Source organism: Meles meles, chromosome 1, assembly GCF_922984935.1.
Source record: "Meles meles chromosome 1, mMelMel3.1 paternal haplotype, whole genome shotgun sequence".
Lineage (NCBI taxonomy): Eukaryota > Metazoa > Chordata > Mammalia > Carnivora > Mustelidae > Meles > Meles meles.
Window position 1 is genome coordinate 130,679,911 of NC_060066.1, and position 108,879 is coordinate 130,788,789.

The 108,879-nt window shown below is 39.3% G+C and overlaps 2 protein-coding genes and 1 pseudogene across 5 annotated transcripts; 2 read left to right on the forward strand and 1 right to left on the reverse strand.

The window, feature by feature from the left end:
- Positions 1-419: 419 nt before the first annotated feature.
- On the reverse strand, positions 420-27,466 carry RTCA (RNA 3'-terminal phosphate cyclase). Of its 4 annotated transcripts, XM_046021644.1 has the most exons (11): positions 27,224-27,464; positions 27,035-27,135; positions 25,104-25,247; positions 21,084-21,207; positions 17,488-17,546; positions 15,990-16,131; positions 15,276-15,400; positions 13,252-13,310; positions 6,154-6,248; positions 4,070-4,174; positions 420-776 (listed from the first exon to the last, which is right to left on the reverse strand). In XM_046021644.1, exons 1-11 carry the CDS (start codon positions 27,266-27,268, stop codon positions 675-677), a joined length of 1,101 nt encoding a protein of 366 aa, XP_045877600.1. In that variant the 5' UTR covers positions 27,269-27,464; the 3' UTR covers positions 420-674. The 4 variants fall into 4 exon arrangements, with proteins under 4 accessions (XP_045877600.1, XP_045877609.1, XP_045877616.1 ...); XM_046021653.1 differs by lacking the exon at positions 25,104-25,247 and having other exon boundaries at positions 27,224-27,466; XM_046021660.1 differs by lacking the exon at positions 27,224-27,464 and having other exon boundaries at positions 25,104-25,262.
- LOC123946926 lies at positions 5,394-6,133 on the forward strand (annotated as a pseudogene).
- Positions 27,467-36,743: 9,277 nt separating the features above from the next.
- On the forward strand, positions 36,744-86,881 carry DBT (dihydrolipoamide branched chain transacylase E2). The gene is made up of 11 exons (XM_046022287.1): positions 36,744-36,806; positions 42,797-42,920; positions 46,283-46,358; positions 58,236-58,417; positions 67,628-67,749; positions 73,481-73,697; positions 75,039-75,205; positions 79,931-80,008; positions 81,531-81,722; positions 81,874-81,945; positions 85,959-86,881. The coding sequence occupies exons 1-11, from the start codon at positions 36,756-36,758 to the stop codon at positions 86,124-86,126; spliced, it is 1,449 nt and encodes a 482-aa protein (XP_045878243.1). The 5' UTR covers positions 36,744-36,755; the 3' UTR covers positions 86,127-86,881.
- Positions 86,882-108,879: the final 21,998 nt, after the last annotated feature.

The window sequence follows — 108,879 nt, forward strand, 5'->3', positions numbered from 1 at the left end:
ATAGAATGTGATGAAAGGCACACTCTGTTCTAAAAGGTGCTCAATTATTTTTTAATTAGATTTTGAGCCTGGTGAATGTTTTGAAAGCCAAACAAAAACATACCAAGGCTGAAATTTTGGACAAATTTACTAGGGTTCAAATTTTGCAATCCTCATTGTTTGATTTCAAAACATTCCAGATTCAAAATCAATATTTACCAAATGCCTGTTGTAAAGAAGGTACACATAATTTGAATGAGAAAGTGCTTATTAAATGTTATTGTTGACACAACAAGTACTTGTGCAAAAAGTTGTCCCATCATACTTTACATAAGGTTTTGGTAAAGTGATTAGAACGAGACCCAAATTACAGACCAAATCTACATCCCTGACTTAATCTATTATATAAGAAGAAAAACACACTTCAGGTGGAAAGAATGTTCTATTTCAATACTTTAATACTGAAACCAGCTATCATACACATCCATCAGCTCTTTCATTTCCTTGTCCTTATCTCAGGAGATAGTCGAAGTAAGATTAATTTGATGAAGAATTCTCAGCAAATCTACAACACTCTGTACTTCATCTCCATGCTTATGTCAGGTTCTTTAATAAGTTACTTCTTATTCATTGTTTTCTAGTATTTACGGATTAGTGCAACACATCATTGAGGTATTATTTAAAAGGCAAATACCCTATAGATATGGATTTGTCATTCCAATTCCTTGGCACTCAATAATATAAGTGTCTTTAGATGCATCTTCTTCATCTTCTGATTTCTTCACAGAGAATTTAGCCTGAAACCAGAGAAGTGTTTAGTATATAAGTAATATGAGGAAGGATGAAAGGAGAACCCACAAATCCTACTTAAAAAGTCAGGTAATTAACATCTACCTCATTTTACTGAAGCAGCTAGAGGCACAAAGATCAAATGACTCATGAGAAATTCAGTAGTCTGGATATAAAATATTTTGCTCCAGAACCATGACTCTTGTTCAGAAATAATGCTTGTGCACTTCTGTCAGAATGTATAGCCTGCCAGAATGTATAGCCACTCCATAATCACTGAATCAAAATCCCAGGATGTCTGTAGACTAGGCAATCATCATTTTTAAAATCTCAACTGTTAACTGTAACATACCTTCACTACCTACTTCCTAAATTTTTTCTCAAACAGGGCACTGAAGCATTTATACTTCTCTTATTTTGTCAAGTATCAAGTTTTCAATTTCCCTCAAATTTTTCTTGCCAATTTAATTCCCTAAGTATGCTATTCAAAAAAAATCTAGTTCAGAGAAGGAAGTTGGGGAGAGGCTCTTCATCTTTACTGGCTTAACAGTGTTATTTTTTTTTTAAAGATTTTATTTATTTATTTCACAGAGAGAGATCACAAGTAGGCAGAGAGGCAGACAGAGAGAGTGAGAGGGAAGCAGGCTCCCTGCTGAGCAGAGAGCCCGATGTGGGACTCAATCCCAGGACCCGAGCCGAAGGCAGCAGCTTAAACCACTGAGCCACCCAGGCGCCCCAACAGTGTTATTTTTGACTTGTTAACTAATTCAAGTTTGGCTTTGAAATATAGGATCTCCATCACTGTATTCTGGAAACTTTTTTTTTAAAGCTACTGTGTTCATTCTAACAAAACAATTAAAATCAAAACAACTGAGTGGGTTTAATTTGTAGCAAAGGGATTTCAAGGGTGCCTAAAACCTTAGGATTCTATGAAACACCATTTGAAAACCATCACTTTGAGGCCCTGTTAAATAATAATATTCACAAATTATTCCAGTTTCAGTTTTATGTGGCAGTGTATTGATACATACACAGTAATACTGAAAATTATTGCTGAAAGAATACACACTGAATTCTGAGCTATACAGCCAAATTATTTATGTAATTACATATGCATAAATATTTTTTCACACTGTAAGCATTATATAAACATGAAACATAGGAACAGTCAAGGAAACCATTTCTAACCTATATACAAACATATTGAAAACTACAAAAATTTAGAGCTGGAAGGAGTCTTAAGGGACTATGCACCAGTCTCTGATTTTACAGATCAATTATCTGCACAGAGGCACAGAAAGACAAAGCAGCTCACCCAAAGTCCCTCAGTTAAAAGACAACAAAGCTAAAAATAAACCAGAGCTATAAATGCCAGGTCACTGTACTTTTCACTGGGTACTCACTTCAAATAACATGTCAGCATCTATTACATGCAAAGTACTATAAAATGGAAGATCAAATGAATACAATTTGGTCCCTACTCTCAAGGAGATCATAGTCCACAAAGAAAGACAGCATTAATGGAAATAGAGCATTAATGGAAAAATAAAAAATACAGCTAACGATCTCTCAACATCAAATATAATTTGCCTTTAATTCCTATTAGCCTTTTCCTACAACTGAACCAAAATTTATCTATGCTTTTTTCCTTTTTTTTTTTTAAAGACTTATTTATTTATTTTAGAAACAGAGAGAGAGAAAGAGCACAAGCAGGAGGGGCAGGAGGAGAGGGAAAGAGAATCTCAAGCAGACTCTGTACTGAGTGCAGAGTCTGATGTGGGCCTCGATCTCACAACCATGAAATCAAAACCTGGGCCAAAACCAAGCGTTGGACGCTTAACTGACTGTGCCACCCAGATGCCCCTTATCTATGCCCCCATGTTATTAAAAATCGTACAAATAAACTGGAGGGAGTAGGCCAACAATGACCTTGTGCTTAGTACACGTTTATAGTGGCTTTTTTTTTTTAAACAGTGTGATTTATAATTTTTAAAACTACTTAAGGTCAGCACCTTCATAAAATTCTGACTTATAAATTTTATATCACTTTATGAAATTACAAAGACTATAGCAAAATGGAACTATGCAAAGTTACTGGAAAAGGCAAGAAATGAAGCTGTGTGCGTTAAGTGTAAAAAAAGTACAAAGAGAAAACACTTTTCAGAGGAAAATTACCTAAAGGTCAACAGTGGTTTTACTAGCAAAAGGGAATTATGGCACTTTTTTTCAGCTTATTTTCCAAATTTTCTATAAAGAAATTATATTAGTTCCAGATGAGATAAACATGTTAGTAACTTTTTGAAAAAAGGTATAATAAAAGTCACTTTTTAAAAAAAGGTACAATACTAAATCTTATTTCACTAAAAACTCTAAGTCTAGTCTTCTAAAAGTTAAGAGGGCTGGTATGAAAATTTCAGCAAATATTCCTTTCTATCATAGAATCACAAGAAAATGAAACATTTAAATTATTATATAAATATTTAAGTTTATGGCCAATTATAAATCCCCTATGATGTGATTTCATAGTTCTCACCAAAACATCCTTACTCTGTAAGGCAGTACCACATGTGGGCTCTGATGTATGCTTTCCTGGGTTTACTCAAAGTACAGTTCTGCCACTAAGAAACTATATAGTCTTGAGCAATTAATTGAATCCCTCTACCTTACTTTATTCACATGGAAAATGGGAATAATAATAAACAACCATCTAAAATGGTTATGCAGAGGTGCACCTGGATGGCTCATGAGCATCTGATTCTTGATTTCAGCTCAGGTTGTGATCTTGGGGTCCTGGGATTGAGCCCCATGTTGGGCTCCACACTTGGCGGGGAGTCTGCTTGAGATTTCCCTCTGTCCCTCCCCCAGCTCTTGTGCTCTTTCTAATAAGTAAATGAATCCTTACAAATAAGTAAATATGGGGTGCCTGGGTGGCTTAGTCAGTTAAGCCTCTGCCTTGGCTCAGGTCATGATCTCATGATCTCATGGGATCGAGCCCTGCATCGGGCTCCCTGCTCAGTGGGGAGCCTGCTTCTTCCTCTCCCTCTGCCCTTCCCCCTGCCTGTGCTCGCTTGCTCTCTCTTTCTCTCTCAAATAAAGAAATAAAATCCTTAAATAAATAATAAAGTGCTTAAGCAGAATAAGATGATGCAAGTAAATTGCTGAGTTAGCTCAATGTCTGTCACACAGGAAGTACTAGGTGAGTGACAGCAATTATGATTATCATTAAATTTTCTGTCTATTACAACCTAACTCAAAACTGGCTACAATAAAAATCAATTACTCTCGCTAATGAAATACTCACCTTTGCTAGTTGTTCAGCAAAATGTATAGCTGTTTGTGTATGGAGTGTAACTGGTCCTGTTTTTATTCTGGAAACGCCACAGGCTAATGCCATGAAAATGATCAGCTATTAAAAAAAGAACAAAGAAGAAAAATTTCACACTTTTACTAGTATTTGGAGTTAAAATTCTACTCCTTACCACATGAAAACACTATTTGAAATCAAAAGAGCTAAAAGAATTTCTACTTTTTTCTATTATCATTCTGAAGATAGAAAACCTTTGTCACCTGCAGTCTGTGATATCGTATAGAAATGCTTAGCAGCAGTTGTTAACATAGGTTTTCTAAAATCACTGTTTAAGAATAAAATATAGAGTTAAAAGCTAATCTATTTAATCAGACCGACTGTCTCTACAAGCTAGAATAAGACAAACTTCTTCCACTCTCTAAAATTACATATTAATGGGTAAATAAATACACTAATACAGAATTATTGGCAGTATAGAGTCCACCAGGGTAAGAAGAGACTAGAAACAAGGGAAATTGTCTTAAGAAACTAGTTAAAGCAGTGAGTGGGGGGTGGCGCCCGGCTGGCTCAGTCAGAGGAGCATTCAACTCTTGATTTTGGGGTTGTGAGTTCAATCAATCCCCACGCTTAGTGTAGATTACTTAAAAATAAAATCTTAAAAAAAAGAAAGAAAGAAAGAAGAAACTGGTTAAGAAATCCTGAAGAGTGTATTTTTAGATACAGATTGCTGATTTGAGATTAAAGAGAAAAAAGTGTGGTGGAAAAAAAAAATCTATCAAGACAGTGGACCATAAAAAGATCTTACTTGGAAACATTCACCAGTATCTCTCCATGTAAGTAGATATGTTAAGTTTCAGAGGTCTATGACACATCCAAATGGAAATACTGACAGACGCAAGGGATATGAATTTGGAGTTAAGGAGAAAAGCCTGAGCCAATGATATAAATTTGGGAGTTGTTTGTATACAGATGGTACGTAAGCTGTGACACTGGACGAAACAACTGAGGAAGTGAATATAGATACAGAAAAGATGCATGAGCCTGAGTCTAGGGATTTTCCAAAATTTAGAAGTTGAGAAGATGAAAACAATAGTAATAACAAACTAGCAAAAAGACTAGAATACACAGCCAGGGAGAAAAGAAAGATAATAATGTTTCAGGGAGCAAGGGAGGGGGCGTCTGGGTGGCTCAGTTGGTTCAGCACACATCTCCTGATTTTGGCTCAGGTCATGATCTCAGGGTTGTGAGATCCAGTCCTGTGTCGGGCTCTGTCCTGGGCGTGGGTCTGCTTAAGATTCTTTCCCTCTCCCTCTGCACCCACCACCGACTAAAAAATTTAAAAATTAAAAAAAGAAAGCAAGTGAGGAAAATATTTCAAGAAGGAAAGAACGATCCGTTGGGTCAAATGCTGTAGCCAGGTCAAGCTGAAAACTGAAATGTGAGGTATGTAATTCCAGAATATTTAAAAACTGGAACTAGGACATGCCAATTAGTCAATGATTAAGTCAATGATTAAAATTTATATTCAGACCTAATCCCAGCTGGTCCACCTGAGACCCCCTGAGCGCCAACCCTAGTTCCCCATGCGGTCCCATTTCCACTCCAACAAGATGAAAGAAACTGTCATGAACCAGGAGAAACTTGCCAAACTGCAAGTACAAGTGCGCATTGGTTCTTTGCTTGCCCAAAGAAGAGGATGGTTCATAGAATTGCTACAGCAGATGATAAAAAACTTCAGTTCTCCTTAAAGAAGTTAGGGGTAAACAATATCTCTGGTATTGAAGAAATGAATATGTTCACAAACCAAGGAACAGTGATCCACTTTAACAACCCCAAAGTTCAGGCATTGCTGGCAGCGAACACTTTACCACCATTACAGGCCATGCTGAGACAAAGCAGCTGACAGAAATGCTACCCAGTATCTTAAACCATCTTGGTGCAGACAGTCTGACTAGTTTAAGACTGGCTGAAGCTCTGCCCAAACAATTGGTGGATGGAAAAGCACCACTTGCTACCGGAGAGGAGGATGATGATAAAGCTCCGGATCAACAAGGTCTCTCTCCTGCAAGCATGCTTACCTGGTCTTGCAGATACTCATCCACAGCGCCACCGTGTCTGAGATTTGCTAAGAGCACTTCAGCAGCTTCAATTCCAACCTTGTCCGCATTTACACCTATGACAGACACGACAGGAAAAAACTAAATTATGAAGAGGCAAAAAGTTGAATTACTATATCCCAGTTAGCACTGGTATAACATTTTTTTAGGCCTCTGAATTCACCCAATGCAATTTTTAGGATAAGACCTTTAAAATACTTAGTCTTCTGGGAACTTAGCACAGGTAAATCATTTGTATCTTTATATGAACCTAGTGGAGGAAAAACCAGGCTGCTTTGGCCCCGTTTTAAAAGTACTAATTATGAGGGGCAACTGGGTGGCTCAGTTGGTTAAGTGTCTGACTCTTGGTTTTAGCTCAGGTCATGATCTCGGGGTCACATGGGGCTCTGCACTCAACATGGAGTCTGCTGGGGATTGTCTTTCTCCTCTGTCCCTCCCGTTTACATAGTCTCTCTCAAAATAAATAAATAAATCTTTAAAAAATTTAAAAAAAAAGTACTAATTACGAAACCAATTTATAACCAAGTTATGATCCCATAATGCTATGCCTCAACTTCAAAATTTAAAATATGCAGTTTATGTGTGTTATAATTAGTCTGCAGGCAATTCTATTAGAATTAAAGGATTTTTTAAAACTCAGAATTAATTTTCATCTAAGGAAGAGCAGATAAAAATGCTCATATCAGGGGCACCTGGGTGGCTCAGTGGGTTAAAGCCTCTGCCTTCGGCTCAGGTCATGATCCCAGGGTCCTGGGATCGAGCCCCGCATCCGGCTCTCTGCTCAGCGGGAAGCCTGCTTCCTCCTCTCTCTCTCTGCCTGCCTCTCTGCCTACTTGTGATCTCTGTCTGTCAAATAAATAAATAAAATCTTTAAAAAAAAATGCTCATATCAAAAAAATTCTCATATTAAATATTGTAAAATTTTATTCCTTTAAGGTTTAAATAGGCATTATCTTATTTTGAAAATAAGACGGAATATTTATTGCCATCCCCTACTCCCTGTTTCTCCACATGCCCCAAATCTTTATACAATGCTGAATACAAAATAAGGCTGTCAAAAGTAGTAGAATATCAAATGATTTTTTTTTTAAGATTTGTATATTTATTTGAGAGAAAGAGAGAACGAGCAGGCGGAGGTGCAGAGGGAGAGAGGGAGAGAATCCTCAAGCAGACTCCCTGCTGGGCACAGAGCCTGACTCAGGACTGGTTCCCAGACCCTGAGATCATGACCCAAGCTGAAATCAAGAGTCAGCTGCTTAACTGACTGAGCCACCCAGGTGCCCCTCAAATGATTCTTTTAAAGTATTTACTTTAAACTAAAAGAAGTCCCTGACTACAAATAAAAATGTCTTTTAAGGGGCGCCTGGGGGGCTCAGTGGGTTAAAGCCTCTGCTTTCAGCTCAGGTCATGGTCCCAGGGTCCTGGGATCGAGCCCCGCATGGGGCTGTCTGCTCAGCAGGGAGCCTGCTTCCCTTCCTCTCTATGCCTGCCTCTCTGCCTACTTGTGATCTCTGTCTGTCAAATAAATAAAATCTTTAAAAAAAAAGTCTTTTAAGGCATGAGAGTGTAATTAGTTTCTATTTCTATATTTGGAAATTTATTTGATTACATATATGCCTCAGTAAGATTTCCCAGAAAAGTGGAATTTTCAAAATTTTAACTGTTTTTCCTTACAATGGTTATCATAATATAATAAATATCTTCACAATATCCATCAGTCAAGTACATGACTGAATGAAGTGATTTGGAACATGTGGTATGAATCTCAACCACTCAGCCTCTCCTCTTTCCTTTTCTAAGTGGAGATGGAAATGGAGATGATAAAAGCTGCAAAGTTGTTACAGATATTAGAGGTAATATTTATAAAGCACATATTACTGTGACTGGTTCATAATAAACTATTAATAATAAGTTAATACTGAGTACCTAGTATGTGTGTCCCACCACTAAGTAATAGTAACTGGTTCCTTTGGTAAGGCGACATAAGAAAATACTCATATATTAGAGAATCAGAGGATAAGCAGGTACTAAGCTTTTAAGGTATAAACTATACCCCCAATGAAAGTTCAGAAAAGGAAAAGATTATAGGTTCTAGAACAATTAGAGAATGCTTCATGGAGCATAAAGGACTCACATGAGTACTTGAAGAATGGCTAAAACTTGCACAGAGGATGAGGGAGAAGGAAAGAATTTCTGGCTTGGCAGTAAGATTTCCCTGCCAGGTGGTAAACTGTTTCCCAGAGCCATTCATACTCCCTCTCACCCAGCCGCCTTGATAGTAAATAACAGTACAAATGGATCTACATCATTACCAGCTATTACTAGAGGTCTGTGGCAACTCAACGAAATGAAGTATGTATGAGAAATCTGCTTATCAGTACTATTCTACACAAAGAAGAGCAAAACTCTAATTTCCTCTGAAATTTTAATGCTTTCCTACGGACAAACAATCATCTGGTATTTGGGGTATTTCTTAAAAACGTCTCAACTTTGATGGTTTGTAACAGCAAATTAAAATTCATATTCAATGATTTGGGTGTTTTCTAGCTTATAAAAAGAACAATATTATAAAATGGTTATAGATTAAAAAGAGAAGGCCAAAGGATTGATTTTAGGACATTAGAGGGATGCCATGAATTACCACATATACTGAAGGAGGGAAGGAAAGTGCTTACTCTAACCTGGGCAATTTCCACACACAGGAAACAGGGACTGATTAACCAGAGGCACAGTCATCTTAGCTGACCATTCTGCCACCACAGTAAAGAACATAACTGAACAGGACCTGGGCAGCTCAGGCAGCTAAGGGCCCAACTATTGATTTCATCACAAGTCATGATCTCAGGGTTGTGAGATGGAGCATATAGCTTAAGATTCTCTCCCTTTCCCTCTGTCCCTCTTCCCCGCTCACTCTCTCTCTCCCTCTTAAAAAAAAAAAAAAAAAAATTTAATTTTAATTTTTAAAAATGTTTAAAGAACATAACTAACTGAAAGACAAGAGCAAGCAAAGAATACACAACAATGTAAAGACAAAATATATCCTGTCCATACAGCTATCATATAAAGTTGGAAGAGGTCTTAACATACAGCTAGTGGTCCAATCTCATTTTTCAGGAAAGGAGAGCCCAGAGTCGCCATGCAGAATCTTGGTGGGACTGAATCTTCCGTCCTCTCATTCTCAGTCTGGTGCTCTGTTACAAAACACTGCCTCCATCCAAACCCCCAGATCTCTCAAATGAAACCAAACCTTACTTTTGTTACAACATCAAAGAATGTTATAGCCGGAAGATTCTCCAGGCTGTCTCTCACTCAATAGATAAAGAAACGAAGATCAAATATTTTTAATGACTGAGACGGTGAAAAATGACTAGTTTACAGATTACTGTTTCTTTTATTTATTTTTTTAAGATTTTATTTATTTATTTATTTGACAGACAGAGATTACAAGTAGGCAGAGAGGCAGGCAGAGAGAAGAGGAAGCAGGCTCTCCGCGGAGCAGAGAGACTGATGCAGGGCTCGATCCCAGAATCCTGGGATCATGACTTGAGCTGAAAGCAGAGGCTTTAACCCACTGAGCCACCCAGGTGTCCCCAGGTTACTGTTTCTACCACAACCGACGGCATGGACAAGCAGCGAATGCTTCTGGTAATAATGCTTAGATGTTAGCACTCAGGGTCTGGTAATTTTCTAGTTAATTTCAATCAGAAACGAAAGGGGACATTTTCTCATCAAAAATGAAGGGGGACAATGGAAGCTACGACATTCTCTCTGATATCCTTAAATATATACACCACCTAGACTGAGCGATAAGACCCCAAGCTGCCTTGACATTAACTAATGACATCTCATTTGACATCTATGCCTGCTAGGAAACAACGGAGAGCACCAGCAGGAGTCAGTCACTCTGAGCAAGTATGTTGCCCTATCATCTATTCCCTCCTTCTGTTATAACTCTAGAAAAAAGTACTGTGCACTCTGAAACTGTATAGTCCAAAGGCAGCTTCAAAGTAAAAGTGGTCTCATATGACAAAGTAAGAAAAACTATTGATGGAATAGTAGACATTTTTCAGAGCAGGCAGGCAAAGTTCATTCTAGGTGTTGCTGATAACAGAGTACTAGTCACTTTACAATCTCAATGCAACATATCTAAAACTATTGTCTACCCTGGCAAACTAACTCGACCTTCTATATCACAATTTGTAAATGTTTCCAGTTAGCCAAGCTAGCCTTCCTCACTTCCCATTTGCAACTGGTCACCAAATACCTACTCCCCATCCTAATACCCTTGTTATCAGTACTCCTCTCTCTAGGCCCAGTCACTGCTTTCCTTTGTATAGACCCTCACCATTTCTGACCTGAACAGCTACAACAGTCTTGTCCTCCTGCCTCCAATATGATTTTCTTCTTATCCTCCACATATCTACCAGAATTATCTTTCTAAAGATCTGATATTACATTCCTCCTTAAAATCTTTATGTTTTCATGATGAAACTCAAAGTCCTTTCCATGGCCTATGAAGTGCTTCAACATCTGGCCTCTGTTAACCTCTCTAACCTCATCTCCACTCCCCCACTCCAGATCCTGTACCTGTCATACTTGGTTGTACTGCCCAAACAGAGAATACAACTCTTTTATGTCAGCACTGTCCTGTGTCCTTCCTCCTTAGCTCACTTTGTTGTCTGGCTAATTTCTACTAATCTAAAGAAAACTTTGGAGAATCGCTGAATGGCAGAAGCCAGATTTGGGGTTAACCAGTCCCTAAAGGAGAATTAGCTGTTCTTCCCCTATGTTCCTTTGGTACCCTGGGAATAGTAAAATCATTGTACTGTCCTGTCTCCTCTGTCATACTAAGCCAGGAAGCAGGACAGTGGCTCTTCCACTATGACCACAGAATACACTACCTGGCACATCTTGGTACCCAATGAACTCATATTCTACCCAATGTCTGTCCAGCACTTATCACGTTTTACATGGGCTTCTAGTCCCTGCTTTATATTTTCCATTATCTTTGCTTTCTCAAGACTGTTAGGTACAGGGAAGAATCAGTGTGGCTCACTATCCACATTGATTCCTCCTCATATCTAACAAGTAACTGGCGTACTCTCAATGTGTATTTTTGATCACTACTTCTCAAACTTCAGTGTATGTCAGAAGTATCCAGTGAGCTTTTTTTCCCCCAAATGTATTTACTTACTTACTTATTTATTTTTTATTGTGTTATGTTAGTCACCATACAACACATCATTAGTTTTTGATGTAGTGTTCCATGATTCGTTGTTTGCATATAACACCAAGTGCTCCCTGCAACACGTGCCCTCCTTAATACCCACTGCCAGGCTCACCCATCCCCCCACCCCCTCTCCTCTAAAACCCTGTTTGTTTCTCAGAGTCCACAGTCTTTCATGGTTTGTCTCCCCCTCTGATTTCCCCCAACACCCTTCTCCTCTCCATCTCCCAATGTCCTCCGTGTTATTTCTTATGCTCCACAAGTGAGTGAAACCATATGATAATTGACTCTCACTGCTGGACTTATTTCACTCAGCATAATCTCCTCCAGTCCTATCCGTGTTGATGCAAAAGTTGGGTATTCATCCTTTCTGATGGCTCCAGTGAGCTTGTTAAAAGATTCTTGGGCCCAAATTCCAGAGATTTTAATTTGATAGGTATGAAATAAACCCCCAAACATGTATTTCAAACAAGTTCCGAGATGATGCTGCTATGCTGCTGGTCCACTAATCATACTTTATATAGCGCACAGTTTTAAGTAGAATTCATTTATATCATATTCATTATGTCATTATGATTTTACTTATTCCATTATGTTGATAAGATCTGATACCCAACTGGTATCTACATCAACCAAGTGAGCAGACTAAGATTTACCTGAAATTTTTTATTTTCAGCAGTAATAAATGTGGTTAAACAGAACTGAAAGGGTAAGTACCTTTTAAACATCTACACAGTAGCAATAAAGTAAGCAGCTACCACAAATAACAAGGAGTCCAACCAGAAGTGACCTCAGTGGCAAAAGTAACTTCAAATATTACAATCCAATGTATACACTTATCTCCTCTCTCAAATATACTAAATCTTAATTACACTTCCCTTTCACAAAAGTATTCAGGTTTTTTGAAATCACCAATGTAAGAACTGATGCAGGAAAGATTCACCAATAGACACTAAAACCACTGGATGAAAGCTGTAGAGGAATAAGATAACAAAATGGTCTCAAAGTATTATCCCAGATGACTTATTACTTTTAAAAAGGGAAAGGATTTATAACCAACAGACCTGGAAGACATTGCTTTAACCAAGTGATCACAGCCAGCTTTATCAATAAAGGACAAACTGACATTATCACCAACCCTGTTATGATGCAATGGAATGTACATAGTCACCTATTCCTACTAAAAATGTTTCACCTGAATATATCTAATCATGAGACAATCAGACAAATCCAAATTGTGGGAAATCCTAGGAGAAAATGGCCTGGACTTTTCAAAATGTCAGTATCATGAAAGAAAAAGAAAGGTGAAACTATTCTGTAGTAGAAAAGAAACTAAGCAGACATGACCAATTAGGTGAGTGGTCAAAAAAACAAAAACAAAAACAAAACAAAACCACTGCTGTAAAAAATATTTTGGAGACAACTAGTTACATCTGAATATAACAGACAAATTCTCTGGGTGTAAAATGGTATTGTGATTACTTGGGTATTACTCTCTGAACATCCGTGCTACAGTATTCAAGGATAAGACACAGTGTCTGCAACTGACATTGAAATAGTTCAGAAATTCACAAACTTGTAGCCAAAAGCTCATTACTGGTAAATCTTGGAGAACAGTAGATTAGCCATTCAGCTTTTCTATAACTTTGAAATTTTTCTAAGTATGAAGTTAGGAGAAAGACTGAAAATTTAACTGACTCTAAAACATAATCCATTAACCATATCCTTTTACACTTACCATCAATCACACTATAACATTCAAATCCTAACAGATAATTAAAAAATTTTACACTAGCACTGGAAATTGTGGACCGCCATTCATTTATCTGTACCTCGTTTACCAAGCGATGATCCAGCAAACAAACAGCCGGTGGATGTCTCAGCAATAATGCTATATAGGAAAAAAAAAAGTATTACTATCTATGATATATTCTAAAATTACATGCAAATACAATATAGTGTAATTGTGATTATTTAAGTATGTAGAATTAGATCTATCTAATAAATTGCAAAAGTGAAATTGTCTACATAGGGAGTGACACAACTAGTACAGTCCAACTTCCCCAAGGCATCAGTATCCTTTAGCACTTCCGACAAGAAGTCACACTGGATTCTAATCAATTCACAGGCAAGGAATGACTCTTCTTGAAGTTCTGTCATCCACAATAAATGATACCATTTCTACTACATTATGAAGTATTTTATGAGGGGCGCCTGGGTGGCTCAGTGCGTTGAGCATCGGTCAATATTGGTCACCAACTCAGGGTTGTGAGATCAAGCCCTACATGGGGCTCTACGCTCAGGGCAGAGTATGCTTGAGATCTCTCTCTCACTCTTCCTCTGCCTCTTTCCCCACTCAGGTTCTCCCACTCCCTTAATACAGACTGCTATATACTTAGGATATTATATATGAACCTCATGGAAACCACAAAACTAAAATGTTGGTACACAGAAAATAAAGAAAACACCAAGAGAAAGAACACTACCAAAAGTTATCAATCACAAAGGGAGAAAGAGAACACAAGAGAAACAGAAGACTACAAAAACAACCAGAAAACAATTAACAAAATGGCAATAAGTATATATCTATCAATAATTGCAAAGCCAGTAGCAACTCCTGAAGTGTCCATTAATAGAGAAATAGCGAAAGAAGATGTGGTATGTATATACACAATAGAGTATTACGCAGCCATAAAAAAGAATGAGATCTTGCCATTTTGTGTGCTAAGTGAAATAAGTTAAAGAGAGACAAATACACAATTTCACTTATATGTGGAATCTAAAAAACAAAAGCCCAAACAGATCCATAAATACAGGACAAACTGAGGGCTGTCAGAGGGGAAGGGATGGGGGATGGGCAAAATGGGAGAAAGGGATTGGGAGATACAGGGTTTCAGTTACGGAATGAGTAAGCCACAGGGATGAAAGGCACAGCATAGGGAATACAGTACATGGTATTGTAATGGCATCATAAGGTGACACATGGAAGTTGCATCTGTAGTGAGCAAAACGTAACATATTGTCAAATCTTGTCAAATCACTACATTATATACCTGCATGCCAACTATACTTCAATTAAAAAAAGAAAAGATCTTTCTATAGAAATGATTGGTATTGCTTTAGTTTTTATTATTATTATTTTTTTAAGATTTTATTTATTTGAGAGAGAGAGAGAGAGCACAAACAGGAGCAGTGGCAGAGGGACAGGGAGAAGCAGGCGCTCCACCAAGCAGGGAGCCTGATGCAGGGCTCCATCCCAAAACCATGGGATCATGACCTCAGTCAAAGGCAGATGCTTAACCCACTGAGCCACCCAAGTGCCCTGTTTTACAGTTTTTAGATAGTACTATCAAGTGTAGGACATGCATTTAAATCCTTTAAGAGAAACTCTGAAAGTCTTTTTATCCACAAGAGACACTCTCATACTTCAAAAGATTAAAGCATTTTTATATTTAAATCAATAACTCTTAATTAAATTAATATAATTCTTTTCTAAATAGATCTTTGCCAGATCTAACATTTACATGTCAATGGACTTCACATTTGAGGTACAGAAAAACAACTGGAAATGTCTCTCGAGAGGATCAGCTTCAAAGACTAACTTCTGATTAGCTTATGAGCTAGCTTAAGAGTGAAAGAACTCTTACAACGTAATGAAAAGCAAACCATACCCAGAGAAAAATTCTGAAAAAAATAATGGTCTTAATTCATCATACTGCTGTTTTAGATAGGAATGTCCTTAAAAATATGCCTTTTTAAAACTGTACTATTTCAACAGAAAAACTACAGATCTTTTACTTAAACAGGATAATTATTTCAGACCTCTCAGTGCCCAGGAAAAAGTGTATTGTCTCACATTATTCCATTTCCATTGCCAAAGGCTTGGTCTTTAGGTTCCTGAACAGGCTGGATGTTAACATAAAGATCCCTAATCTCCTTTCTGATGCATCTTACGGCAGCCGCTGCCATATCTTTTGCTACCTATTTTGGCAAGACAGAAAAATAGAATGAAAGAAATTAATGATTATTTTGACAATTACTCTCAAGCCTGCAAAGGAACATACAATAATTAATAACTTTTATGTGCATTATATAAAAACTAGACTTTCAAGAGTAAAGAGCATAGATATTTAGGAAAAATTTTTAATGAAAAAAATCTATTAAAAAATTATGTGCGTTAGGGGGACCTGGCTGGCTCAGTCAGTAGAGAATGCAACTTTTTTTTTTTTTTTAAAGATTTTATTTATTTACTGGAGAGAGAGTGAGAAACAGAGCATAGAGGGAGAGGGAGAAGCAAATTCCCCACTGAGCAAGGAGCCCAATGAGGGACTCAATCCCAAGACCCTGGGATCATGACCTGAGCCAAAGGCAGACACTTAACCGACTAAGCCATCCAGGCACCCCATGAACTGGAGCATGCAACTCTCGATCTCAGGTGTCTAAGTTCTAGCTCATGTTCAGCATACAGAGTATTTAAAAATAAAATCTTCAAAAAAAATGAGTGCTTTCAATAATTTCAAAATTTATATGACATAATACCAAGACCCACATACACTTCCAGACAACTTACTTTAAATGGCAAAACACCAGCAACAAAAGCTCTTCCATATATCTTAGTCACAGAGCCACGGTCAGTTAAATTTATTGGATTCAACTGTTTAACTGGTGACATTCGGACAATCACTTCACCACCCCCTTTTGGGTAGTAGCCCCTATAGAAAGTATGATAAACACTCACATAAACTGCTTGTACAACAAAAATAAAGCTAAACGTTTACAATAAAATAACATGTGAATGATCTCCAAACATATAGTTCATGTTTGAAATTTCCAAGTGATGTTTTGGATCTGTGCTGTCCAATATGGTAGCCACAGACTGCATGTGACCATTTTAATTTAAATGTAATTTAAAACTCAGCTTCCCAGTCACACTGGCCACATTTCAAGTGCTCAACAGTCATATGTGGCTAGTGACTACTATATTGGGCAGATAGGGAACATCCCCTCAACACAGAAAGTTCTTTTTGACAGTGGTGTTTTAGAATATTAAGCTCCTTGGCAGCAGCACTTTGTCTGTTTTGTTCCTGCTATATTCAAGGGCCCTAAAATAACATCTGGCAAGGAGGAGGTCCTCAGTAATATATGACAAATACTGAAGTAACTAAACGCTAACAAAATTGTAACTCAAATACTGAGTGTCACTTTATTCTATAGAGGATGCCGGCAACATAAAGAAGAGAGTAACAGCGCTCCTACCCACAGAGGAGCTCCCCCTCTGATAAAGAGATGGCCGCACAGACAACCTACTAGACCACATCAGGCTGTAAAAAGACCACAAGAGAGGTGCAAATATGAATTCCAACGGAGACTCACTCATGGACAATTCACACAAGAAATCATAGGTTACACTATGAAAAAATGTAGGATTTCTAGTTTTTAAGAGAGCAGGAGAGGAAAAACATGAACAAAGAAATGAAAACCCAAAGGCAGAGTGGTTTAAAGAGCAAGTAAACGTGTGTTAGAATACATGGGGCGTGGGGGTGCAGGGAATGAAGCTAGAAAGGTAAACTGGAACAATGGACCAAGGCTGTCGCACACGTAAATGCCTCATGAAGAAATCTGGCCTTGTTTTTATGTGGCAGAAGGGAAGCCTTGAAGAGAAATAATCTGAAAAATCAATATGTTTCTTTGGAAAATAACTGATTTGCATTGTGGAGGAGAGTCCCTTTTATGACCCTGCCATGCATAATCTACTTTCTGCATACAGAAAGTACTCAGTCTGTGCTGAGCATGGATAACACCAGACGTGAAGGTCTCTCAGTGAGGCGATTCCCTTGAAAATATTTCTTCCTAGAAATAAGCAAACACCATATGTGGCTGCTTTCAAGTCCCCATGCCCCCTTGCTGCTTTCTGTTTTTAAGCCCAGGAAGCACAATTATTTCCTACAAACTCTATTTCCTAGTTATTACAAGAAGTAGTGGGTTCCAGAATAATCCTCTAATGTCTCGCTTTCCCACAATTTTAAGTATAAATAGTGGGTCGAAGGGCTAACAAATAAGTAACTTACCTCATTTTAATATCACAATTAAATGTGAAACCAAATTTTTCCACAATTGGCTTGAAAACCTGAAAAATCAGTTTGTTGTTACTTAAAGCACAAATATTCACTGATTCAACACGCATATTTATTAAACCAAAGTGCTCTGCACTGAGCTGGCAAGAAGGCACTATGGATAAATATTGATACAAAAATACGTGGAGAGTTCTATTTTTCAAATAAATAACTGATACGTAAACCAAAATTAAAAGTTTAACATTTAATTGGTCAGGGCTGTACCAGTCTATCTAATGAAAAAACTGTCAGAACTCAGGATACTTGATCCTAGTGGTTATTTTACTTCGTAGGACAATATTTCCTAACCCTTCACTATATAATGCATAAGAAATTAGGGGATATTGGTGAATACCATTCCAACCTGCTGTCTCAAATTTTTTTAAGGATTTATTTATTTGAGAGAGAAGAGAATGAGAGGGGGAGGGCTACAGGGAGAGGGAGAGAGGGAATCCCAAGCAGGCTCCATGCCCACCATGGAAGCCAACATAAGGCTTGATTCCATGACCCTGAGATGGTGATTTGAGCCAAAATCAAGGATGTGGATGCTCAACCGACTGAGCCACCCAGGCCCTGCCTTCTCAATTCTTTTATACATTGAAATCTCACTGCATATATGTTTATCCTCATTTTTCCCATTTAACATTATAAACAAAAGCATTTTTCTGATATCATAAAATTTTTCCTAAACAATATTTAAATAGCTGCATGGCATTCTAGCAAATTTATTTACCCATTCCCTGAGTTTTCATTATTACATAATTATGTATATAATGATTATTATAGTATATAATGCTCTGCTCAAATACGTTTAACATTTATCTTTTGCTTCAGTCTGTAATATTTAATTAGGGTCATTTCCTTGAAATGGAATTATTAGGTGAGGAGAGATTAACTTTCATTACGCATCCTGACAAACTAAATTTTAAAAGACTATAGCACCTAGGGGCGCCTCGGTAGCTTAGTCAGTTGAGCATCTGACTCTTGATTTTGGTTCAGGTCATGATATGGGGGTTGTGAGATCAAGCCAATGCTGGGTGTGGAACCTGCTTAAGATTCTCTCCCTCTACCCCACCAACCCCTGTTGCACTCTCCCTCTTAAAAAGAAAAAAGATTATACCACGTATTAAAATGGAAAAAAAAATTTAAATTATCAAGTGCTGGGGAGATGCAGAATAGCTGAAACTCTTATAGGGTGCTGGTGAAAGTGCAAAAGAATGCAGCTACTTTGGATACCAAAACAATTTCACAATTTGTCATAAAGTTAAATATATACTTACTATTACAATCAATCCCTCCCCTTGGTACTAAACCAAAAAAAATGAAAAGTTATGTTCACATAAAAGCCAGTACATATATGTTTATAGCGACATTCCATACTGCCAAAAATTGGAAGCAAACCAAAAATGTCCTTCAGCAGATGAATAAATTGCTAAACAAACTGGCCCATCCATATAGTAGAATACTACTCTGCTTTTATTGCTAAAACAAGTCACAGGGATGAATCTCAAACATATTATGGTAAGTGAAAAAAAAAAGGCCCAAAAGGCTACATACAATATTATTCTTTTATATGGCACTCCAAAAAAAATGCAAAACTATGTTTACAATATAGATCAGTAGTTGCCATGGGCTGGGGTATGGGACTTATAGCAAAGGAGTATGAGGGAATTTTTTTTTTTTTTTTTTAGATTTTTATTTATTTATTTGACAGAGAGAGATCACAAGTAGACAGGCAGGCAGAGAGAGAGAGAGGGAAGCAGGCTCTTCTCTGCTGAGCAGAGAGCCCCATACGGGGCTCGATCCCAGGACCCTGAGATCATGACCTGAGCCAAAGGCAGCAGCTTAACCCACTGAGCCACCCAGGCGCCCCATTTTTTTTTTTTTACAGTGATTCTGTATCCTCATTGTGGGCTGGTTAACAACAATATGTCAAAAATCACAGAACTGGGAACACCTGGGTTGTCAGTGGGTTAAGAGTCTGCCTGCAGCACAGGTCATGATCCCGGGATCCTGGGATCAAGCCCCACATTGGGCTCCCTGCTCAGAGAGGAGTCTGCTTTTCTTCTTCTGCCTGCTGCTCCCTCTGCTTGTACTCTCGCTCTCTGACAAATAAATAAATAAAATCTTTTTCAAAAAAGTCCAGAGGGGCACCTGGGTGCCTCACTCATTAAATGTCTGCCTTCAGCTTGGGTCATGATTCCAGGGTCATGAGTCCGGCTTCTCCCTCTCCCACTCCCCCTGCTTGGGCTCCCTCTCTCACTGTGTCTCTCTCTGTCAAATCTTTAAAATAAAAAAAATTTATTTAAAATTATTTAAAATAAAATTATTTAAATAAAATAAAATTATTTAAAATTAAAAAATAAAATAAATTAAATAAAAATAAATTTAAAATAAATTTAAAAACCGCATAGAATTGTACATTAAAAAGGTGTATTTTACTATAATTACACTTCAACAAATCTGGAGGGGGAATAAAAGATACCACTTTTCTCTCCTACTAACTATATAAGCATGCTAAGTTTTATCATTTTCAAAATTTACAGTCAAAATATGGTACTTAATTTTTTTAAATTTTATCTTACTGAGGTAAGAACATATAACATGAGATCTACCCTCAACAAATTTTTAAGAGTGTATTATTGCTGACTATAGGTAAATGTTGTACAGATCTCTAAGAGCTTATTCAACTTGCTAACTGAAACGTTATGCCTATTAATTAGTAACTCCCCATTTCCCCCTTCCCTCTACCTCAGGCCACTCTTTGAGTCTATGAATTTGATTACTTTAGGCATACGAGTGGAATTCATGCCCGTTATTTGTCTTCACGTGACTGGTTATTTCACTTAGCATAATGTTCTCAAAGTTCATTCATGGGGTCATATATTCTAGAACGTCTTTTTTTAAGGCTGAGTAGTATCATACTCTATGTATATGCTACATTTTCTTCATCCATCATCCATCAAGAGACATTTAGGCTGTTTTCTCATCTTGGCTATTATGAATAATGCTGCAATGAACATGGGAATGCTAGTATCTCTTGAAGATCCTGATTTCGATCCTTTTTTATAAATACTCAAAAGTGGGATTTCTGGATAAGATTGTAGTTTTGTTTTTAATTTTTTGAGGAATCTTCACACTGTCTTCCTTAGTGGCTGCACCATTTTGCATTCCCACTAATAGCGTGCAAGGGTTCTAATTTTCAATATCCTCACCAACTCTCATCAAGCACAGTGTTTAATTCTTAAGTTTTTTATTCCAAATCATAATCATAATTCCTGTATTTATATAACAACTGGTTTATGTAAGTAATATAATTCATGTAACAATACATTTGAGCTTTTAGAAGAATTCACTATGAACATTGTTCTAAGATACAACACAAAATCTAAAGTAAACATAATCCCTTACCCTCTCCCACAAAAGAACTAGACACCATGAAGAAATGAACAGGTATGCACACAAACCACTCAGATATATTCAATAGAGGATAGAGATTCAGAAGAATACATGAGAGATCATCTCAGTTCATCAACAACAAAGGTCCTTACCATAGCTGTGTAATCAATCTGTGGTGCCATTTCAGCATTAGTTCCACCTTTTAAACGAAGCTCTGATGGAGCAGCAGCAAAGAGAACACAGGGCATTGAGACCTGCATCAAGAGGCACACACTCCTAAGAAGAAGGCAAAACAGGGTTAGCCACATTTTCTTTCTAAAGTCTCAAGAACATGGTGTTACTACACATCAAAATGAGCTGAGCACAGACAACTGGGAAGGCAGGTATGTAACCTCCAGTTTAAAGTTTAAAAACACCCCATTAAAAAAGAGGGGCACACTTGGCTGGCTCAGACAGTAAAGCATGCAACTCTTGGTCTCAGGGTCATGAGTTCGACCCCCACACTAGGCGTAGATCTTACTTTATTTTTTTTAAAGACTTATTTGTCAGAGAGAGAGAGAGCACAAGCAGCGGGAGTGACAGGCAGAGGGAGAAGTAGACTCCCTGCTGAGCAAAGAGCCTGATGTGGGGCTCAATCCCAGGACCCCAGGATTATGACCTGAGCCGAAGGCAGATGCTTAACTGACTAAGCCACCCAGGTGTGTCTAGATCTCACTTAAAAAACAAAAACAAAAAACAAAACACCACAGTAACTACGGAAATCCTGAATCTTAAAGACAGCATTTCTGGGGGGCCTGGGTGTCTCAGTTGAGCGACTGTCTTCGGCTCAGGTCATGATCCTGGAGTACCAGGATTAAGTCCCGCATCGGGCTCCCTGCTCAGTGGGGAGGTCTGCTTCTACCTCTGACCTTCCTCCTCTCATGCTTGCTCTCTCTCATTCTCTCTCAAATAAATAAATAAAAGGAAAGACAGTATTTCATAGAAGGAACTTAAATAGAAGGGCCTTAAATGATCAGCAAATCTAGGTTTGAATCCACCTCATTAGTCGTGTGATCTTTAAGTTACATAGAAGTAAAAAAAGAATTTTTTAAAAATAAAACTATGCTTATAGTTTTTATAAAAGGATTCTTGAAAGTGTGATCTACGAAAATCCATTTAATACAGTTAAAGCCTAAAAATACAGCAAAGAAAATAGAGTCAATTAAATTGTAATAACTTTTCTTTTTTTTTTTTTAATATTTTATTTATTTGACAGAGAGAAATCACAACTAGGCAGAGAGAGAGGAGGAAGCAGGCTCCCTGCGGAGCAGAGAGCCCAATGTGGGGTTCCATCCCAGGACCCTGGGATCATGACCTGAGCCGAAGGCAGAGGCTTTATTTAACCCACTGAGCCACCCAGGCGCCCCTGTAATAACTTTTCTACAATGACAGACAGTTACACACACAAGTCAAGGCCAAGGTCAAGAAATACTTAAATAATTACATCTGAATCTCTACCACGCACAAGGCTTTGTTCCGGATATCAAGATACAGTACTTACCATCATGGAGTTTATGATATGATGGAATAATCTTTTACAAAGACTGACAGCTGAATAATTTACACTGAAGTAAGTTTAAAGGAAATAATCCTTGCTGTAACTCAGCTCTGGTCATTATAGTAAAATAATGTGAGAAATCACGTGAATTAATTCTAGAATATGCAGTATTTTATAAAGTGATACCCTTGGTCAGATTATCTACGTGAGCTGTCACATTCATACAGATTGTGGTATAGATTAGACATAGCCTCTAATACCAAAAGACAGAACTTTACTTAACTTCTCATGTGAAACGTGAATAAAACCTGGAAATGTTTAGTTTACAGTAAACCATAAGGTTAACACTACTTAATTTCTCAGTGTTTATTCCCTCTGAGGACCCCAAAATTTAAAGTGTTTCCCCTCTCTGCAGATAAAATCAGATTCTAAGAATAGTAAAAAATCCTCAGGGACACCTGCATGGCTCAGTTGGTTAAGTGTCTGCCTTAGGCTCAGGTCATGATCCTGGGGTCCTGGGATCGAGACCTGTACTGGGCTCCAGCCCAGTATTGGGCTCTGTGCTCAGCGGAGAGTCTGCCTCTCCCTCTCCCTCTGCCCCTCCCCACCATGAGATCTTGCTCTCTCCATCTCTTTCTCAAATAAATAAATAAATAAATAAATCTTTAAAAAAGAAAACCTTAACTTTAGGAGAGTAAGAAATGACAAAAACAAGGGTAGACACCTGAGAAAACACATGGTACTATAATCACAGTGTAAGATAAAAACGTTAGAATGTGAATAAGTAAGATACATTTTCTTGCTAGGAAAAAGCTTAGTTTAAGTCTCATGAATGGAGCTGGATTTGCAACTTTAAAATCATTTCCCATATAGTCTGGTGGATTAGAAGCCAGAAGGCCTATATTCTAATCTAGTTCTGTCCCTGACTCCATGACTTTGGGTAAATCACTCAACCCCAGAGGCTCTTTATTCTCTCATTCACAAAGTGGAAGAAGAACTGGAAATACATGGTTTCTATTTTCCCTCTTGCAGCTTCAAAATTCTGTAATTCTGTTTTAATCTTTAGACAGTTGGTTAACTATCTAACTTCCCCCCTTTCTATACAGGAGAATATCCAAAATAACATGTTGGCTATAAAGAAAGATACCTCAAAATTCCTTAATCCCCTTAGAAAGTTCTCACTCAGAAAATTTCACCTTAGGCCTGGCAGCAGGTCCCTTTTCACAGAGGTTTATTCACACCATACCCAAGTCTCAATTACCACTAAATATTTTCTATCTTTTTTTTTTTTTAAGATTTTATTTATTTGAGAGAGTGAGAGAGAGAGCACGGGGTGGGAGTGGGGGGTGAAGGGGGGCAGAAGGCAAGGAAGAGGAGCAGGCTCCCCACTGAGAAGGAAGCTTGATTCAGGGCTTCTTCCCAGGACTCTGAGATCATGACCTGAGCGGAAGGCAGATGCTTACCCACTTAACCGACTAAGTCACCTAGGTGCCCACTAAACATGTTCATAAACTAAAATAATCAAAATCTACTAAAACAGTTTCTGATACAAAGTAGCATCAGGTTTACATCAGTAGTTCTTATTTTATCAAATTTCCCAGTAAAAATAGGATTTTGGTAAAACGATATGGTTTACAATAGCAATCAGCCAAATAACTCAGAAAACAAAAAATGTGCTCTCTATGTGTTATCAATAAAAGGAGGAATTCTTGGGGCACCTGGGTGGCTCAGTGGATTGAGCCGCTGCCTTCGGCTCAGGTCATGATCCCAGTGTTCTGGGATAGAGCCTCACATCGGGCTCTCTGCTCAGCGGGGAGCCTGCTTCCCCCTCTCTCTGCCTGCCTCTCTCCCTACTTGTGATCTCTGTCTGTCAAATAAATAAATAAAATCTTTAAAAAAAAAAAAAAAAAGGAGGAATTCTTGGAAAAGGATAAAGGCTCAATTTAATTGTTAAATATCCATTTCCAAAGGGGGGAACCCCAAGATCAGAGCTAAACATTTCTAAACAGGGTAGCTTAAGCATCTATTAAAAGACAACAAAAATACCTAGACTAATAGTAGAATATGGTCTATAATTAGCAGCAAGCCAAGAACTAGATAGGCTACATACAATGCAAAAACTACTCTTACTACAGAGCATAAACACTTGGTCATTTTCCCACAGTCAGTTTCTAAATAATAAAAAGAAACAAACAGGCTATACCATGCACAAAGGAAAATTCTAGATTTAATAGCTACAATTAATAAGCAATTAGATACCCAAAACTACATCATCTCTGTCCCTAAGAGGTTAGTGTTTTATCTCCATTTTAAAAGTGAAAAAGTGGGGCACCTGGGTGGCTCAGTGGGTTAAGCCTCTGCCTTCAGCTTCCAGGGTCCTGGAATCGAGCCCCGAATAGGGCTCTCTGCTCAGCGGGGAGCCTGTTTCCCCCTCTCTCTCTGCCTGCCTCTCTGCCTACTTGTGATCTCTGTCAAATAAATAAATAAAATCTTTAAAAAAATTAAAAAAAAAAAGTGAAGAAGTTAAAGCCCAAAGAAGTTAAGCAACTTGTCTAGTAATGGTAGGTGGTACCTGCACCTGAATCCAGGTCTAACTCTAAAACCCATGCTTCAGTGGAAGATAAGTGATACATACCCTGCTGTCTTGGTATCTGCTGTGTGGATTCCACCTTTAATCTTCTCTGGTGTAAACATTATTTCTGTCGAGCCGATTTCTGCCCCCTCCAATTGCCCATCACACAAATCTCGAATCATTTCCAGTCCAGATAAATGTTGAGGCCTTCAGGTCATAATACTGCATCAAAACGTGTGCATTCAGACTGCCTATAGCCCCACATTTTATGACCCATTTATAAAACTGCAATGGCAAGAAAAGAGCAAGGTCTAACCACAACAAGTGCCATATCTTCAGTGTCAGAGCTTCTTTTGAGTTTTTAGGGACCTAGACTACCTGCTTGAAGGCATCATTTGGTTCCTTCCAAACCACTTGCTTTAGCTAAAAGCACATACATAGATGCACTGTTGCAAATGAGAAGTATACAGAGAGGAAAGCTGAAAACTTATCCCAGGGCCACCAATCTCACGTGCATGTCATTGAATAATCTATGGAACCTGTTATGGGCTGAATGGTGTTCCTCCAAAATTCTTATGTTGAAGCCCTGACTCCTAATACCTCAGATTCTGACTCTATTTGGTGTTACGGCCTTTAAAGAGGTGATTAAGTTAAAAAGAGATGGGGGACAGCTGGCTGGCTAGTTGGCTGGCTGGCTGGCTGAGTCAGTAGAGCATGGGACTCCTGATCTTGGGGTTGTAAATTCAAGCCCCATGTTGGGTGTAGAGATTACTTAAACATAAAATCTTAAAGAAAGAAAAGAAAGAGGCAGTTAGGGTAAGCCCTAATCTATTCTCTGTGGTATCTTTATAAAAGGAGATTAGGACATACAGAGACATGAGGGGTACACATGCATATAAGGATGACCATGTGAAGAGGCAGCAAGAGTGAGGCCATCTCCAACCCAAGAAAAGAGGATGGAAAGAATCTTCCCATATGGCCCTCAGAGGAAACCAGCCCTGCCAGCACCTTGATCTTGGACCTGCAGGTTTCAGAACAGTGAGAAAAAGAAATTTCTGTTGTTTAGGCTACCCAGTCTGGTATTATGGCAGCTCTAGCAAACTAATGAAGTACCTAACACATTCTTAATAAATTGGATTTTCCTTCTGGTGAAGTTGATTGCTGCAAACAACTGGTGTGACTAAGGTAATTAATGTTTGCACACATTAATAATTGCCTTTTAATAATTTCAAAATGGAATGTGGATAAAATAAAAGACCAAGAGATTGCTCATCTATTACAATGTCCAAAGGAATCAGTTTGGCTTCAACCTGAGTCCCCTTCTAATAGGTGCCTATACCTGAAACTTAGCTAGTGACCTGCTTGGTTTCCCAGACAAAACGAAACAAGTTCAAGGGTCAACGTGTTTCCTTGTCCACAACTGGTAATTCTGATTGTACTCGTAACTTCTTAGAGGTCCGAATGTAAGCTAGAATAATATGTTAGGGTCCTTGCCTGAGCTATGGTTCTAAAATGTGCAGCAGCAGAGAATACACTGGTTAAAAAGTGGGGTTTCCTCCCGCCCTCCCGGCTGTGCTCTCCTGAACCCTCGTGCCCTTTGCCGCAACCTCTCCAGGTACTTAATAAGCCCAATGACGTGAGAAAACATTTAAAAGACAACTAACTCATCAGGAGACTAGAGAACTTTAGCTATATAGAATGAACGTGGGCCTATTTTCTCAACTTGCCCCTTCAGGCTGTCAAGATCGCACAGCCCCTACGACCGCTAACCGCCCCAGATGGAGCACGGTGTCCCGGAGCCTTGAGGCTAGCTTCAAATTCCTCAACCTTGGGGCGGGTTCTAACACGCCTCACACCCGGGCTGCCAATTCCCCAGCCACACAGGGCGACCCAAACCCCAGGCCCGGAAACAGCAGCCCGTCTCTCCTCCCCCGCCCAGCGCTCGCTCACCCGCATCCCCCAGTCCCCGCCCGCCCCCCAGCGCCCCGATTCACCTCAGGCCAGGCGTGCTGCGGCCGGCTCGGATCTTCTGTACCCGCAAAGGGAGGCCCAGGAGACAGCTCAGGGCTGTAGACACCCTCAGGATCTGGCCTCCCTGCCAAGGGTGTGGGTGGGAGAGGAGAGAAAGAACATCAGACGGGGAAGCTCGCTTTCCTACGCCACCGGCCCTGCCCCGCACTCACCCCTTCCATGATCCCGCCGTCCACCTCCACCCGCTGACCCGCCATCGGGGGCGCCCTGCGGACCGGCCCGCTGCGACAAGGCCTCTGCCGGAATGGGAGGAAGAAAAGATGCTCGCCCCGGCCCCGCAGCTTCGAAGCTTCCGTCCCGCTTGGGGCCGCGGGGGCTTGCGGAAGCACGAAAGCGGCGCCGACTCCCGGGAAACCGGAAGCAGCGGAAACAAACCCCAAAACTCCGCGCGGAGACCCGGGATCTCCCCGCCCAGCGGCAGTGCGCGTGCGTGCCACGGCGCTTATAGGGGCGGTTCCCCAAATCCGACGCTCTCCGGGAGATGTGGCGACTGCCTGGCAGGCACCCTGGGGCTCCGCAGTAGATTCGTCGCTTGAAAACACCAGCCCCCCTAGCTCAGCAAAACACGCAGACTGAAGAAACTCAAACCGGATTCTCCGGTTCCCTCGGCGGGCTTCTGCAAACATCTGTGTTTATCTCTTTTCTCAAGGATCCTGCTGTATCCAGAGGTGACGAATTTTAGAGCTGAAGCTGGAAGAAAGGTCTGGATCCTGCAATGCACAGACCACCTTCTCCCGGGTCGGGGTTGCCTCTTCTGCAGACGACCCCTTAATACCTGTGAGCCCGTCATTGGTCACAGGGTTGTGTATAGCAGCAGCAGCAGCAGCAGCAGCTGTACTAGTAGTACTAGTAGTACTAGTAGTACTAGTAGTAGTAGTGTAGTAGTATAGTAGTAGTAGTAGTAGTAGTAGTAGTAGTGTAGTAGTATAGTAGTAGTAGTAGTAGTAATAACGTTCTTTTTCTCTTCTGAAGTATGATTTATTTGGGGATGGGTGGGAAAGGGCAGAATTGGAATCAGTAATATAATGTTCTAAAAAACTAGTTATGTCACCTTGTCCAAGAGCAAGGGCAAGTTCATGACAGTTGAACTAACGTCATTCCCTCAGACGATGGCAGAAAAAAAACAGTCAGCTTCTTGATTCTGCTTGTGGCTAGTTCCTGCAGTAACTGAGTATCCCATGATATGCAAGCCTCTAGGTAAGCAAAGAAGAGTAAGGCAGCTTCTACCATGAGGTTACTGGAGGTATATTTAGGACACTGAGAAGTAATCAATTATAGCGTTATACTCAATGGTAATACAAATAATATTTAGCATATACTACTAATCTTAGAGTTAAATAGGAGGGCACAGAAATTAGAATATGATAAACCACAACAATAACAGACAACATTTCTTGGGCATTTACTTGAGTGCCATGCACTGCATGCATTCACAACCTGTTGAAGTACTTAGTGTTTTTACCTCTGCTTTACAACTGCATATGTTAAAAATTTGCTGCAAGTCCACACAGTTGTTAACTAAAAGACTGGAACATAAACCTGGGTGATCTGATGTAACTACCATTGTTTCCTAATCCTAATAACTAATCCAAGAGATTACTCTGCCACTTTTGTGACAGATATGTTCTGGAAACACATACTCTATATATTTAACCAAATCTGAGACGCTGTAATATCAGGAACTAGCCGTAAGACAATAATCAGGGAAGTAGTCATATTTGCATTTTAGAATGTTGACTTTGACAATGTGTGGAGGGCAAATAGGGCTAAGAGGCTGAAGAGAAAAATGACAATGGTGTAATAATCTAGGCAAGAGATAATGATAATCAGAATTTTTTTTTTTTTAAGAAAGGTGGGATCACTTCTCGACTTTTTGACTGAGATCAAGTGTAGAAAGGTGGGTCTTTGTTTTTGTTTTTAAAGATTTATTTGAAAAGAGAGAGAGAGAATGTGTGTGTGTGTGTGTGTGTGTGTGTGTGTGTGTGTGTGTGTAAGCACGGAGCAGAGAGAGGGGCAGGTGAAGGAGAGAGAGAATCTCAAGCAGATTCCCTGATGAGTGCAGAGCCGGTGGTAGGGTTTCAGTCCCTAGACCCTGATATCATGACCTGAGCCAAATCTTGAATCAAAAGCTTAACCAACTGAGCCAACCAGGTGTCCCAAGGGATAATAAGAATTTGAAGAAAGACAGTAGCAGTGGGGATGGATAGTAAAGCTCTCCTCCTATTTGACATCTTGGATCCTATTGTAGAAACTTAACCTTCTCAGGGTCCTTGGTCTTCATTTCTAACTTTGCTATGAAATCCTGCCTCCGATCCATTCGTCTCATTCTAACTAATTCCAGTTGTAGAAGGAAGTGAACAAGATGGTAAGATAATGGGGAAACTAGCCAGGCAAGAGTAAATAATAGTAAGCATTTATATAATGCTTTCATATACATTATCTGTATCAATGTTCACTACAAGCTGTGAGGTCCGTGTTACTGTATCCATTTGGCCAATAGAATCTGAGGCCTAGGGCGCCTGGGTGGCTCAGTGGGTTAAAGCCTCTGCTTTCAGCTCAGGTCATGATCCTAGGGTCCTAGGATTGAGCCCCGCATGGGGCTCTCTGCTCAGCAGGGTGCATGCTTCCCCCCACCCCTGCCTGCCTCTCTGCCTACTTGTGATCTCTATCAAATAAATAAATTCTTAAAAAAAAAAAAAAAAAGAATCTGAGGCCTAGGGAATCAAAAGACATGCCAAGCTGACATAACAAGTGGTATAGTTAGGTTAAATCCTGGGTCTTCACAATTATCTACAAAGAAAAGACACTTAATCTGACAACAAATTCCTCAAGAGAACAATGGAAGTAGAAAAGGTAATGGATTGGGAGGCCTCTGGCTTAGTGGGTAGGGTATGGGACTCTTGCTCTCAGGGTCATGAGTTCAAGTCCCATACTGGGCATAGAACTTATATTTTTAAAAAAAGAAGAAAAAAGACAATAGATTCGTATCTTCAGAATGCTGACAGAAAAGTAACCATCAACATAGAATTGAGTCATCAGCAAAATTATCTTTCAAGAATGTGAATGAGATGAAGAAAATAGTTTCCAGATACATAGAAACTGAGTTTAAGATACTTAGTAGAGATGTACTTCAGAAAAGAAAAATTATATCAGGGACACCTGGGTGGCTTAGTTTGGTAAGCCTCTGCCTTCTGCTGAGGTCATGATTCTAGTGTCCTGGGATCAAGCCCTGAATCATCAGGCTCCCCACTCAGTGGGGAAACTGCTTCTCACTTTCCCTCTCCCTGCTGCTCTCCCTGCTTGTGCACGTTCTCTTGATCTGTCAAATTAAAAAAAACAACAACAACAACTTTAAAAAAGAAAAATTAGTGTGTCTGGGTGGCTCAGTCATTAAGTGTTGGCCTTTGGCTGGGGTCCTGCTCCCAAGGTCTGGGATCCAGCCCCCCATCAGGCTCCCTGCTCAGCAGGAAGCCTGCTTCTCCCTCTCCCGCTCCCCCTACTTGTGTTCCCTCTCTTGCTGTGTCTCGCTCTGTCAAATGAATAAATAAAATCTTTTTAAAAAAAGAAACAAGAAAAATTGACTCAGAGGGTAAGTCTGATATGTAAGAAGAAAAACAAAAAAGAAATTATAAACATATCAGTTTATCTAAAAAAGCATTACATAAAATAACACCAGATAGCAAAAGTGTATAAGTCAAGAGGTAGATGACTAAAGTTAAAGAATTCTAAGATCTTCTTTGGGCATAGAGTTAAAACATAAACTGATTAAAGACTTTAAGGTAAGTATTCAAACAGGGTGCCTGGGTGGCTCAGTTGGTTAAACATTTGCCTTTGCCTCGGGTCATGATGATCTCAGTCCTGGGACTGGCTCGCTGCGTGGTGGGAAGTCTGCTTGTCCTTCTCCTTCTGTTCCTTCCTCTACCTCGTGTACTCCCATGCTCTCTCTCTTATAAAATATATATTTTTTAAAAAAAGGTAAGTATCAAGTTACAATTCAAGGGTAATCAATAAAGTAACATTGTGTATGACTTCTAAACGAGCTGAAAGGAAGAATGAACTAAGTGGAAAATACACTTCTGTTTTTAAAAAAAGAAAAATTGGATCAGCATGAAAAAGCAGGATATAAAGAAAGCACTAAAGCAAGAAAGTAGAAATGCGTTCACATATACAACTAATAAAAGTGAAACTTAAAGTAATTTGAAAAAAAAGAACAGAAGGAGAAGTAATATAGAGACCTACTTATACTATAACTGTTTAAGAAATTTAACTAAACTCAAGGAGAGAGAGTGAAACAGGAAAGGCAGTCAGAGTGTTTTACTGACAAGATTTCCCAAATTTTCTGGGAACAGATGATATTCATATATAGAGAACAGACCATGAATTCATATAAGCTCTTCCAGGTAATATGAAAAAGAAGTAAGACACCCCAATTCTTTTTACAAGTATGACTTTGTTTTTGTTTTGTTTCTTTTAAAAATATTTTATTTATTTATTTTATTTAGTGATTCAGCACTTACATATAACACCCAGTGCTCATCATAAACAAGTGCCCTCCTTAATACCCATCATCCATTTAGCCCATTCCCCACCTACTTTCCTCCATCAACCCTCAGTTTGTTCTCTATCATTAAGAGTCTCTTACAGTTTGCTTCACTCCCTCTCTTTTTTCCTTCCAATATGTTCATGTGTTTTTGTTTTTTAAATTCCACATATGAGTGAAATCATGCAGTATTTTTTTTTATTTGAATTATTTTGCTTAGCATGATACACTCTAGCTCCATGTCATTGTAAATGGCAAGATTTCAGTCTCTCTGATAGCTGAGTAATATTCCATTGTATATATATACCAATATATAGAAGATTTATCCATTCATCAGTTGATGGACATTTGGGCTCTTTCCATAGTTTGGCTCTTGTTGATAATGCTGCTGTAAACATTGGGGTACATGTGCCCTAAGACTCGTTTGACTTTGATACCAAAACCAAACAAAGATGACATGGGAAAGAAAAATTATAGGCCAATTTTATTTATAAATTTAGGGGTACTGGGTGGCTCAGTTGATTAACTGTCTGCTTTTGGCTCAGGTCATGATCCTGAGGGCCTGGGATCAAGCACTGGGAAGTATTTCTTAAGACAGAAAAAGCACTAGCCATACAGAAAAAAAACAAAACAGATACATTCAACCATGTTAAAAGGAAGAACTCTGTACACCAAAGACTCTTATAAAAGAGCAAAGACAAGGAAGAAGATACCAAAAACACAAATAAATGAAAAAGCATTACAATCTAAAATATATAAAATTTAAATATATAATAAATATATATAATAAATAATAAATATATAAATAAATATATAAAATATAAAGAACTCCCACACAAATCATCAAGAGAAAGACATACACATGATAGTGGGAAAAAAAGCTAAAAACATGAGCAGGCACTTTAAGAATGATTGATAAATATATGAAAATGTGTTGACCTTATTAACAATCAGGAAATTCAAATTAAGAACATGATACCATTTTACAACTACTATGTTGGGAAAAATATTAACTTGGTTTTAGTGCAACAATATCAAATCAGAAACAATGGGTAACCTCTTAATAGCTGCCGTGTATTTTGCATGATCATGTTGGGAAACAATATAGCACTATCTTGGGTAAAGTAAAAGGTAGGTATAATCTTGGGGTGCCTTGGTGGCTCAGTTGGTCAAGTGGCCCACTCTTCAGTTTGGCTCAGGTCATGATCTCAGGGTCATGAGATCCAGCCCTGTGTTGGGGTAGGTGCTGAACGTGGAGCTTGCTTAAGATTTCCTTTCCCCTCTCCCCGCTCGTGCTCTCTCTCAAAATTAAAAAAAAAAAAAAAAAGTATAATCCAAGTCTCCACAATTCTATTTTTTTTAAGTTTGTTTGTCTGTTTTAGTAATCTCTCCCTTCAACATGGGGCTTGAACTCACAACCCTGAGATCAAGAGCTCCACCACCTGAACCTGCCATGTGCCCCTCCACAATTCTATTTTTAAGCATATATCCTTGTCTTACTAATCAGAGTGTAATTGACTAACCAATAGCGACTGTATCACCTAGAGCTTGTTAGGAATGCAGAATTTCGGTCCTCATCCAGATCTATTGAATGGGAATCTGCATTTTGACAAGATCCCCAGATGATATGAATGTTCATTAAATCTGAGATGCAGGGGCGCCTGGGTGGCTCAGTGGGTTAAAGCCTCTGCTTTCGGCTCAGGTCATGATCCCAGGGTTCTGGGATCCAGCCCCACATCGGGCTCTCTGCTCAGCAGGGAGCCTGCTTCCCTCCTCTCTCTCTCTGCCTGCCTTTCTGTCTACTTGTGAGCTCTCTCTGTCAAATAAATAAATCTTTAAAAAAAAAAATCTGAGAAGCACTGCCCTAAAGAAAGTCTAGCACATGTATCAGGAGAAAAGAATGTATCTAGCAGCAGTAGTGGTAATAGTTGTAATAGTAATAGAAAAGGACTGGAAACAGCACAAATGTTCACTGCACAGAGAATGGATAAATAGTGGTACAGTCATAAAAGCTAGTTGCAGAAAGATACAATTTGATGACATTTTTATAAAACTAAAAAATAAGCAAAGGTAAGCAAGATGTTGTTGGAGATTCATATATAACATATGGAAACAAAGGTATGCTGAACACACATGCAGGATAATTTACTTCCCGTGAGAGGAAGGGTTAAGAGGAGGAGGAGACAGTGTGACCTTCACCAGAATAAAAAAGCTTTTATTTCTTAAATTGGGTTATGGGCTCCAGGTTTTTGTTACCATGTGTGGCTTACCTATATGTTACATTATTCTTTTTAAATATATGAAGTAACACAAATTTTAACAGCTTCATTGAGCTATATACCATAAAACTCATTTTAAGTGTACAATTCAAGGATTTTTAGGACATTTTATAGTTCTGCAACCATCACCACAGTCTGGTAATAGGAAATTTTCATTACCATAGAAAGCTTTTTCCCATTCCCAGTCATTTGCCATTTCCCACTCCTATTCTCACGCCCACGCAACTAATCTGCTCCATCTCTGTAGATTGTTTTCTTTGGACATTTCATATGAATAGAATCATGCAATGTATGACCTTTCAGATCTGGCTTCCTTTACTTCCCATAATATTCTTGAGGTTCATCCATGTCACAGATGTACAAGTGTTTCAGTCATTTTTAAGGATAAATAATATTTTATTACATGAATAGACCACATTTTGTTCATCTGTTCACCTGTTGAAGAGTATTTGGAGTGTTTCTAGTTTGGGCTCTTAAAAACAATGCTATTGCCATTATTCTTGTACTGGTCTTTGTGTGGACATATGTTTTCATTTCTCTTGGGTAGATACCTAGAAGTGGAGCTGATGGGTCATAATCAGTCATTTTATTAATTAGGAAAATGGAAATGGTTCTTTGGTTCTTTTGAACTCAAGCAAATGGATTAACTCGTAAGTAGGTGGCATAACAGTTGATGGTGAAAGATGAGGACACACACAATACTGAATGTGGACTCAATTCATTAAGGTCAAAAGAGGGTAAAAGAAAAGAAGAACTAAATATTTTCTTAGAAGAAGGTAGAATTAAAAGGAAAGTTAAGGGGTGCCTGGGTGGCTCAGTCGTTAAGTGTCTGCCTTCGGCTCAGGTCATGAAAACACAACAGAACAAAATTATGGGCTGCAGCTTAAAGCTGTGCCATAAGAGAAATTTATGACCCCAAATGTTTGATTAGAAAAGGAGATGTTGGGGTACCTGGGTGGCTCAGTTGTTAAGCGTCTGCCTTTGACTTGGGTCATGATCCCAGGGTCCTGGGATCAAGCCCTACATGGGGCTCCCTGCTCAGAGGGAAGCCTCCTTCTCCCTCTCCCACTCCCCCTGCTTGTATTCCCTCTCTCACTGTGTCTCTGTCAAATAAATAAATAAAATCCTTAAAAAGTATAAATAAAGGGAAAGTTAAGAGGAAGAAAGTGGTATACAGGCCCTGGGAAGAAAATAATTCACTTCAAAGTCACAGCTATTACATCTTCTTTTTATTTATTTATTTTTTTAAGATTTTTTATTCATTTATTTAACAGACAGCTAGATCACAAGTAGGCAGAGAGGCAGGCAGAGCGAGGGGGAAACAGGCTCTTCACTGAGCAGAGACCCCGATGTGGGGCTTGATCTCAGGACCCTGAGATCATGACCTGAGCCACAGGCAGAGGCTCAACCCATTGAGCCACCCAGGCGCTCCACATCTTCTTCTTCTTCTTCTTCTTTTTTAAGATTTTATTTATTTATTTACAGACAGAGATCACAAGTAGGCAGAGAGGCAAGCGGGGGTGGGGGGGGGGCAGGCTCCCCGCTGAGCAGAGAGCTGGATATGGGGCTGGATCCCTGGACCCTGAGATTATGAACTGAGCCAAAGGCAGAGGCTTTAACCCACTGAGCCACCCAGGCACACCACCCCCTCACATCTTCTTTTTAAAACACACACACAATTGGGAATATCAAATAGTGCTTATAAAATATTTATTTTATTAACTGGAAAGTTAAAAAAATTAAAGTTCTTCTGACTTCAGATATTGTTCTAAAAGTAATGATTCAAATGTATTGCTTACAATAGTTTGTATGTGAAATACACTGAAAAGCAAAAACAAAAAAGCAAAAAAAAAGTGTGAGTTTGGGTAGTATTAGCAAATTTGTAAAATAACTGAGAATTTGTTTCAGTCATTAACCTTCAATATTGAGGATTTAAAATGTCTTTGTTCCCATATTTTCGTCTTTAATTCTTTAGACATCTGTACAGATTTTCATTCCCATCTAGAGGGCAAAAACCATGCAAATGTTGTCCTGGAAGTTTCTAGTAATTGTTGTCCTAGTTGCTCTGAGAAAGATTGACTATTAAAACTCTGATCTCTTATTTTCATCCCAATCAACTTGACCTGAATTTGACATTCTCCAAAAGCCAAGTAAATCAAGGTTATATATGCCTATGATATATATTGTATATGCTGGGCAGCTGCATCTGACAACATTCTCTAAGAAGAAAAGATAATGTTGTTATCTTTATTTTAGACGTTAGGGCAACCTTTATCTTCTGTAGGAAAAAAAAAATTGAAAAGGCAATTTCGGTCACCAAGAACCCTCAATGGGAGTAAAGAATACCAGTCACTGGGTAGGATTCCAGCATAGACTTGTGACTCGATTAGTGGTACAGAGCCTTGCTGCAAAATTTGGAAATGTCCCATTTTCTGTAATCAAGGCGGGTATGATACAAGCTGAAAGGGGGTATTTTCCTACTCATCTGGTCTTCACCATAACTCTCTCCAAGTAATAGTCCTTCCTTTTTGTTCCCTTAACAGTCTCCATTTCTACTACACGTATGAAAAAGATGATCGTTGGTGGACACAGCCATGCCCTGCCCAACTTTGTCCCTGAAACTCACGATGAGCTGCCTCCTCCCCACCTCCCCTCCAGCGTGCTCTCTCACCTCCTCGCAGGCCCCTCCGCCCCTTCGTGTTTCCCTCAGGCCCCGCCCCACCCGCTGGTTGGCTGTGCGGTGGGAGGCTCGTTCCTGCCCTCGCCATTGGCCGCTCAGGGGGAGGTGCGTTTCCCGGCTCCCCATAGGTCGGCAGTGCGAGACAACTCTTAACAACCACGGAGCATTTGTCATTTCCGGGTAAGATGGCTGCAGTACGTGTGCTGAGGACCTGGAGCCAGAATGCCGGGAGGCTGGTAAGCGGTTTGGGGCTGATTTGAGATCGGGAAGGAATGATTTGTCGCCAGTGTTCCCTGGGAGCACACTTTGTCGTCCGAGAGCCAGGCGGACGGGGCACGTGGGATGGAGAAGTGGAAGGATGTATGCAACACGAAGGGCAGAGAAGGTGGTGAGCGGACCGGTCCAGAGACCCACTCCCTCCTTACCTGGCCGCCTGTCTGTCACAACTCCGTCTCCTTCCAGCTTTATTTACACCCAGTGCCATCTAGCCTTTCACCCGTTAGCCTTTCACCCATTAGCCTTTCCATCTAGGTGCTGGGCATTGTGATAGGCGCTGGGGATATGGAGATATGTATTCACTCAGCATTTATTGAGCACCCACTGTGTGCCAAACACTGACCACACGACCCCTGCCTCGGAGAATTTACAGTCTAGAGGAACTCAGAGAACTTACAGTCTAGAGGAAGAGACCCGTAAAGCAAAGCGTTAACAGCACGGGTTCTTGCCTCCGAGGAGCAGGAAGACTCAGGCTTCATTCTGTGGACCTGTGTTCCTCTCCTGTGTCTGTGCCACATATCTTTACAACTTTTTATCACCATAGCTGCGACCTACCTCCATCTCCCCTGCAGTTTTTCCCTTTGAACAACCCTTTAGCACCAATCACCCGACATCCCAGTAATCATAGTGTTTCGCCCTCTTTGCATAGCGTTTTTCCTTTTGGGATCCCCCTTCCCTAAGGTCTGACATTGGTCGACCCCTGAGCTTAGAAAATCTGTCATGAGGCTGCTGTGTACTAGGTCCTGGGCTAGGCACTCGGGAAGCAAATGTGAATGAGAGAACCCTGCCGTCTCAGATTAATTACAGTCTTGGGGTGGAAGGCAGGGGAGAAAAAGTTACAAAGAATTAGGACAGCTTGAGAAGTGCCATAATGGGACATTATAGAGTTACAGGAACACATAGGAGGGGTATTGGGGGGTCAGAGAGGAGTTCTCAAGGGATACTGTGTAACTTGAGATTTGCACCGTGGTAGGTATTGGCCTCTCTTGGAAGTTCTCCTTGCTTGGCTTCTGTGATACCACTTCCCACTATTCTTCTTCCTAGATGTTTGGCCTCTCCATCCCAATCTCCTATTTTCCTGCCTGACTTTTAAATATGTATTGGTGTTTATAAGGGCTAGGACTTGGGAACTCTGCAGTTCCCAAACTATTTTAGCCACTTCTTTCAATTTAGTTGCTGTCTGTATGCTGATAATTCCTAAAGTTCCAGTCTTCAAGCCAGCTCTACTCCAGACCCACATATATCCTGCTGTCCTGGAGATCTCCAGTTGCATACATAGTAGGTATTTTTCAGCTGCAAGTAATAAAAACCCAGCCAATAAATGGGAAATTAACTAACGATGCATCCCATAGCTAGATGGCAGCTGGCAGCATTGGTTAAGTGGCTCATACTTATCAGGGTTGTCATTTCCACAATTCATGCGGCCTTTCCCTTATGGTTACAAGAGGGCCACTACAACTTCATATGCGAGGGAGGAAGGGGGAGGGGGTGGTACCAGCCACACTTTGTCCAGGACTATGTTACATGGCCACCACTAGCCCAGGGGGTCTTGAAGGAGTTAGCATTTAGCCATCTCGCAGAGGCACATCGGATTCTAGTTTCCAGAGTTAAACCCTTAGACCTGTTTCTCTTTTGATTCTAGCCTATACAACTCCAGAATTTAGTCATTATTCTCCACCTTGCCCCCAGCTGCAGCTTTCCTGGTCCTTCCTAATTGGACTTTCTGCCTCCAGTTGGTGCCTCTCCAACCCATTCTTCATAGTGTAACCAGGGTGATCTTACAAAGTAAGATACACATTTGAGAATGTCATTTCCTTGGTTAAAACTGCCTCAAGCAAAATGTCCAAAATCTAAAAGACTATGAGGCCATTTATGATCTGGACCTTTCCAAATCTCTCAGGCTTCATTTCTTGCTGAAACCTACCCACCCCAACCCCCACTCTGACATTTGCCTCACCCTTGCCCCACACTGAACTACATTGGAAGTACAGTGAGCTTCAGTTAATTAAACACACTGCCTCTCTCAACTTCAGACTCCAGACCTTTGCACATGTATTTCCTCTGCTTTAAAGACTCTTGCTTTCTTTCCCTATGTCCTCATCTGCAATAACACCTCATCTCCTGGATTACTCCTACTCAGCCCTTAGATCTTACTTCAAGTTTGCTTTCTTGAAGTAGATTGGTTTCCTTCTTTGTGTTTGTTTTTAATACTCTGTTCTTCCCACTATAACACTATGTCACCATCAACTCTTTAACTGTTTTCCTTTGAGGGTATGGACTGTATGTTCCATGAGAGAAGGAATTCATCTATTTTGTTCTCTAATCCCAAGTGCCTAGCACAGAGTAGATACTCAATAAACGTTTGTTGAACAACTCAGTAAAAAGTCTATTTTTTCCATCTGTTGTAAAGTATAAACAACAGGAGGTCTCAATACATGTAGTAGATCATTAACAAGGTCTTACTACGTTGTGTTTTATTCTCCCTTATTGCACTGAGCATTTAACTCTTGATGAACTTACCATTGAATTAACATTGAACTTTTCTATTTTGTCTGTCTTCTTGTAATGAAGTGTAAGCAACTTGAATTTAGGGACTATATTCTGTAGCTTATTCAGCTTTGAATTCCCAAGCCCAGCACAATCCCTGTCTTTAGGAGTGCTCAACAATTGCGTGTTTAATTATTATTTATTTCCTTATTTGAATCTACTAAAACTTGGTTTCATTTCCTATTTTTTGCATTCTGTTTCTAGAAAAAATGTCTTTTTAGCTTGACAAATTATTTTTTCTCCTTCTCTCCTTCTGTTTTGTTTTTTTTAAAAAAGATTTTATTTTTTTATTTATTTGACAGACCAAGATCACAAAGTAGGCAGAGAGGAAGACGGGGAGGCAGGAAGCAAGTTCCCCACTGAGCAGAGAGCCCAATGAGGGGCTCAATCCCAGGACCCGGGGATCATGACCCGAGCCAAAGGCAGAGGCATCAACCCACTGAGCCACCCAGGCGCCCCTTCTGTTGCTTTTTTATCTTTCCATTCAGCAGCATCACTAATTAGTCTAGTCTTCTCTTAGTCCAGTTAGTCACTGTCACATAATGCCTGTTGTACTTATGTTGCTTTCTCCTTTTCCATGCAAATCACTTCAGGAGCCTGGTAATTCATGCTTCAAATACTGTAATAGTTTCTTAACTTTTTTTTCTCTTACTTGGCTTTACCTGTTATAATCTAATCAATAAACTGCAACTATATTAATTTCTTAGTCCTTTTTCTTCAATAATCTGTAGTGTAGAAGTTTGAACTCCTTATCCTGTTACAGTCAACAATAATTCAGTCCTCATTGAGCCACTTCCAAAACTCCCCACCCCCCCCCCTTTTTTTTTTTAATTTCATTTGACAGAGCAGAGAGCATGAGCAGGAGGGGCAGCAGAGGGGGAGGGAGAAACAGACTCCCCACTGAGCAGGGAGCCTGTGGGGCTCTATCCCAAGACCCTGAGATCATGACCCGAATAGAAGGCAAATGCTTAATGACTGAGCCACCCAGGCACCCTGCAACACTCCTTTTTATAAATTTGATCAAGCCAAATCAAGCAACTCACTGCCTGATGAGACAAGTTCTGGCAGCAGTTCTTTGGTTATTCTGTACCCTCTGCTTTAAAAGTGCATTGCTGTTCTTTAATAATTAATACTTACTATGCAAGGCCCACACAACTCTTCCCCCTGGAAGCCTTCCCAGATCAAGCCATCCTTAAAAAAACAAACTAAAACACAAAAAAACTCTCTGCTTAAGTTCCTCTAACGCCTACTGCCTATACTTATTACAAAAAACTAGAGCATACATGTCCATGTATGAATGTGTATATGTCTGTTTATTTGTTTCTACTAGGTTATAAATTCAAAGCAGGGATTATTTCTCCTACATATAACAATGTGATGTGAGAGAAAGAGCCTCAGCTTCAGAGTCAAATTTTCTTGGTTTCAGAGCTGAATTTTGCTATTTGTTTGCTTTGTGACATTAGACAAAGCATTTAACCTCTTTGATCATTAGTTTCTCATGTGTTAAAGAGGGCTAATGTGCCCATTATTTCAGAAGGTAATTGTGAGGTTAAAAAGAAGATGATGCATTTAAAGACCTTTAAAGTATCCAGCACATAGTAGGTATTCAATAAATGTTTGCTAGTTGCTGCCTCCCTTGCCTGAATAGTTGTTCTTCAATAAAAGTTGCCATTGTTTAAGGTAGGACTTCCTAGTAGTTTAATTTTCTCTCAAGGTTTTTAAAAAAACTTTTTCTTTATATCAAGGTGAATCCATATACTTCAAAACTTCCATTTATTGTCCTAAATTAAAATTTATGAATGTCTGATGAAGTGGAGGTTGATTTACATCTTTGATTTGTTGTTGACTAAGAGCCAGGATTGTGGAAGTTGAAGGAGAAAGAAAGGACACAGAAAATGGGGGCTTGGGAAAGAGAATTCTTTCACTATATGCTAAGTTTTAAGCTATCAATTTTCTTTAGGTTTTATGTTTCCCAAATGTTAATGTTAATAAAAATAAAATATATATTGTAAAGACTAGTTGCTTTACGATTATCTCTTAAGGCAAAACTAAGATGCATGATTTAAGATTATTTGTGTTTTAGGAAAGAGACCTTTAGTTTTTCTTTGCTTTCAGAAATCAGTAACAGCTTAGAAATTAAGGTGAAATATCACATAATAATTTAAATGTATTATTCATATTGGTAAACCAAATACTTGTTTTTATATTATTTGCTGTCAGAAAAAGAACAAAATTCTTGTTTATAAATACATATTATAATATGGCTATAGTACATAACATAATATGTATTATAAAATAACTTCTAAATTTTAAGGGCTAATCACCACCAGAGGATAAAGTACATGATAATAAAGTAATTTTTTTAATTAAAAGTAACTCCTACGGGGCACCTGGGTGGCTCAGTGGGTTAAGCCGCTGCCTTCGGCTCGGGTCATGATCTCGGGTCCTGGAATCGAGTCCCGCGTCGGGCTCTCTGCTCGGCAGGGAGCCTGCTTCCCTCTCTCTCTCTCTCTGCCTGCCTCTCTATCTACCTGTGATCTCTCTCTGTCAAATGAATAAATAAAAATTTAAAAAATAAATAAATAAAAAAATAAAAGTAACTCCTACATTAATAAAAAGAATTGCAAATATATACCACTCTTCTCAAATACAGTAATAGGGTTCAAAATTTCTGTACATTATGTTTAAAAGTGTGATATAGTTAACCTGCTGTTAATAACATTGAAATGTTAACTTTCAAAATAAAATAGTCTACCTTTTAGACACATAGGTTCTAATATATCAAGTTGAATAGATTAAGGTCAACTTATTTCTCTTATATATTGTCTTGCATTATACTGAGATGTTATACAAAATGGTCACATCTAAAGAGTCATCTGTAAATTATAGTAAGAAAACCTTTCCCTACAGCACTACACATGTTTTCAGTGTCTTTAGATGCTAACAGTCAGTTTTGAATTCTTTGTAGTTTTATTTTGGGAAGTCTTTATAGTGACACGACTGTACCTACAAACTCATGTTTTGTACAAAATATATCGTTAAAATTTCTTCACTTTCACAAGAAATTTTAAGCAAGGATCATAAGCATATAAACAAATGTGACTCCAGGAATGTAGTTTTACTAAGGAAAAGAACAAAATAATGTTCCTGGGTGACAGGGTTTAAGTTCCTTTGATTTCTTGAACAGAAATACTTGAGAAATAACCAGTCTTAATAAACTTTATTTTCACTGATTCCAGGTTTGGGCCAGTTCAGATTTTGGCCTGGATAATTTCATACTGTTTGTATTGTGATAATGACTGTTCTACTTTTAGAACAGACTTGAAATTCAGTATGTACTTACAGAGATAAGCCATCAAGAACATTCACAAAAGCTTTTACTTTTTTGTTTTCTCATCTTTAGATTTGTATTCGCTACTTTCAGACATGTACGAATGTTCATGTTTTGAAGCCAAAATATGTGTGTTTCTTTGGTTATCCTTCATTCAAGTATAGTCATCCACATCAGTTGCTGAAAACAACTGCTGGTAAGTATGATCTCAAAATAGACTGTGTACAATAATATTTTATATCGTACTCAGAACTTTTTAAAAAGGTAATTAAAAACTTATCAAAGTAAAAAGAGTTAACCTTTTCATTCTAGCCCAGCCCTTCTCGCTTTCCCTGAATCTATCCTTTTCTTACTTTCTTTTTTGTGTGCCCTGCCCCCATCCCTTTCATATCTTTACATAAATAATGTGTCTTCATAATGTTGGGAATGGGTTATCTTGGGCCATCTGCTCTGCATCATCTGGCTCATCTAAGTGCAATAGTCAGGTAAATTGTTGACTTAGTAGATTATATCCTTATACTGTCACTGTATTACTGGTTGGATGAAGCACTTCGGTTTGTTGTGTTAAGATCGTGTGATGAAACTATCACCAAGTGTTCCTAAATAGAAAGTTTCCTGACTTTTACCATTTAATTACCTTTCTCACATCTTTTTCTACCCTCAGTAAAGAACTTGAGGCTTAAGTATTAGATTTGGCAAGGGCACTAAGATTTTTTTTTCCTGATTTTCTATTTAGATCTCTGATAAAGAACACTAGACTTTTGTTACATCATTAAGCTTTTGACAGATACTTGTTGCCGTAGTCTGTGCTAGCAATGAAAAATAAGGGGATTCCAGGCAGATCCAACCCCTGAGATCAGTCTTTCCATGCCTTTTTGAAGGTCATTTTCCATAATACTCTAAGATATATAAACCTTACCTTTGCCTTTTTTTTTTAAAGATGTTTATTTTTAAAAGTTGATCTTTTCTCTTTATTTCTTAGAGAAAATAGAGGCCATTCAAGCAGAAACTCCCAACTTTTTGCTCTAGTCTCTAAATACTTACCTTGAGCTTTGGGTTCTTGATCTATCGATTACTAGCTGTGTAACTTTAAGCAAGTTACACAATTCCTTTATATTTCAGCATCTGTAAAATAGGAGTAATCACTGTGCCTAACTCATTGTGTCATTGTGAGAATAAATTCATTTAACACAAATACTTATTTATCACCTGCTGTCTGCCAAGACACTGTTCTAAGTGCTTGGGATACATTCTCTTCCTATATTCCCTAACTCGGTGAATACTTAAGCTAGAAACCTGGAGCCTTCCTGGTTCCTGTTTCACATCAAATTGATTACTGAGATCTATTAATTTGACATCCTACATGATTCTTAAATCTGTCTTCTCTTTTTCAGACAGCTTTGAAAATATATAAATATATTAAATTCTATACTTCAGTTTCGTACGTGTAGTAGCCTCTTAACTGCTTTCTCTGTTATCCCTTCCCCAAGCCCATCAACCACATTCCTGCCAGGGAGATTTCTTTCTAAAATTTATAGATTTAAAGTTACAGATCTGAAATGGCAGATAGTATTCCCTGTTGGTTAATTATTGCTGAATAACAACCCTGCCCATGACTTTGGCTTAAAGCAACAATAATTTATTATTTCTCAGGATTCTGGGAGTTACCCAAATGGTTCCTGTGTTGGTTTCACCTGAGCTCACTAATATGAGGATCCTCCGCTAGGGGATTATCTGGGCTGGAAGGTCCAAGATGGTCCCACATACATGTCTGACAGTTGGTCCTGGTTTTTGGGTGGGGTGTCTCATTTCTCCTCTACATGACCTTTTATCCTCCAGTAGACTAGATCAGTTTCCTTACTCCAGAATCTCAAGGCAGTATTCCAAGAGGGAGATGGTAGAAGAAGCTGCGAGGTCCTGGCTCCAGAATTTATACAGTTTCACTTCTGCTGCATTCTATTGTCCGAGCAAGTGATAAGCCAGTGTAGATTTAAGTAGTGGTAAATTATACTCTACATCTTATGGGAGCAACTGCAAAAAATGTGTGACCATATTTACTTACCACGGCTCGTGATCACCTTCAGGGCAAATTTCCAACGGCTCACCATGGCACAGCAAAGAAAGCCTTTCTCAATCTTGACTGATTTTTTTTTTTTTGGCTACATGTACTATCTTCAGCCACAGAATTGTATGTTATTCCCTAACCCTGCTCTGTGCTATATTTGTATATTCTTCTTGCACATGCTATCCCTTGAATAATACTGTTTTGTATAGAGGTTCCATAATTTATTTGTCATTTTTCAGTGACTTCGATTGGAATTATAGATCTTCATTTTAACTCTATGATAACTATTCTTGAGTACAAATCTTTGTGTACCTCTCTTAATAATATCCTCAGGGGGAAAAAGTCTTAAAAGCAGAATTGCTTATTGAGTCAAAGATGCGGACTTTTTTTTTTTTTAAGGCTTTTGATATTTAATACCAAACTACTTTTTCAGAAAGGTTCCAGTTTGTACTTTGAGCAGCAGGCCGTAAGAGGACCGAACTTACCAGAGAGGAAATAAGAGGTGCCTAATACCTCCATATCAAAAATGCACTTGTATTTCTATTTTTAAAAAATATTTTATTTATTTATTTGACAGAGATCACAAGTAGGCAGAGAGGCAGGCAGAGAGAGAGGAGGAAGCAGGCTCCCCGCTCAGCAGAGAGCCTGATGCGGGGCTCGATCCCAGGACCCCGGGATCACGACCTGAGGTGAAAGCAGAGGCTTTAACCCACTGGGCCACCCAGGCACCCCTGCACTTGTATTTCTTAACCATAAACTTATCCCCTCATATTTATTAAAGAAAATCTTGGGACTTGAATCAGCTTGTTGTGTGTTTTGTAAGCAATTTTGATGAAAAGCAGTCTGAAGATAGAGAGAACTCTTGAATCAGTTCAGAGCCACTTGTTATCCTGCAAAAGTGAGAATCCATACCTACTTCCTGTTTACCAGAAATACTTTCTCTGGGGAATAATTACCATAAAGTATCACTTGGCATCTAATTGTTATAAGAGTGGAGTAGAAATTCAGAAAGGGATAAACAATGGAAAGGAAGGAGAGAGACTAAGATTTAATAAGTTGGCAGAACATGGTTTAGACAGATGAAAATTTTCCAAGTTTTCTATATATAGACCCGTCTGATTGTTAACCACTAAGAATGAGTAGAGTTACATGAAGTCAAAAGAGATCTTAGAGCAGGACAGTAAGGTTATTATAGTTTAATAGCAGAAAACAAGGAGATCCAGCGAACTGGGCCTTCTATACCTTTGTAAGAGCACATTCTTTTTCTCGAAATTTGGAAAACAGAAGTGCTGTGGCCATTATCCATAGGTCTGTGATGCTGAGTAATTTATTTAAATCTTTGATGGTTATTAATGATGTTTATGCTTTAAAAAATTACTAAATACTTTTTTATCTGTAAAATGCAATAGGTTCTGCCTCTCATTTAGTTGTGAAAGCATCTATTAGGAATATATTATGTACTTAATGAGACCATTTCTCATTTGTCTTTGAAGCTCTGCAGGGGCAGATTGTTCAGTTCAAACTCTCAGACATCGGAGAAGGTATTAGAGAAGTAACTATTAAAGAATGGTAAGTTGGGGCACCTGATTGGCTTGATCAGTAGAGTATGTGATCTTGATCTCAGGTTTGGAAGTTTGAGCCCCATGCTGGATGTAGAGATTACCTAAAAATAAAATCTTAAAAAAAAAAAAAAAGGTAAGTTATTCTGAAAAAGATTATAAGTCAACGTAAAAATAAGTTGTTTAAAAATAAATACGAATTCTTTAAGTTGAGAAATTTTTCTGTAACAATTCTTTTTTTTAAAAGCATTAAGGTAGTTTATGTTGCTAATAGGTTGTTAACACAATTCATCATACATCATGACATTTTATTTGATGTAATTTCTTAAGGATTATTTTTTATTCTTTTAAAAAAATTATTTCACTGCTCACCTCTCTATGGAAAAGGGAAATTAGCCTATAAAAAATGTTAACTTGATATGAGCATATGTTTGAATGACATTTGTATATGAACCATTTATTTCGAGACTATTTTAAAATCATGATATAGTCTAAGCTCTCTTTACTGAAAATGACCTCAGTAAGAATGCCAGTACATTTTACTCACTATTCTCTGACAGTTGGCCTGTATTTTTAGGATAGGTTAAAATATAATACCAAAAGATATTAATCAAAAAATAATTTTTGCAAAGGTTCAGAGTTTTTCAAAAAAAGCCTTGAAACAGGCTCCTACTGCTTTAATCATCCTTCTACCTCTTTTCCATTTCCTTTTTCAGAAAAAAAAAGAAACACCTCTGGGTAGTGAACTAATTTTTATTTTTATTTTTATTTTTATTTTTTTTAAAGATTTTATTTATTTATTTGACAGATAGAGATCACAAGTAGGCAGAGAGGCAGGCAGAGAGAGAGGAGGAAGCAGGCTCCCCACTGAGCAGGGAGCCCGATGTGGGGCTCGATCTCAGGACCCTGGGATCATGACCTGAGCCGAAGGCAGAGGCTTTAACCCACTGAGCCACCCAGGCACCCCGTGAACTAATTTTTAAAAGTGTCTAGGAGTAGCAGTGAAGATGAATAAATAGGTGCTCTCTCACCATAGTTTTATACCATTGAAGATCCTTATAAGAATCTGATTCAGCCACTTGTGTATTCTTTCTCTGTAGTTCTCATTATTATTACTTAGTAAGTTAGAAAACAGTAAGAATGTAATGTGCCTTACTGTTATATCTCTAGTGGCATTGTGGGATTAAGGAAAGAGCAAGAGCAAATCAGAAGAGCCGGACTCTGAAACTTAGAAACCATCTTGCCTGGGATTCACTTGGTCTCTACTGAGCATTGAATTTTAATGTGTAAATTGGGGGAAACAGCACTTACTCTGCCATCTCACAAAGGTTTTTGTTGTTGTTGTTTTGTTTTGTTTTGTTTTAGCAGGCTCCCCATGAGCAGGGGAAGCCGCATATGGGACTCGATCCCAGGACCCTGGGATCATGACCTGAGCCGAAGGCAGTGGCTTAACCAACTGAGCCACCCAGGCACCCTCACAAGGTTTTGCAAGGATCAAATAATATAATATATAGAGAATGCCTTTTAAATCTGCCAAGTATTATGTACATTTTTGCTTCTTTCTATCTTTTAGAAAAATAACTTCTTTCTAAGACAAACACTAGTCTTTGTAGATTCTAGAATTTTTTTTCTTTTTTCTTTATTTTTTTAATTAATTTATTTTTTCAGCGTAACAGTATTCATTGTTTTTGCACAACACCCAGTGCTCCATGCAAAACGTGCCCTCCCTATTACCCACCACCTGTTCCCCCAACCTCCCACCCCTGACCCTTCAAAACCCTCAGGTTGTTTTTCAGAGTCCATAGTCTCTTATGGTTCGCCTCCCCTTCCAATTTTTTTTTTAATAAACATATAATGTATTTTTATCCCCAGGGGTACAGATCTGTGAATCGCCAGGTTTACACACTTCACAGCACTCACGATAGCACGTACCCTCCCCAATGTCCATAACCCCCTCCCCCTCTCCCAACCCCACCTCCCCCCAGCAACCCCCAGTTTGTTTTGTGAGATTAAGAGTCATTTATGGTTTGTCTCCCTCCCAATCCCAATTTTTTTTTAACATTTCTTAATTTCTACCTCATGTTAATTCTCTGGACACATGTTTTGATATAGGGTTTTAAGGTTCTTGGAAAAGGAGATTATGCCATTCCTAATGAAAATTAATAATTCATTAGATGAGAAACACATTCTTGATTAAGGTTTTACAGAAGTTCTTTAAGAAATATTAAGAGCTTTCTTAAATTCTATGTGCTTTTTCTCTAACTTAGTCTATAAAGCTCAACTCAAGGGGAAATATATATGTTATAATGCAGTTGGGGGCGCCTGGGTGGCTCAGTAAGTTCTGTCTGGCTCTTGATCTTGGCTCAGGCCTTGATCTCATGGTTGTGAGTTTGAGCCCCACATTGGGCTTTTTTTTTTAAGTCTACTTAAAAAAAAGTATCATATATATATATAATTACATATATACACACACTCTATATATACAACATCATGTATTTATGCATACACGCTCTCTATATATAATGTGATATATGTAGTATGTATACTATATGGTATATATATAGATACACATACTATATATATACACATATACACACAGTGTGTGTGTGTATATACATATACACACACACATTATATGTAATGTAGATTGGTAAAATGTTTAAAAGTAGAATAGTGTGCTATACAGCAAGAATAGAAATTTGAATGTGTGAGGAAGCATGATTTAACAGAAGGTGATGTTTTCATGTAAGTGGCAGTAAAACCTTATTTATTCTTAGAATTTGTAGCAGCAAATAAATGGGTAAAGAAGAAAAATACTTCAGTTTCAAAAAGCCTTTGACAGATTCCAAAACAAAAGTTTGGATTATGTATTTGCTTTTGCTTTAAAGTCAGTTTTTTCTAATAGTAATACAGCTACTCCAGCTTTCTTTTGGTTACTGTTTGCATGATTTTGTGTGTGTGTGTGGGGGGGGGGTGTATTGTATGTATTTTGCATGTGTTGTGACCATATAATTGTGACTTTATCTCTGGATTTTCTGTTTTGTTCTGTTGATCAACATGTCTGTTTTTGTGCCAGTACATACTGTTTTGATTATTATGGCTTTGTAATATAGCTTGAAGTCTGGAATTTTAATCCCTCCAGCTTTGCTTTTCTTTCTCAAGATTGCTTTGGCTATTTGCGGTCTTTTTGTGATACCATACAAATTTTAGGATTGTTTTTTCTAGCTCTGAAAAATGCTGTTGGTATTTTGATAGGGATTGCATTAAATGTGTAGATTGCTTGAAGTAAAAAAAAAAGTAAACTTTTTTTTTTAAAGATTTTTTATTTATTTATTTGACAGAGAGAGATCACAAGTGGACAGAGAGGCAGGCAGAGAGAGGGGGGAAGAGAGCCCGATGCGGGCTCTGAGATCCAGGCTCAAGACCCTGAGATCATGACCTGAGCCGAAGGGAGAGGCTTAACCCACTGAGCGACCCAGGTGCCCCAGTAGTATAGATATTTTTAATCATATTTGTTTTTCCAATCCATGAGCTGGAATATCTTCGCATTTCTTTATATCATCTTCAGTTTCTTTCATCAGTGTTTTATTTTTTTCAGAGTACAGGTCTTTCTCTCCTCTTTGGTTAGGTTTATTCCTAGATGTCTTCTTATTTTTGGTGCAATTGTAAATGGGATTGTTTTCTTAATTTCTCTTTGTGCTGCTTCTGTAGTGATGTATCAAAATGAAACAGATTTCTGTACATTGATTTTGTATCCTGCAACTTTACTTAATTCATTTAGCAGTTTTAGTAGTTTTTTGATGGAGTCTTTCGGGTTTTCTATATAATATGTCACCTGCAAAAAGTGTAAGTTTTGCTTCTTCTTTACCTGTTTGGATGCCTTTTATTTTTGTTGTTGTCTGATTGCTGAGACGAGTACTTCTAGTACGATGTTGAATAAAAGTGAAGAAAGTGGACATCATATCTTGTTCCTGACCTTAGGGAAGGTCTCGGTTTTTCCTCATTCAGGATGATGTTAGCTGTGAGGTTTTCATATATGGCCTTTATTATGTTGAGTTATGTTCCCTCTAAACCTACTTTGTTGAGGGTTTTAATCATGAATAGATACTGTACGTTGTAAGTTGCTTTTTGTATGTCTATTGAAATGATTATATGATTCTTATCCTCTTATTGATGTGATGTATCAATAAGACTTTTATTATGTTGGGAATTTTTTCACTACTGATTCGATTTCTTTGCTGGTTCTCTGTCTACTCAAATTTTCAATTTCTTCTGTTTCAGTTTTGGTAGTTTATATGTTTCTAGTAATATATCCATTACTTCCAGTTGTCCAGTTTGTTGGCAGATAGTTTTTATAATAGTCTCTTACAATTGTTTGTGTTTTTGTGGTGGTGGTGGTTGATTCTCCTCTTTTATTTGTGATTTTATCTATTTGAGTCCTTTTTCTTTTTTCCTTGATAAGTCTGGCTAGAGGTTTATCAATTTTATTGATTTTTCCAAAGAACCGGGTCCTGGTTTCATTGATCTCTTGTTTTTAAAATTTATTTATCATTTATTTCTGCCCTAATCTTGTTTATTTCCTTCCTGCTCCTTTTAGGTTTTGTTTTTTGTTCTTTTTTCTAGCTCTTTTGGGTGTAAGATTAGATTGCTTATTTGAGATTTTTCTTGCTTCTTGAGGTAGGCCAAATTGCTGTAAACTTCCCTTTTAGAACTTCTTTTGCTGCCTCCCAAAGGTTTTGGACCTTATGTTTTCATTTTCACTTGTTTCTGTGTACTCTTAAAATTTCCTCTTTTTATTTCCCGTTTGACCCATTCTTGCTTATTAGTATGTTATTTAACCCCGCTGTATTTGTGAGCTTTCCAAATTTTTTCTTGTGGTTGATTTCTAGTTTAATAGTGTTGTGATAGGAAAAGATGCATTATATGACTTTAGTCTTCCTGAATTTGTCAAGGATTGTTTTGTTGCTTAATATGTGATCTGTTCTGGAGGATGTTCCATATGTGCCTGAAAAGAGTGCATATTCTCCTGTTTTAGGCTGGAATGTTCTGAATATATCTATTAAATCCATCTGGTCCAGAGTATCTTTCAAAGTCATTGTTTCCTTGTTGATTTTCTGTTTAAATGATCTGTCCATTGATGTAAGTGGGGTATTAAAGTGCTCTTTTATTATTGTATTGTATATTGGGTCCTTTATTTTTGTTATTAGCTATTTTATGTATTTGGCTTCTCCCATGTTGGGTGCATAAATATTTACAATTATATCTTCTTGTTGGATTGTCCCCTTTCTTATTATATAATGTCCTTATTTGTCTCTCTTTTCTTTTTTTTTTTTTTTAAGATTCTATTTATTTGTTTATTTTAGAGAAAGAGAACATGAGCTGAGGGAGGAACAGAGGAAGTGGGAGAAAAAAATCTCAAGCAGACTCCATGCTGAGCATGGAGCCTGATACAGGGCTGAATCTCATGACCCTGAGATCATGACCCAAGCCAAAATCAAGAGTCAGGAGCTCAACCAACTGAGAGACCCAGGTGCCCCATACTGGACTTCCTTTTGACATCTGTTTGTATGATAGATGTTTCTCCATCCCCACTTTCAATCTGCAGGTGTCTTTAGGTCTAAAACGAGTCTCTTGTAAACAGCATACAGATGGGTCTTGTTGTTTTTTGTTTGTTTGTTTTTTATTCATTCTGTCACCCTGTGTCTTTTGATTGGGATATTTAATCCATTTACATTCCAAGTAATTATTGATATGTATTTTTCACTATTTTATTACGTGTTTTGTGGTTGTTTCTGAAGAATTTTTCTTTCTTTCATGGTTTTCTGGTTTTCTTGAGTGATATATTTAGATTTCTTTCTCTTTATTCTTTGCATATTTGTTAGTGGTTTTTGGTTTGTTATTACCATTAGGTTTGTATATAACATCCTCTGCATATAGCAGTGTAAATTAAGTTGATGGCCCTGTAAGTTTGAACACATTCTTCTCTCCTCCCCATGTTTTAGGTATATATTGTCATATTTTACATCCTTCTATTTGTGAATTCCTTGACTTATTTTTTACAGGAATAGTCATTTTTACTGCTCTTGTGTTTCCTACGATCATACTGTCACTCTCGGTCTCTCTTTTCCACTCAGAGTCTCTTTTAATGTTTCTGGCAAGGCTGGTTAGTGCAAATGAACTCCTTTAGTACTTGTTTGTCTGAGAAATTGCTTATCTTTCCTTTTATTCTGAATAATAGACTTGATCACTAGAGCATTGTTGGCTGCATTTTTTTTTTTTTTCCATTTAGCACTTCAAATATATCATGTCAATCTTTTCTGGCTTAGAAAGTTTCTGCTGAAAAATCTCTTGATAGCCTTATGTGGTTTCCCTTGTGTGTTATTGTTTTCTTTTGTCTTTCTGCTTTTAAATTTTCTTTAACACCAAATTTTGCCAATGTGATTACAATATGTCTTGGTGTAGATCTGTTTTTGTCAGTTTTGATGGGGGCTCTCTGTGCCTACTAGATCTGGATATCTGTTTCCTTCCCCAGATTAGAGACGTTTTCAGCTATTATTTCTTCAAATAAATTTTCTATCCCCTTTTTCTCTCTTTCGTGGGACTCCAATAATATAACTGTGATTAAATTTTATGGAGTCACTGAGTTCCTTAAGTCTATTCTCATTTTGCATAATTCTTTTTTCTCTCTTTTGTTCAACTTGATTACTTTCAATTACTGTTTTCTAGATCATTAATTTGCTCCAAACTGGTGTTCATTGCATAAAGTGTGTTTTTGATCTTGTTTATTGTACTCTTCATCTCTGATTTGTTCTTTTTTTTATCTCCAGTAAGGTTCTTACTGATGTCTTCTACTCTCTTCTCAAGTTCAAGGAGTATTTTTATGATTATTACTTGAGATACTCCATCAGGAACATTATTTATATCTCTTCCACTTAGCTCTCCAGCCATGGCCTGTTCTTTCATTTGGGTCAAATTTCTCTGTCTTCTCATTTTGTTTAAGTCTCTGTGCCTGTTTCTTTGTGTTTAGAAACATGTTCTTGAAGGTAATAGCCTTATGAACAAGAGGTCTTCTAGTGTCCTAGTGCCCTGCCATGTAGTGTCCCCTGTTCCCCAGAGCCTGGCGCTTATGTGAGTGTCTCCAGTGTGTGTTGCATGTGCTCTGCTGTTTTATCCTGGCCACTTTATCCTTTAGGCCTGTTGTCTGCAGAGGATGCCTTGGCCTGTTGTGGGCAGTATTTGGTCCCTGGCCTGGCCTGGCCTGACTGTGGTGTGTTTTAACTAGGTGTACTCTTGTCTGCTTGTAAATGAGACCTGTTGCCACTGCTGTCCAGTGCCTCCACAAAACTCCCAGATTGGGAGATACAGCATTGGCAGGGTTTTGGACCAGTCTTTTGGGGGAGGGGGCCCTCCATCCTGGGACTGAGGCAAGTGTTACCAGGATAGGTGCTTCCACTGGAGCATGGGGTGCAGGGGGTTGTGGGACTTGGTGTAAACATGCTAAGTAGTGCGTGTCAGCACCACACAGCTTCCTGTAGGTAGACCTGTGCTTTTGCTGAGGGGTAGGGGAAGGAAATCGCACCTCCCAGTTCCTTTGTTCCTGAAGTGTTCTTCTCTGTGAATGCTGCCTCTCTGGAATGTCCTCTGAGATGAACAAATAACCTCCCCACCTTGTGATCCAGGATGTTTTTGAGGTCACTGTTTCCATCCTGTATGTCTGCAGGCTATTTGCCTAGTCTTCTTTCCAAGAGCACCCTCAATGCCTTCAGGTTCTATCTGAGCTAAGTCCACTGACCTTTACAGCTCTAGGCTTTAAGCCCTGCTTTTTGCAAGAACTCCTGAAATTCAGCTCCTCTCACTTTCCAAACCAATTACTATTGCAATTCTTTTTCCCCGTGCACTCCCCTGTGTGTTAGTTTGTCTCTCACCCTTTTCTGCCACCACAGTTACCTACCTCCCAACTGCAGCTGCCAGTCTGTTTCTCTCCTAAACCATGTCTCTGCACATCCTACATTCATTGATGTGACCTCTTCTCTACCTTTAGTTGTGGAGTTTGTTCTGCCAGTCTTAAGACTGATGTTTTAAGGGTACGTAGGATGATATGGGAGTTGTCTAGTCATATTTGTGGGATGAGGTGAGCCTTGGGTCCTCCTGCTCTGCCACCATCTTTTCCTCCTGCATGATATATTTTTTTGCATCCTTTTACTTTTAACTTATTTGTGTCTCATAGATAGTATATACTGGAATCATTTTTTGAAATCCATTTTTCCAATTATGCCTTTTATCGGCATGTTTAAGCCATTTATATTTAATATAATGGATAAAGTAAGATTCATATCTGCCACTTTGCTATTTGTTTTCTATATGTTTTATGTGGGGTTTTTTCCCCATATATTTCTCCCATTAGTGCCTCTTGTTGTGATAAATAGCTATTTCTACCATAACCATTTTAATTTCCTTGTATATAAATATATATATACATATATTTAGTTACTTTCTTAGTGGCCACCCTGTGGTTTAATAAAAAACAATGTAGTTTGGATTAATATCAACTTAGTTTCGATAGTACATTAAAAATGTTGCTCCAATGTAGCTCCTTCCCTTCTCCCCTCCTTTTTTGCTATTATCATCATATGTATTACCTGTTTAAAATTATAAGCCCATCAACAGTTTTTAAAGTATTGCTTTATGCACTTGTTTTGTAAATCAGATAGAATTAAAAAGTGGTACAAAGAAAATATAGTGTCTTGTATATTTACCTATGTAGTTAATCTTTATTAGTATTCTTTATTTCTTCATGTGGATTTTGAGTTGCTGTCTATTGCCCTTTTATTTCAGCTTGAAGGACTCCTTTTAGCATTTCTTATAAGGCAGGTTGCTAGCAAAAATTCTGTTTTAAGTTATTTGAGAATGTATTTCTCCTTCATTTTTTGAAGCACAGTTTTGTTAGATATAAGATCCTTGACTAATAAATAGCCTTTCTTCTTTTTTTTTAAGATTTTATTTATTTGTCAGAGAGAGAGAGTACACAAGCAGGGGGAGCAGCAGGCAGAGAGAGAAGTAGGCTCCCTGCTGAGCAAGGAGCCCAGTGTGGGTCTCGATCCCAGGACCCTAAGATCATGACCTGAGCTGAAGGCAGATGCAACCAGTTGAGCCACTCAGACATCCCCAGTCTTTCTTTTCTTTCAGCACATTGAATGTGTCATTCAATGCCTTTGGCCTCCATGGTTTCCAACTAGAAACCATCTGTTAGTCTTGTAAGGGTTCCTATAGTTGATGAATGGTTTTTCTTTTGCTGATTTTAAGATTTTCTCATTGTCTCTCAGCAGTTTGATTATGATGTGTCTAGGTGTGGCTCTTTTGAATTTATCCTATTTGGACTTTGTTGAGTTTCTTACATAGGTACATTAATGTTTTCATCAAGTTTAGGAAGTTTTTAGCCATTATTTCTTCAAAGATTTTATCTCTTTATTGATATTCTTTATTTAGTGAGGCATCATTTTCTCCTGTGTCCCTTTAATTGTTTAGATATGGTTTCTTTTAGTACTTTAAATATTTAATTGCTGATCTAACTTTTATTAAAGTTACATAATAACATTAATTTTTATTAATTAACATCTGGACATCCTCAGGGATGGTTTCCATTGATTGCTTTTTTTCTCTACATGGGCCATACTTTGTGTTTCTTTATATGTCTTGTAATTTTTTGTTGAGAGCTGGATATTTTACATAAAATAATGTGGCAGATATGTGATAGGATATATGGTCATGTTATTTCCCAGGTCTTCCTTTTAAGAACCCCTTGTTTGCCCTTTTATCATTGCTTCAGCTAGCCATAATTTTCAATTGCTATGGATTGTTTTCAGCAAACACCCTGAGGGAACTGAGTCATGTCAAACAAGAATGAGCTCTGTGAATGGATTTTTCCCAGAGAGCTGTCCAACATGTCAAATAGGGACAGCTCTCTGGGAGTATAGCTTTTTGTGAAACTCCAAACGTGGGTCTGCCCTTGCTATAACATAAGGCTGCTGATTTTCAAGACTAATGATGAGCTGGAAAGGAAAAGGAGAATAGGAGTTAAAATAATAAAACTAGGGTGCACCTGGGTGGCTCAGTCACATCTGCCTTAAGCTCAGCTCATGATCTCAGGTCACGGTCCTGGGATCAAGCCCCATGTTGGGCTTCCTGTTCACTGGGGAGTCTGCCTCTCTCTCTCCCTCTGCCTCTGCCTTTCCCCCTGCTTGTGCTTGCTCTCTCATGCTATCTCTCAAATAATAAATAAAATCTTTTTTTAAAAAGATAAAGCCAGCTGTTTTTAATGAGATTCAGCCACTTTTCCTGAATAGGTCTTTCTTGATTATTACCCTATTGTAATTTCTAGAATTCTGAAAAAGTCCATTTTTAACAACTTTTGCTGGTATACTTGTATTTATAGAGGAGCAGAGTTCCAGAGGGACTTAGTCCACCATTCTAGAAGTTTAAGTCCTCTATATGTGCTTTTAAACCTAGTTTCTATGTCATGGGTGATGTTTTACTATGGACTGAGAACTGGCTAAGATAGGAAGACAAGGAATAAGAAGGACTGAACAATTATCTTTTTTTTTTTTTTAAGATTTTATTTATTTATTTGGCAGACAGAGACACAGCGAGAGAGGGGACACAAGCAGGGGCAGAGGGAGAGGGAGAAGCAGGCTCCCCACTGAGCAGAGAGCCTGATGTGGGGCTCGATCCCAGGATCCCGGGATCATGACCTGAGCCGAAGGCAGACACTTAACGACTGAGCCACCCAGGCGCCCCGTGGACTGAACAATTATCTTAATGAAGAATTGGTGATAGTAAGTCAGAAATGTGCCAGATACATGAAGAATGGTATAAGAATCAAAATCATATGTTGCGGGGCGCCTGGGTGGCTCAGTGGGTTGGGGCCTCTGCCTTTCGCTCAGGTCGTGGTCCCAGGATCCTGGGATCGAGCCCCGCGTCGGGCTCTCTGCTTGGCGGGGAGCCTGCTTCCTCCTCTCTCTCTTTCTCTCTGCCTGCCTCTCTCCCTACTTGTGATCTGTGTCTGTCAAATAAATAAATAAAATCTTTAAAAAAAAAAAATCATATGTTGCATTTCAGATTTGGTTCCATTCATCCTATTCTGTTTGCTAAGAGTATCTAGAAGACCCTGGGGCACTGGGATGACTCAGTTGGTTAAGTGTGTGTCTTCAGTTTAGGTCATGGTCCTGGTGGGACTGAGCTCCACATCAGGCTCCCTGCTCACTGGGGAGCCTGCTTCTCCCTCTCCTTCCATTCCCCGTGCTTGTGCTCTCTCTCTCTCTGTCAAATGAATAAATAAAATCTTTGGGGAAAAAAAGAATATCTAGAAGAGCCTTACAAAGCATACCAAAGATGATTAAGGAGAAAAAGAGACTCATATAAAAGAACAGATTTTAAAATTCTAGACGGAAAGACTGAGAGAACTCAATCCAAAATTCATGAAATTACAAAGAATATGCATTAGGGATATCTATTTTTGGACTTAATTATAGAATAATAGACAAACCTTAAAGTTTGATGAAGCCTAATATAATAAAAGGAAATAATATTTTAAAAACACATTTTTAGAATTTCTTCCAAGAAATGGGTGAGGCATCACACCTGAAAGTGTAATTAAATTTTTGGATTATATATCTATCAATGGTTTTTAAATTTTTAGTATTTCTTGAGGATACATCAGAGACACTCCTTTATAGTCTTTTTCTGACATTTTTTGGTGCACTATCTGGGACTAAATGACGTAGTAGATGGATACTGACCTAATTCAGTGTAGCATTTACATTGTTAGAATGATTAGTATTATATACTTAAAATTATTCATGTAAAAGTGTTTTATGTCTTTTTCTTTTAGGTATGTAAAAGAAGGAGATACAGTGTCTCAGTTTGATAGCATCTGTGAAGTTCAAAGCGATAAAGCTTCTGTTACTATCACTAGTCGTTATGATGGAGTCATTAAAAAACTGTATTATAATCTAGACGATATTGCCTATGTGGGAAAGCCATTAGTAGACATAGAAACGGAAGCTTTAAAAGGTATTGTAAACGTGTTCATCTATTTTGCCAAATTGATTACTGCTGTCCTAATTAAAAGACTAATTAAAAGAGATGTTTACTTTTAATAATTTATAGAATTTAATTTGGTGGTTTGAAAGCTGAAATTAGGAAAATAGAAAAGGTCCTCTGATGAGTGATTATCTTCTGACCAGTTACCATGTTAGAAACATATACATTAACATTTAATTTATCTGGAGGCCTGCCTTCTATAATCCTTAGTGTTCAAAAGAATCAACAGTCTTTCTCAGGAGTTAAAGATTCAGGCTTTCAATCCTAGTCCCTAAGGACAAAAACTGGAATATGTGAAAGATTAAATGTAACAATGGGATCATTTAGTTTGCCACTGATTCAAAAACAAAAACACTTTCTTGGGGTGCCTGACTAAGCCAATCATTGGAGCATGCAACTCTTGATCTTGATCTTGGGATTGTGAGTTTGACCCCATGCTGGGGGTAGAAATTACTTTAAAATTTTTTTTAATTAAATATTAAAAAAAAAAACCCATACTCTCATTGGTAATGGTTATGAAAGCCAAACTTCTTGAAGAGAACTGGAAAAGAAAAGAAGGAAAATCTTAATGAAAAGTGAAGAGACTGGCATTCAGAAGAAGCAGTGACCATGGGACTTAGAAGCAGTAGATGTCCTGACAAAAGTGAATCTGTTGTGACAGTGTTGCAGAGGAAAACTCAACCAGTGGATTCTCCCAGTGGTGGGAGACAGCTGTCTACCTCAGAAATTCCTTATGGCATTGTTATAATACAGTAAAGTTACGTCACCTAGGAAACAGCTTGGCCATCAGGGATTGGCTGGAGGGGCAGAGGGAGGCATTTGTGTGACATAAGTTTTGTGATGCAACCTAAGCCAGCAATCTATCTGGGAAGGGCTGAAATAGACATCCAGAAGTCTGAATTACGGTGGCTGGTTGACTCATAGTTCTGCAGGCTGTATCATTAATAACAATAACAACTAATATCACAGTCATACCTCACAGTTTATAAAAAGTTTCACTATTTATTTTATCCTTACTTGTGAAGTATTTCGGTTTAACAGATGAAGAAATGAAACGCAATGTATAAAGGCTGAGCGATTTGCCCAATGGTCAGTGACAAAGCCAGATTTAGAACTTGATGGCCTGTCTTTGTCCAGAATATTTTACACTATGACATGCTGCCTCCAAAAGTTGGAAGATGGCCTATTAAAGCCTTCTTATATATAAAATGCAGAAAACCAAAAATAAGAAAATGAAAACTTTCCTGCTACTCAGAAATCACTGCTCTTAACACATTAGTGTATATCATTTCAGATGTTTTTCTAAGCACACACACATGCTTTGAAGTAGTTTTTTTACCAAAGTAATGTATTATGCTTACTGTATTCTAATCTGTTTGCTTAACTAGGTCTGTGTTTTCATGACAATACATTTTCATTTCATCTGGTAATCAGACTATTTAAATTTCCCCAGTTGCCCCCAAAATGTCCTTGAAATTTCAACTAATTCGTTCAAACTGAGGTCCAATAGGGGACTAGACATGGCCCATCTCTTTTCATGTGACTCACTCTTTCCCATTTTGTTTCGTGACACTGACTTGTGGACAGGACTATGCCATTTGTTTTGCAAATTGTCACGTCTTTGGGATTTGTCTTTTCTCCCTTCACTATATATGGCACTATATAGATACTTCATAATCATTTGAATGTCCTTGCCTAAATCAACAATTGCTTTAGGGGTTGTGGAATGATAATTTTTTGATTCTGTTATTCCTTTTACATTATTAGCTGGCATTATTCTGTGAAGTGGAGCTTCATCCTCAATCAGTTGGGTCTGTTAGATACTCTGAAATATAGTTTCTATGGGAAAGACAGAATAAATGCTTAATTCTTTTCCCTTACCAAGGAGTTGCTTTTAATAGTGATATTAAATTTCTAACTTACTCTTTGTGTGTATTCAGTTGATTTGCTGTGTTTAATCTATTATAATCATTCTTTTTCATGCTGAAATTGTAATAGAAGAGACTCTTTCAGGGTGGCTCCCGTGTGTTCTCTTTTTTTTTTTTTTAAGATTTTATTTATTTATTTGACAGAGAGAGACACAATGAGAGGGAGCACAAGCAGGGGGAGTGGGAGAGGGAGAAGCAGGCTTCCTGCCAAGCAGGGAGCCCTATGCGGGGCTCGATCCCAGGACTCTGGGATCATGATCTGAGCTGAAGGCAGTTGCTCAACCGACTGAGCCACCCAGGAACCCCTCCTGTATGTTCTTTTAACATGACCTCATTAATTTTCAAAAGCTTTCTTGCCTTTGGCACAAGAAGATGATTGGAGCTCACTGTGTACATTTCCTACCTGAGATCTGGAATTATCCATTTCTTCAGGGCTCTTGTTCCTTTTAATGTTAAGTGGACAAGAGGTCATAATCTATGTAGTAGGGGTGATTCCTATATTGAAAGGCATGATTTAGGAGTATTAAAAACAAAAAATAATTTACCTTTTAAAATTACCTAAAACACAAAATTATTTTGATGGATCAGTGACTTTTTTTTATTGTTATTATTATTTAGTTAGGATGTAAAAATGCAGGAGGGTTATACTCTTTGCACAAACTGAGAGTGCTGAATCCTAATCACTAGACCACCAGGGAGCATCAGTCTGGGCACAAACTGAACAAGCAAAGATGCTGAACACTATTGTGGATGTTATTAAATTAGAACACCCAGTCTGTACCTGGTCTATAGCAGTGGGTGCTATAGACCAGATTAGATACTAATCTAGGCCATCCCAAAAAATGAATTATTTATATGAACAAATAAACAGTTGAGATTTATGGGTTTTTTATTATTTGGCTTTAGAGTTTGTTTTGACATTTCTGATGGGATTCAACTTTATAAGTCTTGTTATATAGCAAAATACAAAGTCATAGAACTGTTTCAGAGTAGGGGTGTTTTTTCTAGAGAATTGTTTCATAAAAATTCATCTCCTGTATAGCATGAATGAATCTCAAAAAATTATGCTGAGTGAAAGAAACCAGACAAAAAAGAGAACATGTTGTATGATCTATGTACATAAAATTTTAGAAAATGCAAACTAATCTATAAAGACTGAAAACTGATTAGTGGTTGCCTGGATAAGGAATCTCCTGGAGGTGGGGTGGGTGGGTTCTTTATCTTGATTGTGGTAATGGTATGTGGGTATATATATATTTCAGATTTATCAGTTTTTATGTATGTGCAGTTTATTTTATATCTATAAAAAATGAGATTGTGTAGGTTATGTTCAGAATAAAAATAATCCATTAATAATAATATAATAAAATAATATAATAAAATAATCCATTAATACTTCTCCTTTCCAGAGAACTGATCATTTGTTCACTGTTGTGTTTTGGTTGCTAGTAGAGTGTAATCTAAACAATTATCTTGCATTGTGGTTTTATTTTGCATATGTGCCTTTTTGCTCTTACATTTATGTTGTTTTTTTTACTGTAAGAATAAACTATGAATCATAACCTATATATAAGCAAACCTATAGAACAGAAGATTCAATTTAATGAGATTTATATATACTTCTCTTTAATTTTAGAAGTGAGAAAGATTTCTAAATATTTTGTGTACCTTTTCTCAAGCTAGAATTTGTAGTAATATTCAACTTGTTTATATTGTTTTTGCTTTAGTGCTAGTAAAACCAATTATACTACAAATAGAAAAGGACCAAACAAAAAGTCTTTTATAAGTATAAGATACATTATTTCCATTTTACAGGTGGAAAATAATTATAGCATAGAACTACCAAGGGTATAAGAGATCGAAATTAGACATCTTAATAGTAGTACTGGAAATTAATCCTGTCTTCCAATGCTTGTTTAAATGATATTCTGTGGTACTGTCCTTTGAAACATGGTGTTAGTATGTACTTTTCAAGGCTGGAGTATCAGGATAATTCTGAGAAGGGAAACTCTATTTGTGATGTCAGGTCCTGTCTATGAGTGATTTGACTGTAGACAGACCTTTACCTGAAAAGAGCTTACTGGACTCACTTATGCCTCCTTGTATGTGTGACATTTAGAAGGCATATACCATTGTGCTTGCTTCAGCAGCACGTATACTACAAGGCATATACTATTAAAAATATATATATTATAAGTTGAAATCCAATTATTTAATATTATCAAGATTATATCAAAGCTATTCCATATCTCAGTATGTTGTCTGCTATAAACTCAGTTTTAAGTATAACACCATGCATTCTTTTTACAGCTAATCTGGCTTTCTCTATTTAACAAAGTAAGATGGCTCCTCACATTTTTAAATAACTGAAGTTTTTTATATCAACTTATCAAAATATTTTTAGGGGAACCATTAATTTTCTTTTTTTAATTTTAAATATTTTACTCCTTATAGTGAGGGTATTGAGTATAGCCTAGAATCTTTTTTGATTACCTAAAAATATGTTAATAAACATTTATTATTCTGGAAACAGCACAATTTTGCATCTGGCTTTTGGTTTTTCAGTTTACTTGTTAGCATTATTATCATGCCCACCCATGATTCTCCTTCTAACTTTCTGGGAACACCAGTAACTAAGTTTGTTAAGAAGTAGGTACAAAGAAGAGCAAGTATGATTGGTTAAGAGTCTAAATTCCTTTTTTCTGGAGTGAGGGCATGGTTTTAATGCTGAGGCTGTGTGGCAGCTGTTCTAGGTATTCTGATCCTAAAGCTGTGCGGAATTAAGTTGCTAGAACGTCTGGCCACCACCACTACACCTAATTAATCCTAATTGAGGAGTCTTGCTATCATGGGAAAGTATTAAGGAAAGAGAAGGAGGAACATAAGCTATAGCAGAATTCTGTCCTTTAACATCACTGCCTCTCATTGACTGAATACTTTCTCCGTTCTAATGTATATCCATTATTTGATATAATCATGTAGATTGAGTTATCTAGATTATTACTTGCATTTGACACGTGCATCATTGAGACCCACAGAGGTTTAATATCTTGCCTATGGTCGCATAGTTAGTAACTGGGGGAACTACAATTTGACCCCAGCTCTGTTTAATTCTAAAGCCTGTAATCATAGCCACTTTGTTACACTGAAAATTCTATTCAGAGACCATGAGTATCAGCTCCATTCTGCAGCTAGAACACTGGGACTGAATTTCTAGCACTGTTTGTATGCATACTTATGAAAATCTGCTATAACAACATAATTAGGTATCCCACTGAGTTTATAATCTATTTTTTAAAGATTTATTTAGATAGATAAACAGAGCACGAGTGGGAAGGGCAGAGGGAGAGGGAGAGAATCTGAAGCAGACTCTGTGCTGTGCCTGACATGGGGCTCGATCTTAGAATCCTGAGATCATGACCTGAGCCAAAATTGAGAGGCAGACCTCTAACCAACTGCACCACTCAGGCACCACCCTACAAAGAGTCTGTAATATTAAAATGTTTATCAGGATTAATAAAGTATTCTGAATTGAAGAAAAGTTCTTTGAGGGATGCCTAAGCTTGGTTGGTTAGTGTCTGACTCTTGATTTTTTTTTTTAAAGATTTTATTTATTTGACACAGAGAGAGAGATCACAAGTAGGCAGAGAGGCAGGCAGAGAGAGAGGACGAAGCAGGCTCCCTGCTGAGCAGAGAGCCTGATGCGGGGCTCAAACCCAGGACCCTGAGATCATGACCTGAGCTGAAGGCAGAGGCTTAACCCACTGAGCCACCCAGGCACCCCCTGACTCTTGATTTTTTTTTTTTAAGATTTTATTTATTTATTTGACAGAGAGAGATCACAAGTAGGCAGAGAGGCAAGCAGAGAGAGTGAGAGGGAAGCAGGCTCCCCGCCGAGCAGAGAGCCCGACGCGGGACTCGATCCCAGGACCGTGAGATCATGACCCGAGCCGAAGGCAGTGGCCCAAACCACTGAGCCACCCAGGCGCCCCCTGACTCTTGATTTTGACCACAGAGAGCTCTGTGCTCAGCTCGGAGTCTGCTTGTCCCTCTCCTGCTCCCCTCCTCCCGCCACCTCCGCACCCCTCTCACACTCCATCTCTCCCTCTCTCTCAAATAAATAAATAAAATCTTTAAAAAAAACCTCTTTAACATAAAATCATTTTAAGAACATAGCATGTCATTTAATTAAATTATACTCAATGACATAAATTACAGAGTGTAATCCCTGGGCATCATAAGTGGGCAGTGAATGATAGCTGTAACTTAGTTTTGTTCAGCCAGTTGTAGATTAAACTGATTGAATTAGCTGTTTCAATAATTTGATGTGAAAGAGAAAATGCAGTGGGATCTCATTGGTTTGGGTATCATCAATTCTCAATTTATGATCATTTATATAGGAACTAAAGTTTACATTTGTTCTACAAGGAAAGGTCATCCTAAGAAGTTTTGCAGAGAGAAAACTTTTTGTGAAAGCAAATTGTTTCAAACACCCTTGAGTGCTCTAGTATTTAAACATTTTCTCTACAAGAATTTCCCCAATTAAGTGAATTAATTGACTACTTAATGTCATTTTTAGAAATAGTTCTTAAAATACCTAAGAATATTGCAATTTCAGTTCTAATGTTTTTACCAATTCAAATTACTTTTTTATTTAGTTAATCTGAAATAATAGTTCTGTTATAAATTTGCATCACTTGAGGAATTCTGGCAACATTAAATTGGCAGTTTTCATGACTTATTAAAATAAATGACTTATTTATAAAATAAAATATATAAAATTTATATAATGACATTTATAAAATAAATGACTTATTAATAAAAATGCTTATTTACCAGAGTTCTTTTGTTCTTTTCAAAAATTTTAAGGCTTTTAAAACAATGTATCCTAATCCACTACTGAGAGAATAAAATCCCACATATTAAAGTGCTAGAACCATGAAAATCATGTCACTTGGGGGAGTGTTATAAAATTTTTGTTTAGCCTTAACTCCATCGCCCCTAGAGTCTGTTTCTATATTGGTAAAATTGAGAACTCTGCCCTTCATTTCTGTAACAGTGTTGTGATCATAAAAGGAGAAAATATGTATAAAAACACTTAGAAACTGATTTAAGGTACTGTGTAGTAAGGTGGTATTTTAGTGCTGAAGAGAGCTTTCTTCTAACAACTACCTGACTACTACAAATAATATATAGTATGAATGACTTCTCACCAATGAACTTGTCTCATATTTATACCCAAATTATTCTGAAAGGCAGTACTACTTCGTCATATATCAGAATGTTTTCCAGAAAAGCTGAGTAGCAATACTTTCAGTGATCTTTTGGAAATATATAACTTTTGTATCTGAGCATTATTACATTTCTCATATTACCGCAAATACACCTTAATTCAGGTTATATTTAGAATTCCTACAATGGGATCATCTTGGTTTCCCTTTGCATCCTAGTTCCTAATGCTCATCTTTCTTACTAATTTCTCCAATAACTTCAACAGATAATACTACAGGGTTTCTCAAATTGCAGCAAAACTATACCTTGAACAATAGGAGCTGTATTCTAGCTTCTGTGAGAAAATTTACCTGGGTCGTGAACTAATGGAAACAGCACAGGGTGAAGCAGCCTAGGAATGATTTCCAGTTCTTAATAGTGTCTCAGCTGTGTGAACTTAAGCCAATCCTTTCATCTTTCAAGTGTCAGATTTTTTTAATCCACAGGGTGGGATAATAACACCTAGCTTACACAGTTGGAGTGAAGATTAAAATATGATAGTGCATATGTAGTGTAGTATTTGACATAGAATAGGTAATTGTGGGGGAGGAAAAATAATTCGCCCACTAACCTTCTGAGTTCGTAGCTGAGACTTCCTGTAATAAAAGACAGATTCACTAGAGAAAAACAGAAGTTTATTAACATGTATACCTCATCTATACATGGGAGACACCCAGGGAAAGATGAGTAACCCAAACAAGTGGCTTTAGAGTTTAGCCTTAAATAGCATTTTGATAGGGAAAGGGGAAGTGGGATGTTGGCTTTGCTGGGGAGAGTAAATAGATTTTCAGGAAGATGAATGGGCCCTTAGAGAACAGATGGGAGGTATGACAGTTTGGGTCAAAGTTTGAGTGTAGTGCTGACTTCTAGTCTCTCCTATGATGGGAATCAATATTCCCTGGTGGATGAAACTCCTGGGGAAGGGGTTTATGACTATTGAGTTCCTTCTGGAAGATCTGTCTTTAGGCACATGAGAGTTTAGGGAATGCCTTTCCCTGCATTTGCTGTTCTTCAAAGTGCCTACAGCTCAAAATAATCAGTACATGAAAGTGGTATGCTCGGGGTGGCATATTCTGCTAACCTACATGCTCAGTACAAGTTTTGTTTTGTTTTTCCTTCTGCACCATTAGGGGAACTTTGAGAGCTCCACTGGGCCAGTTCATAGACCAGTGAGGAGATATGAAGAGATTTTCTTTCTGTAGGTACAGCAGTGGAAAATTGTTCCTTGCTTTGAACGTAATGTCAGAGCAAATTCAGTTGCCTGCTTTCAGAGACTTAGTGTCTAATTCACTCATTCCCACAGAGCTTTCTGCTGTACAGCCTGGATTTCCAAGCATCAGACTTTGACAGTTTCAGTGCTCTCCGAAACTTTTTTATTTTCAGTTGCAGAAATACATGCTAAGAGCCTGAGGTAGTTTTTCATCTATCTGCACTCTAGATTTAGAGACTAGACCAACCACGTTAGCATTAGCCGTGAAAATAAAATCTTCCTCAACATTCCTTAAGCCGTATTCAAAGCAGAGAAAAATGTTACGTGCTTTATTATTTTAGGAAGGCGTTTTAAGATTTTAGATTTTATGGATTCTTTCATGTCATTTGCCTCACATTTGATTCTTACTGTATACTATTTAAGTGTAAATGAGAACTTTATCAGGGAAGTGTTTAAAATACAAAACATTTAAACATTTATTGAAGAAGCTTTCACTTTTTAACTTGTAGCTGCTGCATGATTCTAAGAGAAATGAAGTAAACACCAGGTAATAATAAACATTCCGCAGCTCTAGGTGCCAGTACCCCCCTCCCCTCAACCCCTTTTGTTTCCCTCTGTAAAGTTGTGCCTTCCCACTTTGAAGTAGCCTGACTAGTATGCTTTTGATTAGATGTATTAAGTTCAATTTATTTGTATATTATAAGCCACGAAGCTTGTTTTTATTTTTTTGTATTTTTCAACTGAAGAGTAAAATTTTACCTTGTTGACCAGATTCAGAAGAAGACGTGGTTGAAACTCCTGCTGTATCCCATGATGAACACACACACCAAGAGATAAAGGGCCAGAAAACACTGGCAACTCCTGCAGTTCGCCGCCTAGCAATGGAAAACAATGTAAGTTATCTTAATATTTAAGTGTGAGGTTGCATAGAAAATATACATTTGTATCAGTGAAAAGTTAGCCAACTATTCTGTGAAGAGATGGCTCAAGTTGAGATTCAAGGAAAATGATAGTGTGTGTTACTGAAAAGTGATTATTGCAGAAAAGCACCAGTGAGAAATGAGAAACCACAAACTTGTTTCTTGTATTAGTTAAGCAGTGTGGTTTTATTATTTTTCCTTAGAGCCTAATAAACGTCAGGGCTACCATCTATGGAACACTTGTAGATACTAGTGTCTTGAATCAGGTCCCCTGGATGCCAGCTTGAGACAGGGATTTGGATGCATGTGAAGGATCAATTGAGGGAGGGAACAACTTTTCTAGGAATGAGGGAAGCAGATAGAGAAGGGAAGAGAAGGAAAATGGGACAGGCAAGGAAGTAGTCTCAAGGATCTCATCCAGGGGAGCTAGGCAAAACCATTGAAATTGTACTGACTTGAGATGAGGAGACCAGCCTTTTGAATTTCCTCCTGTCCATCATTTGTGCTTATCTAGGGCTTGGTGGCTCCTAGGTCCTGGAATCAGTATGTATACATTATCTCATTTAATTTTTTACAATAATGCTGTAAGTTATGGGGGCTATTTGGAGACGTGGAGAGGTGAAGTAACAGGTCCAGGGTCACACAGCTGACACAGTGGTGGAGCCAGGATTCTGAAGTGAGTCTCTGTGACTCCAAAACCAGTGCCATTAATCCTGCTAGACTGCCTCAACAGTTATTGCGTTCATTTTTTGAGTCAGACACTGTATACACACACACACAGTCTTTCTAATCCTCACGGCCATCCTGCAGGGTAGTTTGGATTATCCCCATTTTGCAGATGAGAAAGGGCAGAGAAGTTGATTAATTGCCTCAAACCAAGTTAAGTAGCTGAACTGGGGGTTTGAACACATCTGTTCTTTTCCAAACTTGGGTTCTTGCACTATGCAGGGTTTTCGTCTCTTTTGAGAGAGGTAGTTAAGTTACAGTGGGAAAAAACAAAGCTTAACATTTTAGAAATAAGGTAGTGAGTCATTAAAATGTTCATATCCCTTCGGACTCTTATCCTACCATTGGGAGACTATCCCAAGGAAATATATCTAGGATATATTCTTTCAAGTCTTTTCTATAGCCAAAAGTGAGATGGCACATACAGGTTCAGAATGAGGGATATGCTTGGGTAAATTATGTTAAAGATTTTATTTATTTATTTGAGAGAGAGAGAGAACAGGGGAGGAGCAAAGGGAAAGGAATAAGCAGACTACCCTGAGCACAGAGCTCAAAGTGGGGCTCGATCCCAGGACTCAGAGATCATGACCCAAGCTGAAGGCAAGTCGGGGCACTCAACCAGCTGAGCCACCCAGGCATCCCTGGTTTAATAATGTTTTTAACCCTTAATGAAAATTTATGTAGCAGTTAAATGTGTTCAGATATGAAGACTATTTGACATAATAGGAAATAGAAATAATATGGAACACTACATTGTTAAGGGCATCAGATGAAAGATTGATGTTATGTATTACTTTGAAAGTTATAAGTATTTTTACTAATGTTGTTCTTAATTATATAGAAAAACTACTGGGGTACCTGAATGGCTCAGTCAGTTAAGCATCTGCCTTTGGCTCAGGTCATGATCCCAGGGTCCTGGGATTAAGCCCCACATTGGGCTCCCTGCTCAGTGGAGAGCCTGCTTCTCCCTCTGCTCAGCCCCCTTTATGCTCTGTCTTGCTCTCTTGCTCTATCGCAAATAAATAAATAAAATCCTAAAAAAAAAAAAAAGCAAAACTATCTGTAGCAGTGCCTGATTTTGCTTTCCTATACCTTTTCTTAAAGATGTATATAATAAATGGAATATTTGTATAACTACCAGAAATTACTAGATTACTTATTGTAAATCACCTTTTCTTTTTTTTGCAGTTTACATATTTATGAATTGGGTTTGTTTTAAAATTAAAGCCAGTGGCATTTACAGTTATTTGGAATTACCTAAAAATTATTTAAATCCTCAGAATTTTTTTTATAAACTAAATGTTTGACATGATAATGTCCTTTATTCTTCTGAAGTCACCCTTAGAGAAGCACTAATACAAATGATGCAGGACTTAACCCTGAGAAATTAATAAATACACAATAAGTATGAGGCTATCATCTAAGCTTATGTGTCTTTTTATTTAAACAGAATGAAATTTAAAGAGAATATTTTATTTCTGTACCGAACATAGAAGGGATTAAATAAAGCCTGATCAAAGTGTTTCCACAGAGAATCATGAACTTTTTAGGTTCCAGGACCCAGTTCCAATGTGTATATTGTGGGCGGGGGGTGGGGATGGTTCCCACATCAGCAAGCAATTCTCTGGACATCAGCTGAGTATCCTACAATTCAGGTCAGTTCTGCATGGTCTGTCAATAGTGTCAGAACTGACAGGTTAATGATTCATTCCTGCAAGACTGCCCACCCTCCCCCACAACACTTCAGATGCTCTCTAGCCAGGTTATCATCTATGCTTCTGACCACCTGGTTACAGATGGGAGTTTCCATTGACCCCCTCCAACTCAGCATGCCAATCACAAGCCCAGGTTATTACCTGTTCTTCTGACCTGTTGGCTGTGGATGAGAGGTCCCCACAGTCCTCTCTTTTGGTTTGATTAATTTGCAAAAGCAGCTCACAGAATTTAGGAAATCCATTTACTCTCTAGATTACCGATTTATTATAAAAGAATACAGGGGCACCTGGGTGGTTCAGTCATTAAAGTCTGCCTTCAGCTTAGGTCATGATCCCAGGGTCCTCGGATGGAATCCCACATCAGGCTCCCTGCTCTTTGGGAAGCCTGCTTCTCCCTCTCCCCCTCTCCCTGCTGTGGGCCCTCTCTCACTCTGTCTCTCTGTCAAATAAATAAATAAAATCTTTAAAATAATAATAATAATAATACAACTCCAGAACGGCCAAGTGGAGGGACACAGAGCATATGTGGAAAGAGGCTTAGGGGTTTCATGCCCTTTCCAGGTGTGCCACTCTCCCCAAATCTCCACATGCTTACAACCTGGAGGCTCTCTAAACACAGTCCTTAATGGGTTTTCTTTGAAGGCTTCACTACATGCTCAGGACTGAATATTGTCCATTGACAACAGAACAGATTCAACCTCCTGCCTTTCTCCCCTTCCCAGATTTGGAGTAGAGGGTACTGAAAATTTCAAACCTCTAATCACGTGTTGGTTTCCCTGATAACCGGCCTCCATATTTAGTTCCCCAAGGGCTTTCCAAAGTTAATTAACATAACAAAAGAGACCGCTTTTCACATGCCCTTTCAAGGGTTTTAGGAGTTCTGTGCCAGAAATGGGGAGGAAGACTAAAAATATACTTATTATAAATCACAATCTCACAATGATTGTGTAGTGGAAAGTGGAATTTTGTCATTTGTTATTATGTAGAAACAATAAGGGGTGCCTGGGGGGCTCAGTCAGTTAAGCATCTGCCTCTGGATTAGGTTGTGATCCCCTGTCTGGCTACCTGCTCAGTGGGGAGTCTGCTTTTCCCTCTCCCTTTCCCCTTTCCCCTCTTCATGCTCAATCTGTGTGTTCGCTATCTCTCACTCTCTCTAAATAAATGAAATCTTTAAAAAGAAAAACAACAGAAAAGAAACAATAAAACATACATTTGACACTTGGGCTGAGAAAGTCAGTAAGTTTAAATTTACTAGTAAAACTTCAGTGTTTTGTACTTATCTTAAACAACTGTGAGAAAAAAAAGCTAAGAGAGCTTTTGCATGGTGATTATTTTAACTGTTACTAGTTTACTATTGGCTGAGTTGTCTCAAACATGCTATAAAGACATATACATGTGTTGCGTCTTTCCTGGTATCAGTTTTATTCAATCACAAAACAAGGTTAAGATCATTGTAAAGTAGGTTTAGGATTCCAAACTCAGTGACATTTTACTATGCATTTAACTTGGCTTCATACACATCACAGAAAACAAAGTATGATATAAAGTCATACAACAAACAAAATACAGTAAGGGTAAGAAGTTAACAAACCAAACACTAAGTCAGTCCCTGAGTGCACGGTTGAGAGGAGGATGCCATCTGGTCTGGTCAGCTCTTGGCACATGCTGCTTACTGTGTGCAGGCAGTGGAGGATCTCTTATGTTCAGAAAGCAGGTGGGTGAACCTTTGATGGCAGTTGCCTTTTAATGCAGTCAGATGAGGAAGGGTCTAGCATCTGGAGAGTCTATTTGCTATAGAGGTCTAACCTTTTTATTTTATTTTATTTTTTAAGTTTGTTTGTTTGTTTTTGAGAGAGAGATTGAGAGAGTACAGGTGAGGTGAAGAGCAGAGGGAGAAGCCAGACACCCTGCTGAGCAGGGAGCCTGTCATGGCGCTGGGTCCTAGGACTTGGAGATTATGACCTGAGCCAAAGGCTGATCCTTAACCAACTGAGCCACCTGGGTGCCCCGAGGTCTAACCTTTTTAAAGTTTCATTAGTCTTAGGCCTTGGCAGGCCTCTTCTGATTCTAATGACTTCTAGTTCCTGGTTCTTCCAGGTTTGCATGATCAGTCCTTAGAACTGCCCTGGTTTTCCGGATTTCCAGTCTTAGCTGCAATGCCTTCGGCTGCTTATGTCACTGCGTGACATGAGCTCTCTCTTGCTCTCTCTACAGAAGGTCAGAAACATTGGTCTACATTTGCTATAGTGTTTAAGCCTTTAAATTTTCAGTTCTCCTTACATGGTCTCCAGAAATTAAAAAAAAAAAAAATCTAATGAGAACATGCAAGAAGTTTAAAAATAATTGACTGCTTATAAAATGTAAGTCTTCATAGGTATGGATTATGTACAATGTAGATACTTCATTGTTACCACATGGGCAATTGAATAGTATATACAAAAGTAACAAATGAATAAAAAAGTAACAAATGATTATATACAGAGGGTAGCTATAGTTTATAGCATTCTTTTAAGATGATAAAAATGTTATTGCCTTGTACAAATTTGTATTGGACAGAGATTATTTTTACTTCAATTGATTAAATTCTGTTTAGAGACCATAATGATGGATATATTTATTTCTAGATAGTTTTTGATGTCAGAAAATGTTGGGGTTCGGAGCAAACAGTCTTAAGACGTCTTTGGTGCAAAAAGGTGGTTTTATTAAAGCACAGAGACAGGACCCATGGGCAGAAAGAGCTGCACTAGGAGCACGAGGAATGGCTGATTATATACTTTCAAGTTGGGAGGGGGTTAGGAATAGCCTAAGTCTCTAAGGAATTTTGGAAGCAAGGTTTCCAGGACCTTGAGGGGGCTAGCTATTGTTAGGAAAAGATCATTTATTTCTAATAAAACCCTAGTCTTAAGACCCTTCAGATGTTTTTCAGTGGGCCATATGCTTGGGGGGTGATTGCCAACATACATCTTGAGGTAGAGATAAAGGGAATTTCCAAAGGAATTTTTATATGTTAAAGACAACTTGCAGGGTCTTGGTGTCAGGATAATGTTAAGCTAAGATTGCCTTTTGCCCTTAGCAAAGTATTAACATCAGGGCAGCTGAGTTCTTAGAGGAATGTCACTCTGCCTGTCTCAAGGACTTGTCAATGGGCTGTAAGTAGAAAGGAAATTTTCTTTTTCTTTTGCCTTTGTTTCCCACATTGGTTTTATTTTCAACGTTAAAATGTGTCGTCTTCTTCTTCTTCTTTTTTTTTTTTTTTTTTTTAGATTAAGCTGAGTGAAGTTGTTGGCTCAGGGAAAGATGGCAGAATACTTAAAGAAGATATTCTCAACTATTTGGAAAAGCAGACTGGAGCTATATTACCTCCTTCGCCAAAAGCTGAAATAGTGCCACCTGCACCAAAACCAAAAGATAGAACTATTCCTATACCAGTATCAAAACCTCCAGTATTCACAGGCAAAGACAAAACAGAGCCCATAAAAGGTAATAACAGTAATATAAGGCACTACTCCAAGTTATTTGGGGAAATTTACTTCAGTAGATCCAGGTGTATAGAATATGGTGTTTTCAGTTCCTACTGAAGGGAAAGTTTAAGTTGATCATACTTTTTTAAGTGGTGAAATAGCATAGTTTTTCCAGGAAATGCTTTAATCTCTACTGTTAATTTCTGAAGAGTATTATGTGAGCAGGTTTCTTGGAATATAAATTTATATACTAACGGTTGTTCTTTTTAAAGACTCAGGATGTTATAAATGTAATTTTTAGTCAGCTTCAGAATAATTAGGTGTGATTTGTTACCTATAAACTCTTAGGATGATTAACTTCCAGAAGTGTGACTTTGCAAGAAAGCCAGTAAGTAAATACATGGCTTGCATCCTTTTATATTTTTTTAATATACCCCAGCATTAAGAGCACTTACCTCTTAGTATCATTACACTTGACATTGGGTATTATGCTGCAGTCAGTGCTCCAGCATTGGAATTAATGTCTTTCAATTACATAATGAAGATGGTGGCCTTGAGAGGGAGAGTAGGGTTGAAAAAGTGAATGACATTAGAAAACCCTCCGTTTTAGTAAAAAAGGCTTAAAGGATTTAAGAATTTAAAAATATGTGCCTGGGGGCGCCTGCGTGGCTCAGTGGGTTAAGCTTCTGCCTTCTGCTCAGGTCATGATCTCAGGGTCCGGGGATCGAGTCCTGCATGGGGCTCTCTGCTCAGCGGGGAGCCTGCTTCCTCCTCTCTCTCTCTCTGCCTGCCTCTCTGCCTACTTGTGATCTCTGTCAAATAAATAAATAAAATCTTAAAAAAATAAATAAATAAAAATAAAAATATGTGCCTGAGTGGCTCATTTGGTTAAGTGTCCCACTCTTGATTTCAGGTCAGGTCATGGTCTCAGGGTCATGAGATTGAGCCACCTTGGGCTCTGTGCTCAGTGCAGAGTCTGCTTGAGATTCTCTCCCTCTGCCCCTCCCCCCACTAGGGCATGCATGCTCTCTTGTGCGTGCGCGCTCTCTCTCTTTCTCTCAAATAAATAAATATACCTTAAAAAAAAAAGAGTTTAAAAATATATGTAAATTTGGGATTCTGGGTGGTGCAGTTGGTTAAGCATCTGCCTCTTGGTTTCAGCTCAGGTCATGGTCTCAGGGTTGTGAGACTGAGCCTGCCTTAGGCTCTGTGCTCAGCACTGAGTCTGCTCAGAGATTCTCCCTGGTCCTCCCCTGTGTATACACTCGCACATGCATGCTCTCTCTCCCTCTCTCTTAAATCTTAAAATATATATATATTCAATGTTAATGTTAAAATATATATATTTAATGTTTTCCAGGCTTTCACAAGGCAATGGTCAAGACCATGTCTGCGGCCCTGAAGATACCTCACTTTGGATATTGTGATGAAGTTGACCTTACTGAATTGGTCAAGTTAAGAGAAGAATTAAAATCCATTGCTTCTGCTCGTGGAATTAAACTAACCTTTATGCCCTTCTTCCTAAAGGTGAGGTTTCATTCATTTCAAACAGGGCTTGAATAGGACATTAAAATTTTATTTTGCAAATATGCAATGTGTTAACTATGGATTTAGATAAAAATACTACTTCTCACCATGTCATATAGTTAGAAAAATGTACAAGTGCATTATTTCTTTGTTTCTTAGGAATTTATAAAATTAAAATTTGTGTCATCTTTTTTTTTAAGATTTTATTTTTGTTTGTTTGACAGACAGAGATCACAAGTAGGCAGAGAGGCAGGCGGGCGGGTGGAGAGAAGCAGGCTTGCCGCTGAGCAGAGAGCCCAATGTGGGGCTCGATCCCAGGACCCTGGGATCATGACCTTAGCCCATGGCAGAGGCTTTAACTCACTGAGCCACCCAGGCACCCCTGTGTCATATTTTTATCAGCTCATCTCTCAGTCAGATAGTGGATTGTCTTGCCAGTTAAATAAAGCCTTTAATTCTGAAAGGATCACTCCAGCAAAATCCTGATTTGAACAAAAACAGGACTTGGCGTTGATCTTGCATAGATCACTGACATGTATCATTTTCATTTATTCAACAAACTTATATGGAGGATCATCATTTCTTGGCCTTGTGACTGGTATAAAACCAGACTATCAGCCGACCGTAGGCAGCTCAGTATCTTACTCATATTAATAACCGTTTATGAAGCAGGTGTCGTGTGGCTGACCATGTACTGAGCATGCTATATACATCAACTCTTTTAATTTTCAGAATAACCCTGGCATGCAGATATTGCTATTCCCACTTTCCGTTTAAGGAAATTAGGAATTTCTCAACTCCTCTAAGTTGAGAAACTTGTCAAGGATATATAGCTAAGTGGAGAAGCTAAGTTTCAGGTTCTGGTCTGTTTTACTCAAAAACACATATTGGTGTCTCTAACTCCAGCCTTTTCTCCATACTGCACCAAGATGAATCTTTCATTTCTATAAGTGAAAGCACTGTATTATTCCAGTGAAAATGAAAGCACTGTATTCTTTCCAGTGGTCTCCTTCATTATCCTCAGGTTAGTATCTAAACCCCTTTTGACACATAAATAGGATTGCAAGTCTCTGCTTCCTACCAGCTTCATCTCTCAGGCACTCCTTCTGGGTTTTTTGTTTTTTGTTTTCCAGGTTTTTTGTTTGTTTGTTTTGTTTTGTTGTTTGTTTTTTTTTTTTTCAGAGAGAGAGAGCACGCAAGCAGGGGGAGCAGCAGGCCGTGGCAGAGGGAGAAGCAGGCTACCTGCCAAGCAAGGAGCCCACTACGGGTCTCCATCCTGGGACCCAGAGATCATGACCTGAGCTGAAGGCAGACACTTAACTGACTGAGCCACCCAGGCACCCCTCCTTCTGTTCTGGTCAGATTAAGCCTGCATAGTTGTTGGACTAGGTGACTTCATTTGAAATGCCCCTAAATGCCAAATTCTGTTCAGGAATAACCTCCTCCAGAAGCCGTCTGTGGCTGTCACAGTTTGAGTTCGATATTCCTCTCGCCCATTGCAGTTCATCTCAGTGCAGTGCGAGTGTTGCTCAGTTTTCTCTTCACTGCGTGCTGAGCTCACAGGGCACAAACTGGTCTTTTACCTCCATCGTTTCAGCTGCTACCCGAACAACTAAGTCATCTATGAACATGAGATGTAATAGACGTCTATAAATGAGACGCCTGGGCTATATTTTAGCTGTAGAGTCATTTTTAGAGACACAGTCATTGAATCAGGTGGATGAAATTACCCACGTGGTGTACAAAGGAGGAGAAAAGGCTAAGGAATTTACATCAGTGTTTAAGGGATAGATGGAAGTGGATTTGGCAAAGACAGTGGAAGAGGGTGAATGGATCAACGGTATGACGACAGAAAAACCAGGCAAGTGTCTCCTAGAAGCCAAAGTGTATCTCTTGGTGTATAATGGATCACTCCTAAGTTTAGTGGTTTGAAACAACAGCCATTTATTATCTCTCAAGAATCCACAGGTAAGCAGGGCCAGTCTGCTGATCTTGGCAGAGCTCATTTCTGTGTCTACAGACAGCTAGTAGGTTGGTGTAGGTGGGCTAGTGTAAGAGGGCCTTGGCAGGGATGACTCCTTTCTCTACCTTATGTCTTTCTCAGCTCCGCAGCATGCTAGCCTGCACATGCTTTCATAGTACTAGCAGGAAGAGGAAGCAGAAATGCTCCAGCACTTTTTCCAAGCTCTGCTGTATCACGTTTGTTCTTGTCTCATTGACAAAGTCACATGACTGAGCTCAGAGTCAGCTTGCACAGAGCACCACAAAAGGCATGGATGGATACAAGAGAGGCATGAACCATTGGGGCCATTCACTCAGCCACTCATGCCAAGAGAGAAGAAAAATGTTGTGATGGGGATGCCTGGCTGGCTCAATTAGTAGAACATGCGACTCTTGATCTCAGGGTCATTAGTTTGAGCCCCATGTTGAGTGTGGAGATTACTTAAAAATGAATTTCAAAGCCCTTTAAGAAAGAAGTTAGGATGGGAATAGGCTATCGGATTAGTAATAAGAGGTCATGAGTAGGAGCACCTGGGTGGCTCAGTGGATTAAAGCCTCTGCCTTCAGCTCAGGTCATGATTCCAGGGTCTGGGATCGAGTCCCACATTGGTCTCTCTGCTCATCAGGGAGCCTGCTTCCTCCTCTCTCTCTGCCTGCCTCTCTGCCTACTTGTGATCTCTGTCTGTCAAATAAATAGATAAAATCTTAAAAAAGAAAAAAAAAGAGGTCATGCGTGGCCTTAGGACTAATTGCATAAAGTATTGTTGAGGTCGAAACTTGCCTCCAGTTGCTTGGTGGATGAATAGAAACCAAGGAAGAGGAGATGCTATAAATATCTGGTAAAAGGCAAATGGAGCATAGGCACAGAGGGCAGGTATGGTGGTAGTTTGGGGTAGATTAAGGAAAGTTTCCATCTGCCCTCTTCCCCTCCTGGAAAAACTGGGACAGATCTGAGGCTGAGGGAAAGCTGGAAAATGGAGAGTTAAAACTATGTGAGTGACAAATGACAAAAACATGTGCGTGACACTGGCGACATCTGTTTTGAAGGAAGGGGAGACCAGCTTTTTATTTTTATTTATTTTTCAATTTTATTTATTTATTTAAGAGAGAGAGAATGAGAGAGAGCATGAGGGGGGAGAAGGTCAGAAGGAGAAGCAGACTCCCCATGGAGCTGGGAGCCCGATGCAGGACTCGATCCTAAGACTCCAGGATCATGACCTGAGCCAAAGGCAGTGGCTTAACCAACTGAGCCACCCAGGTGCCCCGAGACCAGCTTTTTAATATGCTGAATTTATTTTGTTATCATTTGTCTTCATCATTTTAGTCTGAATGAAATACCTGATCTTTATTTTGGGAATAAAATTTAGTGTGCTTTATTTGTTTTAAAACAACATTTTTTCTGCCTATATACGTTTCAGAACATTCAGGAAATACTAGAATGTATTGTATAGGGAAGAAAATAACTTCTCATTGAGGGACTCACCCCCACCTTGTTTTTTTCTTTTACAAAACTTGAACTGTACTCAAAATTCTGTTAACACTTTAACCATAATCATGGATTTTTTACATAAAGAAGATTAAAATTACAGATGTCAAATCAAATGCTTAGTAAAACTTGCCTTAACTCTCTAGTTTGAGGAAATGATTTGTTTTTCAACCACTGACCCCCAGACAAAACCAACACATAACACAATGCTGATAAAGAACTCTTTTTTTTTTTTTAAAGATTTTATTTATTTATTTGACAGAGAGAGAAAGATCACAAGTAGGCAGAGAGAGAGTGGAAAGCAGACTTCCTGCAGAGCAGAGAGCCTGATGTGGGGCTCGATCCCAGGACCCTGAGACCATGACCTGAGCCGAAGGCAGTGGCTTAACCCACTGAGCCACCCAGGCGCCCCTGATAAAGAACTCTTAATTGAACCAGATGAAGGCCAGGATGGCGGGGGGGTGGATTTTAAAGACAATCTTAAGCATTTTTACTTACCTGTTTTTTAAATGTAATACAAGGCATGACAACCAAATGCAGTGTGTGAGCTTTGATTAGATCCTGGATGGGCAGAAAAACAGGGTATAAAGAACATTTGGGGGACAGTTAGGATAATTTGAATATGGATAGAAGAGGAATGGTACCAAGTAAGAAGAAAAAGGAAAAAAGATGAAGGGAGAAGAAAGCAGAGGAAGGAAACAAAAATGCCATCAATTTGAGGAGGTGGCCAATTAGTAAACGTTCACACCAGCTGTGCCCTTCACTTGGCCAAGGACACCAAGAGGAACACTAGCCTCGCATGGTCAGTGCCCTTGGAAACCCTTCATGGTTGTTCTTTCTATACAGGGAAAACAGCTTACTGCCTTTTTGTTTTAACTCAGTATGTTTCTGAACTTCAGATTTGCTTCTCATGTAAGATTCTACATGTAAAATTCTTCTCCTATAGAATTTAGACATTTTGTTTGGTACTTTGGTCAGTCTCTACACCTATTTTGAAAATCTCCTGACGTTTATAAGCTGCCTGACGACTTTATCTTTTATTCTTCAGTGATTAGGGTGACCTGGTTCCACCCTCCTTGAAGGTGATATTGGGAGTAGTACGCCTAGGTACATAAAGACGAGAAATTAAGCTCAGTGTAAATAAAGGTTCTCACCTTCCCTCCCTCACCCCCCTTATTGCTTCCGATTCCCTTTCCCAGTTAAGAGTGCTAATGTTGCATTCTCTTTCTGTTAAACAGGCTGCTTCCCTGGGACTACTACAGTTTCCTATCCTTAATGCTTCTGTGGACGAAAACTGCCAGAACATAACTTACAAGGTTGGCTATGTGTTGTGGAGAAGTGCTTGTTATAAATAGAAAGTGGTGCAGCTGTGCTTATAGGTTGGAAAAGTTTCTTTTGTACCCCGAAGAGTAATTTTTTTTTTTTTTAGATTAGAATTAAAGGTATGGGATAAACTATTAAACTGAAATATAATTTGTTATTTTTACTGGTTTTACTGGTTACTAATGATACTGTTCAGATATATGGAGTTCCATTTTCTAAGTCCCTTTGGTTTATTGCTTAAAATAATGGAAATAAGTGGCTGTCAGGCAATGGATTATGTTAACGATCCTACATATCCTCCCCTCAAAGAGATAACCTCTGTCAAAATGGAGTTCCTGCAGTTTTTAAAACAAGAATAATTTTTTTTTTTTTAAGATTTTCTTTATTTATTTGACAGAGACACAGTGAGAGAGGGAACACAGCAGGGAGAGTGGGAGAGGGAGAAGCAGGCTTCCTACAGAGCAGGGAGCCCGATGCAGGGCTCGATCCTAGGACCCTGGGATCATGACCTGAGTCAAAGGCAGACAGTTAACGACTGAGTCACCCAGGTGTTCCAAAACAAGAATAATTTAAACAGAAATAGGACAAGTAATGAAAGTATGCATTCCATTTGAATGAGCCCTTCTGTTTGGAGTGAAGATTTATTGAGACTAAGAACTGTTTTGGGGAAGCTAATCATTATTTATATTTCTATCTAGTAGTAAGCTTAGGTATTTTAGGGGGTCAGATCTAAAATCTTCCCAAATGAAGGGGCGCCTGGGTGGCTCAGTCAGTTAAGCATCCAACTCTTGATCTCAGCTTAGGTCTTAATCTCGGGGCCCAAAGTTCAAAGCCCAGATTGGGCTCCATGCTGGGTGTGAAGCCTATTTTTTAAAAAATTAATTAATTAAATAAAATCTTCCCATATGATTAGTACAACTTTCTGATTAAGTATCTACTTGTAAAAAATTCAGGCATGAAAGTAACTATTTACGTTTAATCTCATGACCCTAAGATAACTCACTGTTGATGTTGAGATGTGCATTCTTCTAGGATTTTATTTTCACATACTTTAAAAAAAATATTATTTTAATTTTATTTTTAAAAAATATTTTATTTATTTATTTGACAGAGATCACAAGTAGGCAGAGAGGCAGGACGAGAGGAGGAAGCAGGCTCCCTGCTGAGCAGAGAGCCTGATGCAGGGCTCGATCCCAGGACCCTGAAATCATGACTGGAGCCGAAGGCAAAGGCTTTAACTCACTGAACCACCCAGGCGCCCCTCCAGAAAGTCTTACATAGCCACCAGCTTATATATCCACTACTAATGAATGGAAATAGCCTGTTGCCCAATATTCTTACCAACAAAAAATTATTTTTTCCAAAAAATCTTTTTAAAATTCTTTAAAAATTCTAGAGATCATCATCAATCTGATAGAAATAGTTTTTGGTTGTTTTTCATAACAAAGGTTAATCCTTTCTTTTCTGTTAACTTATGAAAAGGCCTACTGTATAATTTCGTTGTTTTTTTTTTAGGCTTCTCACAACATTGGGATAGCAATGGATACTGAGCAGGGGTTGATTGTGCCTAATGTGAAAAATGTCCAGATCTGCTCCATATTTGAGATCGCCACTGAGTTGAACCGCCTTCAGAAATTGGGCTCCTTAGGTCAGCTCAGTACCACTGATCTTACAGGAGGAACATTTACTCTTTCCAACATTGGATCAGTGAGTAATAGAAATGTTCAAATTCTAAACTGTAACTGTAATTCTGATCATATGCTCAATTAAAATTATATTTCATTTCCCGTTTGTTCCTCAAAAGTTTAGTTTTCTATTCTTTTGTTTTACTTTTCTTTGCTTTTCTTTTTTTTTTTAGATTGGTGGTACGTATGCCAAACCAGTGATACTGCCTCCTGAAGTAGCAATTGGGGCTCTCGGATCAATTAAGGTATGTTTATTAAATAATTGGCAAAGGAGTTTTAGCAAATTGGGAGGGTAAACACAAGACTCGTTTCTGAAATTTTGCCCTCACTTTGTAGGTTTGAGTGTAACATTTGGCTCTGTAAGCCAGTTATTCTTCCTAAGAGGTAGGCCTGCAATTCCAGTGGTTGCCTCTATGTATAGGAAATGGTGGTGATCTGGATTGTTCCATATGGAACACTGTGGTTCATGCCAGGCACAGATGCACATCTTTATGGATAATCAGAAATACACTCAGTATACTTCTATCAAAATATCTTTATTTCCAAAGACCAGAGATAATAGTAAGCCAGTCCAAATTATTATTTATAACAAAGCGAGACACCATTTAGACCATATTTCTCATACTTCACTCTGCTCAAGACTCATTGAGAGTACTAGTTAAAAATGTAGTATTCTTGGGGGGCCTGGGTGACTCAGTCGGATAAGCATTCTGCTCTGGTCATGATCTGAAGGATGTGAGATTGAACCCTGCATTGGGCTCTGTGCTAGACATGGAGCCTCCTTAAGATTCTCTCTCTTAAAAGAAAAAAAAAAAAAGATTCTCTTTCTCTCCCTCTGTCCCCCCTTTTCCCCCTCCCTCTCTCTCAAAAAAAAAAAAGCAGTATTCTTGGCTTTGGGGACAGAGCCCCAGAACTTACATTTTAAATAAGAACCCAGGTGGGGATGCCTAGGTGGCTCAGTCAGTTAAGCGTCTGATTTCGGCTTGGGTCATGATCCCAGGGTCCTGGGATCCAGTTCTGCATTGGGCTTCCTGCTTAGTGGAGAGTCTGCTTCTCCCTCTGCCTGCTGCTCCCCCTGCTTGTGCTCTTTCTGTCTCTCTTTCTGTCAAATAAATAAAATCTTTAAAAATAAATAAATAAATAAACAAGAACCCCGGTGATTCCAACATGAGTGATCTCTTGGCCATGTTTTAGGAGACACTGACTTAGAATTAGGGTTGTAGTGATTTTTTAAAAGATTTTATTTATTCATCTGACACAGAGAGAGAGAGACAGCAAGAGAGGGAATACAAGCAGGGGGAGTGGGAGAGACAGAAGCAGGCTTCCCACTGAGCAGGGAGTCTGATGCGGGGCTCAATCCCAGGACACTGGGATCATGACCTGAGCTGAAGGCAGACTCTTAATAACTGAGCCACCCAGGCACCCCAGGGTTGCAGTGGTTCTTAACCTTGGCTACAAATTACAGTCCAGGAGCTTGAAAAAAATGTTTAAGTTCACTCTATACCAACTGAATTATAACTGGATGGGGGCGGGGTGGTACAGAGCTTGGGCAACTCTGTTAACTCAGTGTTGAGAGGCATCAGAATCCAAGAATTAAGCTCTTGGATTCCATTGCAGTATCACCATTATTAAATGTCATCACTATTTAGACTTATTTTGGTGTTCATGTTTTCAGAAGAATCTTTCTTTCTTTATATTTATGATGCTTGCACACTGAGCATGTCTGGGACTTGTCTTTCATGAGTTATCATTTTTGTATTGGCATCTAAAATTTCCACAGATACTTTCATTCAGCCTTTGATTTCTCTTGCAGATTATCTTTGATTATCTCTTGCAGATAGTACTTTAGCTGCTATGCTACTCCCTTTTCCTAGCAGCAACCTTCCCTCCTGGCACACAGAGGAGATAGGGGAAAAAACAAAAAAAACAAAAAACACATAGCAGACTCTGTTCTTTGGAAATCAGGAGTTTCTCTGAATATACCTTCCCTGTCACCCATTCCCCACCCAGCAAAAGCTCAGCATTTGAATCTCACAGGATTCTGACTTCCTATAGTTTCCCAGCCATCATACCTACTTGGCAAAGTCTTGTTTTTCCTTTTCATTAAAAAGATGTACTATCCTCTGGATTATATGTACATATATACATATATACACATTTATATATATACATATATATAAGTCTATATATATGTATATATAGATATACATACAATTATATATATATATATAATTGTGGTAAATTATACATAACATAAATTTACCATGCTAACCTGTACAGTTCAGTGGCATTAGGTACATTCACATGTTTGCAACCTTCACCACCATCCATCTCCAGAACTTTGTCCCAGACTGAAATGTGCATGTATATTACCACGTTTTGTTTATCTGCTTGGCTCTAATGAGTTGGGTTGTCTCCTTTCTTTGGTTCTTGTGAAGACTCCTGCTGTGAACATTGGTGTGCAAATATCTTTTCACTAGGTGTCAGTTTACCAAATCATTTGACCCATGATTTCATCAAGCTAAGAAGAATAGTTCTTGAAGTATAAACCTTCTCATATTTTCTGGGTAGGAACAAATAGGGCGTATTTCATTCTTCTCTCTCAGTGTCTCAGCGCTCCTTTGCTACTTTCTGTTTTCACTGTAAATTTTGAATGTCCTGTTGATAAATGGTGTGAGTCACTAATACCCTACATAACTCAGTTCTCAGTGCTTGTCTTCCCTGACCTGTTAACCGCACTGGAGTCAGTTGATTGACACCACTTCCTTGGAAAGTGTCCTTCACTACGACTAGTAGAATACCTTGCTATTACAGCTTTCCTCCCATCTACTGCTTATTCCCGCTGAGGCTCCTCTGCCCAGGCTGCCTTATTTCCTAATCTCTAAGCCTCCGAGTACCCCAGGGCTCAGTTCTGGCCCTTTTCTTGATCTTTAAGCACCATGTATATGCTGATGACACCAAGTTTATATCTCCAGACCTGGCCTCTCCTTTGACTGCCAAATTCATATATCCTGGTTGGATATCTAATTAGGCATCTTGAATTTTCTGTTCCTTTCCTCGCCTCCCTCCACCCTCAAACTTGCTTCTTCTGAAGTTTTCCCTTTTTGGTAAATGGCCATTCTTCTCAAAGACCTCCTATAGCTTCTCACCTCACTCAGTTTCAGGGCCATTTGAACCTATGCAGTAGCCTCCATGGCCCTGTACTGGTGCTCCTCAGTGTAATCAGGGACCCGTGTGGGGCTGTGACTGCTGTATCCCGTGAGGAGACTGTGAGGAGGTCAGTTCAGAAAGGGAAAACAGGGCTTGGATACTTTCACAGCAGTCTGACAGGTAATTTTGGGCCTATTGAATCTAATAAGAAGTTAGGGCTTGTGTTTTCTTTATCTTTTTAAATTTTTCTTTAAATTTGTCTTTGGTAATTTAACTGACTGAGCCATGTAGGTACCCTTTAGTAATTTAATATGTTTTTTTAAAATAGCTTGCAACGGAATAGAAATTTTAAAAAAACAACCGTAGGGCATTTACCAAAGACAGATTGAGAAGCATTGCTCTTGACAATGTGCCCTGCCTTCCACCTGCTCCATCTGTGACCTCATCTCCTACCTCCCACCCCTACCCCTCCACTGCGGCCATCCTGCCCACCTTGCTGTTCCTCCAACAGTCCAGCCCTGCTTCCCCTCTGTATCTCTTGGAGTATCCACCTGGCTCTCTTCCTCACTGCCTTCATTTAGAAGGAGGCCTTGGTGAGGCTTTCCCTGCCCAGCCTGTCAAACAAAAAATGCTGCCTGCACCTGGCCCCTGCCTGCCTTCTCTCCCGTTTCCACATGGTATATTTTTCCTTTGCACTTTTCATTATCTAACATGCTGTATATTTTACTTATGTATCTTAATTGTCTCTCTGCATTAAAATGTTATCTCCAAGCAGGCAAGGAATGTTGCTTCTTTTGGTTTAGCCCTAGAGTTGAGAAGAGTACCTGGTACCTAGTAGGTGCTCAATAAATATTTGTTAAGTAATTAAAATCTGAAATAAGATTTACTGTATATATGGAAATTGTGCAGGGGACAGGAAGTACCCTGGGGAAACTGAAAGCTTGAGGCAAATATAAAAATGGGAATAATTGGAGTTAGCGTTTTCAAGTCATTTGGGGATGCCTGTTCTTCTATTACAAGGAGGGGAATTTGCTTAATCTTTCATATTTGCTGTTGCTACAGCCTTCGAGCAAGTGAAGGTTGACTCTGTTCTTTGCCTTATTTCTAGGCCCTTCCCCGATTTAACCAGGAAGGAGAAGTGTATAAAGCACAGATAATGAATGTGAGCTGGTCAGCCGATCACAGAATTATTGATGGTGCTACAATGTCACGCTTCTCTAATTTGTGGAAATCCTACTTAGAAAACCCAGCTTTTATGCTACTAGATCTGAAATGAAGATTCATCAGATGTCTTTGAACTTTTTGAACTTCCAAAGAATATGTAGAGCTAGCTGTGCAGCTTCATCCCAATTTGTATTAGAAATGATCTGTATTATATGATTAAGGTTCCAAGGCACAATATTTATCACGGTTCTGTTAGACTTTTTATTGAAAATGAATGATGGTGTAAGAGTTCTTCTGCGGCTGTCACATTTTATAGGTCATGATGTCACTTCTTAATATGGTGCTGACGTCTTTGTGTCCATGGCTTGAAACTAGCAAGAACAACAAAATTAATGTTACTAAAAGACAGACTGCCATATCCAGTGTTTACCCTATCTGTCTTTCTTTCTTTCTTTCTTATTTTAGACTGACCTTAGTGAAACTTCTCAGTTATACTTAGTTAGGAAAAGGAATTTATGTACAGAAGTTTCTTCCATTTCTCCACAATAGAAATGAGAGATAACACTAACTGTTGGATAAGTGCAATTACTTAACCTTTTAAGATATCCATGATTATGTTGCTCCATAGAGATTATCTGTAAATGTCTTGTTTATATAAATTAATATCTTTTAAAAGGGAAAATTATAAGCTAATCTTGAAAATGCCCAATTATAGGGATGCTTGGCTGGCTCAGTCAGAAGAGCATGTAACTCTTGATTCCAGGAGACATGAGTTCAAGCCCCACATTGGACAAAAAAAAAAAAAAGCCCATTTATAGTTTTATAACCAGTAAGGCTGTCAAAAGCATTTGTTTAAAATGAGTATACTTTTTGGGGCGCCTGGGTGGCTCAGCGGGTTAAAGCCTCTGCCTTCGGCTCAGGTCATGATCCCAGGGTACTGGGATCGAGCCCCACATTGGGCTCTCTGCTTGGCTGGGAGCCTGCTTCCTCCTCTCTCTCTCTCTGCCTGCCTCTCTGCCTACTTGTAATCTCTATCTGTCAAATAAATAAATCTTTAAAAAAAAAAAAATAAAATAAAATAAAATGAGTATACTTTTTGAATTTTGGTAACATTTTTGTGTTTTGTTAGGAAAAAACTTCACCTTGGCAAACTTGCCTCATGTAAGGAAAGTGCTTTAAATGTAGCAGCTGCTGACATTGTCTTACATTTAGAAGTCCGTTGCCTTTTAACTATTTTTTATCCTACTTGTCTTTAGCTAAAACATAGGATAGGATAATGTATTCCATTCTCCGTATCCTGAGAAGGAATGTGAATAAGAGGAGAGAGAAGAGTCTAATGGGTAATTATGGACATTAAAATGATAAATATTATACAGAAATGAAGGTATCAGAATGATCATTTTGTAAGAGGCTCACTTTAATCAGAAGTAGCATCAAGGTGAATATAATTCAACATTTTGATTTGCATTCAGAAATCCAGGTTGCTTCTAATATTGTCTATATGTTCAAGTGAAATTTTGTAACAAAAAAGTTGTTGTAAATCTCAATTTTTTTCAAAATGAGAATCATGTAAATTAGAAAATAATCAAATGAATGTTATTTTTAAAATTTAGATAGTACATTAAGGAGTTACAAAGAAAATAAAGTCATCCATAATCATATTACTGTTAACATTTAGATCAAGGTATCTGTATACATAGCTATTCTTTTTATAAAAATGAGATCATGCTATATCTACTATTTTATAATTTGATTTTTTAATTTAACATTATGGGTAACTTTACATGTCAATAAACAATTCTACATTATTGTACTTTAAGTGGCTGTATAATATTCTGTTATGTGTATTTGTTATACATTTGATACTAAACTTCTGTACAGCAGGCATGATGCTAAGCACTGGGCACAGAATATCCTCCCTAATGGTCCCTGCCTTCATTGGGTTTACAGTCTAGTAAGGAGGAGGAGGCAGACACTAAATAATCATTAAAAGTAAAGTATCATTACATGTCTAAGTAGGAAAAAACAGGATGCTGTGACAGCATCTAATAAAGGTTACTAATCCTGTCTTAGAGAGTTAGAAGAGTATGTACCATAATTTAACCTATCCCCTACTGATGGCATTCGCAGAATATTAAATGAAGAACAATATGTTCAGTTGTCTCTCTCTCTCTCTCTCTCTTTTATGAAGGAGATAGAAGTTTACTGAATACACCACAAGGGAGTGGCAGGCAGGACAGCAGAGAAGAGGCTGTCTGCCTGGTCAGTTGTCTCCTAAAGAAGATTCCCCAAAGGCACTCTGGACACTGTCCCTTACATCCCACTGACTATAACTATAATTTAGTTATATGGCCAACCGAGTTGCAAAAAAGTGTGGGAAATAAGAGAGCCTGTGCTTAGCTAAATATTTTGTTACTTCGGGTAAAGGAGAGAAAGACTGTTAGGCGATAATTGCCATCTCTGCTAATAGAAGATATTTTATACATTGTAAGTTAGTAAAGACTATAATACATGAAGCAATTTCTTCGTGTCACACATCCACTACAGTGCAAACTGAGGCTCAGGCCAGGTAGATCCACGTGCTACTCTGTCACATTATGTCTTAGCACAACTCTGACCAACTTCTCTTACTTAAGCTAATAAGCAATAGAGAGTAGTAATGGGTTATCACTATCAAGTGAAGTGCCTGATGAAGCCCAGATATTACTTCATCCTGTTTCAGGTCTTCTCTAAGCTTTCTCAGCAATTGAGAAGGCTGAGTTTCATTTCTATTGTCTTCTTTTCTACTCTTGTCCCCTGAGACATCATAAATACCACTATCGAAAGGGTCAACAATTTGAGGAGATAAAAATGCAGGGACTACCTGTTGCATTCCATTGTTCAAATTTCTCTCTTCTTTAGCCTGAAACTGTATTTTTAAAGTGTAACAGTCAGGACGTTTTCCACTGCAAGTGACAAAAGCCTAATTCTTCCTGGGTTATATTACAAAGGGTATTTCATTCATATTAACTGAAATGCTCAGGGTATCAGTTTCAGGTATGGCTGGATCCAGGACTTAATAAATTCAAGACAGTCTCTGTTTCTCTCTGTCTCTATCTCTGTCTCTTTATATCTCTTGGATCTCAAGACAAGCTGTCCCAATGTGTTGACAAAGATGCTTATGAGTACCCAGACGTACATTCCTCAGAACTCACATTCTATTTCCAGTTAAAATCCCAAGGAAAGGGGCGCCTGGGTGGCTCAGCGGGTTAAAGCCTCTGCATTCGGCTCGGGTCATGATCCCAGGGTCCTGGGATCAAGCCCCGCATCGGGCTCTCTGCTTGGCTGGGAGCCTGCTTCCTCCTCTCTCTCTCTCTGCCTGCCTCTCTGCCTACTTGTGGTCTCTATCTGTCAAAAAAATAAAAAAAAATCTTAAAAAAAAAAAAAAATCCCAAGGAAAGTTTCAATTATTCTGGCTTGGTTCATGCCCATCAGTGTGGGCAGGAGAATACAATACCCTGATTGGCCAGGCTTGGATATTAATGGTCATCCTTGGAGCCTGGGAGTCAGTCCCATTCAACCACATGGAGTAAGGAAGGACATCTGGAAGAATATCTGAGTAGAGTAAAAGCCAAAAAAGTCAACTACATAAAATGAGTTGTTGCCTTTCCACACCTCATATTAAATAATAAATGTTTTCTAAGAAAGTTCTTGAAGAACCTGGGTAGAGAGGAAGCAGAAGAGGTAGAATAGGGAGTGGGAGGTAAATACAGATGATAATATTAAAGTGTGTGCCTGTTAGTTGTGATTCCTAGAATTTACAGTATCACTGACAAAAAGTATTTGTATTTTCTTCTAGTTTTCAGTGTTGATGAGAAGTAATTTCATTCTCAAACTTCAAATGATGCAATGTTGATAACTCAACCGATGTCAAAATACTACTAGCTTCAATATTTTCACCTAATCTTTCTTAAAATTCTTGCATGATAACCTATTTTTGCATGCTAATCTATTCATTAGCTTTGATGTTTTACACATATACTGGTGTATTGGTTATGGCAGAAGGAAAAAGTCTAAGTTAGATTTTCAAAGCCCATTTCCATGAAAAACCAGAAGATGAACAGAACCCCATGGCTTACTATAGGGATATTTATCAAGAGAAAAAGAAGATACACATTTCAATTTACCTGACACATACTACAAGAAATTATGGCTGCCAGGTTAGTCTCAAACAGATTCCTTCTAAATTCTGCAGCAAATGCCTGAGCCAGTCTTCATAGTACCTGTGCCAATCTTTTCTGCTCATTTAAGCACCAGCATTGATGTTTCCCCAGCCGTGTTGTGTTAAGGAGAAACCTTCTAACGTCTTTAGAGAAGACAAGGTGATTCAACCCAGTTATCTTACATTTCTCCCCTTTTGACCTCAAAACCTCTACCTTCTTAGACTTTCCCTTTGTTTTCTTTTTGAGGAAGATGTGATTCTCCACCAAAAATCAAGCTTGCTACTCTCCATTATTAATCCCATTTCTTCCTCCTGATCCTTGCTTTATGTTTAATCCATGGCCCCATTTTGATCTTTTAGTCTCTGCCTCACATGTAGAACTGTACCAGATGCAGTCCTCTGGCACACTGGTTAAGGTTCATATCCAGGACTTATCGGAGACTGATCCCAGAACTCTTGGCAAATTTACTTTTTTTTTTTCTAACTGATGAATGTGTCAGGATCATGTTGTATATTCATAAACCTGTTTCCTTTTCTTTTGGGGCACACAGTTAAATATTTTCCAGCCTAGCCTACAGTTAGGTAGGGCCATGTAATTTATTTCTAGCCATTGCAATATGGGTAGAAGTGATGTAAATCAATTCCAAACATAGCCCATAGAACCTCCCAAGAGATCCTCCACACTCTTTCTCTTTCCTTTTCATAGCAAGCCTCAAGCCTTTATATTGAAGATGGCAGCCACACAGGATGGAAGGAGCCAGCATCTCCAGTTGATCTGGTGGCATAAAGCCTCCCCACCACCACCCCCAGCACTGATAGGATTGGATGTGATACAGGTGAAATAACTTCCATTGTTAGAAGACACTGATCCTTTGAGACGAATCTGCTCCTCTAGGTAGTAATAACCCTAACTCCGAGCTTATGCAATGCTTATCACATGTGACTAAATTTAAACCTGTTTAAATTTAATGACTGTGGCTATTGAGCAACTGAAATGTGCCTAGTATAACTAAGAAGCTGAATTTTATTAATTTTAATTAATTAAAATTTAAATGTAAAGAGTCACATGTGGCTAGTGGCTACCATATTGGACATTGCAGATACAGAATATTTCCATCACCATAGAAAATTCTAATGAATAGTGCTGCCCTCATAAATAGAACTGCTCTTTTTAAATAATCTCTTGCCCCTAGAAACTCTCTACTTCAGTAAAACTAATTTCCCTCTACTTAAAAGAAAGCTCCAAACCTTCCTTTCTCACATTGTTACCTTTACTTGCCACCGCAGGAATGAACTATCCTACCCTTCCTGCCTTTGCCTACCTTCTTGACTGGGTGGTCTTGAACTCCTTGCAGTGGCTTCCTTCCCTACTGCTCACCTGTAATCAGTATGCTTGGCAAAAGTTTGGCCACGTCTCTCTCCCAGGTGTGGAATTTAGGCCTAAATTCTCTCTGGATCCACCTGTCTCCTGAGCTCTAGGCACTCATTTTCACTCTGTAGCATCTCAAGGTTACCACGTGTTTCAATGCTATCTCATCAGAGAAACCAGGTCAACTCTGAATTATTTATGCCAAACCCTGAGATGGCTCATGTTATCATTGTTATCCCCACAAAATAACCACAGCACTTTTATGTTCCAGAAGGCACTCATCATTTAGGCAAACACTGAAGGTAGTGTGAACCCTTGACCTTTGCAAGCTCAGAATGAAATGGAAAGGAATTCATGATGAGGCAGTTCCAGTCCTGAGCAGGAGGGCTTTGACCACGAGCTAGTTCATGTGCTAGTCAGACCCTTGTGAGAGAACTCTAGGCCAGCTTGCTGAAACTGAGCAGGAGAATTTGGAGACAGTCCAGACGAGAGCCACAAAAGCGAAGCATGACAAGAGTAATTGAAGTTGTGTTACAGAGGCCGTCTATATCAGGCTCCTACTGAGTATCACGTGGAATGTTACAACACAAAGCATTGGGAACAGCTGTTCTGGGCCTCTCTAAATGAGAACAGGTGTGAAATCAAGAATTTACCCTGGATAGGGGGCAAAGTCGGGACGGTCAAAGAAGGATTCATGCTTATCCCAGGCTGAAGAGGAGCCCAAGTCCCCTCCCATCGGCAGCCCCAGTGCCTCTGCTCACCCGCATTTCCAGAGGAGCCTTCTGGTCATGTTAAACTTGTGGTAAGCTATGGAACTTAAAGTTTGCTGCAGAGAGCTCCTTAATAAGTTCCAAATATGGGTTAAATAGTTCTAAAAATGTGGTAAAAAGGATAGATAAAAATATCGAGGTTTATAAAGTCTGTACAGAAGTTGCAAGAATGCAGTGGTCTGGAAAAACCTAGTAAATTCGTTTCCTGGAGAAACGAAGCTGGGGTTCAAACTGCAGTAACAAAGCCAACTAAGCTGATGGCAGGTGTAATTAAGTTAATGGAAACTGCAGGGATGAATCTAAATCAGAATGACTAACAGTTTGAGGCATTAGTTATGCAAACGTAATATAGAGGAGGCCATGAGCTAAGTTGCCACACTAATAACTCTTTAAACCAAGGGTGTCACACATTGGACAAGAACATGGCTTTGGTCCCACAAGAGTACAAGGGCCCCCTTCGTTCACATGTTGCTTGGGCAGAGCAGGGCAAACTGACAGGGAGGGCATAATTTTTTTAAATTATGGTCATTTACTGAAGTAGTTTCTCTAATAAGTTTGTGAAAATTTAAAATATTGATATATAAATGTAATTCATGCTAATTCTCAAAGTTTTTTTTTGGTTTGTAATTCTTTACAAATACATTAAAATGAAAATAAATACATACGTGCACGCATACATACATTAAAATGTCTCACAGCTTCTATCTTTACTAGATATTATAGGTTCAGTAACTTAGTATAGGTTTAGTAATAGGTTTAGTAATCTAATTTAGTAATTAGATATTATAGGTTTAGTGTTGGCAGAAATGTGAAAAAACAATCTTTGTAATAGCCTCTTAAAATGTCTACAATGTATCCTCAAAAGTTGGGGTCAGTATCCTAGAAAAAAAATATTATGTAATTTATATTGAATTATCCAGTTACAGAGTTTAAAATTGGGTGTAGCTTTTATTTCTGTAGAAGTAAAAAATAGTGCATAAAAATGAAAGAAGGAGCATATCTTTTTGTTATGTGGCACCAAATACCTCATTCGAATATAGGAAGCCAGTGCAACTTTTGTGTCATTATTTGGTATTGTTCTTTGTTTTCTTTTTCCTTTTAATTTCTTTTCTTTTAAGTAATCTCTACACCCAGCATGAGGCTCCAATTCATGACCCAAGATCAAGAGTTGCACGCTGTACTCACTGAGCCAGCCAGGTGGCCCTATTTTTTTTTTTTTTTTCCCTTTTGAAACAAGACTGTATTGGCTTTTATTCTGTGGTCCTCTCGCTTGAGATAGATTTATTTATTTATTTATTTATTTAGAAAGATTTTATTTATTTATTTGACAGAGATTACAAGTAGGCGGAGAGGCAGGCAGAGAGGAGGAAGCAGGCTCCCTGTGAAGCAGAGAGCCGGATGTGGGGCTTGATCCCAGGACCCTGGGATCATGACCTGAGCGGAAGGCAAAGGCTTTAAACCACTGAGCCACCCAGGTGCCCTCACTTAAGATTTAAATTGCCCTAGAAAGTTACACAATATTCTGATTATTGCTGCTGAGGTTTTATATATCATGTAAAAACTAGTGGAAAAAACTATGGCACCAATGTATTCTTATGAGGAATTATGTTCTGTTCACTTGTATCTTGTTTGCTAAATAACATAATGATTACTTAGACTCACAGCATGCTCTTCTCAAAGATTTTGCAGTCATTTCTAATGACCTTCAAATTTCTGGCCACTTCCCAGTAGGCTATGGAATAAATAATTTTTATACACTAATTCTTGTGTCTCCACTGTTGATTGGATTAGGGAAATGATATGTGTAAGAGAAATGAAACCAGTGCAAAAAAAAGATTGTGCAGTTTTCTTTCTTTTTTTTAAATTTTTTATTTTTCTTATTTTTTTATAAACATATAATGTATTTTTATCCCCAGGGGTACAGGTCTGTGAATCGCCAGGTTTACACACTTCACAGCACTCACCATAGCACATACCCTCCCCAATGTCCATAACCCCCTCCCCCTCTCCCAACTCCCCCTCCTCCCCTCAACCCTCAGTTTGTTTTGTGAGATTAAGAGTCACTTATGGTTTGTCTCCCTCCCAATCCCATCTCGTTTTCATTTATTCTTCTCCTATGCCCTAACCCCCCATGTTGCATCTCCACGTCCTCATATCAGGGAGATCATATGATAGTTGTTTTTCTCCGATTGACTTATTTCACTAAGCATGATACCCTCTAGTTCCATCCACATTGTCACAAATGGCAAGATTTCATTTCTTTTGATGGCTGCATAGTATTCCATTGTGTATATATAACACATCTTCTTCATCCATTCATCTGTTGATGGACATCTAGGTTCTTTCCATAGTTTGGCTATTGTAGACATTGCTGCTATAAACATTTGGGTGCACGTGCCCCTTTGGATCACTATGTCTATATCTTTAGGGTATATACCCAGTAGTGCAATTGCGGGGTCATAGGGTAGTTCTATTTTCAACATTTTGAGGAACCTCCATGCTGTTTTCCAGAGTGGTTGCACCAGCTTGCATTCCCACCAATAGTGTAGGAGGGTTCCTCTTTCTCCACATCCTCGCCAGCATCTGTCATTTCCTGACTTGTTAATTTTAGCCATTCTGACTGGTGTGAGGTGATATCTCATTGTGGTTTTGATTTGTATTTCCCTGATGCCGAGTGACGTGGAGCACTTTTTCATGTGTCTGTTGGCCATCTGGATGTCTTCTTTGCAGAAATGTTTGTTCATGTCCTCTGCCCATTTCTTGATTGGATTGTTTGTTCTTTGGGTGTTGAGTTTGCTAAGTTCCTTATAGATTTTGGACACTAGCCCTTTATCTGATATGTCGTTTGCAAATATCTTCTCCCATTCTGTCAGTTGTCTTTTGGTTTTGTTAACTGTTTCCTTTGCTGTACAAAAGCTTTTGATCTTGATGAAATCCCAATAGTTCATTTTTGCCCTTGCTTCCCTTGCCTTTGGCAATGTTCCTAGGAAGATGTTGCTGCAGCTGAGGTCGAAGAGGTTGTTGCCTGCGTTCTCTTCAAGGATTTTGATGGATTCCTTTCTCACACTGAGGTCCTTCATCCATTTTGAGTCTATTTTTGTGTGTGGTGTAAGGAAGTGGTCCAATTTCATTTTTCTGCATGTGGCTGTCCAATTTTCCCAGCACCATTTATTGAAGAGGCTGTCTTTTTTCCATTGGACATTCTTTCCTGCTTTGTTGAAGATTAGTTGACCATAGAGTTGAGGGTCTATTCCTGGGCTCTCTATTCTGTTCTCATTGATCTATGAGCCAGTACGGTGCTGTCTTGATGATGACAGCTTTGTAATAGAGCTTGAAGTCCGGAATTGTGATGCCACCAACTTTGGCTTTCTTTTTCAATATTCCTTTGGCTATTCGAGGTCTTTTCTGGTTCCATATAAATTTGAGGAGTATTTGTTCCATTTCTTTGAAAAAAATGGATGGTATTTTGATAGGGATTGCATTAAATGTGTAGATTGCTTTAGGTAGCATAGACATTTTCACAATATTTATTCTTCCAATCCAGGAGCATGAAACCTTTTTCCATTTCTTTGTGTCTTCCTCAATTTCTTTCATGAGTACTTTATAGTTTTCTGCATATAGATTCTTAGCCTTTTTGGTTAGGTTTATTCCTAGGTATCTTATAGTTTGGGGTGCAATTGTAAGTGGGATTGACTCCTTAATTTCTCTTTCTTCTGTCTTGTTGTTGGTGTACAGAAATGCAACTGATTTCTGTGCATTGATTTTATATCCTGACACTTTACTGAATTCCTGTACAAGTTCTAGCAGTTTTGGAGTGGAGTCTTTTGGGTTTTCCACATATAGTATCATATCATCTGCGAAGAGTGATAGTTTGACTTCTTCTTTGCCGGTTTGGATGCCTTTAATTTCCTTTTGTTGTCTGATTGCTGAGGCTAGGACTTCTAGTACTATGTTGAATAGCAGTGGTGATAATGGACATCCCTGCCGTGTTCTGGACCTTAATGGAAAAGCTTTCAGTTTTTCTCCATTGAGAATGATATTTGTGGTAGGTTTTTCATAGATGGCTTTGATAATATTGAGGTACGTGCCCTCTATCCCTACACTTTGAAGAGTTTTGATCAGGAAGGGATGCTGTACTTTGTCAAATGCTTTTTCAGTATCTATTGAGAGTGTCATATGGTTCTTGTTCTTTCTTTTATTAATGTGTTATATCACATTGATTGATTTGCAGATGTTGAACCAACCTTGCAGCCCTGGAATACATCCCACTTGGTCGTGGTGAATAATCCTTTTAATGTACTGTTGAATCCTATTGGCTAGTATTTTGGTGAGAATTTTTGCATCTGTGTTCATCAAGGATATTGGTCTGTAGTTCTCTTTTTTGGTGGGATCCTTGTCTGGTTTTGGGATCAAGGTGATGCTGGCCTCATAAAATGAGTTTGGAAGTTTTCCTTCCATTTCTATTTTTTGGAACAGTTTCAGGAGAATAGGAATTAGTTCTTCTTTAAATGTTTGGTAGAATTCCCCTGGGAAGCCGTCTGGCCCTGGGCTTTTGTTTGGAGATTTTTGATGACTGTTTCAATCTCCTTACTAGTTATGGGTCTGTTCAGGTTTTCTATTTCTTCCTGGTTCAGTTGTGGTAGTTTATATGTCTCTAGAAATGCATCCATTTCTTCCAGATTGTCAAATTTGTTGGCGTAGAGTTGCTCATAGTATGTTCTTATAATTGTCTGTATTTCTTTGGTGTTAGTTGTGATCTCTCCTCTTTCATTCATGATTTTATTTACTTGGGTCCTTTCTCTTTTCTTTTTGATAAGTCTGGCCAGAGGTTTATCAATCTTATTAATTCTTTCAAAGAACCAGCTCCTAGTTTCATTTATTTGTTCCATTGTTTTTTTGGTTTCTATTTCATTGATTTCTGCTCTGATCTTTATGATTTCTCTTCTCCTGCTGGGTTTAGGGTTTCTTTCTTGTTCTTTCTCCAGCTCCTTTAGGTGTAGGGTTAGGCTGTGTACTTGAGACCTTTCTTGTTTCTTGAGAAAGGCTTGTACCACTATATATTTTCCTCTCAGGACTGCCTTTGCTGTGTCCCACAGATTTTGAACCGTTGTGTTTTCATTATCATTTGTTTCCATGAATTTTTTCAATTCTTCTTTAATTTCCTGGTTGACCCATGCATTCTTTAGGAGGATGCTGTTTAGTCTCCATATATTTGGGTTCTTTCCAAATTTCCTCTTGTGATTGAGTTCTAGCTTCAGAGCATTGTGGTCTGAAAATATGCAGGGAATGATCCCAATCTTCTGATACCGGTTGAGACCTGATTTAGGACCCAGGATGTGATCTATTCTGGAGAATGTTCCATGTGCACTAGAGAAGAATGTGTATTCTGTTGCTTTGGGATGAAATGTTCTGAATATATCTGTGATGTCCATCTGGTCCAGTGTGTCATTTAATGCCTTTATTTCCTTGTTGATCTTTTGCTTGGATGATCTGTTCATTTCAGTGAGGGGAGTGTTAAAGTCCCCTACTATTATTGTATTATTATTGATGTGTTTCTTTGATTTTTGTTATTAATTGGTTTATATAGTTGGCTGTTCCCACGTTAGGGGCATAGATATTTAAAATTGTTAGATCTTCTTGTTGGACAGACCCTTTGAGTATGATATAGTGTCCTTCCTCATCTCTTACTATAGTCTTGGCTCAAAATCTAATTGATCTGATATAAGGATTGCTACCCCAGCTTTCTTCTGATGCCCATTAGCATGGTACATTGTTTTCCACCCCCTCACTTTAAATCTGGAGGTGTCTTCACGTCTAAAATGAGTTTCTTGTAGGCAACATATAGATGGGTTTTGTTTTCTTATCCATTCTGATACCCTGTGTCTTTTGATTGTGGCATTTAGCCCATTAACATTCAGGGTAACTATTGAGAGATATGAATTTACTGTCATTGTATTGCCTGTAAGGTGACTGTTACTGTATATTGTCTCTGTTCCTTTCTGATCTACTACTTTCAGGCTCTCTCTTTGCTTAGAGGACCCCTTTCAGTATTTCCTGTAGAGCTGGTTTGGTGTTTGCAAATTCTTTCAGTTTTTGTTTGTCCTGGAAGCTTTTTATCTCTCCTTCTATTTTCAATGATAGCCTAGCTGGATAGAGTATTCTTGGCTGCATGTTTTTCTTGTTTAGTGCTCTGAATATATCATGCCAGCTCTTTCTGGCCTGCCAGGTCTCTGTGGATAAGTCTGCTGCCAATCTAATATTTTTACCATTGTATGTCACAGACTTCTTTTCCCGGATTTTCAGTATTTTCTCTTTGTCACTAAGACTTGTAAATTTTACTATTAGGTGATGGGGTGTGGACCTATTCTTGTTGATTTTGAGGGGGGTTCTCTGCACCTCCTGGATTTTGATACTTGTTCCTTTTGCCATATTAGGGAAATTCTCTCCAATAATTCTCTCCAATATACCTTCTGCTCCCCTCTCTCTTTCTTCTTCTTCTGGAATCCCAATTATTCTAATGTTGTTTCATCTTATGGTGTCACTTCTCTCTCGAATTCTCCCCTCGTGGTCCAGTAGCTGTTTGTCCCTCTTTTGCTCAGCTTCTTTGTTCTCTGTCATTTGGTCTTCTATATCACTAATTCTTTCTTCTGCCTCATTTATCCTAGCAGTGAGAGCATCCATTTTTTATTGCATCTCATTAATAGCTTTTTTGATTTCAACTTGGTTAGATTTTAGTTCTTTTATTTCTCCAGAAAGGGCTTTTATATATCCAGAGAGGGTTTCTCTAATATCTTCCATGCCTTTTTCGAGCCCGGCTAGAACCTTGAGAATCATTATTCTGAACTCTAGATCTGACATATTACCAATGTCTGTATTTATTAGGTCCCTGGCCTTTGGTACTGCCTCTTGTTCTTTTTTTTGTGGTGAATTTTTCTGCCTTGTCATTTTGTCCAGGTAAGAGTATATGAAGGAGCAAATAAAATACTAAAAGGGTGGCAAAGACCACAGAAAAATGTGCTTTAACCAAATCAGAAGAGACCCCAAATCGTGGAGAGGATAAAGGGGATAAAAAGAAGTTCAGGAAAAAAAAAAAAAGAAAAAATTGAAAAAAGAAAACAAATAAAGAAAAAATATAAAAAAGAAAGAAAAATATATATATTAGATAAACTAGTTAAAAAACGTTAAAAAAAGAAAAGGGTAAAAGTTTAAAATATTTAGCAGCAGAAGAAAAAAAAGTTGAAAAAAAAAATGAACTGCAAGACTAAAGAATCATGAGGGGAAAGCCATGAGGTCCGTGGTTTGCTTTCTCCTCCTCTGAAATTTCGCTGCTCTCCTTGGTATTGAACCTGCTTTCCTTCCTTGGCAGATGAACTTCATCCTGGCTGGATATTTTGTTGATCTTCTGGGGGAGGGGCCTGTTGTAGTGACTCTCAAGTGTCTTTGCCTGAGGCGGAATTGCACCGCACTTACCAGGGGCCAGACTAAGTAATCCGCTCCGGTTCGCTTTCGGGAGCTTTTGTTCTCTGAACGCTTTCCATAGAGTTCCGGAGGACGGGAATGAAAATGGCGGCCTCCCAGTTTCTGGCCCAGAGGAGCTGAGAGCCCGGGGCCCCACTCCTCCGTAGGCCCCAAAAAACAGCACCCAATCATTCCCATATCCCCGGCCTCCTGCCGTGCTCCGAGCTCACCCAGCCTGCGACCGGTTCAAGGTAACCCCGAGCTGAGAGCTCAGTCCTCGGCTCTGTCTCTGTAGCCGGCTTCCCCGTTCTAATACCTGCGAGCTCTGTGACACTCTGACACCCCTGATCCTTCTGTAACCCTGCAGGACCTGGGGCCATGCTGACCCCCCGTGGGCTTCACCCTGGTTTAGCCTCTGGAGCAATGTCCCTCAGTGGAACAGACTTTTAATAGTCCAGATTTTGTGCTCCGTTGCTCCGCCGCTTGCCAGGAGCCAGCCCCTCCCCCACCGCGGTCTATCTTCCTGTCATTTTGCATTCACTTCCCTGCCAGTCCTACCTTTCAGAAAGTGGTTGATTTTCTATTTCTAGAATTGCTGTTCTTCTTCTCTTTGATCTCCCATTGGATTTGTAGGTGTTTGCAATGTTTAGATAAGCTATCTAGCTGATCTCCTGCTACCGTATGTAGTCTCAGCCTACTACTTCTCTACCATCTTGACTCCTCCCAATTGTGCAGTTTTCATCCCTAGTTAAATGTACTAACTTTTGGTTATAAAACAACACATACTTATTAATAGAAAAATAATTGGCTACAATTCAATATTTTTCTCAGCCAATTTAGAGACTTAGATATTTAAGTTATTAGCGAATGAACTGTAGTGTCATGTGTCCAATGTCATTTAAGACCAGCTAGAATCTGAGAACTTGGGCTCCAAGGGACAGGTATTGGTGTCTTTTGGGTAGAAATCTCATTAGAATTGCCAGAGTTCTCTGGAGATTTGGACTGAGATCCCTTAAGATTTGGAATAATTTCTCATGACATTTGGACTGGGAGCTCAAAAGATTTGTATTGACATCTCACAATATTTGGAATGAATTCTCACAATATTTGGGTAAAAATCTCATGAGAAATGCTTGAGTTCTCATGAGATTTAGAGTGATATCTCACGAGATTAGAAATATGTTCTCAGGAGATTTGAGTAGAAATGTCATGAGAAGTTCCCGAGTTCTCAAAAGACTTGGACCATGATCTCATGAGATTTGAATTGAGATCATGTGATTTCCCTGAGTTCTCACAATATTTGAAATGAGTTCTTGTGAGATTTGGACAGAAAGCGCAAAAGAAATTCCCAAGTTCTCTCAAGATTTGGACCATGATCTCATGATTTGGATTGAGATCACGTGATTTCCCTGAGTTCTAACGATATTTGAAATGAGTTTTCAAGATATTTCTACCCAAATTGTGAGATTTACAGTTTGGGTAGAAATCTCGTGAGAATTGCGTGAGTCCTCAGGAGATTTGGCTGCAAGCTGCACTGGCATGTCTTCTAGCAGCTCTCACAGTGCAGCTCAACACTGCCTTCAGTGACTGATGGCACTGCCATGCCTTCAAGCCGCTCGCATGATTCAGCTTTCCACCACTGGAGGCAGTGCTGAGCTCCAGTGCAAGAAAATAGTGAAAGATGGGGCAGTTCAGGTTGCCACCAGGGGAGACAGCGCTGAGCTGCAGTGGCGAGATGCTAGAAGACATGCTCCTGGAGCTTCTTGACAGTGGATACAGTGAGCAGATACAGTGCAGTGTGGGATGGAGAGGCAGTGCGGATTTCTGTCACTGGTGGCAGTGCTGAGTTGCAGTCTGAGTGATGGTGGAAGACGCGCTGGTGAGGCTTGAGACCAGTGGAGGCAGTTGGGAGCTGCACTGGGATACACTGAAAGGCCCAGCAGGCAGGTTCACGTCGCAGGAGGGAGTGGTGAGCTGTGGTGCGAGGAGTCACTGGAAGGCATGGCAATGCTGTTTGCCACCACTGGAGGCAGTGGTGAGCTGCAGTGTGAAAGCTGCTGGAAGATGAGTCCCTGCAGCCTGTCAGCAGCGCTGAGGGCAGTGGTGAGGTGCTGGGTGAGAGACCGTGAGAGGCGACGCACTGCATCTCGTTTCTATAGAAGACAGTGGTAAGCTGTATAGTCTCTGTTTTTGCAGGCTCAAGAGTGGTGGTAACGACCCCTAGAGCCATCTACCAACTCAGCATTGTATCCCGTGTCCCCAGGTTTGGTGGTAATGAGCTGTCAGGATGGTGCAGGAGGGGCCTCCTGGTGCTGGTCTGGAGCCCGGAGGAAACCAGACCAGACTCATGTCGCTTTTGGAACAGATGAGTTGAGCATGTTTTTGGAAGAGAAACTTCACTTCTCCAAAAAGGACAATGGCATTGGTCTTTAAAATGAAGCTAATCACTACTTAAGAAACAAGCATGTGTCTCCCCTGGGGCAGGTGTGCAGGCCATAGGTCAGAGGTGCCTTCTTATCCCCATCTGACAATGCTTTACTCTGGCTCCATGAGACCCAAAGTTTTGAAATCAGCTCCCGAGTCAGTCCTGCAGCTTGTCACAGAACGTCAGCGTTCAGAGAGAGCAGCAGGTACATTGAGTGCAATGTAACATCCATGTCAGGATGAGAGGTAAAACTTCTCTTTAACCCCAGACCTCCTGTGCTTTTCTCTTGTCTCTACTGGAGCCACAAAGTCAAACTGAAGCAGCTGGCAGCAATCTAGAGTGGGTGCAAGAGTTCCTTAGTTTCCATGCAGGTAGAACATGACAGGGGATCCCATTTTCTCTGTTCATTTATTGCCTACAAAGTTATTTGGAACATCTCTTTCCTAGGCAGTCACTTTGATTAGAAAGGGAAGATGAGATTTACTCTGTGTGTATTTTTAACCTAGAATGTGTTCCTTCATCTAGCTGTGTTTATTCACCTGGGCCTAGCTTGTGGTGGAGTGGCCAGTATCTGGAGTTAGGGGGCTCTTTGTGGTCAGATAGAGACTTATGTTATGTCTTGTCCTTTGTCAAAGGTGATGTTTCATAATTGATTAGTCTTTTCATCCAAAGAGTTACAATGAGGGCAGAGGGAAATTTCAAAATGACTCCAAGGAGACTTGGATGATTTAAAAGTGAAACTTGATTTTCTAATTTCACTAAATGAATCATCTAGATAGTTGGACATGCCATATTTTCTCTGCAGTTTCATTGATGGTGAAGTCAGAAGGAGAGTCTTTGAGAATTCTGCTACATAGAGGCATGCTGGTGGCTTCAAGGGTCTTGGCATCAGGAGCCCTGGGGTGAGTTTCTGTAACTGCTTGCCTGGCACTGGGTGGGTCAGGTTATCCCACAGGTTTTCCATTTCCTCCTTAGGAAATTGCTGGCAAGGAATGTTCTGCTTAAAGCAGAGCCCTCCTGCACTGTCACTGGGCATGCAGCCTGTTGCAGCCACTCTGGAAAAGAGCATAGTGGTACCTCCAAAAGCTAAAAATGGAACAATCCTAGGATCCAGCAATTGCACTTCTAGGTATTTACCCAAAGGACACAAAAATGCACATTCAGTGGGGTACAAGTGCCATGATGTTTATAGCAGCATGAACAACCATAACGAAATGATGGAGGGAGTCCCAATGTCCATTCACTGATGAATGGAGAAAGAAGATGTGGGAGATCGATACACAATTTAATAGGCCCCAGCTTCACAAAGAATGAATTCTTACCATCTGCAAGGATGCAGGTGCATCTAGAATGGATTAAGCTAAGCAAAATCTGTAAGGAAAGACAAATACCCACTAACTTCACTCCTCTGGGATTTCAAAAGGAACACAGGTAAACATAGTCGGGGGAGGAACTTACACAAATGAGGAAACAAATGAGAAACATCTAAGGCTCAGCCTTAGAGCACAAATCGAGGGTTGCTGGAGGGTAGGTGCGTGAGGGGAAAGGGTTAAATGGGTGATGGCTAATAGGGAGGGCACTGGTTATGATGAGCTCTGGGTGTTCTATGGCAGGTGAGGAATCACGAAATCTAACCCTGAAGCAAAGGAATGAACACTACAGGGAAATGAACTAGAATTTAAGTCAATGAAGAAAAGAAAAAGACCATGTTCTGCTTCATGAAGAGTGAGGTAAAAACGGAGTGATTTTCGCTCTCCTATTCTGTGGATGATAGGCCTCAAACACTGTGGCAGGATACGCTAGTGTCTTACTACATGAGGAGTCCTCGGAAAGCTGCAGCAAAGATTCAGATCTCAGAGCATGTTCATGTTCCATTGATATGTTACTTACAGTTTGCCCAGGTAGGAAGGTAAGTGCAGAGAAATACGACAGAAGAGGAGAGGAGGTGTTAACCATTCAGGAGGTAGCCTTCTGCCTTTCTCATGAAAGTCTTGGGCCAGTGGAATTTTGGAAGAGGTGGGGAATCCTGGAGCGCTGCAGCAGACAGAGGAGCTACAGGTCTGGGGAGAGCTGACAGGGGTCCCTGAGGAGAGCGGAGTGCATTCTGCAGGAGGGTGTGGGCAGGGCTGGCTCCGGGGGTGGCTGTGTGTCTCCCGTGTGACAATTGTGACAGGTCAGGGCTGTGAGCAGGTTCCTGGCTGGGGACAGGGGAGACCCGGGTGGCGAGCTGGCAGAGCCCCTTCTTCTGTGCCACCGGCCTCAGTCAACACACACGAGCTCCTCGTCTGTCCCCGTCACTCCAGTTCAGACTTCTCCGCGTTGCCAGGCCAAGACATTGGTTTGGGCTTCTTTCTTTGAGTGTGTGTGGAGTTTCAAAAGTTAGATAGTGGAAATGACATCAGGACATGTGTTCCTCTTGTATTTCCTGCTCTCCTTTCAGTCACTGAAGTGAATCAGACCTGCTAGTGGAAGGGGCAGTTTGTGTGTTTTTCTTTCCTATTTTAATTAAACAATGGGAGAACAGGCTTTTGAAATAGTCAAAAAATCGTTTGTGGGGATTCATATTTTTCTCTTCCATGAACACTTTCTCATATTAGAAATTATTTTTAAGGGTGCCTGGGTGGCTCTGTCAGTTGAGCAGCTGCCTTTGGCTCAGGTCATGATCCCAGGGTCCTGGGTTCGAGCCCTGCATTGGGCTCCCTACTCAGTGGGAAGCCTGCTTCTCCCTATCCCCTCCCTCTGCTTGTGTTCCCTTTCTTGCTGTGTCGCTATCAAATAAATACATAAATTTTTTAAAATTAGTTTTTAAAGTAAAGCGCAGCCTCAGAATTGTAACAGGCTGCAGTGCCCTTTGTGAGGGGGAGAAATGGAGGAGTGTAGGTTGTTTAGGAGCCTGGGGATCGTTCATTGCGATCCCAGTGGAACACAAGGCCCTGTTAGCCTTCCCTGGTGAGGCGGGGAAGGCAGTGTGTGTGCATGGCTGCTCACTTGGTGGCCCATCCTGGACTCTGAAACCTGACCCTGTGAATCACTTGCGACTTGAACTGGGGAACTAATGAAGAAAAGAGAATGAACCCTGGAGGGCGCCTGCACCCTTTGCACTCGGACAGCTCCATGGAGCAAAGGAGCTCATCTCCCATGAGGTGTGTCAGGATCCCTGAAGGTGTGGGCTTTGCTTCCTGGGAAGAGGTTGTGTCTTCATCCTCATCTGAACCAGAGCCATGTTGTCTGGTTATGGAGAACCACAGCTTTATGTGACCACGTCATTATTATTCTTGCATTTTAAGAAAGCAATCTAGACACTGACCTCGAGATACAGATATCCAAAGGAAAAACACAAGGTCAACTATATCTATGAGGACCAAACTTGTGATGCCTCTCATTAGTATGGGCAATGTCGGGCTGCCGGTATGAGAAAGAACACAGAACTCCATTTGGATAGAAGTGTGCTGTGCCCACGTAGTGTTCTATTCTATCCTTTTCCTTACTTCTCTGAAGAGAAAATAGAGTGGTGACTGGAGCTTGGTGTCTGATTTGGAGGAAAGGGAGACAAGAGATTTGAAAGAGCAGTGTTCATGCTGATGTGGTGCTCCCTGCCCAGGGAGTGAGGGTTTGAAGCTTGGACTCAGAAGCGTTGGTGTTCGGGGAGGATGTAGTCTGAGTTTCCCACACACAGAGTTGCTCAGCTGGTCTGCCTCAACAGACCCATTCCTGCCTTTTGAAGGGCATCTTGAAGGTGGCTCGAAACCCTAGGGCACTGGAGGAAGGATCTGGAAGGGACACCTGGGTGGACCAGTGTACACAAACCCAGGGAATTCCAGAGCTAACAATAAACACCTTTCTGAGACTGGAGTTGGCTTCTCTGTGAGCAGCATTGAGTTGGGCTGGAAAGAAGTCTCTGGGTCTTAGGAGTCACCATGTCAGCAGGTGTGAGCCTGGCAGGGGAGTCAGATCAGATAGCTGCAGACTGTGAGGCCATGGTGGTGGCCTTCGCTCTTGATGCACAGGACAACTTGCTCCAGGGACAGGGCTCTCCTCCCCAGCCAGCCCTCCCACTGCAGATGTGATAGGAAACTTGCTTCCTCTTTGGTTCTCTAGCCCTCATCTCAGCAGAGAGCTTGGTGGGAAGCATCCCACAGGCAGCACTATGACTTCTTGCCCAGTGTGCCCCTTGCTTCCTCCAACCGAGGCACCGCAGGTGTCCTCTGTCTGGTACCTGTGAATTCAGCCAGCAGAAGCAGTTCTTCCAGAGCCACACTCCTGAGAAATCCTCCACTTTGCTGTGCTGTGTGGGAGAGGCCAGTTTTCATTCAGAACTGAAATCTCAGCTCCTGCCATGAGGTTTTAAGGCCACACGGCACAAGAGTCTCCTTGAAGCTCTAGTTCCACATGGGGCCTGACCTGTGAGACAGACTGATCCTGGGCGGCCTGCTGCTGCTGCTGCTGCTGCTGCTGCTGCTACTCCTGGTTCCTTCCTGAAAAGTGTGCAGCAAAGCCTGATTTGTGATGGACAGAGGGACATCTGTCCAGGAAAGAGGGACAGGTGCAGCATTCTGCCCTAGCACAGGAGGATGCCAGACATCAATCACAGGTGGCTGGTACAGGGAGGAGCGGTGTCTGTTTCCCAGGACCATGGCCAGAGGGAGGTTTGGACCCTGGGATGCTTCTCTGCTCAGCTTTTCAGATGAGCACAGCCGGCAAGGGGAGAATGTGTGTGTGCTCACCTGGAATCGAGGAAGGTGTCTGGTTTCAGGATTCATGTGCAACCAGATTCCTCTTATGGCTCATTTTCCTGATGGTCTTCAGGGTGTCATAGGTGGACCCATTGTCCCAGGCATCCTGGCTGTGCAAGAGCTCTGGTCACCTTTTCCCCCAGGGCTCTGGACTGGGAAATCAGAGGGAGCCCCTGGTGAAACCATCAGAGTAGGGCTCTGTTTCCCCCTTGTCAAGATAGCCTGGTGACTGTGATAACTTGTCTGGAAATAGAAAGCAGGAGACAGGGCTGGGGTGCTGAAGGGGAGATGGCAGTGGTGCTTGCTATTTGCATAGGGGCCAGGTGGGTCTTCACTAGGAAGTTAATGCTTGAGTCAAGTTCTAAAGAAGGTGAATGATCTCACATCAAGAGCCTTCTAAATGAAAGGGAAAGCATATGCAAAGGCCCTGGGACAGGAGCATACCAGGTATGTCCAGGAGCAGAAGAAGAGCCTGTGGCCATAGGAGATAGCTTAGGACATGACTTCAGGAAGGTGACAGTCGGGTGACAGAAAGTCATTGCAGGGCTGTGACCCCATGAGACCCTGTTTCCGTGAGCCATCCTGGCTACAGTGTTGAGAAGAGATGACAAAGTGTTGAGGATGGGCAAGGGAGATCAATGATGAAGCGTTTCCAGGAACTCAGCAAGAGATGGGCTCCAGGGTGGATCAGAGAGGTGGCCTTGGAAGGAAGGTTTAGTCCTATCCTGGGTACCTATTGAAGATGGAGCTCAGAGGATTTGCCAATGGGTTCAAGACTGGGAATGGGAGAAAGGAGGAATGGAGGTGATTGTCCTGCGGGAGGTGAAAGAGGAGGTTTCTGGGGGTAAGAGATAGTCTCTTCCACCTGCTGATGAAGGTGCCTTTCACAGTGGCCCTGCTGTGAACTTCTACCCCCTCAGCAACTTTCAAGTACAAGTCTCCCCCATTTTTCTCAAAGTTCATGGTAAGATACTTGACTTTTTGGAAAGGTCTATGTTATTACCCAGCTCCAATAGCAGGAAGAAACCTGAAGAGGATTTCCCTCTTATGACAAAAGTCAAAAAGTGGACATCACATTCAGCATCTGTTTTGTGGGGAGCCGCCACCCCAACCAGCTCCTTCCTGGGCACTGCTCTCTGCGTCCAGCCACCGGCACTTTGAATCATGTCTGTGAACCTCAGCTGTGCTTTATCTCCATTTATTTTGGGCATCCTTTAGGATGTTATGTCCTGAGGCCTAAGAAGAGCCAAAGAGAAGGAACTTTTGGTGTCTGAGCATGCTCACTAATTTTTCCATAGAAATAAATGGTAAGTTTTTTAGTTACATCATTTTAGTTAGGTAAGTTCTTTTAGTTACATCATTTTGATCAAATGAATGGTAATTTCTCTTTTAGTTACATCATTTTTGTTAGGTAAGTTCTTTTTTAGTTACATCATTTCTGCTGTGAGAGCAGGAACACTGTACTTTCAAACAGCAGGGGAGCCTGTACCCCATCCTGCAGGGTTAGCTTTCGTCTCCATGCAGCACAGAACATTCCATGACTTGCAGATTTTATCACTCAAACATGGCACCTTTGGCCACCTTTACCCCTTTCCTCCCTTCCCTGAATCTGGCAACCACCAATCTGCTCTCAGTATGTATGCATTCATTATTGTTTTGATTCCATGTGGAATGTCCATGAGAGACTTTGGTGTTTGTCTTTCTGTGACCGAGTTACTTAGCATAATGCTCCCAAGGTCATTGTTTCCATGTCTGGTTATTGTGAATAATGCTGCCATGAACATGGGAGTGCCTCTCTCTTTTTGAGGGAGTGTTTTTGTGTTTTCCAAAGAAATACTCAGTAGAGCAATTACTGGGTCATGTGGTAGTTGTATTAATTTTTTTTTCCCAGAACCTCCATAGCATTTGT

What these genes read in the sequence shown, in the direction of transcription:
- RTCA (XM_046021644.1), bottom strand. Translation starts at nt 27,268, where the DNA reads ATGGCGGGTCAGCGGGTGGAGGTGGACGGCGGGATCATGGAAGGG. An exon ending in CTGGTGTTTTGCCATTTAAA is followed by an intron (nt 15,401 to 15,989) that starts GTAAGTTGTCTG and finishes TTGCCAAAATAG; the next exon opens with GTAGCAAAAGATATGGCAGC. An exon ending in ATCATCGCTTGGTAAACGAG is followed by an intron (nt 6,249 to 13,251) that starts GTACAGATAAAT and finishes TGTCTGTCATAG; the next exon opens with GTGTAAATGCGGACAAGGTT.
- DBT (XM_046022287.1), top strand. Translation starts at nt 36,756, where the DNA reads ATGGCTGCAGTACGTGTGCTGAGGACCTGGAGCCAGAATGCCGGGAGG. An exon ending in GCCAGAATGCCGGGAGGCTG is followed by an intron (nt 36,807 to 42,796) that starts GTAAGCGGTTTG and finishes TCTCATCTTTAG; the next exon opens with ATTTGTATTCGCTACTTTCA. An exon ending in GAAGTAACTATTAAAGAATG is followed by an intron (nt 46,359 to 58,235) that starts GTAAGTTGGGGC and finishes TTTTTCTTTTAG; the next exon opens with GTATGTAAAAGAAGGAGATA.